We start from the raw sequence: 143,730 nt of genomic DNA, 5'->3' as shown, positions 1-143,730 counted from the left end.
TACCAAAACTATCTACGCTCTACGATGCATAAAACACGTCTTTGGTCTTAACGGATTGATCCTACTTTACGTGCATCATGGCATCTATATGGATTACGATTAAGTATTGTCAACAGGTTCGGGCGCAACAGCAGGCATCTGAAGTTTCGGTGATTGAAACTGGTTATGTGGGTACACTGTATGCATCTGTGAGAAGGCTATGAAGGCTGGTCTGAGGTAATTTGGATGATGTTTACGCATCTCGCGCTCCGGTATCAATCCGATACGGTGATCTGGTGCGTAGATATGCCACCGCCAATAAACTTTTATACATCGACACCCATGAGCCAAGCTTTCTGTACAGTTTGTGTGGCAGCGGCCCGACCAAACCTTAGGTATTTTTTACACCTTCAAATTTGGTAAAAGAGCGAGAGGAGCTTTGAACAGTGATCGTATAAAGGCGTGCCTAAAAAGCGGAGGAAAAGGTTGTTTTCAAAAATTTCGCGCGCCTTCCAGCATTTCAATTTTCAAGAACACTTGACCTTTTGTGACCTGGAGTATAAAGAATACACACGATGCAAAATCAATGCAGCACGACCTATACGAGGTTACGCAAAAAAAACTGGTGGCATGGTAAAAAAACGCCTCCCAACCCCCCAACCCCCACTGAGCGATTTTTTATCTCGCGACCGTATGGCGCCCTCCTTGGGTGAGGTGGCGCCCTCCAAACCCTTGCCCCCCCCCCCCCTTCGCGATTTTCTAAATACGCCGCTGATAGTCGTGATACATTAACAATCGTGTACTGTGTCCCAAACAGTTTGTTTCAGGGTGAAGTTTTATGGCTAACAAATTGTACTGATTTAATGCTACTTCGGCATCTTGGGGTAAGATGCCCCCTGTCCTGATGGGGAAAGACGCCCCCCTAAATCCGTAGGCCGTCCTTCAAGCAGCCCGTCAAATCATTTATTACATACTTGTGATGACAGACAAAAGCCGATCTGGGACTATTGAGAGTCCAGTACGGTCGGGTGCTCCCCATGCCGGTCTCTCGGCCCACACAGCGACTTTTTGGGCGGCATCTGACTCTGAGAGCCCTCACGACGGCCTCTGTGGGCCCCATTATTGGCTCCAGGGCCCCTCACGACATCCTTTGAGGGCTCGCACGTTGGCTCCACGGGCCGCGCTGGCATCTGAGGTCCCCACGATGGGCTCGAGGGCCCTCAAGCATCATGAAGACCTATAATAGCCCCACAGCGGTCTCCGAACGCCACCACGGAGACTTGTTTGGACGCGCTGGACTATGATGGCCCTAACGATGACCTCTGAAGCCCCTTACGACTACTTTTGAGGGCCCTTACGATGACGTTTGGTGTCTACTGCAGGCTCGAAGGGACTACTGATTCGTTCAGGCGATTCACGTGCCCATTTATGTCACTTATAGTGCAGGGGGGCATCTTACCCAACGCCAGGGGGCGTCTTTCCCACCCTGTGGGGTAAGATGCCCCCTTTCACTTCTTCAGGAAAATGCTTAATAGCAAAAAGAGTTATCATATTTCAGGCACGAAAATGTGATATTTTTGGAGAAAAATGATGTCGGCTTCCGTTGAAACTCCAAGTTTTTGCTTTCCGATCGTCATTTTCGAATAATATATATGACATAGTAAAACCCTGGGCATCTTTCCCCACTCTCCCCTATACTTAAGGGGCTGGTCGGCCTGTCCTGGGCTGGCGGATTCAAGGTGGGCATTTGGGGTAAATTGTTTTTTTCTGTTTTTTTTTTCTATAATAGGAGGAAAATTGAGCAAATTATATTTGCAAAAGTTTCCCTCAAACTGCAGAGCAGCGCGTAAGGAATAGAAATCCCAAAAAAAAAATAAGGTCTGTGCATCGATTTTCATCAAAACTTTTTCCCAGTTTAGATGCTCCGGCCTCGGTAACACAAAATATGTTGCAGACTAATGAGGTGTCACCCCTGATAAATTATATCGAAAGTGTTGCAATTTGATGTCTTATCAACAGTGGAGCGACACATCTGGTCAGCTGGTGGCGAGCTTGGCACACTTGTGGAGATCCCGTCAGTCCTTCGAATGATGCATGGTGACGGGGCATGCACCATGGGGAGAGGAGCGTGTGGTAAGGCGACGTATCTTCCGTGTCTGCAGAAATTTGTTCTGAATCGCGTGATCGAGACTTCGGGAGCTGTCATCGCGAGATTGCGTAAAGCACGTCAACAGGTGCCACGAGGGGGTACTTATACCCCTGGGCCGGTGGCTCATGCCGACTTCGTCAAACAGCACGTACGTGCAACACCTAAATCCAATCATATTTCAGAAGCTACGTTGATCTATTGATTGATAAGTAATTGATGTATCCAGTGCTGTTTGACTGAGTTGCAAGTTTCAAGGCGAGTGAGGCTGTGAACATGATGTACAATGGATTTCTGGTGAGACAAGTGCTTGTTGTTCGCTATTCATTTTGTATACTAACGAACCATAAGATGGATATCATGTAATGTTGGACAACACTTCGAGTTACGCACTTTTCCGTTTCTACGAGATCTGATATTGTTCGTGTTACATACTTCAGGGTTAATAAGCTACTTGTTAAGTTAATTGCATTTATTTCATAAAATGCAGCCCCGTAGATGTTTTTATTTCATGGATAATAACATCTACCTAAATAACCATAAAATACTCTATAGCGATGAAATACCTTCCTTTGATAATAATCAAAAGGGAATGTTTTTCTCAACATGTATAAAGAAACATCCAAATTTCAAGGACTTTTCATTGAAACGATGTAAAGAAGCTGTCCGTCGTAACCAGCGCACTAATAGGATTTGGCGCACACTTTGTACTCAAACACTTTGTTTCATTTTCAGATCATGTTTTGGATGTCATACTCTGCCCTTCTGTTGTCCTGCCTTCAAATAGCATCAGGAGTGAGGCTGGATGATCATTTACTGGTCGGCCCGCCTGCAAACCGGGCGCGTCGCCTCGACCTAAGGCCCGCTCGCCAGCTGGACGGAACTGACCGAAACCGGATGCCCATATGGGACTGCAGTGACCTACCCTACGGCACCGCAAGCGGCGTCTACTCCATCCTGGAGGGCGCCGGCGGCCCTCCCGTGTGGGCCTACTGCGACTTTAGCGATCCCGCCGGCTGGACGGTGCTTCAGCGGCGACAGGACAACCCCACGCAGCTCAGCTTCGCGCGCCAGTACGACGACTACCGCTACGGCTTCGGCCAGCTGAACTCGGAGTTCTGGTGGGGCCTGGAGTACATGTGGCTCATCACCTCTCGGCACGACCGCGTCTACGAGCTGAAGATCGAGCTCGGCGACTGGGTCGGCGCCACGCGATACGCTCTGTACGGCCAGTTCAGCGTCTCTTCACACGAGGGCCGGTTCCGGCTGTATGCCGCCAACTACTCTGGTGATGCCGGCGATTCGCTCAGCTACCACAGCGGTATGCAGTTCAGCACAGATGACGAGGACAACGACCTTTGGTCTGCAAACTGCGGTGAGGTCTATGCAGCCGGCTGGTGGTTCAACAACTGCCATGAGAGCAACTTGAACGGCATCTACTACGGCAACAATAATCCGACTAGCGGCAAAGATGGGGTCGTCTGGTACGCCTGGCACGGGTTCTACTACTCGCTGAAGGACGCTGTAATGAAGATACGTCCCAGGGTGAAACTGACGTAGGAAATGAGTGGGATTGGTCCGGCAAACATTTACATATTGATGCACATTGCACACCGCACGGGATATATGAGGTTCTATGCATTGGAGGAAGATCAATATGCGGAACTTTCTGGTCCCGTCCACATCCAACGGCCGGAGACCGGCGCATCTATGAATGTTGGGAATATGTAGTTTTGGCTTAGGCAAATGTGCTGTTGTTTCCAATGTCCTACTCTTATTGTCGCTTCGGTCCAATAAATATTTTGTGTGCTTGTATTGTTGTTGTTGCTGTCGTCTAAGAGGGAATAAGCATTGTAGGGTTTAAATGTGCCCTAGCTTATTAATCCGTGCCCCGGGGGGGGGGCGAAAGCGCCTCCCTCACATTTTCTGTCGATATCAGCCCCCCAACTCCCAAGAATGGCAGAACTTTCAGGGCCTTCCTGGGCATCAATTTTACACCTTGCGGCTAAACATGTCTCTAAACTATGTAGACGATGATAGGTTGGCTGCAAATGACGTCAGATTACGTCATCTGCAATTTTCGAGAAAAAAAATATGCGGGAAGAGATGTCATGCCTACAGTTTTGGAGATAGAAAAAAACGCGAAAAAACAATGTCCGAAGGCAAAAAGGGTGTACATAGTACCGCGCACCGACGAGGGTCCGCCCCAACTTAGAACCGACGGGGTATCCGCCTCCCCTGAGATCTCGAGAACGAAGCGAGATAGCGGCAAGCGGTAAACGGCATAGGGTACGCACGGACAAGGTCTACAATTTTTACAATGGTCATTTTCAGGTCAGGCCATAGATGACGTCACAGGGGTTAAGTAAAAGATGACGTCCCAGGGGTCAAAGTCAAAATTGTGGGGCTAGAAATGAAGCAAGTTTTTTTTCTCGAATCACTTTCGAAGTAGCTAAGTTAGAAACAAACTAATGGCACCATCGTGATCCTCTCGTCAATCTGCATCGAACCATATATGTGCTGACCTCGAAAAGTCAAGGTCAAAGGTTGACCTCAGGTCACGTGACCTCAAGGTCATCATACAATATCATTCGATGCGCCTTGACGAGTTGAGCACAATGAGACCATCCGCGTGGCTGTATCTTGTTCTGTAAGAAGTTATTAGCAAAAGAAAATGGTGGCCCTTGATGACGTCACATGACCTAAGAGTTGCCCAAGAGCAAAAAAAAACCTCAAGGTAGTCAAGTTTGATTGTATATGAAGTCATCCATGGTATATTGGGCCATTCTGACGCGTTTTAGTGGAAAAACAGGGGGTCGATTTTCTCCCCATTGACCATATAGGGGAGGTCAAGAAATTGCCTTAACCTTAGGTCATCGATATCAAAATTCCGAGAGATCAAAATTGTAGCTACCAACGGCCTTATTAGGTACATCCTGCGACTTTCAAAGACCTCCGTCATCTACTGTAGCTCTGACACGGTGACAAAGTGCAAAAAGTAAAGAGGGGCTGGGTCATTCGAAGTGACCTGGTGACCTGACCTTCAAAGGTAGGAGATTCAAACTTGCACATCACGTATACAATTGATGAGGAAAAAGTCATGCTAAATTTCGTGTACGCGCCTTGGTTTTCCCGCTATTTACGAAAAACCTCAGGAGGCGGTTAACCGCACCCCCCCCCCCCCCCGTCGGTGTGCGGTTTAACGATGCTACAGAACTGCTGTCTGGGATTTTTAACATTTTGCATTTGGTCCACAAAAATAAGAATGTTTTGTAGTTCCCTATAAAGACAAAAATGAAGACAAAAGTGCAGAATAAATCTTATACAACATTAGGTAATCCATCAAAATACCTATTTTCAGATCGATAGCTCCAGTTTTGGCAAACTTATATCGAAATGATATTCAAAATTGGTGACATCAACTTGACTCAATTTTCAGCTATTCTAGACCACGTAGCGTAAAACTAACACCACCATTGGATTCCCCGTGGCGAGCTGCATCCAGCATCGAATAAATACATTTTTATACAAAAATACTAATTTTGAAATTTGACCTTCTTTACCTGATCTTGACCTGACCTTGACCAGAGTGTATCCTAAACCGGTCCCAATGGTCGCTTAACCCACATAATTCAATTTGAAACATAAAATTGACCTAAAACGTGTATCACACTACCCTAGTATAGTTGGGTTCATAACGTAACCCCTAGTGACCTGACCTGTGACTTAGCCTAGTATCATTGACCACTTTTAGCAACACATGTACTCGTATTAAAGGGACCCTCCCACCTTAACATTAGATTTGAGTTGAGATAGCCAAAATGGGGTCCCTGGCTCACAATTACCGGTTTCGGCACTCACAACATCGAGAAATGCCTTAAATCGGAAATATTGAATTTCAAAATTGCAGCATTTTGATTCAGAGGGGCTAATGCATAGGAATACCCCTCTGAATGTGTGACGTCAGCGCAGATATCTAACGATTTTTAAATGTTTGACTAAAACGTTTTGTAGCACGCGGTGGTATACGCTGCTTTGCGCGCAACAAATGCCGCACTTTCAAATAAAGTCGCTAGGAACAGCGGAGATCCCAAAAAGTAAACAAAAGTAAAAGTCAAATATCTTGAAAACTGGTGAATATTTTTCGATGAAATTTGGTAGATATTCGTTTTTGCTCTTTCTGAACCGAGCGACATCACTTTCATGCCAATTCATTAACTTTTTTGAAGGTGGGAGCCGGGAGGGTCCCTTTAAAGCAGGGGCGGGTAAACTTTTGGGAGCGCGGGCCGGGTGTTGCATTTGTGAGCAACTGGGGGGCCGGAGTGCTAAGCTCGCCAGAGTTTCGTTTGTCAATGACTTAAATGGTCAATGGATGCTATGTTGCTATGACGCGACTGACCAACGACGGGCAATGACTGGCTCAGACAGAGACAAATACTTATAGTAACACTTACAAACGAATGACTTTTGACCCATGACAACCATACTAAAAATCAAGTCTGCTTATGTAAAATGCACAGTGCACACACACACACAGTACACACACACACTAGGAATCATAGGTCTCGCGGGCCGGATTGCAATGCTGGCTGCCTATCCAGGCCACGGGCCGGACGCCGGAGCTTGGCGGGCCGCATCCGGCCCGCGGGCCGGACTTTGCCCGCCCCTGCTTTAAAGGGACCCTTCCACCTTCAAAAAAGTTAATGAATTGGCATGAAAGTGATGTCGCTCGGTTCAGAAAGAACGAAAACAACTTTCTACCAGATTCCACCGAAATATATTCACCGGTTTTCAACATTTTAGCCTTTTACTTTTGTTTACTTTTTGGGATCTCGCTGTTCCTAGTGATTTTTTTTTCTGGAAGCAATAGTTTGGCAACTGATAGTGCGGCACTCGTTGCGCGCAAAGCAGCATATACCACAGCGTGCTACCAAACGTTTTAGTAAAATATTCAAAATCGTTAGATCTGCGTTTACGTAACAAATTCAGAGAGGGCATTCAAATGCTTTAGCCCCTCTGAATCTAGAGTGTTGTAGCTTTGAAATTAGATATATTCAAATTGAGGCATTTCTGGATTTTTTGAGTGCTTAAACCGGTAAGTGTAAGTCAGGGACCCCATTTTGGCTATCTCAACTCAAAACTAATGTTAACCTTCGCCCCGCTGAGGGGGGCCAATTTGCCCCCCCCCCCCCCCCTGTGGTTTTTCCTAAATAGCAAGAAAAAGGCGGCGCGCAGCGCCGCCAAATTTTCAGTACCTTTTTGGGCATCAATTTGACACCTACACATCAAATTTCAAGTCTTGGGTCACCTTAGGTCAGGAGTTATTGAGGTCACACTGAGGTCATGTTCGAGCAAAAATGAGGAAAAATCATGAAATCTTTAAACGCTCACAAAAGCTATAGTTACCAAGCAATTCCAAAGTTCTTTATATGGTCATGTAGACAAAGCACAGCGCTACAAAACTGCAATCTCGGATTTTCAGTTCTTTTTATTTTGACCCCTAAAAATTCAAAAAATTGATTTTTTTAGAAAAACTCAAAAAAAATCCCAAAACTTTCCGAATTTCGAAAAATCCGGAATAAATGTGATATTACCTGCGCTCTTCTATATACATACCAAATTTTAGATCGATACCTCCTTTTTTGGCCAAGTTATAGCGAAAAAACTTCAAAATTGATGACGTCATATTTTTAACTCAATTTTTAGCAATTCTAGACCACGTAGCGCAAAACAAAAACCACCATTGAACTCTTCGTGACGAGATGCATCGAATCGATACCCATTTTATGCAAAATATCAACTTTGAAATTTGACCTAATTTGACCTGACCTTGACCTGACCTTGACCTGACCTTGTCCTGACCTTCACCGGAACATAATCTAAACTGACCCCAAAGGCTGCCTGACCCACATAATCGTATTTGGCATATAAACTGGACCATAAAACATGCATCACATGATGTTTTCATACTGTGACCCTCAGTGACCTGACCTCAGCTCTGTGACCTGACCTGGTATCAGTGACCTCAAATAGCAAAATATGTGTTTGACGAACATTTCCCCATCGATGATTTTCAATGAAATGCATTTTACTCGATTTTACAACGCATTTCTTGAAATGCCTGTAAACGGTGAAAATTCGACATTTTACCTGACCTGTGACGTCATCAGTTTGACCTAGGTCAACGAAATTGGGTCACCTGGTAGTTCCCTGATAGGGCTATACAACACCGTTTGCCGCTTGTCGCTATGTTGCGTGGTTCTCGATATCTTAGGGGGGTCCAAATTGCCCCCCCCCCGCAGGGCGCGTTGGTCGGCAGACCCCAGCGGGGCGCGGGTTAACCCGGCCGGGCCCGGGGGGTAATCCCAACCACCGCAGCCCGGGGGGACGTTTTCGCCCCCCCCCCCCCTGTCTAACTCCGTAAATAAGGGAGCTACGGGAACAAAAGCGATACCAAACGAAAGGTCCTTACAAGACGTTTCTAAAGCACCTAAAATTTTTGACCTCAGGTCATTTTTTAAGGTCAGAGGTCAAGGTCAAAGGCAAAAACCGGCACATGTGTAGTGATCTCAAAGTAAGCGTTCTAGACGACGGCAAGATGCATGAAACCGGCAAAATTGGGTGTCAAACGAAAGAAGAGAATCTGAGGATTCCGAAAATGTGCTCAAAATTAAAGGTCAAGGTCAAGATCATGCTTAAAATTGACCTCAAACTTTGCACTTTTTCGTACATCTTGCGTTTTAACTTCCAAGATGTTTTGAAATGTTTTGAGGCTTATCAGGTCCCTATTTGTGGTTCATCTTACGATACAAGGCTGCTCAAAGGTCAAGGTCACAGAAGAGTATCCTTGCTAGCAGGGGCGGATCCAGGAAAACTCCAAGGGGAGGGTCATGAATCGAAGTGGTGCCCCTACCTATACCCAAAATTAAAAACTCAACGGATTTCGTCCACTTCATTTTGGTGGTGCCCCCATTTTCAGTTTTTTTTCTTTTTATTTTTTATTTTTAGTCAGTATCTTAACTCTTAGCCACAACCACATTTACCAATTGTAAGCAAGTATGTGCGAGTATGTGTGAATGTGCTATGTGCATAGATGCTATGTGTATATATGTTGTGGACGCTGAGTAGTGAGTACTTACCAGGAACGTTATCAGGTAAGCAAATCGTTGTCAGTCCGACGAACTTGACCCTGGCGTCTAAAGGGTCTGTCCTTGACACTTCAGGCTTGTCAGGGGCACCAAAGTTCTTCCAGGGACACCACAAACCTTTCAGGGGCACCTACGGCCTTGTAGGGGCGCCACAGGCCCGCCAGGGGCACCACAGGCCTGCCAGGAAGTAGGGGCACCACAGGTCTAGCAAGTATACACGACAGGCCTGTCAGGGGCACAACGGACCTGTTGGGCCCATGAGCACCCCTAGGGGCAGGGGCACCACAGTCCTTCCAGGGGCACCGCAGGCCTGTGAGGGGCACCAGCGGCCTAGCAGGGGCACCAGTCAACACAGGCCTGCCAGGGGCACCACAGACCTGCAAGGGGCACCAGAGGTCTGCCAGGAGCACCACCGACCCCGCAGGGGTAACTTGGGCCTGTCAGGGGCCAGGGGCACCACGGGCCTGTCGAGAGGCACTTCAGGCTTTTCAGGGGCACCATAGTCATCTCCGGGCGCAGGGGTAGCAGGGGCACCAGAGGCCTGCCAGGGGCACAACAGGCCTAGCAAGGGCACCACTGGTCTATCAGGGGCACCACGAGCCTGTCATAGCCAGGCATCTCAGGCTTGTCAAGGCCCAGGGGCACCACAGGTCTGTGAGGGGCACCAGCGACCTAGCAGGGGCACCAGTCAACACAGGTCTGCCAGGGGCGCCACAGACCTGCCAGGGGCACCACAGACCTGCCAGGGGCACCAGAGGTCTGCCAGGGGCACCACCGGCCTCGCAGGGGCACCTTGGCCTGTCAGGGGCACCACGGGCCTGCCGAGGGGCACTTCAGACTTTTCAGGGGCACCAGTCCTCTCCGGGCGCAGGGGTACCAGCGGCCTAGCAAGGGCACCAGAGGCCTGCCAGGGGCACCAGCGGCCTAGCAAGGGCACCAGAGGCCTGCCAGGGGCACCACAGGCCTAACAAGGGCACCACGGGCCTGTCGGGGGCACCTCAGGCTTGTCAGGGCCCAGGGACACCACAGTCCTTCCAAGGGCACCGCAAGCCTGTCAGGGGCACCCGAGGCCTGCCAGGGGCACCACAGGCCTAGCAAGGGCACCACTGGCCTGTCAGGGGCACCTCAGGCTTGTCAGGGCCCAGGGGCACCACAGTCCTTCCAGGGGCATTACAAGCCTGTCAGGGGCACCAGAGGCCTAGCAAGGGCACCACAGGCCTGCCATGGACACCACAGGCCTGCCAGGGGCACCACCGCCCTTGCAGGGGCGCCTCAGGCCTGTCAGGGGCACCACGTGCCTACCGGGGACACTTCAGGCTTGTCAGGGGCGTTACAGTCCTGTCAGGGCCCAGGGGCACCAGGCCCGTGGTGTCCCTGCTAGGCCTGTGGTGCCCCTGGCGGTCCTGGGTGCCCCTGTCAGGACTGTGATACCCCTGATAGGCCGGTGGTGCCCCTGGCAGGTCTTTAGGCCCCCGGGCCTCAAGGGGGGGCCATGACCCATGTGACCCCCCCCCTTGGATCCGCCCCTGCTTGCTAGAGGCTATTTCGCTGATTCATGTTAGTAATAATAAATAAGACAACTTTGCCATCCAGAGGCTCTAAATGAAGGCTTAGAGGAAAATAGATGCCAGATTCGTGATCAGCGGGTACGAATCCATCATAAATGACCTTTCATGTGTCAAGGTCAACCAAAGGTCATTCGAGGTCACATGAGGTCAACATAAAACTTGACCCTTTCCAAATAAAATATATATCATTCGACGCGGATTGACAAGGCGAATGCGATGGTACCACTGCCGTAGCTCTAGGACCATTTTTGTCGAAGTTATTTGCGAAAAACTAAAACCACAGCTCGGGGTCGTTGACCTGACCTGTGACCTCAGGTCACCAAAACTATTTTTCTATTTTTCTCTAGGTCAAACGCTACACAACCGTGCTCGTAATTTGTCTTTATCTCTAAAACTCTGTTTTTGGCAGCTATTTAAAGTTCGCGTCTGTGACGCCGAAGTTTGCCGTGCAGGGGTCTAGAAAAATCGACCCTGTGACGTCATCAATGGGGCTAGGTCCAAATTTTTTACTTCAGAAGATGTCAAATTGATGGGAGAAAAGGTACTGAAAGTTTCGCTTTCCTATCCTTAAGCGTTCGGGAGCTATCGCAAATATTCGCCAGGGGGGGGGCGAAAAACGCCCCCCGGGCCCGCGAGGGTTAAGGTGGGATGGTCATTTTAAATAAACAACACTCTATCGATGATTTTCGATGCCATGTCTTTTTCTCGATGTTGTAACAGTATGTCTTCGGTGTGGTCTATTGAACACCGTTTGAATTTTTAAGTGTCTCCGAAATTTTAAGGGGGCGGAAACGCACCTCCCCTCCCCCCCTATGGGCGGCAGGGTTCGGGAACAGCCCAACTGGGTGCGGGTTAAAATTCGGTGGCTTAGCCTGACCTGAAAATAGAGTTGGTGTCAAAAGATCCGGCCTGAACGGTCTGAGCTTACGAGTATGATCAGGAACTATGAATGGATGAAGGCTGGGTACCTACTGCATTTTGGTAAATGACATCGCTCATCGGACACCGAACGTGCATGAAGGTTCGGTGGATTGCAGTTAAATTTGTGCACCGTCAGGAACTGCGATCACTAGGATGGCCCGTACCAATTATGTAGTCGGGGTTTTTGAGTGCCTGCCTTGTGACAACCTTGCACCGCGCCGCTTGATACAACTCACGACCGGTTAGACTACTCGACTTCAAACACCATTAGTGCGCTGATAGAGGTATAATCTTATGAACGAAATACAAATGCAAACTTTGAACAAAAATACATCAATTTTGGATAGATAGAAGGCATGTATTCCATCAAAAATATATTGCAATACAGCAAGACAACATTTAGAGGACAATCAAAGCAAAAGCCGACATTTCCGCAAATATCCACCTAACTTCAGGCGTAAGCGAGTCATGAGGCATAGCATGTGAAAGAACCCGATAAGCTGGGGAATCGTTCGCTCAAAACTTTTAACCTTATGTATCCCGTGCAGCATGCATCAGCACTCTTTTTTATGCATCAGCACTCGCTGTCTGAACATCTGCCGTGCATTTCCTACGTCAGTTTCACCCTGGGACGTATCTTCATCACAACATCCTTCAGCGAGTAGTAGAACCCGTGCCAGGCCGACCAGACGACCCCTTTCTGGTCGGCTGTCGGGTTGTTATTGCCGTAGTAGATGCCGTTCAAGTTGCTCTCATGGCAGCTACGGTACCACCAACCGGACGTGTAGATTCCGCCACAGTTGTTGGCACTATTCTGGTCGTTGTCCTCATCTTCTGTGCTGAACTGCATGCCGTTGTGATAAGTGAGCGAATCGCCGGCATCACCAGAGTAGTTGGCGGCATACAGCCGGAACCGGCCCTCGTGTGAAGAGACGCTGAACTGGCCGTACAGAGCGTATCGCGTGGCGCCGACCCAGTCGCCGAGCTCGATCTTCAGCTCGTAGACGCGGTCGTGCCGAGAGGTGATGAGCCACATGTACTCCAGGCCCCACCAGAACTCCGAGTTCAGCTGGCCGAAGCCGTAGCGGTAGTCGTCGTACTGGCGCGCGAAGCTGAGCTGCGTGGGGTTGTCCTGTCGCCGCTGAAGGACCGTCCAGCCGGCGGGATCGCTGAAGTCGCAGTAGGCCCACACGGGAGGGCCGCCGGCGCCCTCCAGGATGGAGTAGACGCCGCTCGGAGTGCCGAAGGGTAGGTCACTGCAGTCCCACACAGGTAAGCGGCTCGTATCGCCATTCTCGGACCTACGAGCGGTGCTGGGCTCGAGGCGGAACGACCGGCTGTGAGGAGCGTCGCCCGATTGAGAAGCATGCAGCCTCATAGCTGATGCCATTTGAAGGCTCAGCAACAGCAGTGCAGAGTATGAAGACATCGTCTGAAATGGCAAAGCAAGCGAATGCATTGGTAAGTTAGAGCGATATAAAAAAGGGAATGAAATGGCTACGCGATTCCCTGCTGACCGCTTAAAGAAGCATTCCCACATTTTGCGGAGCTTTTCTTAAGCATGTAAATTGAAACATGTGTTGATATGTCATGTCCTAGGTAAGGAGTTACGGACATTTTACGCTTAAAAGTTGTGCTTACCTCTAAAAACAAAGTCTAAAAACAAAGTATTTACACTAATTTGCATAGTTCGCTCTAATCAAGCAAGCGAGAAAGCTGTTTACCTTCAAGTTCCTTGCTCAGAATGCTCTTGACGCCAGGCGAATGACGCTGAAAAGGACTGCTTACGACGCCTGCTTTGGCGACAGCTCAATCCCTGAACTTCTTAGACTTACAGAGCACTTATTAAGGCACCCTCGGTGTTTGACAGAGTCGGCATGAGCATCGGCCCAGGGGTATAAGTACCTCCTCGTGGCACCTGTTGACGCAATCTCGCGATGACAGCCCCCGAAGTCTCCATCACGCGATTCAGAACAAATTTCTGCAGACACGGAAGATGCATGCTCCCCATCTGATAGCGCATGTCCTAGCACCATGCATCATTTGGAGGACTGACGGGATCTCAACAAGTGTGCCAAGATCGCCACCAGCTGACCAGATTTGTCTTCTTTGTTACTGAGACAGATAGTTATCGCACTTCGAAGTGATCAGTCAGAAATGAGAAATGACGTATTTCGGCCAAAATTAGAAGGAGGGAGGGACTGTTTTAACTTTTCAAAAACTAATCCCATGGTGACAATACAAGAATAACAGTTGCGTTTGAGAAATCCAAGTGTTCAGTTAAATGCGCTATATGTATAGGCAAAACAGGAATAGTCAGAGATGTTGAGTTTGAAATTCAAATGTTATCATAACAGCTCAACTCAACTGCATACCATGCACATATCACGCGGAATCGTGCAAGATAGCCCTAAAATTAAACATTTTGCGTCTTATAGGAAGCTGAATGCCCTTCAGTACGTAAAGGGATAGGATAGCACCCTTCTGTGGGATGACTTCTTATTGCCGAGTATATCCGTGCTTTGGCGTGAGAATATAACAACTTTCTAGCATTATAATGTTAAGTTATGTAGTCAAAATTTAAATTAATTTTGTGATTTAGTTGTGTAGCGTACTTTGAGTAATGATAGTGATGTTCTTTACACATATTCCCCTTCCCACTATTGTGAATAAAACTTGGGTCCATCGTTTTGTGAACCTCGCCAAGACAAGAACATTATTCCGGAGCACTCATTATACTTCCAATACGACGCCAAAAGAAAATCACGAAAGCCCTGACAGTTCCATTTGACATTTCAGATGGGCAGGTGTCAAATGCACGGAATTTCCGCCCGGTGTCACCCCTTTCTTTCTCTCCAAGCGCAACTGTCGACCGCGCCTGGGGCAGGTCGCCCCGAACACAGCAAGAACATGCAGTCGATATCTGTTAGACACGTCCCGCGAATCACTTCAGGAATCAGTTTAGCACTCAAACAATGGACCTGGAGCTGCCGTTCGCAGTTTTTCGGGACGATCAGCACCCCGCACTACGTGTAAGGCCCGCACGCGCACACCTGTGCTATTGTCTGAGCCGTGTCAGCGGATTGCGCATCCACCTGAGTCTCTGCGTCACCCGACTGCTGCACCACTTCTGCTGACTTTAGGCGTTCGATACGGCCGCGACGTCCCGGTATAAAAGTGCTCTGGTCGGTAGGAGCGGTGTCTTGTCTTCGTTCGAGAGCAGCCATCCACTATCCGTACAGCCATGAAGGTGTTGTCTGTGCTGCTGCTCTTGGCGCTGGTGGCGGCTGTCGCCGTTGGAAGACCAAACGACGTTCTGGACAGCCCGGCAGTACGTCAGTCCAGCTCGGACTCGTCTGGTGACTCGGGCAGCTCGGACAGCTCCGAGACTGAGGTCTCCGATAACTCCAGCTCCAGCGGAGGGTACGGATCGAGCAGCTCTGAATCGGAAGGCTCCGGCAATCCGTGGACGTCCGGCTCGTACGGACCCGGCTATCCAGGGGTAGGCCCCAACAACCCTGGCCTCGGCCTCGGCAACCGTGACGGCTCCGGAGATTCCGGCAGCGACTCCAGCGAGTCCAGCGAGTCCGGCAGCGACTCCGGTGAATCCGACAGCGATTCTGGTGAATCCGACAGCGATTCTGACAGCGATTGACAAGGATTCTGACAGGAATCCTTCTGGTAAAGCGACTGTTGGTCTGATGCAAATCAGCACAAGCCGCAAATGAGCGGTGACGCAGGGGAAATCATGAACCGGGGTAGGAAACCATCGACACGCCTTGTCCCAGTGACGCATTTCGTGGGAGTCGCATAAATGCCTGAATGTTACATTCTAATACTGTCATGTTAATCAACGAACTCCTGCTAGTAGTGCTTCTTCAATCATTTACCATATAAGGTTGAGGTCTTTTCATGTTCAACCGGCTATCGAACGGTTCAGGGTGTTTCACTGTTACATGTGTTTCGATTTGTGTGAGGGATAATAAATGGTTAGCTTACGCATAACACTTACGGTAAACGAACAAGCCCTATCGATTCTTTTTAGCTGCTATGACCATAATTTTTTTTTAATCAGTGGATTTCTCTTAATTAAAGCTTAGTGACACAGTTCGACTCGAAAACCAGTAAAAACGCTCTTTTTGCGCCTTTTCGGGGTTCAGTGTTAGCTTTGACTCCTGAGCATTGGATTGGAAGGCGGTCGAATTTGGCGGTATATAACATGTTTTGAATTGGTATGCGACCTTACCCGAGTAAAAACCAATTATTTTACACTAACAACCCAAGCAGCACGGCAGTCGGCACATCACGATACCACATTCTACGAGAACCAGCTGAAGTAATGGATATACTTCCCACACACCACATAGATGCGGGCAAGCACGGAGTGAGATGCTGCTACTTCGGTACCGAACCATCGTTTTAAATGATAAACCAAGCTCTTGAAAGGCAGAGCTGTGAGGCACCAGATTCCGCTGAGATGGGACTAAAGGCTCTGTAAGCCCCCGCCTCAACGGAGACACGCAATGCTTCTCGATGTGCTAGACGTAAGGCGACGTTTTCATGGACATTGGACAGTCTGGGGCAAAAGCAGGCAAGGTCCAGCTCCAGACGGACATGATTTGGAAATGCAAAAAGCTTGTGCTTATGGAAAAGCCTATGCCTATTTATTCGTAATTCGAACTTTGTTTTTTTTTTTTTTTAAATGGCACAGTTTCTATTGTCTGCGCGGCAGGGCTTCTGCACAACGCATCCTCAATTAGGCGTGACGTTATTAGTGATGTCAATTACGGAAAATCGGAATACCGATACCAAACCAAATACCAACCAAAACCGTGGATAAATACCGAAACCAAACAAACTTGGGAACATGAGGAAAATACCAACTTTTTACCTATTTCTTAGCACCTTAAACATTAGCGAGGGTTCATGATACCAACAAAATACCAAACACATTAGGATTGAAATACCAAATACCAAGTTGGTATCGGTTTGGTATCGGCATGGATGATATAATACTTATGGATGATATAATACTTATATCTCATCCTCCTTACATCCATCCTTACTTATCATCTCATCCATGGTATCGGTATATACCAAAAAGTTGGTATCCGATTGACATCTCTAGACGTAATCGATGAGGGCTGGCAAAATGGAGCACTGGCAATATTTTGCCCTGGAGTCTGGAGCCATCCTGATTATTTACCAAATCCGACCAATCCTGGCGAGTGCAGGTGCCGATTTTTATCACTGATAAGTCGAGGATAAATGTTTTATTTTACAATCATTGTTACCAAATAGTTCCAATTAAAAGGCCAGAGGTTATACCTCCAAGAGACCAGGGCATCACTGGCGAAGTTCAAGTTCACCAATCAGAACCCGTCTGTTTTAGGTGCCAGTGAAGGTCACCTTGAGGACACCAAACTCAGAACATGTCTGACTCGGCTATCGTGACTACTAACGACCGCAGTCAGTTTGTCATCAGCCCGACAGACTGAGGCCTGTGTGTCCTGCACCTGTTTCGATCTAACATTCATTATCACAGCGCTGACGACGAATTACTTATTCAATCGGTATCTAAATATCAACATTCTCATGAAACCGTGGGGCAAAGTTGGTGGTCTGTGTACAGTGCCTTAATTAGTGAGGGTGACATTAGTTGTTTTGTTGAAACTAAGGCTTTGCCGTTGCATTGGAAAGACCTGTTGCGGGTGGCATTTTGCGAAGACGATTTCTTGACAGACTCAAACTGCAAACATGCCCAAAACTACTTGTGAAGTTGATAGCTATACACTTAAGCTGGTTTAACACTAGTAGCATGAACAGGTGCGAAGAAAATAATTTAACACGCTATATCAAACGCAAAAACAGCCATTAATTTGCATCTAAAGAAGTAAGAACACATAGGTACGGCCCACAACCCTCCACTGTCGCCGTGGACTTGCTTTAGCTTATCAATGTCACTACCCTTTTGGTCATCTGTGTGCAAAGAACGACCGCAGAGGTAGCGCAACGGTTGAACGCACCCTGCGGCCAGTCAACGGCCTGGCCTCCCCGTGGGCGGATATACGCGGAGGTCACAGGTCACTTATCGGCCGACCATCGCAGGAGGACAGCGGCACCATGCGCTGGTGACTGTTCAACAACTTCAAGGTGCTGGAGCGTGCCGTTCGAATAGCACTTCTCTGCTGCTGGATCGGATTTGTAGCGTAGAAGGTAGGTACGTCGCTCATCAGTCATCGGCGTAATGTGAGGTGAGATTGCGTGCATGTTGTTTTGCTAGAAGATGTGGATTTTCGGCAAAAATGATTTTAAAGCTAACAAAATAATGCAAGCTCAACATACCAAGAAGCCATCAAGGATCAGACAGATATGTCACTCCTCCTCGGCGACTCCATCTTCTCCTTCTCCATCAATCACAACTCCGGTAGGGACCTCGCTGCATCTGTGCGGGGTCGTAAGTCCAACATGGATAAAAGATGTTTAGAGCCATGGGCGCCGCCACCGGGGGGGACGGGGGGACGCGTCCCCCCCACTCTCAGAATGGAAGGGGGACGTCCCCCCAAACTCATTACGGAGCGAGCGAAGCGAGCGTAGTCTTTCGTAGGTTAACAGAAATTTCTGAGTATGCCGTGGTCACGCTTTTGCTAGGCTTATATCTCAGCAACCACTTGACCGATTTACATGCGGTAATTTTTGTAGGGTAGCACTAGATTCATTCCTTCTAACGAGCATCGGACTATTCCCGATGCATGTGAGTGACCCCATATGCACGTGCCACGTGAAAAACGAAGAGGTGTCAATTTTGTAACAATTTCAATATCTCGGCAACTACTGGGCCGATTGCGCTGAAAGTTGGCATGTAGGTAGGTATACCCACTCTAGGCAATGCATATCCATGTGCCACAGTTGGGGTGCTGCTGCACGTGCGCACATGCAGGGGTCGATTCCAGATCTCGAGAACGGCTGAACCGATTGTGCTGAAATCTGATACATGGTTAGGGACCGGTTAGTAGGGTGCCGTGCAAAAGTCAGTTGGGACCCATTTTGCACGTGCGCACGTGCAGGGTGCCGCTTCCAGATCTCGAGAACGGCTAGGCCGATTGCGCTCAAATTTGGCACATCGTTAGGGACCGGTTAGAAGGGTGCAGTGCACAAGTTAGTTGGAGGTATCCCCTCGCAATTTCGCACGTGCAAGGCCCACCCCACCCTCTCGCTCGCTCCGTTGGTCGCCCCAAAAGGCGTTTTACTGGTTGTTATCCTACTCGAAATTTGATTAGGTCCTTCGGTCCAATGAGACCATTTCAGAGCCGCAAGTATGAAAGAATTAGTGGGAGACATTGGTCGGGGCAGCCACCCCAGTGAGCCACTTGGGATGAACCCGACCAATTGAACAGGCAGCCCAGCCCACTGGCACTCACTGCACCCGGCAGAGGACTATAGCTCCAGTGGAGCCATTCCCGCATGGGATAGAGTTGCCCGTCCAGCCCGGAGCAGGGGGTTCAGGCATGGAGAAGGATTTGACTGTCCTGGGGATGGAAGAGATGGAACGGCCGGGCGGTGCCGAATCTGAGAGGGTCCAGGAGGTTTAGATACTCAGTATATGGGGTGTGGGCCTACATGCATTGATCTGACCCATGCCACCTCGGCCAATAAAATCTCCAGCTCTTATCCGACCTGTCATCACGGAACTGCCGATTTTCGATATCGTGATCAACGTGTGTCGTATAACACGACTGGCCGAACACGGGCCTAATATATTTCGTCTAACCAGCCAAGAGCATGACTTTACCTACACCAATCCGACCTCGAAGTCAAAATCCGAACATTTTCGAAGACTTCAACTCCGACTCTGGCCAAAACTGGCCAAAACAATCAACTCCGACTGATTCCGGCTCCGAACCCACACTTCTGCAGTCACGCTACACTAAATTTCCAGCTTCTAAGAAATAAGCTATACGGTTGACAGGACCACAAAACTTTGAGGCGACTTGACTACTTGACTTGGTTTTCCTGACCTAAGGTTTTCTGGTATCAAGCTTGTTACACGGGCTGCAAAATTCGTATTTTGGAGCAGTTTTGCCTATTTTTTGCCAATTTTCGCGGCGCTTCGCGCCGATTCGTGCACAAACGACAAAAAGAGATTTGTGACTATACAACGCCCCCTCCCCCACGCGGGTATGCAATATGCATTGCCTATGCAATATGCATTATCGATTAGTGGCATACATCAGCAATTATACCGTGATAGAACACGAGGCTTTGCCGTGTCAAACTGAATCGGACATCAAATGTGTATATAGGTAGGTACTCGGTGGGAATGCGGTCTATAGCCATTACTTTAAGGAAATACCTAAACATGGGTGTCCATTTCCGCCAAGTCGGGGGTGCCCGAGCTCTCCAAATTCCCCGCCGGCTCGGCCGGCTTGGCTTTGGAGCCTCAACAGACCGCGCGGGTCAAGGTCACCGCTAGGGCGGCGGCGGATTTGCTGCGCCCGGGCACCCCCAACTCGGTAGAAACCGACACCTATGTACCTAAACTACTTTCCTTAAACCAGTTGTTTTGCCACAGTTTTATGAGTTTTTAAACTTAAAATGGTCAGGAAATAATGAATTATTGCAAAAGGATTTTATATTTATTTTTACATCACTATTTTCCATCTTTCGTAGAGGCTACTTACCTACCTATATTGCAGCGGAAGCTGATTACGCGTTGACCAAGCATAGTTCGTAGTTAAAACCAGCTGAATGCTGATTCAGATTGGCTAGCATTTTTCCGTAAGGGAATGGATTCCTCGGTAAGAGAATGACAAAGTGTAATCTATGGGAATGACTTCAGTCTTCAAACCTAAAATCGATACCGATATATTTGGCTAGGGTGATCGTTGGGCCATAAAAGCTCCTGATTTGTTCTCGTCTCAGGTCAAGCTACAAAACTGTTACTTCAGTTCAAAACCTTATGTTTAAAGTGGCATATTTGCTTTAAACGTTGAATGCATCCGACCAAAAAAGCCACGGAAAGAATGTCTACTTTTGGGTTTTCAGTCGGTCAGTCCGTCCCCCCCAGTCAAAAATCCGTGGCGGCGCCCCTGTTTAGAGCGGCACGATGGCCGCCTTCCATCGTTTAGGGAAGAATAAGATGTTTTCAGCATCACAGTATGAAGTGCGGAGAACATCATGTATGTTGTCTGATGTTTAGCATTCAGACAGGGGCGCGGGAACTAATTTCAGACTGGGGGCACACCATAATAGAGATCAACCTAGCCTAGGTTACCCCCCAAATCTAGTTTTCTCACCGGTTTTAGGCCACTTATTTTTCATCCCTTGGCTCTTTCAACAAAAAAAAAAAAACAATTGCAAAAAAAGTGCGGTATTCCGTCTCAAAGTTGTGGGGGCCCCAGAGCTGGGGGGGGGGGGCAAACTGCCCCCACTGCCCCCCCCCCGGTTCCCACGCCTATGCGTAGGTCCTCTACAATGCCGTCGTGGTTTTGAGAAAGATAGCGCAGTAAGTTCGTCGCATCCATCTTATTTTCACATAATGCGATCAGCAGATTGGGTGGTAAATGTGGAAATGGGTGGGCTTGCCTTATGTCGTCACTTTTTTAATGACCCATACGCCTGAATGAACAGCCATCATTGCACGTTGAACGGCTGTCTATTACACCATTCACCATAGTACCTAACCTCTTCAGTCTTCAAGCAAGTGCTCTAAGATACCTGCACGTATGCTTCATTCATGTGCTCGTTACTCTGCAAATTAAACAACACTGCACCACATTCCAGAGTGACTCATGCGACGCCAGTTGTCTATTCATATCCTGGCAAACGTTAGTTTCTTTGAGGTTTATCACAGTGCAAACACGGGAGGAAGGCTGCCTAGGTGGCAGTCGGCAGCCAGTTATGCCGCTAGTTACCCCTTGATCCTCAGTCCACCGCGAGACCCCTCAGTGTGCTGGTGCAATCCGAGTCTGTGAGACATTTGGCAAAGGAGCGACACACGAACGCTGCCCACGGCATAACCATGCCGTGGTGGTCGTGCAGGAACGCCCAGGTGCTGGAACGAACAGTCCGAATGGCGCTGCTCTGCTCCTGGATCGCATTTGTCGTTTGGAAGGTACGACGTTAGCGTTTGTGGATGCCGTTTGTGACGATTTTTGGCACATGATAGCTTTCCTTCCCTGACACCCAAAACAGATTCCTGCCGGGTTGCATGTAACGAGTCTGTTATCAGGTAACGCTAAGAACTTTCGGAACGTCTTTCAGGTGTCTTACCTTTGCCTATCGATTGTATGCCAAATCGATTGTATGTTATGCATGCAGTCAATTGTATAAGGCAAACAATTTGGGTCGTGAATGGTGTGTTCTGTCGTGTTTCAGGTGACAGTGCTGCTGTCTGAGCCAACTGGTTCCGTGACTCGCTGGGATGACGACTTCGAACATCCTGTCATCACCGTCTGCCCCTACTACGTCTTCAACCGAGAGGCCCGCGACGTCCTACACTGCGGATCCGAGGAGGAAAAGGAACTGCTGTTCGGCAATGATACTCTTCTCGCCCTCTTTAAAAGAGAAGGACTAACGCTGGAAAAACTGTTACACACTTATCCTGATGAATATTTGTTCAACGCATCCCTTCAATTTGTTCAAGAGTATGATGGTGTTTGGACATCCGTCGTCGACTATGCCAGAGGTGGATTATGTGGCACTTTCAATATGACCTCGGATACTGCTCTGATCAGGGTGGCGCGCCGGCAAGATTATGAACAAAACGAAAAAGACGTAATACATTATTCAGATTGTAGATTGAATGATACTGAAAATTATTATTATAACTATGACACATTTACTGAGGAGAACTTCAACTTCACCTGGGATGAGAATTCCACAGTGTCTGAGTATCAGGCCGGCAGTGATACTCCAGATACGGTGGAGGAGATTGAAACTGGTCTAGCTGATCAATATAACGTAGGCCAGGGCACCATGGAGCTTGATTTTGGGAGTGATGGCAACAGTTCTCCTCAAGCATCCTCAAGATCTCGAAATACGAACACGAAACCAGACAGTACCTATGACACATCTGCAACGAGCAGCTTTGAAGATGTAGAAACTTCGACAGCATTTTACGACTCATCCGATACCGTACATGCCAGTGATGATATCCCTGCCATTGAAGACCTTGAACGACAAAGGAAGGAAGTTAAAAAAGCCAGCATTGCCTACCGCATCCATATCCACAGCATGGACGACTTTTGGGGGACTGAAGACGCACACCTAACCTTTCGCTCCGACGCAGAGATGACAACGTTCAACCTCATGACCACCTTCACCAACCAGGAGCTGATCATCAACGTGGACCGTGAGGTGATGCCAAATCTTCGTCGCCAACCGTGCGAGGAGGATCCCGCCTACAGCCGGAGAAGCTGCTGGAAGCGCTGCTTCATGGACTATCTCTCTTGTAGCCTGGATGGCGATGATGAAAAACCCGTCTGTTCCGCTTCGGACATGATGTGGTTTCAAAATGAGTATATGGAAGGTTTCGCCTCTTTTCCGGTTGAACACTTCGGTACGAATATTCCCCCCTGCTCTTGTCCGCGGCCATGTCACAAGCAGCGATACACTGTGTCCCTCCGACCTGGAGAATTTGATAGCTCCGATGAGTGGTACCTCGCACCCGTGAGCTTTCGACCCGTGCGGCGCACCATCGAGACGTTCGTCACGTACACCTTCCCAGACCTCTTGGCGGATATGGGTGGCTACCTGGGGCTTCTTCTCGGCTACTCCATCCTCTCCATCTTTGATGACCTCAAGACACTGACACGAACAGTCTTCTGTAGGTGGTTTAGTCTAAAGAAGGTTGTTGTTGCTGATGATGCCTTATCGGTGATGGAATCTGGCGCCCTGAATCCCCCCGCCAAAAGCGGTGTGTCTCAGCTTTACAACTCAAGCAAGGGAGACGGAGCAGAGAAAGAAAGAATCGTGCGAACCGGGACTGTCTTTGAACGCCCCGCCCTTTTTTCTCAAGTGCCTGCTCCTTGCGTTGTGCTCCCGGCACGCTCAGTAGTTCTCGACAGGAATTGGACTTTGAGAAAAGCACCAAGAGACAGAGTTAGGCATTGCTTACGCATCCAAAGACGGAATCGACATCCTTGGGGACTTATTTTACCTGTGCCGATAAACAGCTTGAGAAACAGTCATTGGAACGATGGGTCGTTTGACCCCAAGAACGATGCATCTCCCTCTTAGAAAGTAGAGGGAGATGCATCCTTGATATGATTAACGCCTTGTTATATGTTATTGGAACTTAATCTGTTGACGTGTGAAGTGTATCTGTACAGAAACCGATCATTTTGAGTAGCATTTCTACGGTCAGATGTAATGTGTAGTCTAGATCATACCATTGATGTTTCAGCAATGATGGCTCATGATTGCTGATCGGTGAGAGTGCCGGGCAGCATTTGATGTATACAGTGTAGCAATGGGTGTTCCGAATTTAATGCCCAACGGGGATTACAAGCTGGTTTGTACTTTCCACCTAGCGGCGACGCTCAAAAAGCACCAAAAAAAAACTTTTTGGCACAGCACACGTGAGCACATTCTAATAACGAACAATGAGCTTTTACATTTCGATGAATATAATTTGTCAAAAATGACAGATTCTATGAAATTCATTCTTGGTCAGCTTCCAATACATTTCGGATACCGTAAATCCTACGCAAACGCAATAAATTGCGGCCCATTTAGCTGTAGGTATTTACCTGAACAAGCATCGTTACAACATGGTTCAGCTCCATGACAAACCCTAGCACCGATGACATCACACCAAAACAACAATGATTCACGCAACTCGAGGATATGTATGTTTGCTCATATGCCGACCAACAGCGGTGTCTACATGTGACGACATTGTATCGCAAACACAGTCTAGTTAGGGGAACACGTGGGAATGACTTGCCAGCCCCGACTGACCAGTTGCCAGTTGGGTCCCGGCGTGAGCGGACGGTGGATGAAGCTGCCGGACGTCCGGTGGGACGTCCTGCGGCAGAACCATGCCGTGGTGGTCGTGCAGGAACGCCCAGGTGCTGGAGCGAACAGTTCGAATGGCGCTGCTCTGCTCCTGGATCGCATTTGTCGTCTGGAAGGTGAGTTGGGGTGGCTTGAGAGAATTTTGCATTAAAATATATGTTGCTTATGTGTAGACGAAGCCTTAGCCTCGTTACGTTAATTAATTCCAAGAGCATAAAACAGTCAAAAGGGACCAGAACATAAGTGATAGGTAACGGTTTTCTGTTGCAGTTTCTTAGCGCAGTAAGGTCTTCGCTGCAGCTTTGTGTTGCAAACAATTTCCACCAGTGTTTTACGTCATCTTGGGCATATAGAAGCTTCGCAACAATACGCATTGAGCGATCGAAAGATTGTGAATCTAATTGCCTGGTTGGGATTACTAATGAGGAATGGCACTAATTAAATACCTTGTTCCAACTTCCAGGTGACCGTGCTGCTATCTGAGCCCACCGGATCGGTCACCCGCTGGGACAACAACTTCGAGCAGCCACTCATCACCGTCTGTCCGTACCACGACATCGACAAGAACACACGTCAGATCCTCAAATGTGGATCGAGTGAAGAGAAGGATAACTTGTACGGCAATCTCTCACTTGTCGACTTTTACACCAGAAACGGACTTCCCCTTGATAAGATGGCTTCTGTTCCGTTTCCCTTCGGAAACAACGAAATGCTTAGCTATGACGACTCCTTTGGTATTTGGACGAGGAAAGTGAATTACGCCAGAGGTGGACTTTGCGGCACTTTCAACAAAACCGCTGATCCCCTTATACTAATACTAATGCGTCGACCAGAATACGAAGAAAATAAGACAGAGAACGGCTATTGCCGTACTTGCATTGATACGATGGATTTTGATAGTTATTCACGTGAGACGTATTCATCAGAATATGAAAACTTACTGAAGCAAGAAACCAGGCTCTCAAACGATGAACATCAGAACGCAAAAGATCCAAGGAACTTTGATAGCTCCTTTAGAAAAGCAAAACAAAAAGTTGACCAGAAAGACGTTGATGCACATCTACCATTTGAAGCAAAATACGATACAGTGCAAAGATCGAGCTTGCCTACGATTTTTGATCGAACCCAAGATACCAAACAACTCCCGTTGCGTTTTACTAATGACCTGAAGGACGTCCATGGCCATAGCACAACTCAGAGCGCTGGGCGGCTGGACGTGTATACCGATGAACATATCAGTCGGAACGGCGAGCAGACGCAGGCTGATCTTCACATGACCAACAATCCCAGCTCAGAAGCTAAAACGTCCAACACCCCGAGAGTCGCCTACCGTTTCTACCTCCATGGACTTGATGACTTCTGGGGAGCAGACGACAGAGACCTTACCCTGCCATCAGACGCAGAAATGACAACGTTCGACCTGATGACTACATTCTCCCATCAGGAGCTGGTCATCCACGTGGACCGAGAGGTGATGCCCAACCTGCGTCGCCAACCATGCGAGGAAGACCCATCCTACAGCAGGAGTAGCTGCTGGAGACGCTGCTTCTTTGACTGGCTCTACTGCAGTCTGAGCCACGACGATGACGGCAAGGACAAATCAAAATGCCTTGCCGCTGAAGTGCTGTGGTTCAAGTGTTACAGTCCGTATGAAACATTTGTTTTATTGGAACCCGATGACCGGGCATGTTCTTGTCCACGCCCTTGTATTAGACAGCGCTACAGTTTGTTTGTTCGGCCAGGGACATTAGCTAGCCCGAGAGATGCGTTCGATGTGCCGATACATTTCCGCCCTGTGAGGCGCACTATCGAAACGTTCGTCACGTACACTTTCCCGGACCTCTTGGCGGACATGGGAGGCTACCTGGGGCTCCTCCTCGGCTACTCCATCCTCTCCATCTTTGATGACCTCAAGACACTGACGCGCTCGATCCTCTGCAGATGGTCCTCGGGAAGGGTGGTTGCACCGGTTGATCCTCTTTCCGCTATGGAATCCGGCACAGGAAGTCGGGGTTCGAGGAGCGCCCTGAAAACGTCAAGGGGAAGACGTCAGTCCCGATGGCGCGCCTCAGGGCGAGGTCGTCGTACAGGCTGGACAGCGACTGTTCAGCAGCGGAGCACAGCAACTGAGCAGAAACGGCCGGGGTCCGGCAGTGGACGCCTTCCTTCCTTCGCGACAGAGTCGGACGTTTTTAGCATCACTTGATGTAATTGTTTGCTATTAACAATGCCTCATATCGATGTCCGTCTATCAGTAGTTTATACATTATGCTTAAAGGAAGCAAATCGCAAGTCACCAACGGGCAACGGCTAACTCTCTTTTTGAGCCCGAGTAGTTATTTTTTTTATAAATGCGTCAATGGGTTGGGTTGTTAGCACTGCACTTGCAGAGACGTTTAAAAATGACTGTTTTTAACCTCCCCAGCGGAAGAGGGGCTTGGGTTGACACCCCCTGACACCTGATACATGACGAAGCATTGAGTTGCAGCGCACAGCAGGCCGCAAGTGCAACGTTCCAGTCTAAAAACCTCTTTATTTCGTGAGAAAATAAACGCATGACCAATGTCTATCTCAGTTTTCGCTGTGGTTCAAGATCACGATTAACCCGTGATCACATAAGCTGATAATTCGCAACGTAGAAATCAAACGACTAGGCCTAAGTGCACCTTTTAGGATTTTGTCTAAAGGAGTTAAAAGCGTTTGTCCTTGTAGTTTGTACATATTTACTTTAAATATCTTGTAGAGGTTTAGGTACTACAGATTGAAGCATAGGTATTTCCCACGACTTACACTAAAATATTAGTGATAGACGTGCTTACTTAGGTACTACTTTATTACGGCTATTTCTCAGGATTTGAAGTGTTGACTGTTGCTACTGCAGCTCAGAAGCCTGCTCCGCAACTTTACTGTCGACTCTCGGCCGTTTACTTTTTCAGTGCAGGGTGCTCATAACAGCGCCATCTACGTCCAACGATAGCTGCTTCATCGCTAACGCCACCTAGTTAGCCCACACATCCCAGCAAGCCCGTCTGTTGAGACACATAGCTCAGCCCAGTGGCCTGCAGAGGGTACTGGTGCGGCGAAGACGTGTGCCAGCCTGCCAGGCTGCTCCAATCTGCGTCATGCGGATGACCAGTCCTTTGATGTCCTTGCAATTTTTCTTGGGTGAGGTGCGAAGTTTCTCCTAAGGCGCAGAATGGTCCCAGCTGATGCAATGGTAATAAAAATGGATCCACCCATTGCCCTACTTGATCGGTAGGTATGTGGAAAGTGCAAGGCTCAGCAGAAATTTGCAGGCATTTTCTTAGAATTGGTAATCATAGCCCATTCATGTGTGAATAATTTGTCACTTGAATCGTACCTAAAGATCGGAGTCAAAGCCATCGCTACGAACGCCTAGCCCAATCTTGTCTACTTTAAAGCCAAAGTCCTTGACATGTTTTCTTCGCAATGACGTACACATATGATTTTTGTTTTATCAATTATCGTTACAGGTACCTACATTTCAAGCAAAATATTTTTTTGAGAAAATATAAGGAAAATATTCAACTTAAGTGAATAACTCAAGCTACTTCTGTCTCAACATAGGCACAATCTTGGCGCTTTTTAGCTAGGCTTTATACTAGAGATGCAATGTCTTCTTACCACAGACCGTTCAGACGTCTTTCTGTTGTCTATTTTTGCAGAAGCAAGGATTTTCAATAGTACATTTTTAAGTCTGTGAAGTCGAATATTCTAAAAAAAACTCTGACCGTAGTCTCAAGACCGTCCTAAAGTGAAATACCTATGTGGCTTGGAAGCTTGAAATTCACATTGTACGGAATGCGCATTCTCATTACTGTCTCTGGAAACATTTCATCATAAATATTTTAAATATCTTTATTAGAATATGATACCAGTTCTGTTTTGCTTTGTCCTCTCTCCGTGATAACCTCATTGTGACGCCTCCGTGCGGTGTGGTAGTACCGCGGTAACAAAAGCTGCACCTCTACCCGCGATCAGCTGATCTCCCCAGTGCGCGAATGAATGATCCCGCGGCGCCATTCGCTGGCTGGTCGTCGTCTGCTTCGCCCGTGAGTATCGCTATTCCCGTTGTTGGCTTGATTTTGCAGCTGTGTATCGGGTTTATTGCAGATAGAGTCATCATTGGTGCATTTATGTTGCTTACAGCCTTTGTGTTTCATCATTCCTGCTGTTTCAAACGCTTTTCGTCGGCCCCAGCTCAAGGTCATCTCAATGCTGTGTTTGTTTTGGTTTGGTTAGATGGAAGGGAGGGGCCTGTTTTGGTATGCTATCGCTATGACCATTCGTCGATATATGTCATTCCCAAATCCCAAATATGACAGAGCCCTGCCCTGGCGGATCCAGATAGGCGGTTTTGGAGGCTGCGTGGCGGGGGGCGGGAGCGGGGCATACTGCATAGGTACCCAAAAGTCTGCAAATTGAAAAAAGAAACTGCTCGGATTTCGATTCTTTATACACTGCCGTGCAGCTTAAAACAAACTTTTCCTCTCAGAAGTTGCTAAATTTTCGTTTTATTCTCGAAAAACCGTACATTTTTATCGATGGGGGGGGGGGGGGTGGATTTGCCGTCAATGCCTCCCCCTTGGTTCGCTAGTGTGACGGGTTGTTTTTGCATGCCATTGAGCTTCTGTTTGTCTGACTTCTGAGCGCGTGCTGCGGACGTATTAGAGATGCATAGATATTCGCATGCCGATGCGTAAATGTGCGGCATTGTTCTTGCAATGCTGCGGCATTGTTCTTGCAATGCACAACGCTGTGAGCCGCACTACATGGTGTTGTGCTATGGTTGTCGGTTGATGGTCATGGTTCCTATATGGCGCGTGTCATGTTAACCCGCGACCTGGTGGGGGGGCTATTTTTTGCCCCCCCCCCTCCAGACTTTTCGATATATCTCCAGAACCGCTGCGCCGATCGTCACCAAACTTTCAGTACCCTCCCGGACATCAATTTTACACATTGTGACCAAAAATTTTCCAAAGGCTATGATAGGTTGGCCGGAAATGACGTCAGAGTGACGTCATGTTTTGCCGTTTTCGACCCAAAAAAAGGTTTCACGGGAAGAGCTGTCAGGCCTATAGCTTTGCAAATACAGGAAAATGATAAAGACATAAAAGCTGTAGAATTGACAGGGCTACAAAACTGCTATCTCGGATTTTTGAAATTTTTGGGTTTTGACCCCCAAAAAGTAAAAAATAATTTTTTGGATATAATTATCGAAAAATCCAAAAAGTTTTTTGAATTTCGGAAAAACCGGAATATATGTGATAGTCCTTACCGCCTTCCATCCACATACCAAATTTGAGATTGATACCTCTTTTTTTGGCGAAGTTATAGCGAAAAAACTGCTCAAAATTGATGACGTCAAATTTTCAAACTCAATTTTTAGCAATTCTAGACCCCGTAGCGCAAAACAAAGACCACCATTAGACTCCCCGTGACGAGCTGCATCGAATCGATACCCTTTATATGCAAAACTATCAACTTTAAAATTTGACCTTTTTTGGCTTGACCTTGACCTGACCTTGACCTGAACTTCACCAGAAAGTGACCTAAGCCGTACCTGATAGTCTTATAACCAACACCATTGAGTTGGAAATGAAAAATTGGCCATAAAACATGTATCACACAACCTTAGTAAAGTTGGGCTCATGTGACCTGACCTGTGACCCTTGGTGACCTGACCTGTGACCTGACCTGGTATTGTCAGTGACCTCTAATAGCAACATATCTACTAGGCAACTGACGCCCTATCGCTGATTCTTGACAGAATGCGTTTTCCTCGGTGTTATAGCGCATTCCCTAGAAGACCCGTGAACGGTGAAACATTTCAACTTTGACCTGACCTGTGACGTCATCGGTGACCCCGAGGTCAATGAAATTTGGTTTTTCTCGACAAATTTGACAGGCCTTTCGAACGCCGTTTGAATTTTGTGGATCCGTCCAGTAGTTTCGGAGATACGAGGGGGGGGGGCAAAAAATAGCCCCCCCCCCCCCACCAGGTCGCGTTATAAACAGACCCCACCAGGGCGCGGGTTAATGTTTCCAGGTCAGTAGGTTAGGTGATAGGTTTATCTGGTCAGTAAGACTTGCAATGTCGTCTCGATTTGTGATGGATGTCCATATATCTTTTGACGTTATCTTTCATCATCTCCCCACGCAGGCACTTTGTTTCGAAGAACTCTGCACCAGTATGTCTGGTGCTGTGAAGCACCACAAGGCTCCAGGCAGCTCCGCCGAGGTGGCGCCTCCCGACCGTGGTGCGGTGGTTCACTCCGGTCACCCTGCACCAGTCCGTGTCGGCCACGCTGCCCCGGACCGTCCAGCTGCCCCGGACCGTCCGGCTGCCCCGGACCGTCCGGTAGCCCCGTCCGGCGGACCGGCTCTCCACCCGACCGGCTCCGCTTCTAGTCTGCAGCAGCGGCCCGCCCGCCCGGCCGCTCCGAACAGCCACCATTCGATGACCTCAGGTCACTCGGCGACCTCGGGTCACTCTGTAGGCTCGGGTCACTCGACGGCGTCCGGTCGCCAGCCCCGCCCGGTGTCACTGGTCGTCTCAGGTCATTCGTCGACTGCAGCGAGTTCTCGCGCCATGGAACACCACCCTACGATCTTCAACAATCTCGATAGACATGGCAACCATATCAGTATCGGGAGTCATAGCAACCACGGGAGTACTGGTAACCACGGTAGCCACGGGAGCCACGGGAGCCCCCTGTCGCCTCAGGAGCCGCGCCAGCCGTCCTGGCGGGCCAGCCGTCACGCTGCCAGTTCTCCGGAGATGCGTCGGATGGTTGTCAACCATCGCGACACCCACCGCACTGCCAGCGGGAACCATGTCTTGCACTCTGCCTCAGCCGGCCAGCGTCCTCAGCACGTGACCTTCTCTGACCACGTGACCGGTCAGCGGGGCTCGTCTGACCATCACGTGACCGAGCACCGTTCCACGGAGGAGCACCGTGCGGTGCGGAGGAGTGTGTCTTGCAGTCACACAACGTCTCAATCTAGTTACACGGGGTATGGGGCGGTGCATCAGAGAGGCTCTGCCGCTAACGCTCAGCACTCGACGCACGCTGTCTCCTGTCACCGCGGGCAGACTGGAGGTTCAGCGGCGTCCCACTCGTCCCCTACAGTGGAGCGTCAGAAGAGTGCCCCTAACATCGCCGGTCGCTCGCAGAGCTGCGGTCGTCGCGCGGTGGCCGAGCCGTCTCCGACTGGGACGCGCAAGTCTCCGGCGGCGGCGGTGGCGTCCGCGGTGGCGGCAATGGCAGGAGTAGTGGTTGGTGGTCACGAAAAGACCGCCTCTGGTGCTGCGCAGAAATCGGAGCACACTGTCTCAGGGACGAACCCGGGAACTAGCGCTGGATCTGGTCACAAGCCTGCCACTGCCAGTGTATCGAGCAGCTCAACGGCATCAAAACATACCTCGGAGTCCCACTCTTCTGGCGCCCACAAGCGGCCCAGCTCGATCCGAATCTGTCACCAGTCTGTGCGTCAGACCGCTGCCTCCGCAGGTCAGCCTCGCTCACCTCTGTCACCGGGAGCTACCAGGGGACACCGGTCTCCACAGCAGCCGCCGTCGCCCCTGAGGCGGAATAAACCGGCTAGTCTGACCACGGAACGCGTGGAAGGTCGCCAGGGTAATCGTGAGGGTCAGCTGTCGCAGAGTAAGCCGACGAGCAGAGACAGCGGCATCGTGGTTATTGGGGCCGGCGAGGTGTGCAACAGTCAGACGGAATCGTGTGGAGGTGTGGATTCTGGTACCGCCGGCGTTACCACAGCCACGCCCTTCACTGCCGTCACTGCTATCAAGGGAACCAATACGGCCACCGCAACCAGCACTTCAACTGCTGCGGCAGGTTCGAACCAGAGTGCGTGCGAAACCGTAGCTGCATTTAGTAATGAAACGAAAACTAACACTACATCCGCAAAAGAAGCCATCATTTCACCAACCCCCGAAGTCACCGCCAAACAAATGTCCGAAGCCAGCATTGCAATCGCAATGGCCGAAACTGCGGTCGCGAGCGCGCCTGAAGCGGATATCGAAGAATCGGACGGCGACGCCCGCAACAGTATGGGATTTCAGATCACGTCGATCACTGCCAGTCGCGCCGACGCAGCGGCCGCCGACGCCGACGCGGACGCGGACGAGTGGGCCGACGGCGGCGACGAGTCTGTTGACGAGGACGCGTCGGTGGTGACAGAGGCCGCGTCCACGTCGTCGGGGGGAGGCGGCGGCGCGACGCTCGCGCTGCTGACCACGCCGGCCGAGTCGGCCACCGGCGTGCTGCCGGCGATCCCCACTGCCGACGGATTTGGCATCACTCTGGTTCCCGGCGCGGTGCCGGTGGTGTCAGGGGGCGAGGCCAGTGCTCTTGTGCAGCTGCCGTCGGCGAGCGAGATGGACCTCATCACGGGGTCGCCCCCGAGCTCCGCCGCTGCCGCTGCCGCTGCTGCTGCTGGTAACCCAGGCAGCCCGGGTAGTGCCAGCGACTGGCAGAGCCGCTTCAAAGTGGTGCGCATCGAGACAAACGTTCCGTTTAAATGCGGCCGATGGCAGTGTATGGACTACCACGACCAACCAAAGGCGGACGGTGAAAAAGACAGTGTTCCCGAACTGATACCGGCAGAGGAGGCGCTCAGAGCGACCGAGTGGCACGCCGCCTCCCCGCCGGCTGACCCGCCGGCTGACCCGCCGGTGGAGCTGCGGCGCCGCGCCAGTGACCCACCACCGCCCCCGCCTCCGGCCGACCTCCCGCTGGAAGCACCGGTAACCGCCCAGCAGGGGAGGACCATGCCGGACCTTCTGCCCAGCTGCAGTCTGCTGAACCTGGTGCGAGGAGCGACCGGCGACTACGCTCCCGACGAAAGGTGAGTCCCGTTCCGGTGACCACTGGGCGGGAAATTGGGCCAGGTGGGACAGCACGACGCGGTGGGTGCCCGGCAATAAGACAGGCTACCCGATGCTGTCTGGTGATTTGACTCGTATTGTGGCATGGCAGCTTTTTTAACTGGCTCGAACCTGTATCAGTAGCGTCCGGGTAAATCGATACATTCCTTACGTTGCATGGGGTTTACGTTTATCGTTACGTTCATTGAAGTCTCTGTGAATTCCGGAAATATGTGGATCGACACTGACCTCCAGTTGTGTACCACAATACGAGTATGCATTAGACCAATCAACAACGTATGCCATTTCCAAGGACAATAATTATTTATTGAGAACAGCCACGTCACTGCTTCGATAGTATTTAAAATGAATTTGTTACACTAGTTTTTTGTGTATGATTTCTTTTATTACCCCCGGATGGCGGTGATTTGATTACCTTCGAGCCATTACGAACGAACTTGAGCTGCTATTTCCATGAGAATCTACTCAAAACTCCCTGAGCCGGAATGCGATCATTGGCCCGCACATGTCCGATCCCATAGGAAGTCGAGCTCTGTCCCGAACACACCAGACCTGCCCTGAGAATCCGTCCCACGGTGGCTCGCGCGGCGCGCACACGGTCGATCGCAGAGGCTCTGTACCTCGCGCCGTCACGGCCTGTGACGTGACGTGACGTGACGTGACTCGGCTGTCACGGCCGTCACAAGGGTCACGGTCACGTCGGACGGGTTGACGGCTCGTAACAGTTGGCTGAAAGGTCACCTGAACAGAGACCGTGAGCTGTGAGTCGTCTGATTATGGGAGTGAATCGAAATGGAATGGAGGTTGGTGCGTGATCGATTTCGTCGGGAACGGGTATAATTTGGAGCGGCATTCGAATATCAATTTTCAGCACGACTGCCGTTCCTACCAAACAGCGCTGATCCAGTTTGTGTGTTGTTGAAATTAATGTAATTTAATGATGATTTACCATTGCGTAGTTAGCGCGTAGGTTGCCATCGAACTGGCACCCCAAACTGTCGTAGCGAGAGTGTTGTGCATGTTTTCTGCTGTGGCTTCCCGAGAGTCTCAGCATAGCAAAAAGCAGTAGCCGCTGCCATTGGCAGTGGCTAGTCTAGCACATACTTGCTCTGCAACAGCGCGATTCATTGGAATTCCTGCACGGGCGTCCGTGGCATTCGTCACTGGACCATACGACCTCAGCCCGGTTACCAGATACGGGGGCCAATGGCTGCCCCGGCACCATGCCTGAACGGGCCCGGGGCCGGGTAGGACAGGAAGGACAAACCTCTGAACGGGCCGGAACGGTGCGGAGGAGATTGTCGTTCGCACCCGGGCGGAATGAGGCACTGGTCGTTCCGTATTTGAATTACCGTATTTGAATTACACTCGCTGTTGGTGGCTGGTCCTGGCTGGGTCGTCCACCTTTTTTATGTCCGGCGATGCCGCCATCGCATCACGCCATGCTGGGGACGACTGCTGCCGTTTTTCGTATCCAGGAAATGTTTGCTGTGGATGTTTGGATAGCGTGTCCTATTCGTACGACTTCGTTCGGTGGATGGTGAGTGGGTCACAGACATGACTAGGCACTAGGCAGTCACTAGCGGAGGCATTGAATTGAAAATTAGGAAGTTGTCGTTATGTGACTGGCATTGTTAAACGAAGCTGAACGCTGAATTTGTGTATGACTTTGCTTGCATCTGCTAGACTGAAGAAAAAGCAGCATGCTTTACCAACTGGGTTATCATCTGTTATCCTGTACTACGGAGTGTGGATGGTTTCGCAAAGGAACTGTTGGATACTTGGGTTGAGACAAATGTCTGCTCTGCCGTCCAGTTTTGGTGTTATACGAGTACGTATAGACAACACAACCGGACACTGTCAATGGAACGCTTCTGTCACCTTTTCCAGCCCCACCCATGGCTTCTGCCTGGTGTCTGTCGTCGGGTGGCAACTTCAAATAAACCACTCCGTCATAGGCGCCCTCCGATTTCAAGGACTTTGTCGACTTCTTGCTCCGTTCCCATCGATAGTTTATCAGTAAGTGGTGCTCGAAGAGCCCTACCATATACGATGATTGCCCCAATAGTCAATTGGATGCGCATCTGACAGATGGTCCTTGAGTCAAGCCCGACAAAAGCGAAGAAGCGTATAGAAAAAAAAATCATACAGCTTATCTAATGTGTAAGGTGGTCCACCTTACACTTCCACTTACACTTCAACCTTAGGTGGAAGTCCTCGACTTCGAGTATGATTTGAGACGAGATCAAAGTAATATGACATTTAGGGAGAATACGGACGCTGCGCTTGACCGCAGCATATTTTTAGGAAGGTAGAAACGCAACTTATACTGACAGTAACTGCATGTTCTGAATTCCTCTCTCTCTCTCTCTCTCTCTCTCTCTCTCTCTCTCTCTCTCTCTCTCTCTCTCTCTCTCTCTCTCTCTCTCTCTCTCTCTCTCTCTCTCTCTCTCTCTCTCTCTCTCTCTCTCTCTCTCTCTCTCTCTCTCTCTCTCTCTCTCTCTCTCTCTTCTCTCTCTCTTTCTCTCTCTTTCTCTCTATCTATATCTCTATCTCTATCTCTATCTCTATCTCTATCTCTATCTCTATCTCTCCCTCTCTCTCCCTCTCCCTCTCCCTCCCTCCCCCTCTCCCTCTCCCTCTCCCTCTACCTCTCCTCTCTCTCTCTCTCTCATACTCACTCTCCCTCTCTCCCTCTCTCTCTCTCCCTCTCCCTTTCCCTTTCCATTTCCCTCTCCCTCTCCCTCTCCCTCTCTCTCCCTCTCCCTCTCCCTCTCCCTCTCCCTCTCCCTCTCCCTCTCCCTCTCCCTCTCCCTCTCCCTCTCCCTCTCCCTCTCCCTCCCGCGATCGATTGTGCTGTCGAACACGGATTCTGGCCGGCGACTCGGCGAAGGTCGTTCGATGCTCTGTCGGTAATTACAGCAGCATGTGGCTAGGATTGGACACCGGACTCGGTTATTGGGTTCTGCTGCCCGGCCAAATGTCCGTCCGAGAGCATTTGTCCCGGGCTGGGAGACGCAGCTGGTTGGCCAAATGGCCATGGTGGGATTTGGTGGAACTGGGCCGCTGTGGGCCGGAGTTAAGCTTCTTTAAAGGTCGATCAAAGTCCATCTGATCCAGTGATAGTGGCTGGTGGGATTGTAATCGATGGGATTTTGTGCCCATAACCAAATTGGACAACTGCATAGGAGCTAGAAAATGTGAATGCAGGCCAGACCATGCCTATTGCCTTGCCTACCTTCTTACATAGTTTTCCTACGTCTTAATGTTTCCGGACTGTGATTACCTCCATATGCCTACCTACATTTGCTGTAAGGTTATTCGCAGCAAGAATCAACTAGCTGGGCTTTTTGACACCTGCAATGGGATAGTTGCGCCTAAATTCAGGATAATTACAATTTATGTGGAAAAATTCGCCTGCATGTTCAGGCTTCGTGGTCATTAGAAGCGATTTTCATCAGACACTGTTTCCCCATTTAGCCCGAGTTTGTTGTTTGTCGTGTCCAATCGTGAGCGTGACGTCGTGCATTGCCTCGGCCCACCCTCGACAATGACTACACGCTACCCGCTACAGCCTGCAATGGCTATCTATCAGCCTACATATACAATGGCTGCGAGTGCCGGCGGTGCCGCGGTGTGAATCGGCGCCCAGTTTTGCCCGCCGAATCCCTAGCAGCTGGACTGGCCGGTCGGTCCTGCATCGCTGCACTGTTGCGCAGTTGTCACCGGCGCTGCAGCCGTGCATAGATCCGGTTTGCAGTGCTGCGTTTCTGCGTCTGCCGGCGGGGGTGGAGGGGGGGGGGGACATGTCGCTCAGCATTGCATGTGGGCCAGGTACCGACGGGAGGTAATCAGTCGTCTGGTTGGGAACTGCAGCGTCCTTGTTTGCCTAGGCAACGCGGCAGCTGCGGGGCCGCCGGGCTATCCCACATGCAGACTTTCGTTTATAGATACGGGTCAATGAACTGTACAAACTATCAGAGCGGTGCATTTTATCTGTGCGGGAGGTCATTCTCATCGTCCTCGCGTGGGAGAGTAGGTACACGTGCCACGTGGGATACGATGATACTCGACCAGCAGACGGTGATACTCTGTATGATAATGGTTTCTAGTACTTAAACGATGGTACTGGCATTCAGCAAAGACCAAAGCCATTATTCATGATATCCTCTGGGCAGGATAAATTCCGCTATACGCCCCGGGGGGCAGGCGTTATGTAACGTTTGGTATGGTAAGTTCATACGGCGAAGCCTGTGGCTGGTGTATTGATATTGAGCAATGTGGCCGGCCGAACGCCTACGGTGCAGCAAGATGGCTCAACGGCAGATGAATGTAGCTGATTATTATTGCGGGGATTTGGTAAATCCTGTCAGACAATAACAAACTGTTGGGCTTTGAAGAGCCAGCTCTCCCTTACAGTTAAAATGGCTGTGACCACGCGAAACACTGGTGCCATGCCTGGACCCTTCATGAAAAACTAGATGTGTAAAAACTGAACGCGATGTCATCAGTCTGTGCACGAGAGATGCCGTCGCATGCTTTTCTAATCTGTCGATATTTTTTCCTTGCTGACTGACCACTGGGCAACCGGCCAGTCAGGCATGTAAGGAGGTCCTACTCCCGTTATTATTAAATAGGTCTGTGATTGGCTCGTCATCCTGCTATTTTTGGCCATCTGCGGCTGTGGCTGTATTTCGGTTCGGCTCTACCAATAGCAGTCTGTTGAATAATTCCACAGAAGGCGAGCCCGACTGAATCACCGCAGTCACATGGCATCTCATTACGTCCTGGAATATTCACCTCCACCAAGTCCTGCACACCGGCAGGCGGGCCCTAAAAAGTCCGCCGAGGGCTGAGCTATGGACGTCTCCTGCAGAGCCGTGCACAGAGCTGCGGAGCCGTGCACACGTGCCGGTGTGCCTGCTCCCCCGGCCCCGTGTGCCAAACCGCAGCTCTGTGCGCCTTGGTGTTCATGTTGAATAAAGTGTGGATTGACGTCACGCCACTGCACATTTGGGCCGTGATCATTGCGATAGCCTCTAGCTGGGACCGTCGCGGGGCTGCACGAGCTGATAGGAGCCACGCTGTGTGGTTGAGCGCTCGTCGAATGTAGAGCCTGCTCTTACCAAACTGGGTCGTTCCACATCATTCCTGTTTCATCATTGATAATACACGGCTTGCCCCAGACATTTTTCAGCTACCGGGCTGGTAGGTGTGGAACTGTGGATGAGTGGCAACAAGTTGGTACGAAATGTCAGATGTCTAAGCATTAGAAAGAAAACGACATGTAAAGAAAAATAAATAAGTGATAAACAACTTCAATTCGAAAATGACTATGTCGTGAAAATGCCGTGTACCGATTCGAAAAAAAACATCTCCACATTCAATGAAACACTACGATCTCGGGGCAACTGCCATGTTTTCATGTCACTTGACGTGGCACTTGTTCAGTTGGCATGTTTGTGATGGACGGTCACATGGTTGGTATGTGGCTGCCAAGCACAAATACAACACGACGCCCGACGTCCGTGTTACGCCCCTGTCTGCGATCCCCGCAACCACAGCCGCTGCAGCTGACCTTTCTGACCCCGTCGGTGCAGAATCTGTGTCAATCGAACCGTATCTGGGCATTGACCAGCGTTTTTTACTCGGCATCGCTGGACCAGCGCTCCGTCGTGTCTGTATGGCCCGGGCCTGTCCTTGGCAGCGGTGGGACACGTCCACGGGACCCAGGAAGGACACCCTGACTCGACAGAAGGACGACGGCCGCTGGAAGTGTGTCTGTGTCACTGGAAGTGTCTGTGTCACTGGAAGTGTCTGTATCACTGGAATGACACATTATGACAGACTGGACGGCCTCTGGTAATGTGTCGGTCACTGGAAGGACGCCCCCTCTGAGGCGGGGCGCGTGCCGTCCGGCTCTGGAGGGTCGGCCGGTCGGCCGGTCGGCTGGCGCTCCGCCCACGGGCCGGTGTCACGCTGTTGGCGGCCCGCGGCGAGTGGTGCGGCCCGTCTCCTGGCGAGCCGCAGGGTGTCAAGATTGGACCGTGACGCTGTTTGGGTGCTGTCGAGATGCCAGAGCTGGCTGGAATGGAGTGATTCGGTGATGCAACATTTGATTCGAAGCTGTTAACATCAAAAAACGAACTTATGTAGTTTCAGACTTCAGTGTCTGAGGACTGCGCTTTTCCAGGATGGAAATAGGAAACATTCATGCATGTTCCCATTTCAGAAGGGCTGATGATAAATAATGCGATTTTATTTTATCTATCAGTAATTGCAAGTTGCGATGGAGGGGACTAGGGAAATTATGACCTCCAGTTTAAAATCATTTGATAAACACAGGTACGGAAAAATATGTAGACGTAGCGTTCGTTTTCCATCGGAGTTGATTGCATCGTAGACCCTCGACCCGCCACTCCTCGGCCCAACCTTAAAAAATTGTACTATTCTATTTACGGCATTTGGTAACATTGACAGTGATAGCAGTGCCGACAAACGGTAATCCGAGTCGACAAAATGATTCTTTGGGCTGTCAACGTATGATGGACTGAAATGCGTGAAAACCACCTTGCATTTAATAGCCGTTTTCTGCAGCTTAACTTCAGCCAGTACTGCCATATCCATTCCACAGCGTTTATGAGATTCAGCCCTCGAGTCATAGATGTTGGATGATGCCTTCATCCCATGACACTGATCATTGCATTTCCCACTTTGTCTGGCCGTAGGTGAGGTTTTTATATAGGTAGGTATATTTTTTAGGCCGACTATGTCCAGAACATCAGCGCTAAAGCTGTCTAAATTGTGCGAACGTTGCGTTACCTGCACGGCCACCGGACACCATTTTGCTTCGACTGGTGCGCCGCAATGGCTGAGCTCATCTCGTTGGGACGGGAGTGCCCCCGCGCCGCGGGACAGGCCACTCAGCCTCTCAGTCAGTCCAGTCAAGTCAGTCACGGCCTGGAGAAACGTGTTCCTGTTGTATCTGCCCTCAACCGCGGGTTGTTTGACAGGCGGGCAGGGCAGTGTGATCAAGCAGAATGTGATGTGGATTGACTAGTCCTTAGGATAGATGTGCCGAAAATATTATATTTCACGCTGTTGGCGACATAGCGACTAGTTTCAATGCTGAGATGGGTCCCAGAGCGAGTGAAATTTCCTGGCCCCTCCCTCCATACCGTCACTCAGTTTAGCCGCAGTCACTTCGTGCAGAAGTATGCAAGCTTTTGCTGGTCCAATACTCACTGCAACCTCGATTGAGTGATTGAGCTGCGTTTGTGTATTTGATGTTTGTTTGGAAATCAACCCAGTGGAAGGCTCCCGAGCAGGGGTGTGCCCTGAGGCAGACTGTTGTGACACCTGGTGGCGGGTGAGGAACTAAAGCTTCTGTCCATCGCCACATGATGATCGGACGCCTGATTCATCGGACATGGGTGTGGGTCGTGGGGTGATTCTAATTTCGTCCGTGTGTCCAATCGGTTGCAGACCAGTTTAACGCTTCAGTGCAGTTAAAAAAATTGAAGTTACCGAAATTGAAGGCTTAAATTATGAATGGGTCATAAAACTATGCAATATGCGGGCCTATGAACCTAAATGGACATGGTCGCCTGATGAAGATGACATGGCATATACTCAAAGACGGGAGTGAAGCCCATATTTGGCCACCACATCATCGATGTTGGGGTGCTCATTTTTTCGACTGCATTGATAACAACATCGGTGGTCTGCCCTGCACGGTTAACTTTCAAAGTGGTAGGGTCGTGTCACATTATGCGTGCTGATTGTCCATCATTGAGTGCATAATTTGACCTAATGTAACCTTGTCTACCGTATCAATATTTGCAATGTCATAATGCAATATTCATAGGTGTGGATCTTATTCTTCATGTCCTGAAATTGTCCAGCGACTGCATACAGATACGCCAGAGACGAGTGGCCACGAAACTAGTAGTACTGTACTCGACCGCTAGGGGGACAGCAGTGAGTGCTTGAACCAATAGTTTCTAGCATTGCCGCTAGGTGTCGGGATGAGGGCTTCCAGTGCGGTTAATGACGGCACAAGCTTTGGGTGGGTGGCGCTGGCGCTGTGAGAAGCTTCAGTAGGTGGCGCCTCACTCATCTTTTCTGATCTGTAGACTGTAATCCAACGTGAACTCGAACCGTGTTGCCGGGCGCTGCCGCTGCCTGATGGCTCGTGTTCGGGACATCGGGCTTATCAATGATCATTCATCCTGGCTATCCTCAGGACAAACCCATCTGCATCACCCTTCACGCTTCCCTTTCCGGGCTGCCGGTCACCCTCACCCCTACCAGAAAACCGGTACAAGTGGTGATTGCTTGTCCTCATTGGGTCCTCCCTGCGGGGTGACCATTTGAGCAGCACAGATGGAGTGTGCCATCGAGACATTCCGTCCCAACGGAACGGTCTCTGCCTCTGCGACGCACCGTCGATGGTAGGCTTAGTTCAAGGTCTCCACTCTACCCTATCATCCCATAGCTCTGCAATATTCAACCTAAAACTAGTGCGAAAAGTGCTGTCAGAATATGAATAAATTTACCGAATCCATCCTGTCAGTCTTCTGTCAGTCCCTAATTGCGTTCGGAACCTATTCGCCGCAGCTGTGACTCCAATAACCCGGGGTGTCCTTCATGACCCAGCGGTTGGCTGCTGATGTCAGCACAGCGACCGTCCCAGCCGGGGTCGGACACCGATGACCCGCCCGGGGGCACAATGGCGTTCGGCGAACAGCGACCAACTCCTGTCGACCTGTCGACTGGGCTGGGTGTAGCGGGCACGGAGGGTGGCGGGCGCGCTGTTAGGCTTCTGAGGAATGCCAGAGCTGGGCTTCCGGCTGAGCTGATCGGAAATGGTGAGACTGGAGTGGTTTGGAAATCAGTGCTACGTGAAAATGTGTAGAATGAAACTTTCAAAAGCCATAAGTGCTGCCTTTCATTAGTTTCTTTTTTTGGGGGGGGGGGGGCCTTTGCCTCCTCTCTTTACAATCAATGATTACCTGCAGAACCAAAATGTCCTTCACGCTCACCGAGGGTGAGACCCATCCCTTGCATGTGAGAATTACTATTCTGATCGTGAGGTGTGGCGCCAAGCCTTCTGGGTCACCGTTTTCCTCAAAGCATTTTTATGGTTCTATGGGGCTGAACGACCATTCCTGCATACACAGGGCGACTTTTACACCCGTATCAGAGTCGGCATCCCCTTTCACATTGTTCACGGCCATTTCTTTGGCTGGTCGGACCGAAACTGGTGGCTGCTTTCATGTGCCGTTTAATTCTCATTAGCACAATGCAGCAGTAGGTATTGTATGTGAAACGCCATCATTTAATGCGAAGTGTTTATTTGGTACCATAGGTAATAAGGTGCGGATATCTATATGCAGAGAAGAAAGTTTCTACGTTATTGTCGGTAACTTGTTGTTTGTTGCCGATCATACTTTGCATGTAGTGCCTTTTTAATACCTTTATAACATATGATACCCGTTTTATGCGGATTTCCTTCCATTCAACATAACGTCCAGTGCCGGCCCTCAATAGCGCATCAATCCGGCAGCATCAATAGCCCCGCTCGCTTTTCAAACCTCCGCCGCTCTTTGTTCCATCTGCGGCCTCCCTTCCTCTGCAGTGTGTGTGACTCTGACCCAGAGCGCGCCGATGCCCTCTGGGCCGGGGTCACGGTCGTCGGCTCCGTCTCTGCGCTCGCCGCGAGTTGATCGATCGTGGACGGCTGCTCCTACCTCCCGCCACCCTCCCTAGTCCCTTGCCTCCGCTCTCCTCTCTTCGCTGGTGCCAGCCGACAAGCGAACTCCATTCCCCTCTCCCTCTACGCACACACACCATTGCCGCCAAACTCGCACACTATCGTGCACAGCAGCTATTTCTGCATCGTCGTATTTCCTCGACGGCGCAGTTTCGTCGCAGTGTTATGTTTTTGTTACGCCAAACGGGCCAAAGTTTCGCAACTATTGCGAAAGGCCCGACTGCGGACCGGCCGGCCGACTGGCCGACCGGGCGAATTGGGCTCGCCTTGCAGCTGGTGCCGCAGCTCGCCAACCGAAATCACCCTGTTTACGTTCGCTGGGCTGCACAAAGTGCGCATGCGCGGAAGTGCGGCGGCCCTTTGTTGCAGCGCCACGGGTATTGTGCGCGTAACGGCATTGTTTTGACTGGTAGGTCCATTAGCTTCGTTGAAATTGATGGGCAGGACTGGTGCCGGGAAGGGGTGAAGATTTCAGGGCCGTCCCCGGTGCATAGAGGAAGTGGAGCTGGGAAATGAGCAAATCGTTAGGCCGTTGAGCTCCCATTGCAGTTCCCAGTCCACCTCATCCCTGTTGCATTTGCGAAATTATTGTGCTCATTCTAATACGTTAGGACCAGAGATACATTTATAAATTGTCCTTTTGGGGCACTTGCCTACGTTTTTCTTGTTTATTTGCCGTGTTTTTCATCATCTAGGACGTAACGAGAATAGACTGGTGGCAGTTTATTTTAATTGCTATCATGTTGTTATTTATATTTTTCAGTTAATATGTAACTTCTGTTGCTTTTTCAGTCCATATTTATTTGATTGTTTGGTACTGAATGCATTCGTTTTTTTCATACGTCACTATGCTGTGTCGAAGCTGCTTCTGACTTCGAATCAAGTGGACAATTTGCCTCTGATCACTGAAAACTGATACGCTGGGATTACATGTCATGAAATGCATTGCGGTTGATTTGGCAACCGCAGATCCATGCAATTACCGACGTGATGACCTTGGCGATGCCAGTACCGGCGGACTTGCCTGCGAGTTATGCTGTGCCGCCGAACAACCGTGCGCTGCGGGAAGCCTAACCCTCCAGGCAGACGGCTGAGCCCTAGCTAGCTAGGACAGTGAGACATCTCGTCGGCGGCGATATTTTGAGGGTGAATTTTTGAATACAATGTACAGCTTTGAAAGCGTGATCGAACAGCCGCAAAACACACGTAATCTTATTTCATAAATATGAAGCCATTAGGGATATTAAAGATATCCGATAACCCTTTGATGTCAATCTTATGAGCATGTGGGCTGCTCCGTCTGGCAGCCCGTCGTACATTTGGCAGCAGTGGTGGTAGTGTCTCATGGTAGGTCACTGCCCGGGTGACCCCGTTGGTACTGGACTGGGACACTCGACAACAGGCACTGCGTCATCCCGGGCTTCGGTTCAGCACCCCCTCCCCCTCCCCTCTACCAGCCCGAGGTGAACTGTGACCTCTGGAGAGGGAGGGAGAGAGCGACCCGCCCGAGAGAGCGAAAGAGCTCGACTACCTCCCCCGCCGCGGGCTCCGGCGCGGAGAATGTAGTTCATGGCACTGGTCCACCCTGGGCATGCGAACGGCGCACCGAATTTGGCGTGAGGCCGAGCGAATGACGTCAACGCTTACCAAGCAGAAATACACCCCCGGTGGCCGCGGCGGGCGCTTCCGGTCGGCTTTTTCTGCGTCTCGCCATGTCGGCAGATATGGCCGGTGTCGCCGCCGGCTTCTCATGTCGAAAGCCACTCTGCGGTCTGATGAGGGGCAATCACGGGCTGTGCCGGCGCGGCGGCCCGCCGGCAGCGGTGCAGGGGCCCTCACGGGTGGCCGGCGAGCCCGCAGACTGCCTGGCGCCGCGTGACGTCACCACAGGGCCGGGTCCCTGGCCTACATGTCGCTCACAGCTGCGGCACATCAGTCCCACGCACAAGGGGGAAAAGCTCAAATTATTGAGCGCTCAAAATATTGAGCGTGTGACGTCAGAGGCTCCCATAGGCGTAATGCTGAGGGCTCAAAAAATTGAGCCGTTTCAGGAACACGTTTTGCAAAAGCAACTCGCAACACCTAGGGAGAAATGGCAACACCCTAGGAGAATCACTAATGATGCAAAACAGATTAGGCTTTCATATTTTTCACTGCTCAAGCTTCAATGATTGGGGGAACACCAATTTATAGGTCGAAATCTTACGGCATACCAGGATGACTTAAAAACAGGCCAATATTTATGTCGAAATAAAAGTTATTTTTTGTCCATTCACGCTTTTTACTAGGGTTCCGTTGGAAAGAGCATTTTTCATACTCGTTAGGCGGCACGGGCGGACATCGATAGCAGCGCCTCTATCGGTCACTAGGGAAAGCTGGGCTGTAGGCGACGAAATACCGGCTGAGTTGTCACAAGTTAAATAGGTTTATAGACATCCGTCTTGTGAAAAAGTTGAACTTTTGCCTCCAATATTTCTACAGACAATTTTAGAAGTGCCTTCACATAGATAACAAAACCGTTTAAATTATTTTATTCACTTCAAGCCTTCCCTATTGTTCTTGATGATGCGGGATTTATTTCTAATTAGTGTTTCTAGCTTAGTAAAAGAACATATTGTGCAAACGATGAAAAAAGCATAAATGAAACATTTTAAATGCAATTTTCTGTAACAAATAATGGTAAATTATCTACACATCAAGGAAAAGGTGCATGCTAACTGATAATTTAAAGTTCTTGGGGCCAGTTGGTTTCTTCTTTTCTTACGTCGCCCCAATGGCCGCGAATACACTTGTGATAACGCCTATCGTACCCAAAATGATTGCGATTCAATTTCACATTACCCATATCTGAGAATATTTTTCATTTGGCGGCGCCGTTTGTTTATTTCGTCGCGACGTCTCCGGTCGCGTGGTTGTCGTCGTCCTTGTGTTGAAGGTAAGTTTTTATCGTTTTAGTTGTACTTAGATGTTAAAAGGTACACTGAAAAGTTTGAATATGCTGTGATTTTAAATTTGGAAACACGTAAACGTCAATCAATTCACGTTTTCTTCGATTTGCGTGCAGATAAGTAACTGTCGACGAAAGTGGCGCCATCCGATATGATGTTTTGAAGGAAGGAGACACAACATATTTACGTGAAAATTTTTGTTTTCTAGTGGTCTAAGTGCTTCAAAGAGGCTGTGAATGTTTTCTTCACACAATTTTTCATTAGTTATGATAAGGTAAAAGGTAGTTTCAGTCTTAACTTTCATATAATTGACATTAAAACATATGATAGTCCACTGCTATCAGTGATTGAGTACCTTGGTATTTGGCATTATTAATTTGAATGTATTCTCTATCCATATGTCCTGATAGTAAGTGACAATACTCTGCCAATATGTTTCCATAGTTTTCACATTCATTTTCCAGTCCTTTACATAACATCACAATTTATAATCAACAAAACTCAACTCCTTCATTACTTCACAACACTGACAGCATGACAGACTGACAGTCAACTATTGTGTGGGTGAATGCTGAAACAGGATAGCCACTTTGCTGACTGGCTCGCTCATATGAAATAAGATAAAAATGATCCTTTATATCATTTCCATCTGGAGGATCGGAGTCAACGGAAAAGGAAGGCCACTTTCAAGCCTCAAGGTCTAGGCCGCCAGACGCCAGTCGGCAGTCACCACCAAATTTATAATAGATTAATTCATTATTATACTTTGAGACCCTTAGGTCACTGGATCAGCATCACATTTTCAGTTTCAATATAGTAAAGGTTTTTAAATTTTATTTGTATGATGTGAAATATTTTCCTGAATCAGAATTTAATTATCCCTAGGTACCTGGTAGAGGTTTTGGATTTAATGCTCATTGTTGGTGTGCAGTCAGGATTTTTTGACAGGTCCAGATAGGGAATCCTGAGCAATTTTATAGTAAAGTGCCAGTGGTCTCCTTATAATCACCACACATTTTATCAAAAGCATTTGCAGAATTCATTCAATGAAGAATTTTATCAATGTTGCACCCATTTCTTAGACGACCTAGGCTGCATCTTTTTTTAGTTCCTGTTGTATGACATATTTTCCGTTTTGTTCCACTGCATAAAGAAAAAAAATCGTTTGAGATCACCAAACAGCTTTTCTTTTTCTGGCAGGTCTGCACAACCAAGCGGTCGCTGGCGAGGACGTCGGCCGTCCCTGTGGGTAAGGTCATCTGCTCAGCCTTTGTGGAGATCAGCAAGACGTCACCAAGATGAAGACTTCGCTGGAGCAGAAGCCGCTGACCCGTGTCCGATCGGGCAGGTCATGCTCGACGGCACGAGCCACAACTCGAACGACTCGGTGACATCAACAACATGGTGGAGCAGGTGAATGAGTTTGGCGACGTGTTGTGCGACTGCAAGAAGGGTTGTCTGCGTGTTCTGGCCGGCGGAGCGGCGACGCTGCGCAGTCTGTGCTGGCGGTGAGCAGCTGGCCGTGGTGACCGCGCGCGCCCACATGCGCCGACAACCTGTGCGGCTTCGACGGCCCGGGACAGCCCGATGCCGCCCACTATGCGACGCCGACCGAGCACTGTCCGCACGGCCACATGGAGGTGTGCCCGCGCCTTTTGCCCGCACGCCGCTACCTCGCAGCTGGTCTGCAACCACGCCGTCGCCGCCTGTAGCCCGATAACAAAACGGCTGTTGATAATGCCGCGTGTTCTTTGTGATGTTGCTACTGTGATCGTTGCTACTGCTGGTCTGAGACTCGATGTTTCCATTCGTCCTTTGCATGTTAAGGATTTGATAATGATAAGCTTAGTCCGAGCTTAGGTCGTTTATATCATTTGTTATATGGCATATTTTGGATCAAAGCAGTACGACACTGCCTCCTGCTTTTGTGATGTATGCTGGCAAGACGCAGGTTCCGGTCGCAGGTCACCCGGACCCGGTTCCAATGTGGTCGGGCTGGCATGCGATAATGTGATGTTGTTTTGCTCGTCTCTGTGTTCCACACTTGATGATGTTTGTGAATTTAACCCACATTGTATAGTATTTTTGTTTGTTTGCGGCCGATGGCCTTGTAAGTTGTAACCGTGGCAATACAGTTTTTCCTGCTATAATTCTCCAATATTCAAGCGTGGGTGGATATCTTTCTGTATTCACGTATTCCCTTCTCCCAGTACAGTCAGAGAATATCAATTACAGTATTCATACGGATTATTCAAGCCTTGTATAATTATTTGAGGTGTGCCGAATCCGAAGGACCGATAAAACTACTAGCGGAAAATGTGACATGATGCCTTGGGTTTGTGAAAAGTTTAGGTACCACGTAGCATTCAACTTCCTGCATTTCTGTTTCAACTCAGTTTAACGTATTTCAACGAACATAACATCAAAAATGGCAGCCAGTACCGGCTTCACCTGTCACGGAGAACGCTCAAAAAATTGAGTGTAGATGCTGGCCGGCACTCAATTTTTTGAGCGCCAGCTGACTGTCGTCTGTCGCGGCGCTCAATTTATTGAGTATCGCGGTCCCGAACGACAAGTGGCGCTCAAAAAGTTGAGCGTCTTTAGGGCATTTTCTTTCCAAAAACACCGATATAAATTATCACGGCGAGTGTTCGAGAAGAAACCTTGTTGCTCTCTCTTGCCATTGATACCTTATTTGGATACGATATTTGCCGTAGTGTGACGCTAAAGGCATTGTAAAATACCATCGTTTCGCCTATTCCTTCATAATGGGGCCCGCTCAATTTTTTGAGCGCTCAATTTTTTGAGCTTTTCCCCCTTGTGCGTGGGACTGACATGGCGATTGTTACCGCCTGTATCAGCCGGCTGTGAACCGTGCATAGAAACGGTGACGAGAGGGGCGCGGGTGACCGATATGCCTGAGTGGGCGATTGGCGCTTGTGAAGATGGGCGGATTGTTCACGGTTCACGTGGGTGCTAGGTGGTCCTTTTTGCCAGTTGAACAAATAGAGAGGCGAGGATGTGGTGTGAGGTCGAACTTTGTCCCGGATCCCGAGGCGCCTAGCTGGACTGTGGCCTTTCTGTCAGAGCAGCTCTGTATCGAACCGGAGAGAGACGTTTGTTTATGTTTGTGCATGAGGCACGTGCGTGACTGCCGCGATCGAAAGTTTATGCTTCTTTTTTGTTTTTGCTGCTGCACCAGAGCTAAGATGGAAAGATACTAACAGGATAGAGACCTGCGCCCGTTCTTGTTGATAGCTAATTTCATTTAGTTTTCTATAATAAGCGCCAATCCATCTATACTGTTTAATTAGTTGGTGTTTTTGCCGTTCCAATTTCGATTTTTTCAACAGATGGCGTTAACATCTTACAAAAAGGTTATTAATGCATAAACCAACTCTCTGCTGATGCGTACGCTGCTTTAGTTGGCATAACTTTCTGCTTACAGGTGACAGCCATCTTCTCAACCGCCATGTGGCAGGAGCTCATTTGGTCGCTGTTGACAGACTATATGCGTGAACCGCAGCTCCAGGCCTGCCAATTAATTTAGCATGTGCAGTGTGCACTGTGCGGTTATGAGTTTATCTAGTCAGCAATCGTATCAGAGCTGTCAAAACCACATTTAGACTGAACCAGATGATTGGTTGCATAGTCCACCTTTGAAAGATCAAGATGGATCATAATAAATGTGATTTCATGTTGTTATTTTATCGCAGTGAGAAAGGGGTGACTTTGGAGTACGTCTTATTCATGGAAGTTTCGACTTTTGTTGCCCCCGTACTGGCCTGTTTCATCACCCTATACTCTGTTCCGTTTCAAGTTTGCAGCCGAAGTGCCCTGCTGAAGGCAGTGCGTGATTTCTGTATATACAGCTCTTGCATTTTAAGACACAAATTCTTGAGCGGAGGAGCGATCTGCCGAAGAAACTCCGACTGCAAGCTTGATATGGAACAGACTATAGTTCCGTGATTATTTTCAAGGGCGCCCTTCGTGCGATGTCGTGCCTTGTTTAGCTTATCGTGCACCTGGCTATTGTGGTCACGGGTTGAGAGGTTTCGTGATAATGATTCACTGTTCTTTATCACATTGTTGAAGCGGGTTATTGCATCAGCTTCTAAATGTGGAACAGTCTGCTCTAGTTAGTTTTATTTTATTAAGCAGTATCTAACATCGCTACCTTACCGCGTAGAAGACAATTTATAGATTAGACGGGTGTTTTATTTGTGGAGCCATATCCCGTATAGTCTTGTGTCTATTGAACTATTTTATGCTTGGTTTAAAGTTTGTCATGCTTCAAGTTCAACTAATTATGAATATCTGGGTATTTCTTCGGATGCGTCGTCACGAGTGACTTTCTTGTTGCTTGTTCTTGTTGCTTGGTGAAAAAGTGCAACAAATCAGAAAGTTATGGCAATGTCATTTCTTATTTCCAGTACAGCAGGCCTATAAAATAGTCCCCGGCGTAGGCGGGTCACCAGTGGGCAGTTAGCGCCTGAGCGCTACTCAGGCGCCACTTGCCCGCATGCGGAGAGGACTTATTTTGTAGATCCACCACTGTACATCTCCCTAACACATAATACGATAATTTTGATTATGATGAAACTGTCTTTTCCAACCACTTTCCCTGAAGTCTTCTCATTGCTTTGGGAATATAGGACATCCTAGGAACTTGAGTCAGAACACCTGCAGCAATGGCAGAAAAAACGACGAGCACACGATCCCTGTCGTGCCTGGCGTCGCCAGTGATGTCGCTCAAAAAAATAAAAATAAAGATAAGCTTAGGCTGACCTCAACAAGTTCAAAGCAACCATTGACTCACCTGGCTATTCCATGTTCCCGTTTATAATGCAGGGGTGGGAAGGCATGGCTATTTGGAACTGACAGCGTGTGCTCTGGCCTCTGGGTCTGTCATCGCTAGTGGAGAAAACAGCGCATCCTTCCTTCCAATAGATATTGGGAAGAGTTGCTGAGCTTCCAAACTTGCTGCTGATTTCCTATCATCGCCGAATTATTTTTCATGTTACTTTCCCTCCATTTCGCACTCAACCCCGTTCGTTACCCTGTGGTACCCACCCCCTCCCCTTGCATCTGGCGTGTGCCAACAACCGCCCCTCTACGCCCGGTTCTGTCGCATCTGACCCGGCGTCGGCGCCCGGTTTTAGCCAGTTTTGGCCGCTCCGTGGCCAAACTGCAGTTAGCGGCCGCAGACCCCGTATCGATCGCTGAAGCTGAACGCTCTCCGGGGCAGCTCGGGGTGCGGACGAGGCGAGCGATGGGTCCCTTGACCCTAGACGTTCTAGCGGACCCTGGTGGCACGATGATACACTGGGGATTGTGTGAGGGTGGAAAAGCCGTAAGCCCTTCAGTCGACCCCGGGAAATGGAAGGGGAGGTGGAAGTGTTTGTGGTTAGCGGTCACCGTTTTGTTTGAAAATTGTGAAACATATCGTGCAATGTCTGCCTTCTTTATGGGATATTACCAGCGTGGTTGATAATTTAGCCTAGTAGCCGTTGACTATAGGTGCTATATTTCACAACGTTTTATGCTCGCATTTTCTGGCATTTGAGAACTAATCCACGCTAAAAAAAAAGTAAAAATGCAAATGCCTTTTGTAATATCTGAAGTGGAACTGAACGCACTATAGTTCGGACCAAAAGATGGACGGATTACTTATTTTTTGTTTGGTGACAAACATTTATTTTCCTTCTACATGACAATTGTCTTTGTTGTTGTTTTTAGACGTTCTTCGTAACCTTTTGCACTCTGCCAGAGTCACGTTTCACTTCCTACCTGTCCTCGCGGAGTTTCTGGGTTGTTATATAAAACCTGCTAGAAGCCTTGGACAAGCCTTGCGATCGTGACTAAGGCCTATGTGAAAATGTCCAATCATGATCAAGGTCTAGAGGAGGTAACTGGGGGGCAGACAGCCATAGCCATGTTCGGAATTAGCCACTCTGTCTGATATTGAATAATAAACACTTTTTCCTCTGGGCAGTCTGTAGTGCTCAGATAACATCACCGTTTCACCTGTCGTTGACGTAAGGTGCGGCCGCCGGCCCGAGGCGGCGCGGCGGGACCTGGGGACTCGGGGAGCCCTGGGGCGATCGAGCGACCCACTTTTCTTGGGCGCACCCCGCCGGCCGCGCCCTGTCCCGCCTAGCAACAACAGTCGCCGCCGCCGCCGCCGCCGCGGGCCGGGCCATTCGACGCAGGCTGGTCAGGACAACCACAGACCGTTACCGCGGATAGATATGGTCATTGACCATGGCTCAAGACCGTTGCCGTGCCGCGTGCAATATCAGAAAATGCTGGGTTTGATCTAGTTTAAACTGGATCGACAGGTTTACTATAGGCTTAGAATGCATAGGAAATGCCAAGTTTTGTGGAGTCTGTGAGATATGATGGTTAGTTAGTAGTTACCCTAAAGGAAAACATTATCTGTTGTTTCCGACAATTTATTCCGGAAATATTGATATCCACGGAATCGATAATCCAGCAAAACTGTGAACCTTCGCGACAAAGGAAACGCCGGTCGCTCGAGCTCGAAGGTATGGGGCACAGCGCATCGATCAGAGACCAACAACCATCGTACGAGGACCTTGTTTTTAGCTGCATCCTCTGCAGTGCTGTCCTCTGTGCCCGTGTTGTGACGGCCTTGGCCTACCAAGCTCGCCTATGAGTATGGACGTGCCTCCTGTGTGATGGACCCAATCAGCCGGTCTGTAATCTCATCACCAGTCACCACCCGACGACCACGACAACGCAGCGATGATGGCCGGGTGGTGGCCGAGACGGGCGTACACTGTAAAAAAAAGATTAGCATCCATGCTGCTAATTTGGTGCTAAAAGGGTTCTAGATTTAAGTAACTTCCCCATTTGTTGCTTACTTCAAGTACCCTATGCTGCAAATCACATGATTGGTGCGCGAAGAAGTACCATGATGGCGCCAGCATGTAATGGTGCTGCTAAATTTGATTCTTGTTTTACAAGGTGATTGGCGCTAGCATCTGTTTATCTTTATGGCGCTGGTTATAGCACGCTTGCAGCTGGTGGTGCTGTTATTTAGTACTTAGGTGATTAAAATGAGCTTGAGGGGGTTTGCCCGGGAAAAAGCGGACCCTTAAGGTGCTAATTTTCTCCGGGATTCGGCATTCGGCCATTTTGTGACCGCCATTGTGTCAGTTTGGACGCGGATGCAGGTGCACTGCGCTGAACTCTGGGTATATGTTGGTTTGGTTATGGCATACATATTTTTAAAACGTTTGTTTGAAGTCAATATGTTATAACTGTGAGTGTTCTGTAACATTGAAGTGAAGAAAAACAAAGCTTTTTGTGCAAACCGCCGGGGTCGAGCGCTAAGCGCAGCAGCTGTGGCCAGGAGGCAGGAGATATGGCCAGTCGGCCACCTATCTCATGAGCATGAGCACTGACCTGGAAGCTCGCCAGAGTGATAGCGGAGGAGCCTATAGCGTGGCCGTGATGTGCACGTTAAAAGAAGTTCGGTGTTCATTTTCATTCTGCTATGATGGTTGGAAAAAGGTGAGATCGAGACGGGGCTTTTTCAGACGGCGTCTTTTATCAGCAAATGGCTGACGGGAGATGGCGTAAGGTGGCATAGCGCCCATGGGTACATTCGTTGTTAATGTTGACTAATACATCGTTGCACGTGCCCACTTGATGTTTGTTCTAAATCAAACGGTAGCGGTGGTACAGAAAAGACGTGCTCGCGCGCACACACACACAGACACGCGCGCGCGCATATAGTGAAATGCAGCAATTTACCCAAATTGAGCAGCAGCTGTTCTTTGAGTGGCAGTGTGTTCTGTATGTTCTACAGCTGTATAAAATGAGACATGCGTGCTTACTCGTATATCTAGTAACTAGCCTGAATGTAAGAAAGTTGTTTCTGATACTTCGGTGAATTGTAAATCATCGTTGCTTTTAATGGGCCTCTTGAACTGGATGTTTTGTATTATTTACCACAATAACCTGATTTAGCACTCCTAGGGTGCTTAAACCAAGCAGCTGCTAGCACTTTTTTGGGTGCTCCGATTTGACATGAGAACCCCTAGGGTGCTAAAGTACTAGCACCCATCGGATGCTAAAATAAATACCCAATCTAGAAGCTGGGTGCTATAACCTAGCAGGGGCTAAGTCTAGCACGTGGTACCTTTGAGCACCATGCTTAAAACTAGCAGCTTCAAAAATATGGTACTAGGTGCTACGGAGCTAGGTTTAAGCCGCATTTAGGTGCTCAGATTTGACATCTGAATTAGTACCATTGAGGTGCTAATCTTTTTTTACAGTGTACTAAACACGGCGGGAGACGGGAGATTCGGGGGCGGTGGGCATGGGGTTATTGGTGTGAAAGAGAGGGACTAGACCGACTCCGGTTATATAAAGCGCATTGTGATTTATTATCTCTTTATACTTCGGTTCTTAATTTAAATTGTAAGTTGAAAATGATAAAGTTGCAAATTGGCATGACTTATGTTTAGAGCTTACGAGCTCCTCATACCTTATTTTTATGGTCGTATGTTCCATTTACGGACGTCAAGGCAAAGGGCTACTTCTTCACCGGTGTCTGGGCCGGTTTTCTAATGTTTACAATTATGGGTGGTCCGAACGGTCGTGCTGTCGTCAGGGCTCATGTTGTTGTCATGCAGCTGGGATAAGTTTATAACCTACTGGTTGGTGTGCAATCACAGTAGAGCATAAATCAATTTACGTATCGCAGCCGCTGTATTTTAGCACACGCTGATAGCTGTTTCAGTTTTATGCGGTCTACACGTGGTGGCTGACCGTTACTCGTAACCGTGTAACCCTGCTGGCTACAGTCGCCGCCGTTTCACTCTGTCTCATGGCCACGGCACGGCAGGTCGTTGCTACTTTTGGCGGTGGCCTGACCGCCCCGGGCCGCGACTGGCCCCGCCCACTATGACGTCATGACCCCGGTCATCTGGGTCAACGACAATAGGATAGGGGGAGGGGGAGGGGTCGGCGTCGCGCTGTCTGCGCCGTCTCGCGCCGCGTCGCCAAATGCATCTCGGGCGTGAGATGAGAGGCGGTGAGCTGCGCGCTGTGTTGCCCAATGTTTACCGAACGAATCTGCTGTCACCGCGCGGCTAAATCGGCCAACTTGCCTGTGCGAGCGAGGTCAACTCAAGGTCAAACAGACAGGGCGACTTGCTCGCTGTTGCTATGGCCGGTGACCGGTCCGCGAGGCTGTCACTGACAGAACGAACTACCTGTGGCAGCTGTCATCGGGGAGGGGGGAGGGTACGCCGCCGCAGGCTGTCACGTGGGTCGCTCGTGAACCCGCCCCAGAGAGCTATGACGTCCGCAGTGATGTGATACGGCTGTTTAATGCGCACGATGTCGGCTTGGTACACAGGTTTTCAGCGGATAGAGGCGATAAAAGTCAGCTGGGAGCCGTCAACCGGAGGAACTTGTCACAAACATGTTCGGATTTGGACTGTGATGAGCGCTCTCCACCCACGGTGCAACGAGTTTCAACTAATGGCTCGGGTTCGCTAATGCAGATACGATGTTGCAAATCAGCGCTGAGCTTGTTAAAAGCATTTAACCCAAAGAAACAGGATGTAGAGTTATGTCATTTAATAAATCATTGCGTTCGCTTATGCGGTGATGAATTTTGTGACGTATCACCACATATGGAGTGATTCCACTTTTCGAGGAGATGATTTTCGGCTGTTACCGTCCGTAATACTCGTTTTTCGGTCCATCTTCCCGTTCATTGCCATTGAGTTTCCTTCCAACGGTCATTAACGGCGGGTAAAGTGCCTCAGAGACCGCCCTCGACTTTAGAGCGAAGTCATGATTTTACGCCGAACGATCAGAGTTCTGCAATGGACAGACGGTAGATGGGCGGAGAACAGTTTGGTTGTCTGTGGGACGGATGCTGGTCGGTTGGGATGTTTAGGTTCACTCTGTGGCTTTCAGTGACTTTCACGGAAATCTACGATATCTCGTAGAACGGTAGCTGTCCCGCCGGAGAAAATTAATACAGCTCCAATGCCTGGTATCTCCCATCTCCCTTCAACACATGCCCATTGTTCAATATTCATTAGGCAGGTACTGTTATATGCCTTGTATCATGTTTTCATCTATTTTGAAATTAAAAGTTTTTTCCTCTTATCGAATGTCATGCCGTAATGGTAATGGTAATATGGTGTTCCCTGATAGCTGCTGATAAGAGTGACCGGTTTTTTAATAGGTTGTTTCCCCACCTTTTTGTTACCTTTGCGTGCGCGTCAAAGTGTCAATCGCGCTGTGGTAGAACACTGAGTTATCGAGGCGTGTCTGTAAATACTTACAATATAGTGACAGTCGTTTCTGTTTTATTTCAGGTGAGTACTCAGCTCGGTGTCACCGGGGCGCCACTTGGTAACAGCCATTGCTAGTCTGCTTACGGTAATGTACCGAAAAGATTTCGTATATCTATACGCACTTCTTGAAATATGCAGTTTCATGGTGTTTACTGATGCATATGGAGGAATTTTGGTAATCTAGATATTTTTCATGCGAAAATCGTGTGAAAATATGGTAGAGTGTGGTCACTTCTCCGCGTGTTTATGCTGTATGATTGCTAGTCTACATAGTCGTACATCTTCATTAAACAAAAACAAGCATCGATTGCGTTCACCAGCACTCTCCAACTACATTCACCACACCGCACTGTTCAACCATGCTCATCATCAGGTTAGCATATATCGACAGTCGGTCTTTTCGGTCTGGGGTCAACGGCTGACCTCGAGTCCCTCCAAGAACAGTCGGCTGTCGGTGGCTCCAGCGGGTCTCATCAGTCATTGTCACCGTAGGACAATCGCTGCACGCTCACGCACTCGTTACCATATAAACCCTCCCACTGCAGTGGGATGGGACTGTCCTGCGTTTCCACCCTCAGCTGACGCACGTTCAACTGCGGGCCGCGCGTTTTTCGGCGGTAACAGGGGGCCCTGCAGAGTTTCCAGGCAAGGCCGCGCATGGATGGATAGATTATTAGCTTGCTGCGCACATGCGTGTGCGTCAGTGGAGATCGTTCTCGATTAATTTCCGATGCTAGGTGCGTGCCTTTGATCATTCTGTTCCAAGATGGAACGTGCGGACGGGTGGGCAGCAGCTGCTGCTACTGAGAAATATCTAATGAATTCAGCTGTGGATATTTCGGCGACTTATGTGCGTACCAGAGCCCGACTTCCTGCAAGGCGACCTTTGTTGAAATAGCTGGAACTGATCAAAGTTTATTGGACTGTGAACGCGAAACTGGTTATTCAGCTGTGCGGGCTGTTATTTTTATCCCAATATCAGGCTTTTGCAGCAATGCAAGATGTATCGCAAAAATATTTGAACAATCAATCATGGGAGACTGCATTGACAATGCCAGTGCAATGGAATGCCTAATTAACCGTCGTAAGATTTTGCAACTAGCTTCACAACTTCTTGTTCAGACGTTGTGAATCGGCCATTTGCAACTCAACTAAAATCTGGCCCTATCACCGAGCATTATATTATCTCTCCACTCCAATCTTAAAACCAACTCGACTGTCCAAAACCGTGCGTCTGCACTCTAGGACCCCTAAAGCCTCCAATCCTTAGTCGTCCGCGGCCGAGTGAGCCAATGGCCACCCGCGGTATGGTCTACCAAGCTAACAATCACCTTGGTAACCAGCAAAGTGCCAACCCGGCTTCCCCTTAGTTACCTCGAGCGCCTCGAGCCTACCTGCCGCAGGACCGGCCGAGGTCGGTCGGCACAAAGCCCGGTCCGATTTCATCAGCATAGCACAGAAAAACAATGTGACTCACCGCGCAAAAACCGTCAGATTTTGGCGAAAAACCGCGAGCACCGATGGTTTGCCACACCCCTAGCCACGGAAACCGACGGCGGCGCCCACTCGAGTTTCCTCATTGGATGCCGGCCTCTACGACGTCACGATAGTGTACGGTGCTTAAAATGCATGTGATTGCGGTTGTTAGTTGAGCGACTTACCAGCGCTAAATGTGTAAAATCTGATAAGAACATGGATATGGGTGTGTAGGGGAAACCCATTTGACTTTTGAGTGATATGCCTCTTGCCTTGCTTTCGTGGTCACCTAACTACGTTCTCAGCCTGGTGATCGATATATGTTAAAATAGGATAACAGTTACTGACTGGTGACCAGACGATTGGAGACGTGGCAATTAGCGGCCTAGTAACCCGCAGTTGATGGTCTGAACATCGTTATCCTGCTGCTGGGCGCTGCCAGGTGCCACCGTGCAAAAACATCGCCTTATTTCTGACCTATTTATGCGTTCCCGGATTGCATTATATCCAGTCGCTGCACAGGACTGGGCATACAGTGTCGACCGTGACGTGGTAGGCATATCGGCCGCTATATATAGAGAACTTGGACCATCTGCCGCTGACAGAACGCCAATATATTGTTACCGACTGGCTGGATTTCTGCGGAGATTGAGATAGGTATAGCTAATAATGTCGGAGGCTACGACCGTCATGACAAAGCCAAGCAAAAAAAAAAAAAAATGAGGCGTGATATGTTCGCGGATGAGCCCAAATTAGCCGATGACGCAATAGTCGCAACAGTGTAATATTTGCAGTCTGGGCTCATCTTACCGGCGTATATTGCAAAAGAATGGTGCGTGTCATTCGTCAAATTCATTTCGTATATTGGAAATATTATGGGATGTGGAAACATGACGAAAGATACCGCCATATGAGTGGGTATGCGCCCGCGCCACACCCATAGCTGTAATTTTTGGACCATCCAGCACATAACTCGAATCACACCCAGAAGTAGGTCGTGCCACTCTGTCCATTGCCCACTGTTGATATCTCCCTGAAGGTCTGTTAGTCTGTTTTACCGGTCTTTGTGTTTGTAGGAGAACGCGGCGGTCTCCGTTGCTTCTTCGAACGGTCTTCCGTGAGTCTTCCGCGTTGACGGAGGTCGCATTGCCACTTCATTCGGTTCGTGAAACCCATGAGTCGGGAGGTTTTGGCTGACTCTTTTGCCGCCTCATTTAGGGAGGTGATCTCGTTGCAAAATTAATGTTTTGCAATAGCATTGCATTGCTGTCAATTAGCCGAGCTGCATTGACGTCGAGGACGTCATTCATGATGTCAGTTATTATTATAGGTGTGGAGTAATTTTTATGGACCGATTATGTTTTCGTAGGTGTGATAAACAAATCGCACAGCGCCCAGTTAAAGCGGTGGTCTTCTCATGGTAGCTTTGAGCTTTTATGAGGAATTGAGACAGAACGTACCCCGATAGTGTTCAAAAATGTTGGGGGTCTTCTTTACTGTAGGCCCGGGCCAGTGTTTCGGCGAATGTTTGCATGTGACCCGAGTGTGGTGAAGCTATTAGCTGAAACAAAGCGGAGCCACCTGCTCTCATGGGGCTTCCACGTTGACATTTCCCGCCCACTGCGGCCATTCTGCACTGCACTTAGTCCGCTGACGTCATACCTGGTGACGTCACACAACCGGCTGATGTATGACGTCAACGGGACGTCGGCACGGGACGGCTTCATGTGTCATTGACGTCACAACAGTGGCTGATGTCAACCCCGCTCGAAACGCTGCAGTCTTTTGCGCCTACGCTTGCAAATGTTGAGGAATAACTGGCAGATGGCTCTCCTTTTGGGGCCGCCAATGACACTTTTCGGCTGAATTCTCCGAAATGAAGCGGAGGATTCCATCGATAGGATAATTTGCTGAATTGACTTTGTCTGCTTTGTCTGAATTGTCTCTGAAACGTGCTATGTAGAAGATTTCGAGAGTCACAGGCGGAATAGCGGCCCCGGCCATGCAGCGTATCAGGATATCGGCGTACTCTTATATGCGTTAGGCATCCGCAGGGCGACCTTGCCGTCAAAGATAGCCTCGAGTCGAGTCGAGGACCTGTGGTGGATCCTTCGGAACAGGATATTCGGAGAGACGAGCGCGGTGATCAGCTGTGGCTACTTGTCAGCTCAGTTTGTCAGCTGTTCTAAAACATATTACATAGTGGCCTTCAGGATATGAGTTGAGAGCAGCTTGAGATATCGATAAGCCTGAAGGCCCACCTGGCCTTGGTGTTTGTTGTTGATTGTTCGGCCAGAACGCGAAACTCCATGTTGACAGATAGTCACCACAGATCTACGCATCTAACTTATTTTTCGTGGCGATTTTTTTCGACCTCGCTGCTTCGTTCCTGATAACGGATCAGAGCAGAGTTTGCTGAATGAATTTGGACCTGAACTGAGCTGATTTAGCTAGTGGAAGTCTCGGCCACACTTGATTGATCGCTCATCTGTCAAATATGTTTGCATCTAAAACATGCTTTTGCATCAGTAGAATATTAACTAAAAAACACCTTCTTGTGAAATGGTTGCATCTGCAAACTCTCTTTAGCTCAGCGAGGTAATTATCAATATCTGCAGTTAGACACAATTAAAACTCAAGGCTGATTAACTGACTAGTTAAAGAGGTTGTGTCTCCTCAGCTCGTTTCGTTTTCTATTTCTTCTTCGGATCCTGCCAGATCGTTTCGGCAATCAGCAACAGGCATTTTATCATTGAAATTAAAGTTGCACCTTTGTGCATTTATGCATTCTGCACATGACGTGTTCAAATGGTAAATGTGGATGTGCCTCATCGGGCAGCATTTTCTCCATCTGTACCGTAGTTTCGTGCAACTTTGTATATTAGTTTCGTGCAATTTTGGCCACCAAGAGCAACTTTGGCCCACACCTGGAAAACTAATTTGTTTTGCTGTAACTCTTTACACTTAGGGAAAAGAGTTACAGCATAACAAATTAGTTTCCCATGTGTGGGCCAAAGTTGCCCTTGGTGGCCAAAGTTGCACGAAACTACGGTATTTCTCTTACTACGCTGAGTAAGTGAGTAGTGAGTACGCACTACGCAGTGCACATTTGACGATGCCAGTGGTTAACCTTGGCCCAACGTGTTTTCGTTATTGAGCGCTCCAACCGGTTATTTGGCAAAACGTGTCGATCTCCGATTGAAGCCTGACCTCTTGCTAGCAGTATTTTGCTATGCACTTACACTGTAAAAAAAGTTTAGCACCATAGAGGTACTTTTCAATTGACTAATTTTCAGTACCCTAGCGGTGCTAAGCTAAGCATTTTATTCGTACTTAACTGAGATCTAGTTTAGTATCAAGGTGCTAATATAAGTACCCATATTTGTTTAGCACCCGTGTACTAAATGTAGTACCCTACACCTGCTAGACCAATTTTCAGTACCCTAGCGGTGCTAAACTTTAAAAGGTGCTAAGAATAGTATGCAGTTAGTACCTTCCGTACTCATACATGAACCGTTTTAGCGCTATTGTTACCCCACGGCAAGTAGAATAATGCTAACGAAAGCATTGGGGCTGAAAGTAGAATATCTATACTAGTTAAAGCTGCTGCATGAAAAGTTCGCAAAAACTGCTTTCTTTAGCAGCACATACTTTCACTAGTTACTGCAAAAAGGACTAATCAATTACCAAAAAGGAAATTGTGTAAGGCCGAAAAGACGTGCAAAAAAGGTTATATCCTAGATAAGTGATAACTACAAGTCTCAATGATTGTGTTTTGCATTCTGCAATATTCCCGTGTAAGTGCATCTTTCAAGCATCCAACACATTATAAAATTAAAAAATAATAATGGAACATTTATTAACACTTCATATCATCTGCATGAAAAACAAATGTAAATATATACACAAACAAACGCACGGGAAATAACGAAAGGTCGCTCATATACCTGCACACTCGCAGTGACCGACGATTAACGCGAGATCGACTGGGGGAGGCGGGGGGGGGGGGGGGTCGTTGAACCGACGTTCCGTTCATGGCCATAAGTTCGACCTCATCCACGACCAGACGGCGTTTAGTGATAGACGGAACCGGAGACCCCGTGTTGTTGTCGTAGTTGTCCTCCATTGTAAGTGGTAGTCGACGGAAGAACTGACCAGGCCCCATGCCTGGAGCAAAAAAAAAAACTGGATCAGTTCCAAGATTTTTTTTTTCTGTTGGGAGCTATTTTCGCAAACAACACAACTTTCCTTCAGACCAAGAAGCGCGATTTGCCAAAGTCGGAATATGAAGCACTTAAACAATATAAGATAATGTCAAAAGATACGTGTCAGACTCACCAAAGTCGATCAACGTCGGTGTCGGTGGCATGTGTCGGTGGCAAATGCTCATGTACCACCCGGCCCCGGAGCACTTCACTTCACTTCACTGCACTGCTGCACTGCACTTCCCTCCACCTCACTGCCTCCCGGAGCAGGGGCACGCACTCCCATGCCACACACGACGGATTCCACCGATAATAGCTGATTTAAGCTATCATTCCAGAGCTATCACTCGGTGGCATGTGCCCGGAGCACTTCACTTCACTTCATTTCACTTCATATACCGGAGCACGTGCACACACTCCCACCACGACCAACGGACTCCACTAAAATGGCGCAACACGTGGCCGGAAACAGCTGGCACGCGCATGCGCATATCGCTCTGCGCCGTCAAAAGGTGCTAAAGGGCTGGTGATAAGACTCCCAGAGATTTGTAAAGCAGGGCTTAGCTACTTTCTTTGGCGCCAATTTCAAATTTGTTTCCTCTGTAAGCATGTCCGGTTCTATTGTGATACTAACGTAAGCACCATATTCAGCATTATCAACTTCTAAAACACTTAAAATGGTTCTAATTAGAAATCCAGCTTGAAAGAGCACTCACTGATGGACTGGGTACTAGCAGAAGTAGACGTTAAGCTCAGTAGAAGAATAGGTGATCTAAACTTATAATATTTGATGGGAATGTTAGCTATCATTAGCACAGTATTAGCACCATGCTTCTTTGTAAATACGTCGTAGGGTTCTTTTGACGCTAAAAGGTGCTACGAATAGCAGCCCTTAGTACCCCAAATGCTAAACTTTTTTTACAGTGTAGCATGTATCGCCTATATAATTAGATCAGTGATTTACTCTGTCTGATTTTGGTCAATTTCAGGACGCATGTTGGTTTTGAAGCGCTCCTCCTTGTCCTTTTTTGTACAGCATGTCAACAACTGCAATATTTTGAGGATAAGCACCCAAATTGTGATGGACCTGACGGGCGTTATCTGAGTAAAGCAGGACTAAAGCAGGGCTTTCGAGCGTTACGGGTGTGTGATGTCAGATTTCTGTTTCTCCTCGTGTGTCCCGATTATCAAGACAGTTTTCGGCGATAATTGTACATTTGTTTTCGGCTCACCTCATCAGCCCTCCTATCCCGTTCTTTAGGTACGGGGACCCGCAGTTGCTACTGTACAGCGAGCCTGAGTAACTTGTCCCAGCACCCTCACAGGGAACAACGATAAGCTGTCAAAGGGCACGCACAGAAAACCTCAGCTGCTCTTGTACAGGGACCGGCAGTCGATATCAATGTTATCGGTTGTTACTGGACAGGACAGACGGCTAGAATTAAGGTTCGTATACAGAAGCAACTGCGGGTCCCCGTACAGCGACAGCGAGCAATCATTATTTAAATGTTTGATCAAAGTGGGCATCAGGACAGCTAAAATATTGCGCGACGTTAATTATTAATCCCGCAACAGTGTCTGTGACTTCCATTTGCACCATAGGCCTTACCCATAATTAGCATAATGAGGCGCCAGCTGTTACCAGGAGCAATAGAGGTGCTTGTGGCACCATGTTTCTATCGATTCTAAGTCGTCATTTTCCCACTGACGTCATAAGACCAGCGGCCACCTGATTCCGATCGTCCATCATTCTACTTGTTTTATTATACACGAAAATTGTATCGGAAGTATCGAACGACCACATCCTTGGCTCTATAAGTGACTCTTGGCGTCAGTCATTGATCAAGTTAGGGTTGGGCGGAGTGAGAAATGCCAGAAATAGAACCATTCAGAAATAGAAATTTCTTAACTTTACCAATGCATAGCATTAAGTGAAATCAAGCACATTCCTCAGCCCGGTAGCTGTTTGCAGAAATAGCAACCGCTATTTCTATTTCTATTCGTTTCTATTTGAAATCGCTCGGGAATCGAAATTTTGTATTGATAAAGATATTTTCTGGGAGGTAGGGAAAGTGGAGAAAGCACTACTGTGTCGCATGCCCCAGAGCAAAGGTTTTTATACATTGTCATAATTATTTAGCCCGTTATTTCCTCATTGTACCCCTTTTATGAAGGTCGATGTCGCTTGTCAAAGTTACGCGCATTGACACCGTCCTTCACCGAAGACCATGGTCATCTCCGCTCATTTGGTACCGTTAAATGTCATCGCCATCCCTCGGGCTAGAGTTCAGCATACCTTCTCAGTTGTGCTGGTCGCCGACCGCCTCGGATGAAGTCCTGACGTCTGAGCTCTCCGGTACACGGCGAGGCCTGGCCGCAAGTTTCGTGCGTGCTGGGTAGGTTTTTGTCAACCCGCTGAATCCGAGGGGAGCATTATCTTTTGGTACGGCCCACATCACGATATATTCGCTCACGCCATGCCTCACCCTGGCTGACCCCGCTCCTTCCCGGCTGACTCCGTGGCTTCGCTGCTTTCCATGACTGATAATTGCTGGAATGTTGTAACATATATGTAATAAATGTGCATTGAATAGTTGCATGCCGTGTCTTATAAGACTACACTGAAAAAAAATCCCTCGATACCTGCCATTTCTCGTAGTGTTTTATCAATTATACACGATCGCCTCATACTGTGATAAAAGTACATACCTACCTTTCATTGCCAACACGTGACAAAACGGTTACACAGCATCACACCATAACCTATTGTGACTAGTCCAACACTAACATTGACATTATTTCCCTACAAAATACAAAACGACACCTTTGGCACTGGAACTCATTGAAACTAGGCTCTCTCGCATTGCTGGTGATTCACGACTCATTGAAGGGTCAAGGGATCAACACACTTGCGTGATTTTGGATGTCCAAACGCAACTAAAACGTACATGTTTGGCGAACAACGTTTTCGAAGGGTGCCCAGCAGCTCCGGTATATTGGAGTTCGTCCCTTTTTGGCAGTCAGACGGCGCCCAGGGACCGCGGATTCCGGGGGGCAGGGTGTGCAATTGCACACCCTGAAAATCCTGAGGGTGTGCAAACACCTATTTTTGCACACCCACAGTTCGTTGTGGGGGCCCATGCGGCCCTGGCGCTTGAGTGTCCCAAGCCGATTCTCGAGGGCCCCAGCGCGAGCCTGATGGTCCCGCACCGGTGCCTGAAGGCGTGAACAGGTTCTAGTGTTATCTCAGGGGTTATCTCAGAACCCCACCCACGCCATTTTTTAGCGCTCCCACCGGCTCTTGAGGGCCCAGGCCGATGCCCGAGGGCCCCCAAGTCGATGTCTAAAGGTCCCACGCCGGTGTCTGAGTACCTACATACATGGCTAGCTCAGGGATCCACGCCAGTTTCTGAGGGCTTCTAAGGGCTCTTGAGGGCCCCTGCCCTCCTTAACCCCCTCTTGGGACCGATGCCTAAGGGTTACGCATCAGCACCTGAAAGCCCACAGAGTTATCTCAGGCCCCATACCAGTTTCTGAAGGCCCTCGCCGGCTCTTGAGGGGCCCCAGACCGATATCCAAGGACCTCTGGCCAATGCCCGGGGGCGCAGGCCGATGCCCGAGGACCCCAAGCCGTTACCCGAGGGCCTTACACAGCTATCTCAGGGCATAATGCCACTTTCCGAGGGCCCTAACCGGCTCTTGAGGGCCCCAGGCCGATTCCTGAGATCCCCAGGCTGATGTGAGAGGGCCGACCGACTGAGGCGGCCCCTACGTCAGTTTCTAAGTGCGTCCACGACCGCCGTCTGGTCAAAGCTGATATCTTAGGGCCCTACGCAGGTTTTTAAGTGCACTCAGCTCTTGTTTAGGATCTCACACCGGCCTCTGAGATCGGATGGCTTATGCATGCCGCAGAGGAGCCCTTACCGGCTCCTGAGGGCTCCGTGCTGATAGTTGAGGGCCCCATGCCAATACTCGAGGGTCCCGTTCAGTAATCTCAGCGCCCTACACCAGTTTGAGGAACGCCGTTCGGCCAAGGCCGACCTCCGAGGAAAAGCCCTTTGCAAGCCTCGGAGTGCCCTCACTTTCTTTTTTAGGATCTCACACCAACCTCTGAAGTCGCAGGGCTAAAGGATGCTTCTGATAACCCTCACTAGATCGGACCCAAATCGATGCATGATGACCCGACAGAAGTGCCTGAGTAGCCCACGCAGTAATCTCAGGGCTCACACCAGTTTCTGAGGGCCTACACGAACGCTTTTTGGCCAATGTCGATGTCTCGGGGCCGTATTCAGGCATCGAGGCTACACGGGCGCCAAGAGACGGTGGGGGACCTCCAGGCGAGCTTGCTTGGTAGTCATAGGCGGCGGACCGGGGAGGGCACTGGGGCACCGTGCCCCCCTTTGATTTGGGCATTTTAACATTAGCCCTATGGGCGTTGCATGGAAAGAATGGGACCAAAAGTCGGCAGTGCCCCCCCCCCCCCTTAATTGAAGGTGCTCCACCGCTACTGTTGGTATTTGGTACACTCGGGGGCAGATTGATGTTCCACGACTCTTTATCCACCGGGTTCCTATGGCTCAGCATTGGCAGCAGCCGCCTGGTACCGGTAGACTGTGCCGCTTCACTTACTTGTCAAGCGGCACAGCCTACCCACCTGTATGACACCGGTCTGGGTCGGTGGCTGGAAGGCGATGTGGGCCGCCTGTGACGTCAGCGCAGCGGTGAGGGCCGAGCCCGGAGGCATGGCTCGGGTCGGCGCGGCGCGGCGGCTGGCGAGGACTGGGGAGTGAGGTGGGGTGGGAGCACGGACATCGCGTGGCTGAGCGAGTGCAGTTAACTTTCGCATCTCAAGGCGCCAATTATTCTGCCTAACAATTGTGCTAAAACAGTTGTTAAAATGTCCTATCCCCAAGACAGCGCCTATCAGCATACTTGCAATGCACATTACGACACACTTAAGCGTGGCAATGGGACAGCCGATAGAACTTATGTCACTCGTGCATCGAGGTGCGGAGCTATATTTTGTATAACATATTAGTATTAAGGCCTTGATCGAGCAGATTGGTGTCTATTGTTTCGCACGGCAATCGTCCAGAGACGTGGGAACTGGGGGGTTATGAGTAGTGCCGCAGCCAACGCTCCAATTTAAAGCGATTAGGTATTACTGTTGCTCTAATATGTGGTCGCAGCCTCCAATAGCAAACCGTTCCAACTAGGAGCCAAAAAGTCGGCCACTCAGGGGGGTTCGAACCGGGCTTCTCCCACCGGCCAATTCACGACACGAGCGTTCATCCACTGAGCTACCGAGAATGGTCCTCGACCGCACAAAACAAAATGACATCCACCCGCTGACCGCCAATGACAGTATTGTGACATTTGATCGCGTTTGACCGCGGCGGGTGGTCGCTGGTTTCGGCAGCTCAGTGGATACACGTGCTGCCGAACGTGTATCCACGTTCGTATAGCGTCGTGGGGTGACCGGTTGGAGAAACCCGGTTCGAACCGTCCCAGGTGCGCGACTTATTTGTTCCTAGATGGAACGGTTTGCTATTGATGGCTGCGACCACACATTAGAGGAACATAAGAGTTGCTTTGGGACGCCGCGCTATCCAAAAACCCCAGTTCCCACGTCTCTGGACGATTGTTGTGCGAAATAATAGACACCAATGAGCTCAATCAAGGCCTTAATACATATCTGTTAAAAACAATGTAGCTCCGCAACTCGATGCACGTGTGATATAAATTCTATCGGCTGTCCCAATGTCACGTTTAAGTGTGTCGTAATGTGCATGGCAAGTATGATGATAGGCGCTGTCTTGGGGATAGGACATTTTAACAACTGCTTTAGCACAATTGTTAGGTAGAATAATTGGCGCCTTGAGACGCGAAAGTTAACTACACTCGCTCAGCCGCGCGATGGTCCGTGCTCCCACCCCACCTCACTCCACAGTCCTCGCCAGCCGCCGCGCCGCGCCGACCCGAGCCATGCCTCCGGGCTCGGCCCTCACCGCTGCGCTGACGTCACAGGCGGCCCACATCGCCTTACAGCCACCGACCCAGACCGGTCGCGGTGGCATACGGTGTGGGTAGGCTGTGCCGCTTGACAAGTAAGTGAAGCGGCACAGTCTACCGGTACCAGGCGGCTGCTGCCAATGCTGAGCCATAGCAGACCGGTGGATAAGGAGTTGTGGAACATCAATCTGCCCCCGAGTGTACATACCCCATGGAGCCGGCGAACGGTGTCAAAGAGCCCGGTGTGGGGGCCCAAGTTGCGGCGTGGGCATCCATATTTCTATGTCCATGAGGTATTCCAGAGGCCGTTATGGGACCTTCAAAGTCCGTGTGCAGTGCGCCAGTGACCCTTAGAATTGCCGGCGTTGGGTCTCAGGAGCTGGCGTGCCGCCTTTATGGGGCCCCAAAGCCAGCGTGTGGGCCGAAGAGCAATGGGGAAGCTAAGGGGGCCGGAGGCCAGACCCCCATAGGTCATAGGGGCCAAATCGATGGGCCCAAACATCCCGCCGGCCGTGTTTTATTTTTAAACTAATTCATGTAATCCATGATAAAAAGAAGTGTGCCAACATCAACTGTGCAAAAGGGCTCTCTGAGGCCCGTAGGGGCCCTTGAAGGTCACTGTAAGCCTTTAGGGGTCTGCTTGGGAAAATCGGAGATCGATTTGGATCACGTTGCATGCATGCATGTGCATTTACTCTGCTCATGCATCTCCTGACCGTAAGATGCTCGCTCAGTCATCTTACGACCGTCAATTTTGAAGGTTTTACCGCCTCGCTTCCTTAGAACCGGCTTACTCGTATTCCGGAGCAGTGGCGGCGCTGATTTTTTGGAAGGGGCCCGGCGTGAGATGGGGGGCCCAATCGCCACATCTTGCACACCCTACGAGAATTTGAATCCGCGGTCCCTGACGGCGCCTATGCTGATTGAAGAGCTGCGACCTGAGCCGTGGTTATCCTTTGCTATACCGGGTTCTTCTTGTTTTATTGTCTGCCACCATGTTCTTGAGGTCCAGAGGAGTATCTTACAGAAATGATGCCTTGAAGAGGAACTTGGCAGTGTTCACGCTTTCCATCCTCTTTGTCTTCGCCGCCTGCAAGGTCTGGTCGATTAACCCGCGCCGGGCCGGGGGGGTGTTTGAACACCCCCCCCCCTTGCGGTTTTTCGCAGATATCTCAAAAACGGCGGCGCGGAGCGCCGCCGTTTTTGGCACACCTGTTCTTGCATCTTTTCCGCACATGTTGTGAAAATTTCAGACCCAGGTCACCTTAGGTCAGGTCACCAGGTCACGTCAAGTGACCTCACCTCAGAAAAAATAAGAATGCTCGTCATAGCTACACCGACTGAACGATTGCCTTGAAACTTCCAGCGATTGATTAGAGCAACGCTATCTATAAAATGTATATCTCGGAATTTTGATATCGGTGACCTAAGGTCAGGTCAATTTTGCGGCCTCTCCATTATAAGTCAATGGGAGAAAATTGAAAAGCGTCTGTTTTGCACGAACGCTATTCCAGACACTCTCAAACATCGAGATGTAGGTAAAATAGACACACTGAACCAGAAAATGGCAACTGTGACCCCTCGTTATGTCCCCGAGGTCATCTCAGGTCACGAACAGAATCTAACAGTTTTTCGATGATAACTTCTGATAGAGGCGTGCTAGAGCGCTGAAAACGCCTTAGATGTGTTCGGCTCGACGTTGCGGATCGACTGATATGCAACATGACCTTTTCCGGTCAGGTCATGACCTTGACCTGAGGTCAAATTTTCAAGTTGACCTTTCAAGGTCAAATTATAGTTCATTCGACGCGTCTCAACGAGAGGAACACGATGCTGGCAAAAGTAATGTTATAGCTCTTTTGAGTCAAAAGTTATTGTCGAAAAAACGTTTTTCGTAAAAACGGCTATTTTTGGAGTTTTTGCCCTCTGGAGGCTAAACCGTTGACCTGAGGTCAAATCTGAGAACATTACTCAGAAAGGTCTGTAAAAGGGCTATCGAATGCGCTTTTTTGCGGCGCTGTAGCTCTATCGGTTCCCGAGATAGCCGTTGGCAGTTTCCAAAATGTTGAAATAGTCAACATTTTACCTTTGGTGACCTCTGGTGACCTGACCTTTGACCTGACCCAAAAAATGACCGAAGTGTTTTCGTCCTTATTTTTGACGTTCTTTCGATTGCCGTTTACCGCGTGTCGCTACGTGGCCCAGGAGCCGAGTTAGAAGGGGGGGTGTTCAAACACCCCCCGCGGCCCGGCGCGGAATCTCAGAGCACCGGCCCGGCGCGGGTTAATAAATAATAAATCCTTTGTTAAAAAAAGAAAGAAAAAAATTATTGGCCCAAGATGGCGTCCAGCATTCTTAAACTTTATGACGATCTGTTTGCGTAGTTTCGCCTTTCGAGAGGTTCGCTGTGCTAGTTCCAACGGACTTCACCTGGCAGATCGTGGGTAAATAAACGGTGTCCGGACAAATTGCCGAAAGGCGATTTGCCGAATGTCATTTTGCCGAATGCATTTCGCCGAATGTCATTTTGCCGATGTGCTTTTTGCCGACGTGTCAAAAAGTCGAAATGCTAAATGTCGAAATGCTATTTGCCGACATGCCTTTTTGCCGACGTGCAAAAAGTCGAAATGACAACTTGCCGAAATGTCAATTTACCGAAATGCTTATTCGCCGAAATGCAAATCTGCCGAAATGCGATTTGCCGAAATGTCGATTAGTCGAAATGTAAATTTGCCGAAAGGTCAATTTGCCGAATTGGCAATTTGCCGAAATGTCGATTAGCCGAAATGTCAGTTTGCCGAAATGTCAATTTGCCGAAATGTCGATTAGTCGAAATGTAAATTTGCCGAAACGTCAATTTGCCGAAATGTAAATTTGCCGAAATGTAAATTTGTCGAAATGTCAATCTGCCGAATAGGCAATTTGCCGAAATGCTATTTTGTCGAAACGCCAATTTTACGAAATTTCAACTTTCCAAAATGCTAATTGGTCGAAATGTCAAACAATGAATTGATTTTTAACGGAGCCTTACCGTCCTTGAGCTATTCAGAGGGGTGTTCATGGGCACCGCACACTGCTGCGTGCGGTGTGTGCGGTGCGTCCAGCAGGCGTGGGGGTAGGGGATGGGTAGGCGGCTCTGACGTCACGGCTGCGTGCGGTGGACGGTCCGCTGCGGACAGTCCCGACCGGCCACAGCGATCGCTGTGTGCGGTGACGGAAGGCTGACGTAGGGACGCAGTGGGCGGAGCTTGGAGGCTGTGTGCGGTCCGCAGAGGCGGATCAAGCTCAGAGTTTTGGGGGGGGACCATAACAATTTATCGATTCTTTCCATGCATCGTCCATAGGCGTAATGTTAAAATCATGCCGTTGGGGGGGGGGCAAATGCCCATTTTGCCCCACCCCCTGGATCCGCCACTGGCGGTCCGACCGCACGCAGGGCCCGTGAACAGCCCTCGGGGAACCGGCGGACGACGATGGATCCGGGAGGTAGAGTTCTGCACGGCTGCAATTTTCCACAGCCTAGCCGCCCCGAAGCCGTGGCTCCACAGCCACAGCCGCCCACAGCCGTGGCAAACTGTGGGCAGCCAGCCGTCAGCCGGCCGTGGATACTTTCAATGAAATGCAACCAAATAGTATATAATATGTTGTTTTTAGTTGAAACATATAGCCAAAAGCACATTGCAATGGGCTATAGATTCTCAAGCTCATGAAGCATCATAGGTTAAGTGGTTGTGTATCTGGCTTTAGGCCGAAGGCCTGAAGCCTGATGCGCATTGCATGCCTACACAAGCCCTTGCAAGGGGTTAAGAAAGATGGGTAGGTAGGTACCTACATCAACAGAAAACATAAACAACGAACCAGAATAGAAGCACTAGCAGTGTAGACATCTAATGCCAAATCCTGAAGCATGAGTGTGGGACAGAACAACAGACCCTGATGCTTTTCATTATCAATGTTAGGTATGGAAAATGAAACTGAAGTTGATGGACTGTCAAACAGTGATTGTCTAGTCAAAACTCTTGCTTCTTTCTTACCTTGCATATTTTCTGGGGTGTGATATGCCAGGCTTGAAGCAGCCTTCTGAGCAAGTCTCAAACTAATTTGATATGCAAGGCATCAAAACACTAGTGAGCATCCAAGAAAGAAAAACATTCATCTATTTTGATTTTTCCAAATAATGATCTTCGCTCAAATCCCCAAGGACGTCCGAGCCACAATTGCCTCTTTCAATCAAAAATTTTACTTGAGTTTTCAATGACGTCAATAGCAAAGAAGTGGCAATAAATTGTTTTATGTCACTATAAACAGCCATAAAAATTATACTTTATTAAGAATAATAATATACAGTCAAAAACTTGCTCTCAAACAAAGATTAATTATCAAATTTTTACATTTTCAGAAGAAGACGTCATTTTATTAGTAAAGTCAACAGCTCGCGTAAGAAATATTGTGTTCAGGGTTTTCACCGTCATGTGAATTGCGTGTTCAGGGTTTTCACCATCATGTGAATTAACCGTAAGTAAGGTTCATGCTCACTTATAATCTAATTCCATTGGCTTCGTTGATCAGCATTTTCTGTTAGCGGTCACTCACACACCAGTTAGAACATAAAGCGCCAGTTTTATATTATGTAATTGGACTTGCCGAAAATCCAGAAATACATCTAAGAGTTATTTTAGATAATATTTTATGAAGCCTTTACCTGCCTTTACCTAGGCGTGATTTCTTTTTCTATTACCTGAAAGAATTATTGAACGCTCGTCTTCAATAGCTGTAAAGTGCTCTCCTAATGACCAGGTGAGATTGATTTGAGAGGGATGTGACAGTGCAACATGTTGCATTTTCTGAAACTGTCAAGCTCTTGATGATGAAGGAACAATTGGTACCTATAATTAGTATTCTGTACCAGAGTGCAAACTCCCCTACAGCAAATGGTAAAACCATTACAGGTTTTCAAAGGCTTAACCACTTTCAATGTTGCTGGGCATCCTTTGCATGATTTTTACAGGCTAGACTGCTTATCAGAATGTAAGATTAAGGATGTAAAATTTTATATTTGAGTACTTTAGATTGAGCTTGAAATCTCACAGCCGTGGCCACAGCCGTAGCCGTGTTCTTGGAGATATTTGCAGCCGCCCCGGCCCACAGCCGTGGGGCTGCAGCCAGCCGCGGCTGCAGCCGGCCGGTGCAGACCTCTACCGGGAGGCCGGCGGGCGGAGGCGGATCAGTGGAGCCGCAGACGGAGGTCGAAAGTGTCGTGCGGCGGCGAGTTGTTCTCGCGATGGGCATTACGCGCCGAGCAGGCGTGCCGCTTGTGAGTGACGGTGCGGTAGGATGGTGTTTTGCGTGTTAACAGTTTTTGCTTTGTGAGCGTCATGTTTTTATGTAAAGGGGGCGGGGTGTGGTACGTACGGTTCTCCAGTAAAAGTCTTGTTGGTTTTGCTTTTTCGGACATATCTGGTCCTATATAATGTTCAAATGCAAAAGTATCAACCCGAATTATGTGTATGCACATTTACCACGATACTGTGAAATTGCATCGTTGTATGCCAAATACTTTCCGAGATATTCACCAAAAACCTCATTTTCTGCCGTTTGGGGTATTCTGGCCGCAATCTTCCTGGGATCGCCTATGACATCAGTAGTGCCATCTAACGAGAGGAACGCGGAAACACAGAAACATGAATGAATCGAGCGCGTAGTAAACGGTGTATGAAAGGGTGACTCGGCAGAGGCTATCCGGGTGGCCGGCGCGCGGCGCGCCCTTAGGCATCGGCCGACCCTTCGGACGGCGTGGGGTCAGAGGTCGCGCTCGGGAAGTCTCGGCTCTGGGTTTTAGCGCTGTGCAGTCAGGAAGGGAGGATAGGATAGCGCTAGCCCGACTGACTAGTATCTCGGCTGATTCGTGTGGGATGGAAGGGAGCACAGAACGGGATGGTGGCTAGTGGTGGATGATGGGATGGTGGTTAGGTTAGTGCGTACTGCGTAGAACGTAGCTGAACATGCATTTTTTCATAGCAAACAACATACAGCATAATGCGCGGGATTATGCCAGAACTCATACAAAAAGGAAATAATATTTCGGCCGAGGGAGTGGATGAGTGCCGTGACAAAGCATGACGATGCTGCCAAAATCGGGATGCTTTTTTGCCCCCAGTTTTTTTCCCCTTAACATGCAGCGCTTGATCCGAACTTAGAGGTCCCCGACTGACCTTAGACCTTAAAATCGCACCCATCCGGTGCGCCACTTTTTCTTCAGGGGCGCTCTTCTTGGTTGTATCTGTTCTTACCAATAACTAAAGCAAATCGAATGTTTAATAAAAAAGGCATACCTCAAACACAGTTTTATTCACATCCGCTCGTGCGCATATTTGTTTTGACCTATACCTTCTCGCATCATAATATATCACTTCAGTGCTTAACCCTCGCCCGTAAACGGTGTTTTGCCACCTTCGCCCATGCAGGGGGGGGGGGGGTTGGTGCGACCCCCCCTGGCGTTTGAAAACGGAGCGTCGTAGAGCTTAGCGGAAAAGACCAACGGATTGCTCTCAACGAGATCTCGCGATTGGTGGTATATTTTTTGGTCCTAGGTCAACATTTGACCTACTTATGACCGGTCAAAGGTCAAATTTTCGGAAAAATCTAACTTTTTCAGATTTCCGCGCCGATTGCGGCAAAATGGTAAGAGATATCGACTTTAAACCTTCACTATCGTGATCCTTGATCAATTCTCTATCGTTTGGTGTGTATTTCGATGTCATAACTCTAAAAATGAGGCGTTGGGAGCATCGGAAGTCTGCAAGGTCATTTGTGCATTGGGTCACGTCAGGCGTGTGACGTCACTGACCTGACCCTGACCCAAAATGAACTACAAGAAACAACCGGCGATGCCTGAAATGGATAGCAAATTCGAATTCAGGGCATCAAAATACCCCGAAAGGGCATACAAGTGCAAGAAGTCATTACAGGTCAACCGAGGTCACTGACCTGACCTTGACCTTTAGTAACCTTGAAAAGGTCAACGGACATTGTGCCAATGTCAAATCAGCCGGTTATGATTCTTCTAAAACAATCCATCAGTGTGTCAGGTCAGTCGGCATTTATACCAATGTGAAGCAATCTCCAATTTAGCGTAAATCTGGCCGGAGGTTGTTCCCTTTATGACGTCATAACTCCGTGACCTGACATGACCTTGACAAAAAAAATACCAAAAGTTGCGCAAAGGATGCCCCATAGGGTACTGAAAATTTGAGCAGGCTATCTGAAACGGTTCGGCGTGTAGCTAAGAAAAACCTCAGGGGGGGAGGGGTTGCACCAACCCCCCCCCTACATGGGCGAGGGTTAACCCTCAATGGAATTTTGGGGTTTCTGCATATATCCCGGCCGAGGGGAGGGGGCGATTATGACCCCTCTCCGTCTTTTTGCCCCTAATTGAGCTAGCGCCTTGCGGATAAAACTGAGCGCGTGCGTCGTATGAGATGCAGCAACTGGTACCCGAGTTGAATGTCTCAGGTCAACCGGTAAACTCTGAGGTCAGTATAAGTGCTCCAAGTCGCGGGATCGGTTTTTGGTAAACAACTTCACCATAAGTGGTTACTGAGCCAAGATAATGGCACCATTGAGTTTTGCATGCTCAAGCGCGTCGAATAGCGTTTTGTTTTTGTTGAGGTCAATTTAAGGTGTTCACCTCACGTCATGTCAGGGCAGAGCCACTCAGGCCACGAGGCTGGCTCAAGGAGGTCATATCGCTTCTTTGATTCGGTAGGTCCTCACAAGTCCATTGGTGGCTTCCCGACTCGCTAGCTCAATTTGATCGGGACTTTTTGGTGAAAACTCCTGTAACCTTACTGACGTCATAAATGAAGTCGCCTAACTTTAAGAATGGAAAAGTGGATGCTGGGGCTTCCAAAGATTGTATAAAATCGCGAATTAGTGCGCTTGAGACAGCTTTAGATGGCTCCCGGCGCCAAAATAACAGTTTTCATATTTCCCAATTGATTAATAATCATGAGGTTGCGTGACCGACCTGACTTCAGGTGACTCTTAAGAAAAATACGAGATAGCTACATACAAGTTGTGAGGCCTCTGGGAGATAGTACTAGATCATATAAGCTTCATTCCCCGTTGAAAAGTCCCCTGGCACGAAGGGTGCTGCGAGGTCGCGACATTTTGGGACCTTACAGAGGTTCACTTTTGACGTCATTGGTCAACGGCCTGACCTTAACCTTCGCACTTGTAGGAGGGTGTCGAACAGACCTCCTACCCTCAGTTTTTCGCAAATAACTCGCGCAAAAAGCGGCTGATTGCGACGAAACTTTCAGTACCCTCGAGTTAATCAATATAACGCCTACCCTATAATTTGTATGACCCTGACTCAAAAGATCTTTGACTTGTGACCTGTTTTCCGAGACCATGTTTGGCCGGAATCGCGTTTTGGCGTATTTCGAGTAGAGCGCGTTTTATTGTCTTTTTAGCTTTAAGCGATCAAACATGTGAAAGGATGTTGATCCCATGGATTCTAGTGGGTGTCAAGGTCACGTGAAGGTCAGTCGGGTCACTGACCTTTGATGACCTTTGTTCACTCTTTCGAGTTCTACATGTTTCTAGGGTAGAATTTGGAGTTGATTTCGCATTTAGAAACCGTTTGAGCATTTAATAAGAAGTTTTGGTTCCCTCGTAACATGTGACCTGACCTGACCTGACCCGACCTGGCCTAAATGCACGAAAACATCATCTGTGATCAAAACTAACTTGAAATTCGTGGTCAGCACCCCGCAAAACCCTATAACAGCTTCACTTTACGAAGCTCTAACAGGTCCCGATTCCCCGACTTTTGAGTTATATTGACCTGTCAACCAATGACCTATGACCTTAAAATTGGGTATCATCGGCCTCCTCTCGTCACGGGAAACACGCTCTTTTCCCGCGAAGCTCTAGCTCGATCAGGGGCTGAACGGCAAAGGGGTCCAACGGACCCTCCCCCCCTTTACGATAGACGCTGGCAAAACACCAATACACTGTAAACTCATTTCAACAAACGTTTGTTACTTTTACAAGGAAAATTATTTAGCGCAAATCCCCGCACCCTTTGCCATGTCATCGAACGACCCTATTGTTTGTCATGGTAGTTGTTCTTACAACCCACTCACATGTAGTTCGTTAGACCAGCTACCAAAGTTTGCTTTGTCATTGTTGTGTGAACGACTGTGTTCCTAGTTATAATCATGCGGCTACTAGGTAAAGACCTGCGCATGTTTGCATTTAACAGGGCTGAGCCGTGTACTTGTTAAGTCAAATCAATGCAAATCTTAGTTAGCATAGTAATGTCTACGTGCAGCAAACCTGTACTTGTAAGCAATCTACTAGTCTCAGGCTTGTAACGTTTTACAAAGACCTCCCTTGTATTCGTCAGTTTTCTCCACAAATCGCAGGTCGCCGCTCTGCAGTCTCATTATTACAGCAAAACAGCATTACTGAAAGTAGGTCATGTATTTAAAATGGTACATACACATTACACACACAATAGTGATGACACTGATGACCCAAGGGGCAAGGGCAATAACGCATGCGAAAAGGCAATGAGCGGTCATCACTTACGAGTACACTGTAGAATCACACGTTTACATGCATTAGGTTTGAGTTGATAGTCAACTTGGGTTCCCTGCCTCGCAATAACTGGTTTGGGGACTCGCAACATCGAGGAATGCCTTGATTCGGAAACATGTTATTTCTAAGTCTGCGGAACACGAATTTTAAGGGGCAAACCCATTCGAATCTAAGGGGCATTCAAATTCATTAGCCCCTTGGAATTCAGGCGCTTTTTCATTTTTAGACTTCTTGAGTTTCTGCAGTTTGCTGTCTTCAGTGTAGCGATCCTCGCTTGCAGGCTGGAGCTTTCGCTCCTGATGAAAGCCTGAAAGAAAGCATCGCTATACTACCTATAGCATATGCAGAACAATATGGCCTGGAGCAGAACACATTGTGCTTACTTCCATACATCACGCACTTATTCAGCAAATTTCTCTGATTCAATCTGCATTGCTTTCGGTTGAAAAACATACATTTCATTAAAAAATGACAAAAACGACCGAACACTGTCATCACCTACCATTTTCACGGAAGTGCGCAGGAGGCCACATCACTGCACGGCGGTTGGTGCGCAACTGAAACTTTCAAATTGAAACGGCCGGAAACGTTTTTGGCGCCACCTATATTACAAGTAACAGCTTTGTGTATGTTACTACTAACACGTCTAACTAGCGTAGCTAAGTCCGTGTTGCAAAGGTGTAGCTGATACCTTCGACAAGGACATAGATTACATAAGTATGTATCAGTATTGTTGCATTGGTGTAGCTGGTTCTTTCGACAAGGATATAAATTACAAATCATAAGCAAATCTATGTTCCATATTACGAATAAGACCCTGGTAGTTTTCACAATAGCCTCCTTAATTCTCGTCAATTTTATGAATGGTCGACTAGGTGCTGGGGCTGATACTTATATTTGCCCTGTTGATTCAACCAACTATGACAAGATATTCGTCGTTCAACATAACCTTTATTAGTATTTTTGAAAAACGCTCGTCGTTGTACGACAACCCCTTGTCAAAATGAGTTTACAGTGTATGGGCGCGAGGGTGAAAATACAGCTGCTGTCATAAAAATTCACCTTGAATCAAAGGTCAGGCTTGCCAAATTTCAGCTCTCCCAGCTATGAACAAAAATAAACATGTGGAGGCGGCACCCGCCTCCCCCCCCCTCTCCTCTCGGCCACTGCCAGCGAGGTTTTAGGCGTATCATACACGTTACAAAGCATCATATCAAGATAACACACCCCAGCAGCCATATGCACTGAACAAAAACTTATTACCCTTGCTAGTCTATCGGCACCATAGCACATGGTCGAGACTGTCGTCAGCCACGGACGCGCACTCGACCAACCCTCTGAGCCCGTTGACTGCGGGTGGCCTTGACATGTCAAGCCTGATCGGCGGCCGGCCGCTGTCGTGCGGTCGTTACACGCGAGGGGAGGGAGACACAAAGCTCTACGTTATAGCTGACCTCTGACCTTTCCCTGCGCCCTGGTCACTGACCCCGCTCCATGTCGCTGGGCGGTGGCATGGCGGTGGAAACCGGTTCTAGCCTCTACACATGCCACCATTCTAACCCTCCCCTCCCCACGCTACTACGCGGCGTGAAGTACGCTCGTGCGTAACTGGGCGGAGCAAGGGGTCACGCGATACAGGGGCGGAACTGGTTGCCCTCCCGCTCGCCGAGCGACCAACGACTAATACCCTGGAGAACCGTACGTATCATGAGCCGTCCCCCCTCCGGCCGGGGCTGGGATCGCCCATGCCTGGGTCGGAGCAGAGGCCGTAAATGCACATGCGTGCGCCGGCACGGCGGACGGAGAGCGTGGAGAGCCGGCACGGGAAAGTCCCGCGCCGGGTGTGACCGATATCGGGCGTTATGTGAAGCGCCGCATCACCAGAACAGATGTTCTCGGCCGGACTGTGGTCGGGAGTCGCCGGCCGATCAGTGCGAGAGTACGGACAGAAAGAATGACGTCTTCTGCCACTCTTCAGATTCATCATGCATAAAGCTGGCGACTCCAATGAATTGCTGATTACCATACCCGAGCCTCAATTTGACAGAAATAGCCATTTAAAAGTTAGGTAATAAGGTACTAATTGGTACTCAGTATGTACCTATAGTTTTACCGGTTTTACCATAGCCTTGGTTTTACCTATAGCCTTGGTTTTGCCCAACACCGCTCAACGAGACGCACAGAGCCACCTATTTTATCCAATCACTGATAACTGTTTTTAGCGACAGGTGGCAGCAGGCAGTTTAACACTGCAACATGTTTTCTGAAAGAAGCAAATCTTTTGTGGTAGTTTGCTCAGAAGCATATTATGTCAAGAAAAAAGCAATAAAATTTATGTACACTTTTATATATGCTAACAATACAGTGGACTTGTTTCAAGCAAGCTCATTAATTGATGCAATATTAAATAAAGTGTTAGAAAGGCGCCAAAGATTGTTTACGTACAATGCGGGCGGCATTAATGGCGCAGATCGTGTGCAAGGTGGGGAGCTTGTGGGAGCGCCGTGGTCGATCGGGATTGCGTGGATTGTTTCCTCTTTAAATCACCCCAGCCAGGGTATATACCCCAGCAGTGGTAAGGCATGGAGTGGATAGGAGAAACCCGGCGGGGGCGACTTGTGCACGAAGGTTATTTCTACAACATAGACAAAGTAGCAAATGGAAACACTTACGTGAGGTGCAGCGCCCGATTTCGCCTCAAATGTAAAGGCAGGGGCATTTGCTCAGACGGGGGCGGCTTCCAACTCACGGCATCACACAATCACGCGCCAAATGCTGAATCAATTGAGCGCACGGCAGCAAGAGCCAGCCTGAAGGAGAGGGCGCAGGAGACGACGGAAGCCCCTGCGCGGATCAGGATGGCCGTCGAAGGAAACATGAGCCGGGCTGCACGCACCGGCATGCCTGCTGCCCCACAAGTCAACAGGTAAGCCTTCTTATCCAGCTCGTAAATGTAGCAAAATGGTGCACTCGTATATTATATCTATTTAGCAGATGCTGTCCTATTTTTTTTTTGCAGATTCTTTCCCCTGTCCCCCCCCCCATCTATGTTCTCTTATATCTCAGCAGGTTCATGGCAAGCTTATATCAATATTGATGGCCCCTGCTTCTGTCCTCTAAATTGGAATCAAACATACCTATCCATATGGTGTCTTGTAGTTTGGCCATTTACAAATTTGAATCCCTAGAAATGCTACTTAAAAATTATATTCGATATTCTTTTTGCACGGGGAAAGATGCCTATGCAGTATGCATGCTGGCCGAGCTATTATCAATTACTTGTAACCCTCGCCGGCACAGAGGATGCACAGTTGATACACCCGAAGTTTTTTTTTTCGCGAATCTCGCGCAAAAAGCGGTTGATCGCAATGAAACTCTCAGTACCGTCTTGTTGATTAATTTTACACCTACCCTGAAAATTTCATGACCCTGACCCAAATGACCTTTGACCTGTGGCCTACTTTCCGAGACCATGTTTGGCCAGAATCTCGATTCGGCGATGTCGGCTCGCACTAGCCGCGCGTTTGCAGTCTTTTCGTGGTTTCAAGCATTCAAACATGTGATTTGATGCTGCTCCCATGCATAAGGGCGGATGTCAACAGTCAAGGTCACATGAAGGTCAGGTCAGGTCATTGACCTTTGATGGCCTCGGTCCACTTTTTCGAGTTTTACATGTTTTTAGGCTAGTTTTTGGAGTTGAATTCGAATTTAGCAACCATTTGAACATTTAGGTACGAAGTAGTTTTGATGCCTTCGTAACATGTTATGAAGCTCTCGGGGGCGGTTGAGACGTGCTACGATTTACGAATATCCGGCAGGACCCCTAATGGTTGACCTGACCTGATCTGACCCGACCTGGCCTAAATGCATAAAGACTTCATCTGTTATCAAAACTAGCATGATATTCGTAATCAGCACCCCGAAAAAAACCCGTCGCAGCCACTCTACGACGTTTTAACAGGTCCCGATTTCCCCGACTTTTGGGCTATTGACCTGACCTAGAAGGTCAACCGATTACCTAGGACCTTAAAGTTGAGTATCATCGGTTTCCTCTTGTCACGGGCAAGACGTTTGTTATTTTCCGCTGAAGCTCTAGCTCGATCAGGGGGGTTGTACCCCCCCCCCCCCGCCCTTGTGCCGTCGAAGGACGCAAAATGGCCTGTGCCGGCGAGGGTTAAGTGTACTCCGAAAACGTACTATATTGAAAAGGAATTTTGCTAAAAGCTGTGTTCTGTTCACAGATATATACGGCGGTACAGACAGGCTGTCGGGCAGAACATCGGCCAGCCGAGGACGATCGAGGAGCTCGTGATCGCCAACGAAGACCGTCTGACGAAACCAAAACCCGATCAGCCACCAGAGCGTTTCCTCCTGTATGATAGTGCAGAGGATGACGGCTACCAAGGCAAGCGGATGCTGGTATTCAGCAGTGACTGGGGTCTAATGCAGCTCGCCAACGGACAGCATTGGTTCGCGGATGGCACATTTAAAGCGGCACCAGCTCTGTTCACTCAGCTATACACTCTGCACACGTGTGTGCTGGGACAGACATTCCCATGTGTCTATGCGCTACTCGTAGACAAGACCGAGAGAACGTACAGACAGCTACTGAGTGTCGTACGTGAAGCGATTCTGGAAAGGTTTCCCGATACCGATTTTGTCGGGTCTATTCTTATCGACCTGGAGATCGCCGCCAAAAACGCGGTAAGAGCTGTGTTTCCGGAGAAGGAACTGAAGCTCTGCTTCTTTCACATGTCGCAAGCCGTCTGGCGGAAGGTTCAGGAGCTGGGGCTTCAGGCTGCGTATGCAGCCGACGCCGACTTCGCGCTCAAGGTAACTATTTTGTCTACAACGCTGCAGGTATTTCGTCGAAAATTCGTATTTCAGTAACCTGTCACTTTGGTATCCTTCTATAAGTGTTTATTTAGTTATACTGTTAAACCCTATTCCCGGCGGGGTGGGGAGGGGGGGGGGCGAATCGTTCTATATATGTCTCTACCTTTCTTAGTTGAAGTGTTATAAGGGTTGCTATTTCCAAAACATTTTATTTTGTTTTACCTCTGGTGACCTCAATTTTGACCTGACCCAAAAATATTTTTTATTTGTAAAAGTTGTATGTAGATCTTTGAACGATATATCAAACGCCGTTTGTCGATAGTTGTCTCGATATTTTACAGACATCCAGGAAATGATCGCTGAAATCATGTCATCGTTTTCTTTTTCAGCTACGCTGCCTGCCGGCCATCGCGTTCCTGCAAGAGGCAGACATCCCGGACGGCTTTGGAGAGGTCGGTCGACAGCTGCCCGACGAGGCCGTTGAGCTGCTGCCCTACTTCGAGAGAACCTACATCGGCCACGACGTGGCAGGGCGGTAAGCGTAACAAATACAATGCACGAAAAAGGACGAAAACACGTTAATTTTGAACTTTTACCTGACCTGTGATCTCTAAACTTAAATTGTTTGTCTATCAGGTGCGTATTGTTGACAGATATCTGTTTGTCACCTTGCGCGTCTCACTGCGTCTTTTAGTTGGGAAGCTGTCAGCTGGGGCGTTAGACGCCCCCCCCCCCCTCAACCAGCAATACGTGGGTGGGACTGGGTAGATACACCAGCAGCCGCCAGCTGGCGCCAGTAGCGCCCTCACGCTGCCGAGCGGATTACGTGACAAAAGATCGTAAGACAGCAGATCGTATGGAAAAAGATCGTACGAAAATGATCGTAAGATAAAGATCGTATGTTGTAAAAGATCGTACTGTAAAAAGATCGTAAGCAAAAGATCGTAAAGCAATTGATCGTATGCAAAAGATCGTACGAAAATGATCGTAAGATAAAGATCGTATGTTGTAAAAGATCGTTGCGGTGGGGGGGGGGGGGAGGAACATGGGCTTAGTTGTATTCACTTCAAATAGGTACATGAAAACGGCAGCACATACATTCATTTATTCGGCACATATACAACGCGTTGCTTTTAGGTGTCATTGAGCCATCTAAGCTTACGACGGCCACTTACTAAGCGAACACAGAAATTGATAAGCTTTGTATGCGCATGAGTTGGGCTGCACCATGTGTCTGTGATTGTTTGTTTGTTTTGTTTTGTTGGGTTAGGCCCTTTCGGTCCAATGAGACCATTTCAGAGCCGGGAGGATGATAGGATATAGGGGGAGACATTGGTCTGGGCAGGCACCCTAGTGAGTCGCCGGGGCTGAGCCCGTCCAGAGGACAGGCCACCCAGCCCCAAGGCACTCACTGCACCCGGCTACGGGGTGTGCTCCCTCGGGAGCAGCGGTGCCGCTCCAAGGGAGCAGCCCGCATGAGATAAAGTTGCCTGTCCAGTCCAGCCCGGAGGAAGGTTGCGGCGTGGAGGAGAAGGATTTCAGTATCCTGAGTATAGAAGCACGGAACGGTGCCTGCCATGTGAATACCATATTTTAACTGTACGATCTTTATCTCATACGATCATTTGGCGTACGATCATTTTCCTTGACGATCTTTAGCGAATACGATCTTTTGTCCATACGAGCATTATGTCGTACGATCTTTATCCATTACGACTTTTTGGCATACGATCATTTTCCTTCACGATCTTTAGCGAATACGATCTTTTGTCCATACGATCGTTATGTCGCACGATCTTTATCCATTACGACTTTTTGGCACACGATCATTTTCCTTGACGATCTTTAGCGAATACGATCTTTTGTCCATACGAGCATTATGTCGTACGATCTTTATCCATTACGATATTTTACATACGATCAACTGCCTACGATCTTCTGCCATACGATCTTCTGCTTTACGATCTTTTGTCCGGTTACCGCCGAGCGTGAGGGCGCTATACGCTGCAGATGGAGAGCTGAAACTTGACATACCGTAAAGTGGGGCTATTTGAGACAGTGGGGCTATTTGAGACAGTATTTAAAATCGTTATAAAATGAAGAGCGTTTGATTTTTATGTGATATTTTTGCTCAGGAAGGTGTCGAATCGAGCAGTAAATCCCCTGAGCAAAAATTAAGCATGAATTTCAAACGGTTTTTATTTTATAGCAATTTTAAATACTGTCTCAAATAGTCCCACTGTCTTAAATAGCCCCACCTTACGGTACCTGACCTTTGACTCGAGCCGGACCTTCTGACATCAGCCGCATTTTCGGGTCAGGTCAGGTCACTGACCTATGACGTTATAAGTGAACCTCTGCACGGTCTTCCGATGTCGCAACTTCGCAACGCCCTCTCTGACAGAGGAGCTTTCACAGGGAGATGAAACTTACGGTACCTAGTATTCATTAACCCTCGCCCGTATAGGTGGGGGGGGGGGGTCGAACGAACCCCGCCCTCGGTTTTTCGCGAATAATTCGCGTAAAAAGCGGCCGATCGCAACAAAACTTTCAGTTCCCTCGCGTTAAGCAATTTTACACCTTCGCTGAAAATTTCATGACCTTGACTCTAATGACCTTTGACCTATGACCTACTTTTCGGGAACATGTTTCGCCGGAATCGTGATTCGGCTTAGGTCGGCTTGGCGTAGCCGCGCGTTTGCAGTCTTTTCGTGGTTTCAAGCGTTCAAACATGGGATATGATGTCGCCCCCATGCATTAGAGTGGATGTCAAGGTCACCTGAAAGCCAGGTCAGGTCATTGACCTTTGATGACCTCGGTTCACTTTTTCGAGTTTTACATGTTTTTGGGGTAGTTTTTTTAGCTGAATACGAATTTAGGAATCATTTGAACATTTACGAAGTAGTTTTGTTTCCTTCGTAACATGTTACGAAGCTGTCAGAGGCGGTTGACATGTACTACGAATACTCGGCGGGACCCCTACTGGTTGACCTGACCCGACCTGACCCGACCTGGTTTAAATGCATGAAGATATCATCTGTGATCTAAACTAACATGATATTCGTGATCAGCACCCCGAAAACCCCATGGCAGTCACACTTTACGACGTTCTAACAGGTCCCGATTTTCCCGACTTTTGGGTCATTGACCTGACCTGGAAGGTCAATCAATGACCTAGGTCCTTAAAATTGGGCATCATCGGCTTCTTCTCGTGACGGGCAGTACGCTCGTTTTTTTTCGCGAAGCTCTAGCTTGATCAGGGGCCAAACGACAAGGGGGTCCAACGGACCCCCCCCCCCCCCCTCCTCCCCCTTATAGGTACTCGTACGTTCGTGAGGCTGGCAAAACACCAATACGGGCGAAGATTAAGAGTCGCACAGTTTGTGTATCTCGGATTTTTCCTGAAGTTCATATGAGGTCAGGTCATTTTCATGACCTCACCATTTTAAGTCGATGGGAAAAATGAAAACTGTTATTTTGGCGCCGGAAACGAAGCTCAAACTATCTCAACCACACGGAATCGTGATTTCATGCAATCCATGCAAGCTTCGATGCTTCACTTTTGCATTGTTGGCCTTGCGTGACGTCGTAAATGATGTCACTAGAGTCCCTAAGAGTTTTCCGTCAATAACTCCTGATCAAATTGAGCTAGCGAGTCGGAAAAACCACCAATGGACTCGGGAAAACCTGCCGAATCGAATGCTATGCGACATGAAATCTTTCGACCAAGTTCGTCACCTGGGGGTTCTGACCTGACCGTGACCAGAGGTCAACACCTAAAGTTGATCTCACCCAAGCAAAAAGTATGCGCTTCGACGTGCCTGAGCAAGGCGAACACGATGCTGTAAAAATCGCGACTCTGCAATTATTTTTTTGCGACGTTATTTGCTAAAAAATCTGTACCTTAGACCAATTGACCTGACCTCAGAGGTCACCGGTTGATCTGAGCCCTTGAAATCGGGTACCAATCGCTGCGTTTCGTAACGGCGTACACGCTCGTTTTTCCGCGATGCTCTAGCTTCATTAGGGGCGAAACGGCGATGGGATCGTACCCCCCCCCCCCCCGGCCGGCGCGTATGTAGAAAAACAATAGGTTCGGCGAGGGTTAAAACGCTCTCTCCCTCCCCTAGGGTACAGGTAAAATTGTTTGATCTTAGAAGACGTCATCTGTTGTATGAGTTCAAACTGGCTATGTTCCGCTTCGTACCCCGTAACCGCTCCGTAACTTGAATATTATTGTTTTCTCAGATGGATACCACCGCTCTTCGAGCCGCGCGAGTGGTGCCAGTATGATCGTACGCTGGCCGGGCTGGCCCGAACTACAAACGCCCTGGAAGGCTGGCATCATGGCTTCCAGAGTCGACTGGCCTGCAACCATCCAAGCACGGCCACCCTGCTCCGAACCCTGCGGGATGAGGAGGACACGGGACGCGCAGAGCTGGACAAGCTTATCCGTGGCCTGGAGCCGGGGCGGCGACGCCAGTGGGTAGTGCTGGCAGCAAGGGTGCAGCGTACAGTGGAGCGCCGACAAGACGGCGAGCTCAGTGTTGCGGAGCTGGTGCGAGGGATCGCGCACAACTTCGCGTTCTAAAGTGGCTCATGCACCGTCTTCGCCACGTCATCCACGTCTTCCTTCTGCCCCCCCCCCCCCCCCCCCCAGGCAGCCGTCCCCGCCCCGTCCCCTGGCGGTGTAGGTTAGGGACGTGTTTCGGAGGGCTGACAGCCTAACCGATATATGTGTAGCGCGGTGGGAGAGCTTAGAGGAGCAAATACATGCGAGTGCGTGCAGTTTGCTTGACGAACGGTTGTTTGATAGTGTAATATCTGAAAATAGCTAGATTGATTAGTCTGTTTGACGAAGATGATTGTAGATTGAAGATTGGAAGTAACTAGATTAAAGTGATGGATACTTTGACTGTATAGTTCATGTGATTGATGAAGCGAAACTGCCAAAGACAATACATTGCATATGGAAACCGCTGTAATTATGGAGCGAGTGAAGCCAGCGAAGTGTTATGTACATAAATGATGTTTCGACAAATTGATATTTCGGCACATTGCCATCACCGTAAATTGGCATTTCCACCTATTGACGTGTCAGCTGATTGATATTTCGGCAAATTAACATTTCGACTAATTGACATTTCGTCAAACTGGCATTTCGACAAATTGACATTTCGGCTAATTGGCAGTTCGGCAAATTGACATTTCGACTAATGGACTTTTCGGCAATTTGACATTTCGGCTAATTAGCATTTCGACGAATTGACATTTCGACAAATTGACATTTCGACTTATTGACTTTTCGGCAATTTGACATTTCGGCTAATTAGCATTTCGGCGAATTGACATTTCGACTAATTGACTTTTCGGCAAATTGACATTTCGATCAATTGACATTTCGGCAAATTAACATTTCGGCAAATTGACGTTTCGACTTTTTGCACGTCGGCAAAAAGGCATGTCGGCAAATTGCATTTCGACTTTTAGCCCTTTCGCCTTTTTGACACGTCGGCAAAAAGACACGTCGGCAAAATGCATTCGGCAAATTGACATTCGGCGAATAGGCATTCGGCAAAACGCAGTTCGGCAAATTGTCCTGTAACCAAATACGGCTCCTCACTGTTACGAACCGAACCACTTCGTTGGAAGCCCTGATTGTGAATCCTTTGTTCCGTTTCTGAGTATAAAGCGGCTGTTTGTTTTCCGGTGCATAGTTAGACGACGTGTTTGCGAATGGTTCCGGCATTGCGAGCGAGGTGTTTCAGTCCAATCAAAAAATAGATCTCAGAGGAACCGAGATTCTACGAAAGACTCAAGTTAATTTGTGGTAGAGTTCCAGTTTTCACAGGCACAAATAAAAACGTCAGCCACGTGTCATGCAGGAGAAAATACATTAATGGTTCTGAGATCGCTTCCTGGATAATAACTTCATAGAGCCGGAAGCAGTCACGCTTTTTTAGATAATATTTTAAGATGCCCACACAATCACGAACAAAAGGAACAAAGGTAGTTTCAACTTTCAAACTTGCTGTGCACTTCAAGGTTTGATAATCTGTGATCTTTAACAGCTTATTTTGTTGAAAAATTTCCCCCTCTGTATGGTTCTTGAAATTCACTCTCCACTCTGATTTATTCTGATTGTCGTACGATCCTCGATGTTAGCTTGTGAAGACATTGTGACGCTGTGACATTGTGATGCCGTGTGTCGTGGCACTGCGACCTCACCGTGACCCATTGATTGTTACTGGTACTGACGGCAATTAATAACTCCGGCGGTTCAAGGCAGCAGGGGTGATGGGACACGCGCTGACCCGACTGGATCGCATCCATCGCTCGTCACTCGTTCTATGTTCCGAATACATCACACGTGAAAGGGCGGCGAAGTGCACGTGTATCCTGCTTCCTGACTCGCCAAGCACAGGTCTTTTAATAAATCCTTTGTTAAAAAAGAATAGATAGTGGCTTCGCCTATAAAGGATAGATAGACCTCGGAAACAAAAAGCATGTGAAGCTGAAGGGATGTCCCATCTGGCCAAGCTCCCCTGTGTGGCCTGCTACCTCTCTGCAGGTCAGTCGCCGTCAGCGAGATCAAAACACCGGTCTGCCGTTGGCACAGCACAGGCTTTCGTTGGCCGGCGAGGCGCGGTGGTCATGCTGGATCATGTGAGCTGGAACAACGACTAATGAACTAGCCACGTGCCGGTGGGGTCGTGGGGTTTGCTGAAGTCACTGAGGGCTGAGGCCAACTTGCCGGCCTGTGTAAACGTGTTGCCATTGAGCGATGGACTCAGCTGCTGGGAATGGGGAATGATGTTATGCTCCGTAGCTTGAGTTTGTTCAAGTCTTCTGGTTCGGTTGCTATCCTGTGAGCTGTTTTTCATGTAGGTAGCTTTCTCAGTAGCATAGCGCCCACTCTCCAGCCCAGCACATTTTGCTAAAACGAACAAGCAATCAATTTTTCATCCGCCATTACACGACTGGTAAGCGATCCTTACGTAAGCCTAAAGAAAACAGTGTTCATTGCACGATCAGGCGTATCCGTATGGGGTCTTCCATTGTTGACACGATGTGTATTGTGAAGTGTAGCGTAACTGGGATAACCACTTTTCACTATACATTCATCTGGAAGATGAGACAAACCGTCACAATGTCTCTTTCATCACAAACAGAAATCACAATTTGTGAGTCACAATATTGATATCTTTCTGAGTTCGGACGTCATACACACAGAGCATGGGGGACTCACCTGTTGGTTGCTAACTCAGCCTGACATCGACATATTGTGAGGTGGAGCCCCGTGGGGAAATTTCAGGTGGAATGAATTGATGGCCTGAAGCGATGAAGGCGTAGGCGGGTTGAGGGGGACGTCGTAAATGTCGATGCGGGCCCGGTGCCAGCCAGCTGGGCTCCGAACCCATGTTATTACCGAGCGACTGACGTCAGTACCTTCAGCATTGTCTGTGAACACGATGGATGAGTGTGCCCTGTCTTTTACTGGTCAGAAACGTCCAACCAAGGTGGGCCGGTCGTCAGGAGGCATGGATCGGCGGTTGCCAGCATATATCGGTGCTTACCTATGCCTGGCTTATACGCTCTGTGTTCAACGGCTTCAATGTTATTGCTTCGGAGGGACAGACACGATCTATTTCTGGTCTTGTCTAGCAGCACTACTTTAAACGTGATGACGCTGTCAGTGCTGATAATAGCAAACAGATAAACTGGGGCATTCCCGATATTTATCGCTCCATACGAGTATAGTTCTCACGAAGCCGTCACGCAACCTATCCTTTGACATTGCTATGGCGCATATCCGGTAATCTGTGGGAGCCGCTCAGGTCTTCTTAACTGACATCTGAAGACTCGCCAAAGACGCCGTTTGGCTGTCAGGCAGTGCGGTGAACGGTCCCGCGTACCGCCCGCTCTCACAAGGTCAGCGGCACTCGGTGACCGGTGCGGCGGCGCGCGAACTGGGTGTGCCGCTGACGTGGCCGCCGAGCCGATGTCGGTATTTACACCGGCCCTGTGTGTTTACTGGCCTTTGTTGAGCATCTATGATGAGTGTAGAATGTGTCCGCATTGAAGGTCAGCCGGCATAGGGACAATGTGGGTATGATTGGTTTTCCTCTCGGTACTCGAGTTCTCAGTTTATTGGAGGAAGGTGGCGGATTCGCTTCGCCGAAATGACATTTTGAATCACACATTTTGAGTCGAGTATGCTTGTACGTTCCTCAATCATCAAAAGTGCCTGCTCCCTATTGCTTGATATTTTCTGATCATCGTTACAAGATATTTTGATGTTCTTCATGCGAAGTAAAACCGATCGGTGAATTTCTGAACAAAATATTGTGTTTTGTTTGCCCACGTCTAAGCCCGCAACCAATCATCCATGATCCAACCTACAGACCTTCTCATCCTTCTCAGCAATAAGGCGTTTGTCTGGCTGTGTGACAGCTGTTGTGACGTACTCCATAATTCCACGAAGCCGTTCTCCATTTTGGAGACTTCCTCTATCCTTCGTCATCAGTCTCGTGACAAAACATCCACAGACTTGGCACTTGCATCACCCCTTCTCCGCATCGGTACCATCTGATGTCACTGAAGTGTCCTACTTTGTCAAAATAGACGAGATGCGCGGCTCATGTCAACGTCCTGACGCCAGAGTGACGTTCTGTCATCATTTGTTCACCACCTCTGTACCTGAGGTTTGGTCGGCCTTGTCTTGGCGAGGAGCAATGGAACTTGGAACCTCGTCGGCCCCACCCAAGTGGCTCGCCATTTTGTTAGCAAATGGCAGTGCTTGCGCTCCCTGCACCAATAAAGCCACCAACTATGACAGCAAAACACTGACAAGAACACAAAAACTCCTTTAGTTGGAGACCATTGCTGACTGGCTGCACCTTGATGCTGGTTCTGGAAATAATAAACAATAAACTTCCTTTGTCAAGCTGTCATTATCAAGGTCCGTTTACCTATTTATGTCCTTCTGAACTTGGATATCGTTTTCCAAGAACGATTTGTAATCGATATACCTGCGGATAATTTAATTTTTCTTACATTTTTTGCTTTCTGTTCAAATATTTGTCGCCCCTTAAAATATTGTTTGCTTTAGACGATATTACTCAGGTCATTCTGGCACCGGATACCGACCAGACAAATCGCTGCAATGTCGTCGGGCGGCTAGAGCTCGGAGTTGCCCCCAATTGGCTGAACTGCTCCTGATGTCCTCGTCCTGCTGGGCGGTTATTGGCTGAATTGGCCGTGGAATGCTCACCTGGATGCCGCAGTGTGCTGGGGTTCACCAAAGGAACAACTGAACTTCTGATATTGAGAAAACTTTGACCCAGAAACTTCCGACGGAAGCTTGTGTGGGATGATAGGCACAGATTATTGGTTATGTAACTGAAGTATATAACATGGATACGTGGGTAATACGATGAGCCATAATGCAGCAGTGACCTGCGGAAATCGACCCAATATCGAACCACTGCGGCGTCTTCTCCTAGTATTCCTCCTTACTTTCTAGAGCTTTGCGGGTGGAGTCCCGTTGCCACTGGCACTCGCCTTGAGCAGTTGGAATCTCCTGCGATTGCTCCCTGTTAGCTATTGCGCTTCTGCGAACACACACACAAAAACCAGTGCACAGTGCAAACAGTGCACTATTTAATCACGCTAAGAAATGCACCCTATAGATAGTTTCTTACCTGTAGGCGCTCCGCCAGCAGGATGTCACGAAAAGATGAACCCATCAGTCTTGTATTTCGGGGAAAATAGCAAACTTAAACGGCTCAGTCGTTCCATGCAGCCACCTCATGCAGATTGCGACCAAATCTGGACAGCTGCCAGGCTTCAGCAAACCGTGCACCCCCGCCACCGAGTGCATGTGAACGCCTGACCCTGTCGAGGTCAGCCCACCTACACGCGGAGCCTGTTGCCACCCGCCTTATCGACTGCGCAGTAAGGTAGCGCCACGCAGTGGCCGTCCAAAGTCAACCTGGGATCATTGGGAGTAAACATTGGTCGGGATTTGTTTAGGAATGAAGAGCCGCAGTTCGTTTGGATCACCACCGTACCTCGTGGCCGATGCTAGTCGTTTGTCGGACCGGCGGCTGCGTATTTACAAATTGCAACCGAGCTCCGCCGTGGGATAAGGTGGGCAGGGGTTTTCGCACTACGGCTGCGGTTAAACTACCGTCTGTGGTAGAAACTTCAGGATGATGGCGCGTTTCATACGAAATCTGGCGCAATGTTTATTTGCTTCTGAAGTTGTGTTGTTATCCCGCGCCCCGCTGGGCTATTCAGCCATACGCGCCCTGCTGGGGGGGGGGCAGATTCTGCCCCCCCTGTCTAACTTCCGAACCGATGGTCGTAGAAAGACGGGGAAAACGGCAATCGAAAGCTCTCAACAAGGCGGATCTTAAGAGCCCAAATTTTTTTGCTTAAGTAGGTCAGAGGTCAGGTCAAGGTCAGGTCAAGGGTACAAAATGCAAGTTTCTACAGTATCGGCCTTGCACCGTAGTTGCCGAAGAATGGACTGAGACTGATTGCCCAAAACGTGTTCTTAGACTACCAAGACAATATTCGTTGCACACAATGTCATTCAAAGGTCAAGGTCAAGGTCAGGTCAGGTCAGGTCAGGTCACCAAAAACAAAATATAGAAAAGGGCATGTGCGACACATGTTTTATGGGTCATTTTACTCATGGAATTCAATAGGCACACTCAATAAGTGATATGGACCACCTCTGGGTGATTTTCAGGTCGAGGTCAGGTCAAGGTCAGGTCAAGTGAGGTCAAATTTTGAAGTTGGTTGTTAAGGCCTAAAAAGGTGTCTATCCGATGCAGTTTTTCACGGCGAATCGAATGGTGCTATTTTTGTTTCCGTACGAGGTCTAGAACTTCCAAAAAAATCATTTTTCAAAAAAATTGTGTGCCGTGACGTCATAAAATTTTGAATAACTCCCACATTTTTGAACCGATTCTTCCAAAAATTGGTATGTAGGTGCACATAGACCACTTCTTTGACATATATTCCGGTTTTTTCGATAAACTCAAAATTTTGGATTTTATAAATATTTTCCCAAAAAAGTCAGTTTTTTGGAAAAATTTTGGCCAAAATCCAAAATTTTCAAAAAACCGAGATAGCCATTTGATAGACAAAGTAGAATCACGTATAACCTTTTTTGTTACGTCTTGATTCCTTTAAAAATGAAGATGTTAGCGGCGTTTGAAATTTTGCCGTTTTTGAGGCGAAAATGGCGAACATGACGTCACTAAAACGTCAATTTCTCAAAAATTTTCCGACGGATTTCGCTAAAATTTTCAGGGAATGTGTCACATTGATGTATGATAAGATACTGAAAGTTTGACGTCGCTGGCGTAACGCGTTTAGAAGTTATTGGCGAAAAACGGGAGGGGGGGCAGATTCTGCCCCCCCCCCCCAGCGGGGCGCGGGTTATTGCTGTGAACTCTTGAAGTGTGGGAGTGTTTCAATAACAATTTGTGGATTATTTGGGTTTCTTGATATAAAAATCGAATGATATTATGAAAAATTGTGTGGAAACTGCAAATACTGATATAATCAATTGCTTAGTTTGGGAATTGATACACATTTTGTAGAGGTTTGTCTGGCAAATGGTGTAACAAACTTCAAGCCTATCATGATCTGAAGCTGTTGTAACAAATCAAAATTGCTTTGATGTTCCATAGTACCTTGTTGGAAAGACTGGAGCATGGTTCAAGATGATGTGTAAAAATTCAAGATTTGTGCAAAAGCTTATGACTGAACAGCGAAAACAGTTCTATATCAATATGATGGCTCAATCAAATGTGGAAATGGACGACAAATGTAGAGTTTCAACATTCAACATGTGAGAATAACTTCAGAACTTCATAGTTCTTGTAGCATTGCATTCTTCTTTTGTACAGTTCTAGGTTTTGTTAGGGTATTTCAATTTCAATGTGTCAGTTGAGATATAGGTGGATTGCGGACAAATTTTAGAATCATTGCATGGTAGATAGGTACTTGTTCGGTAAAAAGGTATGTGATGAATGCCACCAGAATTTTTTTATGATTAAATATATGTTCATTGTTGTACCTACAAAAATGCAAGCTTACTAGCACCTAGTTGTTGAATCAAATCGAAAGTATTTGCTATGAATGTACCTAAATATGTGCCTGCAAAGTATGTCAATAAATTTGTGTGATGGTGACCAGAGGGCTGTATGATCTGGGCATTTATGTTGCTTCTTACATTAGGTGTTAAGCATTGTAATTATGGATGAACTTTGTGCCAATATCTTCAATTCACATTTCACAGTGTATGTAGCATGTCTACAACCCTCACTGATCCTGCTAAGTGCTATAGCTATAGGCATTTGACTCCAGCAAGACCAAGGGCATGAACTTCACAGTTGCACAACCCCTTTCATGTACCACCAGTCACTTTTTTTCCTTAAGGTGCACATGACAGTGTACACAATAATGTGCAGAGGGCTTACACAAAAACAACATGATTAGTGTGCACTATGATGCACAGCATTGTACCCTGATTATTTGAATATTCTGATCACTCAACACTCAACAGTCAGGAGACCATTTTTGGATGTCACATTTATTATACATCACTTGTCAAACAAGAGCATGATGACACACATTTTGACAAGCAATCATGGTAATATTCCAATAAGTTGGACACCTCCCTGGGCGTCATTTTCTAGGGAGGTACCTCTGCAGGTGTTGTGGTAGGTTAGGTTGAATTGGGTTAAGTTAGGTGAAGTAAGGCGGTTAGGATCAGGTCAGACCGTGAGACCTGGTCAGGTTGATTTTAATCTTTCATTCTAATTTGACATAAATACCTATTACCTATGTTTTTGCTCCAGACTGAACTTCATTAGGTAATGAGCTCATTTTGTTTTGTTTTTTATCTGTCTTGTTTTGTGTTTTTGTCCCTTATGTTTTTTGCCCATAGGCAAGGGTGGAGCTTTTCCAGGGAAGGTGGTGCTGGTGGGGCAAAAAGCTGTCAAACCTGCAATGCTCGGTTGTTAAGTTAGATTATGTGCAACACTGAATCAATTCTTTTGATTACAGAACTAACATTTTGAATTACACAGACATTTCAAAGCTCCTCAATGCGAACAACAGTGATTTGCTATGTAACAAAGTTCTACAAATAAGCAAAAGTTGGAGGGGCAGAACGCTATTTTTTTCTCTGACAGCTTCGTAACATGTTACGAAGGCACTAAAACTACTTCAGTACAGGGTGTAACGAAATTATCCGGACATCTATTTTTTCGCCATATCTGTTTGCACAGTTTCCTAATCCTTTCTGATGTTAGAAGTGGGAATATTGGATGAATACGTGCCTCTGGTATCGGTTTTCAACTCAGCAGTGACCTGACCTTGTCATGTGACTGTTGCTCTGAGTAGGAGTCGATTCACTGACGGGTTCACATGGTAGTTTTCGTCCAAGGCAGTTGCGAAAAAGGGATACAATCTCTCCTTTCGTGGTAAATTTGCATGGCGGCATCCACGGCGTCATGAGCCAGAAGCTGGTCTGCCAGCAGCTGGACATCAGCAGCAGCCAATTGCACATCTGCCTGAGGTGTAATAAGCTGGGACTTCGGTGGCAGACTCAGCACGGTCGCGACCACAAAAGCCGCCCTCTGTCAAGTGGTGAGGAGAGTCATCAAGATAGCGGCAAGGAAACGGCACCAATCAATCCGCAAATTGACTCGAATTCTTACCAAGTCAGATAATAAGAGATCCCATATCATGGTTTACCGCTACCCGCCCTTTAACTTGGTTCTAGTGCCCTTCAAACTGAAAAAGACAACGAAACTGACGGGAAAACAACCAGTTCACCACCTTTCGCCTCACGCCAGATCGCGTCCACTGGTCCAAGAATGATAAGGGTGAGGTGGTCTGGTTGGTTGGGTAGCCGTTCGAGCTGTACCTATCAGGGTTGTGCTCGACTCAAAAAAATTTGCCGACTCGGCTCATCATTCGACTTCAGAATGCCCTGATTCAATTCTGACTCAAACAAGGAGCTGATTTTTTCCCTTGACTCGACTCATGACTCAAGCGGCTCAATGAAAATATGAGTTGACTCAAACTTGACTCAAATTTTTTGTTGAGTCAAATGTGTTGACTCAAAATTGACTCAGATAAAAAATTGTTGAGCGGGGGGGGGGGGTAAAAAAATCCGGCAGCAGGGCCAGGCCAAAGTTGTTAAGCGGGGGGAGAATGAAAACTTATACTATATATTGTTTCTAAAAAGTTGAGTCAGCTGACTCATGTTCCTAAATGTTCTTGACTCAACTCAATGTCAAAAGTTATTTTACTGACTCAACTCTGACTCAACTCAACACCTTAATATTTTTGTCCGACTCAGCTCTGACTCAACTCAACAGCTCAACATTTTATCCGACTCGACTCAAATCTGACTCATTTGAGTCAGAGTTGAGTCAAATTTGACTCAACTCATGAGTCAAGCACAACCCTGGTACCTATTATCTTTTGAACCGTCAAATCGGCCATGTATGGGCGGTCAGCCGCTCGAACTTGCTGGCCTTCGCCGCCGTCAAACATCCGGACAATATCCAGAACTGGAGCATGTTCAGCTGCCTAGCGATCCTCCAATAGGACATAGTGTCACATAATACCGCCATCAACGTCAAGTATTACCGGAGAAACATACGGCCAATGAATAGTCGGAGGCGCTCAACCAGACGGTATAGGAGGGCTCGGTTTCTGAACGCGCACTGATGCCTGATTCAAGCCACGCTGTCTTCATGCGGGGCGGCGCGCTACAGAACGGGAAGTGATGCCGATAGAACCTTCAATCATTCTGGGCTAACGCTTATGACTTGGAAAAAGTCGCGATCCCAATTCAATCGAAAACCTGTGGGCTCTTGTTCAGCAGGTGACATAAGAGACGCCCGCCACAAGCACAGCCCAACCGCAGGCGAAGGTTTAGACGGCGTTGGTCCGCATCAAAGCCAGTGTGCTGGAGAATCCATTGGCTGAAATGCTCCAAAGCATTCGCCACTGTGTTTTTATGAAAGGTGGCTACGCTACATGCTCAGTCAAAATAAAAAGTACCAGAATGTTTTGCTTTTAAACTACAGCGGGAAGAAAGATGTCCGGATGATTTTGTTACACAACCTGTAATGTTCAAATGGTTGCTAAATTCGAAATCAGCTCCAAAAATTAGCTTAGATACATGTTAAACTCGAAAAAGTGAACCGAGGTCATCAAAGGTCATTGAGCTGACCTGACCTTCATGTGACACCCACCCTAATGCATGGGACCAGCATCATATCACATGTTTCAACGCTTGAAACCACGTAAAGACTGCAAACGCGCGGCTAATGCGAGCCGACATACGCCGAATCGCGATTCGGGCCAAACATGGTCTCGAGAAATAGGTCACAGGTCAAAGGTCATTTGGGTCAGGGTCATGAAATTTTCAGGGTAGGAGTAAAATTGATAAAATCGGGGGTATTGAAAGTTTCGTCGCGATCGGACGGTTTTTACGCGAGTTACTCACGAAAAACCGATGGGGTCCGCTCAACGTCTCCCCCTATACGGGCGAGGGAAAGCGCAACCAAAAAGGCAAAAATATGCACATGCGATAACCTATTCTGCGAAAAAAGGTGCATCATTTTTTAACGTCGCCAACAAATTGTAATTACCCCAAGCTCAGGCAGATGTATGGTAGAAAATACCCCAACTGAAATACACTACGGCGGAAATAAAATACCCTACGGCGGAGCTCGGTTGTAATTTGTAAATACGCCCGGCGGCTAGGTATCGACCATGGCTTCGTCTAGCCGACGAAGGCCGCAGCTGTTGACCTACCTGCGGTGAATGACCGGCGCCATTCAGAAGTGTGAGCGAACGGCCGGCACGGGCGGTCAGCTGCCGACGTGGAATGGTGGTGGTTGTTACACGGAGGTGGCGCTGACTGCTGACGTTACGGGCTCATTGCACGGCATTTGTGGTGTTCTGTCGTCTGGGATACTTGGACTCCCGGAGGTCTGGCACTCACCAACCATGCGGGAGTCTCGTGGGTGCCGTGCGAGTCGTAACTTTTCGACAGGTAATAACACTTGACCTACCTATCGCTGCGTTGCGACGTTGGGGAATGCCGGAGACGGAAACGGAGACTGCAGCGGGAAGGGCGCGATTGGCGTTCTTCACGAACTATAACATATGCTGGGTCACGCTTTGTGGAAGGATTGGTTCCCGGATGTGGCGGTAGGGACCGTTTACCGACGCTGTCGCCACTGATATGACCATCCTCCGCCGTCTAGGTCGCCGACTGTAGGGGCGGTATCGAGGGCTGACCTGGCAGTGACATAACTCGGGCCAGGCACTCTGGTTGGCATGCTGATCCGCTACGACGGCTGTTTGAGTCAGTTGGAGTGAATTTAGAGCCGCTCATCGCTGCATTATTCAGCGAATGGGGTCACCAGTGACCGGGCCCGTCCTGCGGCGGACCCCCATCCAGCGCCAGGAGGTATCAGAGCCTGGCGGGGGTGCTTCTTAGCGGTCTGATATGGGTGCCGCGCAGCAGGTGGTGGTGCCCGTCCCTTCCCCTGGCGACGCCCACGCGTGGTGGCGCGCTGCCCAGGCCTCCTGTTGACCCCGTCCCCTTCCCACCCCCGCCGCCCCTGCAGCTTGGCACCACCGACTGGCCTCTGTCCATAAAGATGCCGGCGAAAGTAAATGGTGTTGATGCATTGTGAAGGGACGTTCATGGTAGGGACTCTGCCAGCTTTCTGGCAAGGTGGCACCCGTGTCCCAGCCAGCCGAACTAATGGACTCATGTTTGACCTCTTCCTCCCAGCAACAGCAAGGTTTGTTGTGGTACATCTTGCAACCTGCGGTGTGTTTTGGACCCCGATGTATGTACAGGGACCCGCAGTTGCTACTGTACAGCGACCCTGAGTAAATTGTCCCAGCACCCTCACAGGGAACAACGATAAGCTGTCAGAGGGTACTCACAGGAAACCTCAGCTGCTCTTGTACAGGGACCAGCAGTCGATATCAATGTTATCGGTTGTTACTGGACAGGACAGACGGTTAGACTTGGGGTTCGTGTACAGTAGCAACTGCGGGTCCCCGTACCTGGCGACTCCGACCTGACATCCGAAACCCACAAGAATCCAGCAAGCATAGCGGTATCGTTGTTCTGGGTGTAACCGGATGGTGAACACAGTTCTGAAATCCGTAATAGAGATGATCTCATCCGATCGGATGGCACAGGTCCAATGGTCAAGAGCTTGTTATCATGCTGACGTAAATGTCGCTGATTGGTGTGAGTCACAGATCCACTTTGTCAAATGCTGTGAAGAGGTGACAGGATAGGCATGTAGGTAGTAAATTCATTTCGGTCAAATGTTGTGAAGAGGTAACAGGACAGACATGTAGGTAGGTTTATCGTTAGGGCCGCAGTGAGATGAAGTTGTTTGATGGTATCCTGTTTCAAAAAGGTCGTGTTTTTATCACGCATAGGACACGGCGGTCAACTAGAAAATGGTCTTACATCTCTGTTTGCCATTTATCAGAGTGCTAAAATATTGTGTTTCCTTGAAACGCTCGTGTCTGCGATTGAAAACAGTTCATCTAATCCAAATAAATGCACGCTCTAATAGGAAAATAACAAACCACCAATTTTTCGGCCACATCACCGTTGAGCAGTTGGACCACACCTGTACTAACGACATAGGTCACCTTTTCCATTAGCTTCATCCCTAATCTACATCACCGTCCTAACCATCATTCTGCAATGAGAGACAAGACAAGATGCAGCCTCGTCCGCAGGCGGACACGCCGCGGCAGCATACCGACCGAGCGCCCATCAGGCTCGCCAAACGGCCGGCCGGTCATGGCGGGTCAGGCTCGCCAAACGGCCGGTCATGGCGGGACGGTCACGGGCCGACAGTAACGAACGAGCCCCGTGAACGGGTCGGACCATGGGGCGGTGACCGGTACGGAGAGGAGAGCGAGGTGGAGGTGCGCCACACCCTTCTGCAGAGAGCGGGCCGCCCATCGACCTGCTGGTGCACTGTTCGACGGGCGTGACTCGAATGGGTCAATTGTCCCGCCTTCATGACTCGCGACTCTCACCGGTGTTCGTTCGTGCCTGGTGCGCAACGGCTGCAGTGACTCGGGTGACTCGAGTAGACTACGCCCGTCTTGAGTCCACTTGGGCCCTCCCCGCCTTGACGATAGCCTCGCAAGTCGCAACAGAGTCATGCTGCTACCATATTTGGTTTGACTCCGTGGGCACTGCGCAGTTGGATCGCTAACAATGACTCGGCGGGTGACTCACCGCGACTCGAACGAATGATGTCAGCGCGTGACTCTGCCCCGCTGCTGCGATTGCCGCAGTACGGATGGGTGACATCACCCAGGCCTATCAGCTGTGGCGTCCGGTCCGCGTTGTTACCCTCCCTCCTCCCGCCACCCACGCACGGATCGATGCGCTTCGCCCGCTGGCGATCATGTTGGGAACTTTCCAACATTTCCGCTCTCCCCGTCTTCGTTGGGTGGAAGCTTCTCCGCTGCTAGCGAGGAACTGCGCAGCGCCGGCGGCGATTCTGACGCAGTTGTGAGCCTGTTTGTCCGCCGTTCTATGCGACCGCACCCTCGCGGGCCCGCGGGCGTGAGGCGAAACACCCTCGGATCGGCGCGACCTCCATTTCAGAGTGGCACCGAACGGCTTTCAGTGCTGTTTTCCCGCTGACGCGGCTGCGCGGTACGCCGGCTTGCGAGGGTCAGTTCCGCCTGACGTGGTGGGATAGTCAAGGTGACTCCTCCCTCCCGCTCCGCGCCACTCTCGGGGTGCGTGCCTGTGTGCGTGCGCTGAGATCATCGCAGGCCCGGGGGCAGCCCGGCGGAAACGGTCTCCGCTGAGGAATGGCCAGCCTAATTGGAGTCTTCCAGAGAAAGAGTGGCGTGATTGGTAAGAGGGTTCTGAGGAAAGGCTCAAGGGGATGCATGTGGTATGCAGGTCAGTGTGCGTAGGGTGGAGGGAGAAAATCGGCAACACCTTTCATCAAAACGGGCAGCTCATTTTGCGGTTCGGCTGGCGCTGCAGCGGTGTTGGCATCCGTATTCCGTATGTCGGGGCTCACTGCAACTTTCCAATGCGGTCAGGCCATCACTCGCATTCATTCACGTTTGCTGGTGGGAAGGATGAGTCGCATTTTCTTTCAGCTCCTGTTCGCTCACATGTCGCTACTCTAGGAACAAAGCGGCCCACCTGTTACCGCTATCAGTCCCGGCGGCGCTTCTGCTTAACCCGCCTCGGGCTGGCTTACGTGTGCTGTCGGGCGTGAATTGTGCTCACGTGTCTGGATACCATCTACTGAGGCACTTACATGAACCACATTAGCATAGACGATACGTGCCGCCTCGGTCGGCCGGGCAGCAGCGGCAGACAGCCTGGCGGCCGCGATATTCTGAAACTGACTGCTCAACTGTGCAGTTACTCTGCCTCGTCTGCAACGAAGATCGGCGGATCTAGACAGACAGGCGCCTAGAGTTTATAGCCGGGCATTGGGCGATCATTGCTGCCTGGGGCTAAAACCTGAACTCTGGAGCATGAGTCAGGGTACAACAGTCGATGTTGACGCCAGACTGCTTGGCGACCGAGGAGCAAAAAAGGAGATCGCGGCGATAGTTTGATCGAAGGTGAACTTTGAAATCAAATCACCAGACTGTTTGCTCTAACTTCGCCAGCTACGCAGTACACTGCGTTCCATCATCGCCGCTTGCTCCAGCTGTCTGACACGTAGCTAACTATTTTCTCCGCTCTGAGGCACGATCTGCCCTGTTCTCGTCGCCGCGCGGTCTGCTCGGTCGGCGCGGCTGTGACGTAGTCCGACCAGCTGTGTGTTCGTCACACTGGGCGGCACACGTTGGGCTTCGTGTGGCCGCCCTGCACCGCCGCACGCCGGCTCACACCGCCCTGTGCCCTGTGTTGTAACTCCGCCGGACAGTGGTGACCCTGACCCGTCACCGGCACGCAATGGCCGCCCGCTTGATCTGTTCGAGACGGGGCAAGTGGCGATGGATACGCTTAAACAGCATTGCTCCCACAAATGCACAGGAGTGGTTATGCAGACGTGTTTGTCAAAGACTCCGTAGTCGACAGAAACGGAAGCGTCAAGCATGCATAAATGCGGCGTCTGTCGTTCAGCGGGCGTCGATAAATGTTCATAAATGGGTTTTGCGTGTTGGGAATGCTGTGTTACGAGTAATCTGCTGGTGCTGCATACTTCGACGCTATAGTTTGGGCGAAAGCTGTTAGCCAACTTCGGAAGCCACGCAGTTTCATCTAAAGCAGTCAATAAATGAACGCCCGGAAACGATAGCAACAGCATCTCAAGGATGCGCGTTGCGCGCATACGGTGAAGGTGGCAAATTATGCTTCGGTATTATGTGAACTTTACAGCCCTTCAAATTTTCATTCTACATTTAACCCTCGCCGGACCTATTGGTTTTCTACATACGCGCAGGCCGAGGGGGGGGCGGGTACGACCCCCCCTCGCCGTTTCGCCCCTGGTGGAGCTAGCGCGTCGCGGAAAAAACGAGCGTGTGCGCCGCTACGAGACGCAGAGACTGGTACCCGATTTTAAGGTCCTAGGTCAACCGGTGACCTCTGAGGTCAGGTCAAGTGCCCCAGTGTACGGTTCAGTTTTTGGTGAATAACTTCGCAAAAAAACGGCCGCAGAGCCGCGATTTTGGCAGCATCGTGTTCGCCTCGCTCAGGCGCGTCGAATGGTATACTTTTTGTTCGGGTCAGGTCAACTTAGGGTGTTGACCTCAGGTCAAGGTCAGGTCAGCACCCCCAGGTCACGAAGTTGGTCGAAAGAGGTCATGTCGCATATCATTCGATTCGGTAGGTCTTCCTGAGTCCATTGGTGGCTTTCTCGACTCGCTAGCTCAATTTGATCGGGAGTTATTGACGAAAAACTAATATGACCTTGATGACGTCATAAATGACGTCACGGAAGGTCAACATTGCAAAAGTGACGCATCTTACCTTGCAAGGAGTGCATCAAATCACGATTCTGTGTGCTTGAGATAGTTGGAGATCGTTCCCGGCGCCAGAATAGCAGTTTTCATTTTTCCCCATTGACTTATAATGGTGAGGTCACGAAATTGACCTGACCTCATATGACCTTTAGGAAAAATCCGAGATATACAAGTTGTGAGACTCATAATTGATACTAGATCCTGCAAGTTTCATTTCCCTGTGACATCTCCTCTGGCAGTGAGGGCGTTGCGAAGTTGCGACATCTGAAGACCGTGCAGAGGTTCACTTATGACGTCATAGGTCAGTGACCTGACCTGACCCAAAAATGTGGTTGGTGTCAAAAGATGCGGCTTGGATCAAAGGTCAGGTATGCCAAGTTTCAGCTCTCTATCGCCCGCGTGTTCGGAGCTATCGCGAAAAAACCCTATGGGGGGCGGCACCCGCCCGCCCCCCTCGGCCGGCGAGGGTTAAGCCCACGGATACTAGTAGAGTTCACAATAGATTTAATGTTTCTAAAAGAAGCTTCATTTTAGCGAAGGGACCTAGGCATATTGCAATTTACAATAAGCTGCTTTACACTGAATTTCAGTGATGTGTTGTCGAGTCTTGGGGTATCCAAGACGACCGAATAATCCTCATCCAGTGAAATTTCACCGTATACCCTCAGTATTAAAACGCTGAACTTGGACTTCCGTATTCATGTTTCGCGCTCCGCCGAACCTATTTTAAAAAAAATGAAATGGGAGAGAGGACAAGTATTCCATTTTGCCACCTCCCGAAATGCCGACCAGTAAATATTTGATAACGTTCCCCATCACACCAATGCATGTATTTAACGGGCGTATCTACCGTTCAGCCCATGGTGCCTCCTTAGCATGCATCACACTACCCATACCGCTCCTACCACCGTATTCTCCTCATTACAAATTTGGCCAACGCCCCATAATGGGCTCCCATAACAATCACCGTCGATCGCTCGTTCATGTGCCGTTTCTGGGTCACACCTGGGAGACCCGAGGGCTGCCACCTGGGGCGTGTAGCACCGCTTTTTCTCCGAACCATCGCCGCCCGAACCACCGCCACTGGCCAACGAGTGTCGATGCATTCAGCCTTGGATCGAATGACCGGCTGACCGGACTGGTAACAGGGTGGCGCTCTCCGAATGCCTGCTGTTGGTCTGGAGGTGGGATAGCAGCGATGGAGACTGGTCTTCTGAAGGTGTTGGAATGGTATGAAGGTTCGTATGGTTTACTGCACGTACGGTATTGGATTTTGTGTGGGGCTGTTGGAAAATGTCGAAGATGGGTTGGAAATTTTGAGTGCGGGATATTGTCACCGTGGGGCCTGAACGTTCATACCTAGAATCATGAGAAAATGGTGTATTTCATCGGTGTGAGCAGAAATCGCAATCAATGGTCTAAATGTATTGAAAACTAGCGCTCGCCGTCGCCGTTGTTCCATTTGACACTAGCTGCCAGCGACCGGCTTGTAGGGCTTCTGAGCGCCCCTATCTTTGTCCGCGCAGGCCCAGCGTTCCTCACGGCCGTCACTCAGACTCGCTCAGTGTATTCCAGCAGGAAAATCGCACACTTAACCGACCAAAAATACGAATAACTAGTTTGGAATTCTTGGACTTGTTTACCCGTCGTTGTCCTTGAGTCCAGGTAGCCTCGACCATATCTATCACTATAACATATGCAATTGTAATAATCAGGATGAAAGTTGACTTTAAATGCAGGACAACCAGCCGGCTCCGCCCCTCAGGCCGAGCTGAAAATATCCGGAGATAACCGGATCTACGCGGAGCACCGCGGTGTGAGTGGCAGCAGCCCGAACGTGAAACACACGGCTGGTGAAAGGTCGGCACTGCTGCCGCTTCTTTGATCAGTGGCTCTACTGCAACGACGCGATGGAGTGGTTTTCGTCACGCAACCGGTTAGCGGCGGCGGCACCGTCTAAATGTGGCGTCCCAGAACCGCGGCATTTATAGACCAGCCGGTTCAGAGGACCAGCAGTCTCCGACTCTAAAACCCCAGCTGGGTGCTGGAGCTATCCGGCTCAACTCTACCGCCGTGAATCACACTGTCGCAACTGGTCAGACTGTGGCACTTATCGCAGCTGGACGGATCGATGTAAGACTAATGTCACTGCCACCATTGCCGCTGACACCAGCGTGCGTTCCTGCCACCTGTACCTACGTTTATCTGGCTACCTTCTCCCCTGAATCTGACTGAGTTTCAAGGCATGGACGACGGGCGTGAACCTCGGACCCCGAATTCCATCATGTCCGCGTGTTCCGCCGGCGATGGCTCGCGGGTTGGCTCCAGGAGGAACGTTTCACCATCAGTATGCCGCGTTGCTACTGCTGCCGATGTCGTCATGCTGCTGTTGTTGCCGTGGCGGTTCTCCATGGGCTACTTCGCGTCATGGAGTATGAACGTGACCTGAGGTTGGACCGCCCACAGCGCAGTGTGGCGAAACGTCCCACGGCCCTCCATTGCAATGAAGCACGAATCGTATACGGTGTTAGGTTTATGGATGCACCACTTATCATCATTATTGTAATAAAGATTGTTCTCATCACAGGAAACAGCAACAGCAGAAGGCTGCCGTCAACTGCATGTGTGTTTTCCTTTAAGTTCCCAATGCCTAAGCCTGAGCGTTGAATGTGCACGAATATTGATATCGGCCCAGAGTCCTTGCCTACCCTTTATCCACTGTAAGGTGACTCACTTTGCTGCGGAGCACCGAAATATTCCTCCCTTCCCTTCCCTCTTCTCCGGTCTCCCCATCACTTCACCGCCTGCTATGGAACCCTTTGTCCCCCCCCCCGCGCTTACCTGGCCGGAAGGACGCGGGAATCCCCATCCACCTGTGTCGGGGCGGGCCGCCCGTGACGAGACATGGGGAAGTCTTGCCCCCTGGGTATCGATGGAAAGTTACAGACCAGTGGGGAAATCCGGTTCGTCCCCTACAAATTACAATAGGACGCTCTGAGTTGTTTGTGTGAGTAAGCGTATGGACCATAATTAGGGATTGTTAGGTGCTTTTCCATGGCATCGCAATTTGGATACTTCGACAAAGCATTTCTACAGGCGTCGTTTTGTTAAACTGGCGGCCTGCTTCTCAAGTAATAAGAAAATTTCGCTTGCGTTTCTGGAGTAGTGAAGGACACAATTATATTATACCTACCTAATCGAAGGATCCCTTGGCCGGGTCAGCATAATCAGCAGGATGCGGACGAAGCATATGATTGACCTTTGACTTGTCATTCTCGCAAAGGAATGCATAAATGAAGAGGACCTGTTGAATCTCAATGACTCTTTGATCGCATACATTACATCGTTTCTCGCGCCATGACCCTATATCCGGGACGACTCCAAAGCTGGAGCTTCTTTGACGGGCAAGTCGCCAGGTATGCGTATCAGCCTGATGCTACATGCGTGCATCGCGGCGGGGATATCACCTTCGTTTGTAGCCCGGGGGCGACCTCGAGCTCTCAGCTGGCTTTGTTGTGCTCGGCGGTGCAGTGATTTAGGCACGGGTGCCACCTGCCGACCGCACCGCCAAGCGCCGGCCGCTCATTGGCTGTCGGTGGTGTGACGTCATCCGTCCGGCTCGGCCCGGCAGGTCGGCCGGCCGAGCGGGGCGACCGCTCCGAAAATCAGTCTCCGCGCGCCGCCGCCAGCACCCGCCTCCCGGGCTCGCTGCCTGTTCGCCTCCCCGGCCGCTGCCGTCGCGCTGTCGCCAATGTTGATCTACCTGTGCGTGGTGTGTCCGTGGCTGCTGCTGACGCTCTACCTCATCTGCGTCCTCCTGGTCGCCTGAGGAGCCCCGGCGGTCGTTCGAACACAGACAGAGACGGGTGTGACACGCGGGATGATGGCCTCGGCACCGGCTGGCCGTGGGCCCGGCACGGCCCTGCCGCGGCCCACCCTCGATGTTTCTGACCAGCAGTACATGATGGCCATCTTCCTCTTCATCAAAAACTACGTCAGGTAGGTGAAGCATCACCCGGGTCTGGTTTCTACCGGTCTTGTGCTGTGCAGTGTTTACGATACGCTTGCAGCATTGACCTTCATTGGTGTGCGAGTGCCTCGCAGTTGGTTTGTCAGTTTGTCGGTTGTGAGCGGCCCTCCCACCGGCCCAACAAACCACCTGCGTGGGACCGCCACGCCGCCTCGTGCGCCAGCCCTGTTGATCGATCACGTGACGCTAACCTTAGTCGGTCGGTTGAACGGTGGCCGGTCACGTGACCGCTGAGGGACGTTGACGGTACGTGTGATAGTGTCGCGGTCGACCCTAGCACAGGGCCGGTGGGTGGGTTCCGTCTCCTGCGGAGCGCTCCGATTTCTCCCGGGCGCTGCTGTGAAGAATTGGGCCGCGCGCGGCTGGGGCGCGGCGGGACGAGCTCGCCGTGGTCGGCGGCCGCCCGTAATGGGGCCAACGACAGGTAATAGCGGGTCACCTCCGCCGAGCCGCGGCCGCGCCGTCTCTGAGGGCACCCGGGCCCCGGCGCTCATTGAGCCTGGGAAACGATCCCACACTCGCAGGAGATGGGCGTTGTGTGGCTTGGAAACGAGGTGAATCGCTTTGAAGACACTTCGTGACTGCAGGATTTCTAAGCTGTCGACGAGCAGGGAAAGGAACGTTTTCCGGGCATCGCCGACCGCCGTCCACGGCTCGCCTCGAGTCCCGTTTTCCTGGTCACAGAGCGGGACAAGACGCCTCATGAGGACCGGTTTTGAGGTCCGTTTTTGGTCGCTTCGTGTCGGTTTTCCCCGATACCGTTTGTCGGAAGGTCCCCTGTCAGGGTGATGGGACGTTTCTCAGCTGTGACGGACACACACACAGCTATCTGCGGCTGCCACTGTTTGCCGACGCCGGGCGCGCCTAATGCAGTGTTTGCCGATGGTCGCTGTCTGATATGATAGCCGAATCGATCGCTCGATAAGACGGTAGGCTAGTGTAGACGGTGGCCGGCGAGGCTTTGGCCAAACCACTCCGTTGTTCCGCCATGATTCACCACGTGCTGTGGTTGGATCGATATGGTGCACCGGCGACCGCAAATCGATCTGAAATTGAAGGGGAGTTAACCCATTAGATACGCTTGGCAGCTTTTGCTGCCACAGGACGAAACACGCGATCGACAATATGCGATGTGATACTACGAATGGGTGGTTCCCATGCTAAAAAGAGGTTGCTGATGATCTCGGATGTCATTTACTTCAAGAACTGAAGCGATTCAGTCTATTCATGTGTCAAGACTAGTTCCACAGCCGGTGTAGCCTTTACAAAATTAACAGGTACCGATTTCCCATAAATGGCCAACAACACACCCGCCCTTCTTTCTATGCTAGGCTCAGTGCCCTAGCTTCAGTCTTCGCTATTAACCAGCGAAGTTCCTCGAAGCCCGCCTTCCCTGCCCTGCGGCGCGGTGGCGTAACGGGACCGCCAGCGGGGCGCGGCGCAGCAAAGACTGCGGACTTTCCGTCCACTCGGAGCAGTGTGGGCTGTCGATGACGTAGCGAGGGATGCCTCTATAACCACGTCCTGTGACTGGCGGCTATGTGGCGGATGCGGGCTTCACTAAGGGCCGTTAGGAGAGAGGATGGTGTGATGGTATTCGCTGGGGTGCCTCCTTTGTGGCATCTTTTGTTACCTCTTCACGTAATACATGAGCCATGCAAGATGAATATTGAATAATATTGCCACCTAGCACCGTGAACCAAAACTGTAAGATTGTAAAGACAATCTCCGTTAGTGATTGCTATGTTAAATTTATCCTCTTGTTCATCCTCTTCGTGTTCAGTGGATAGGAAAATTTGTTTGAAGACCCAGGTGGCTGGCCAACTCAGGTGTGAAAGCCTCGTATGAAGTTCACCGGCACCGGTGAACTGAGCAGTGGAGGATTCGCTGGCTCGCTAGCTGTTACCAACGGCCGTATGTGGGTCTGCACGGGCACATTGGGCCCTGCTTATTAACAGTACCGAGGAACGTGCCAAGCATGAGTCAGCGACTTTCGGAGGATGGGCAAAGTTCGCCTGCAGGGATGACAATGTGATGTTATAGATGTAAACAAGAAACATGTCATGAGATGGGTGAAACTACAACATTTGGTGAAACGTCATTTCAGAAAGATGGGAGTGACCTTCGTTTTCCTTCAGTCGTTTGGTGCACTTTTATGGATTAGGGATTCGATGCGCCTTCCTACTTCCTCGTTCGACTTGTCCTTCATCAACTACGCTGTATCACTTCTTTGTCTCCAGTGTTGCAAAACTAGTTTACTGGCACTCTTGTAGGTTACGAAACCTCGGCGCACTTACGACCTTATCGCCTCATTAGTTGGTACTTAAAATCCTGATACACAAATGAGTTGAAAGGTTAGTTGTGTTAATGATCTTCATCGGTGACGGGCACCGCTTGGTGGGCTGCGGCATGTGTCGGATCGGGATGACGGACCTTCCAGTGGGTGCCGGTGCCGGCTGTGTGGAGAAATCGACAGGTGCTGCCGCCTGGTGTGGAACACCATATGGTGTCGAGGGATGAAAGGCTGTCCCGTATACGAAGTGGCGACGTCTGGTGGTGTCATCTGGTTGGTGACAGGTCTTGGCATGAAAAGATCATGAACAATATTATTTTCACGGTCGGATGAAAAGCGTGGTAGAGGTAGTGCGTTGGAAAAGAAAGGCACCTTCTTTTGATCGAGCTATGCGAAAAGGGATGGTGTGCTGGAATTTAATTTCGGGCAGGGCTTGCGGTTAAGTTGTTAAGTTGAAGTCAGACTTGCTAGCGGCTTCTATGTACTATGCAATGCATTCCAGGGAACCTCTCGCATGATTGGCTTCGTTTCCGGTCGTCACCTGCGCTATCGAAGGGTATCGCAACACACATGTGCTAACATCAGTTGCCGGGGGACAGTCTGGGGACAATGGTCGATGGGACGGTGGCCGTCCATTACATCCAGATCCCTCCATTTGTCTTCCGTTCGGGGAACATCCAGCAATCATAGACAACACCCCACCATCAGCCTGTCTCCATGGCCCCCGGGCCCTGCCCGAGGGCACTATACAGCCTGTGTTCCTATGCGACAGATGCTCATCCGTCTGCCTCATCCCCCATGACCTCATTGACACGACCCGCGCGGACCTATGTACATACATCAAAGGCTCATCACTATGCGGCATGTCTTGGCCGGCGTTGTGTTTTTGTCTCCTGCCCGTGCCAGAGGCTCAAGCTGCTCCCGGCTATCCGGCTGTTCATTTCCCTGGTGCGTGTCGAGGCATGGCTAAAAAGAACGCCTCACGTGGCCGGGCACGTGAGTTTTCTGTTTCGCTGCCCCGGGCCGGCGGAGCGCGGGCTATGAAGCTGGGGTATGGGCTGACGGACGGAGGCGACTGGACGCTGAGCGGTTCAGGGTCACCGCCGACGGTGCGCCGCGGAGCAGAGGAGGAATGTCGTCCCGACGGCTCTCCATTGTCCGGGAAGGTGGGACAGCTGACGTCACACTTCATTGACGTCACGCACTAGTGACTTCACCGTGTTCAGCTTGCTGAATTTGTGGGGGCGGTGACATGTCCAGAGACTGACAGGGGCTGATGCTGAAATATGAGACTGAGAGAGCTTGCTGGAAGAAAGATTTCAATGGACGGTATCATTGTGCTTGTTTGGGTGGCGCACTGTTCTGCTCGTTTATGGCGGTGAGTTTTTCTTGAAAGCTGCATCTAGGGCATCATTCTGTGGAAAGACTCATCTTAGGTAGTCTGGTTTCGTAGCAAACCGACCGTCGGGCCCATTTTCTGGACCCGATCAACTCTTAGTGAGCGAGGCACAGACCTCATGAACCACGCCAACTGCATCCAAGGTCAACTTGGGTCGAATTATCGGCGCATTAGCCGAATCTGCCGACCGCCGGCGGGTTCCGAGACGGTGATTGATGTGACTGGCTGCTAATTCGCCGACCCCGTTACGAGAATGGCGTCGTGTTATTGTCTGACCTTGGCATTTACTGCGTCTCAAACCGCTTGAGCGTTTCCAAGGTGAACAACTTCGGGATGTGTTTTCGCCTTTGCGTCCGGCAGTATGTCGTTGGTCTCGATATAGAACACCCGGTTGAGTTCGCTGCGTAGCTCAAAATAGCTAGTAACCGCACATATGTAGGGACAAATGTGGTGCCACAAGCAAGCTCTCGCCAGCCGTCGCGCCCCACCGCAAGTCCCAACCCCGACGTGCGTTTGTAGCTGGCCCATTTAGCCCGCGCTCCGCGCCGTGCCGAGGGTGTGGTCCGTTTCACAAGAGCGCCGGCGGGCGACTCATGCCTTTCACTGGCGCGGCCTGGCTACAGTGGCGTGATGGCCTGCCGTTTGGCACCGCTATCCGGCTAGTCACTCTGGGAGGAATGACCGCCACAGTGTGCGGCGTAAGCCGTACCTTGGACGGCGGATGTGGTATTGGTTGCTGTCGTTCAACATCGTGGCCCTTTCGCAGAATGTCTTGATGTTAATAGTAGTGGAGTGAAGTCTAGCGGTCGACAACATAAATGCTTCGGTCATTGTTGCGTGAGAAGATATCTACATCTGAGTGATACTGAAGCCAACGTGCTCTTTTCGTCTTGCTCAGGAGGAGCTTATGCCGACGCGAAGCCCGGGCCCAGTCTACTTTCGATGTTATTAGATTACGCTAAAGGTCACATGGTGACGTGCCTCTAAAAGTGATGTATGGCAAGCATATTGGCGTGACATTCAGAACTGAAGGCAATATATAATGGTGTATTGGTACTGAAACATACCATAACCTGCATGCAATATGGGTGAAAGTGTCGACTCACAACATGGTTTCTAAGGCCAAGTTCAAACAATGTTTTACAGGACATCAGGGGGGCAAAACTTCCTACTTGCTACGAAATACTGTTCTTTTTATCTGAAGCCTGTTTCACTAACAAATAAAACTTGTATTTACAAAGAAAAAGCTTGAGTTTACAAGAAATAATTACCAACATTTGAGATTTGGATTTCACGAAACCTTTGAACATGAATTTTGAGTTTAAAATTTGCAAACTCTTTTACAAGAAAAAGTTTGCTAGAAAACATGGGAATCGCAAACTTTCTGTTTCACGAAGACCAGAAACTTGAAAGAAAACATCGTAATTACAAACCTGAAATTTCAGTGGTCCTGACGTTCGGAATTTTGATACTTTTTGTGCAATGATGCAAAACAGTCATATATTTAGAACAACTATGCTTTGTTGAGTCGTTTCATGCTCAATTTTTACTTAGCACTCACCCTAAGAAGCAAAATAATCGGTATTGAAATATCGTCATGTTTTGTCATTCGCGCGCCATAATTGCATTCACCAGTCTTCTGCTGTCAAATATTTTGCGTGTCATTTTCTTTCAATAATAGGACAATGTGAACAATCATTTATATCTTTTTCCAACAGCATCATTATTTATAATTTAATTAGGCAGCTTTTGACATGAATACTAGACAATATTTGATACAAAGAAGCAATATCTTTAACATGCTATAGTTCTTGATTAAAAACAATTTTACTGTTTACAAGTTTATTTGCAAACATTTTCTTATCGGAGGTGCCACTGGCGATGAAGCTTAGTGAAATCGGTTTTTACGTAGTTGGTAAAAATACTTATGAATTGTAAACTACAAACACTTGTAAATACAAGTTTTTAGTGAAACAGGCCTCTGATAGCTGCTGCTAGCAAAAACGGCATGCGAATGTCCAATGAATAGGCTTCTTCCTCAAGCATTTATGTTCTAACATGGATCGCGATCTGAGAGCACCTACGTTGGTGACACATTCTGGCATGGTGGTCCCAGACCGATGCAGTCTGGAGAAACACGGACTGTTGTTGGTTCTCGTCTCCGTCCGTTGACCTGGCGTCACAGCTGTGAGTATATAGTCTCCGCCCGTTGACCTGGGGTCTCAGCTGTGTGTCCACCCGTTGACCTGGGGTCACAGCTGTGTATAGGTACCTGTACAATTGTGACGTCGCTGTGAGCTGTGCAACATGCTCGCTGATGTCGAAACCGCCGCCTGTCATCGGTCTGATCGATCCGACACACAGCTGCAGTGTCACTGACTGGTGGGTCACAGGTGACAGGGGTCACGGTCACGCCTGTCCGTAACGTCCGCGAGACGCTTGGCGTAACGATGTTCGTCACGGGAACGTGTTGACGACCCAGGCACTGAGTCACGGCGGTCTGTGGCGGGCTCAGACGGGCAGCACACCTGGGATAAAGGGAGAGAATGACAGGTCATACAACGGCTGTGGGGCCACCTGCCATTGATACGGTACCCCAGGCTTTATGTTCTAGATCGAATGATTCGCATCGGAAAACTGTAAACCTGCTGCCGATGCTGTTCGGATGGGATGCTCGCGAAAAGCGATTACGTAACGAGCTCTGTGTGACCCGTGCTCCAAATTATTGAAGCCAAATAAGTGGTGCTGGTGCTGTAATCTCCAAGCCTCAGGCCTTCGCATGTTATGCTCCAGATAGATTGTTTAGCTATGCCTACATTTCAGTGTGCGATACCTGAAGGTCCTGAAGGCACCTTCAATGGTGCTTCAGCATACGATAGATGGCGTCAAGGCCTTTTGCTGAGTGAAACAAACCACAATAAGGAATGGAATCGCTACGCTGAGGATTGTATAGTGGCGCAACCCTTCAATCTGGCACAGAGATGCACCATCCCGCCACAAGGCCACCTACCCGACCACGTTTTCCAACACACCGCTAATCGCCTACCACAGAGGCACCTTCCAGTACAGCGGCACTTCACGCTTCAAAAAAGCGCTTTGAAGTGTGAAACCTGTCCCCGTTTCCCCCGGGCTGGCGTGTCAGCCTCTCGGTCTCTGTCATCCCGGTGTCAACGGTGGCGTTTTTCTTCGGTCGGCGGTCACGCGGCTTGCCAGGCGGCCGAAGACGGGAGCGGGGGCGACGGGCCGTGTGCCAGAGAATGCCGTTTGGCAGCGGTGGGTCCCGTGGCTGCCTCTGACCGTGGCAGCGGCGACCGTGACGTGGCCCGGCGCCGGCTCCGAAATGGGCGCCGTCGGCGGCGGACGCTGGAGGTGGGACTGGGCTGCGCGCGCCTCATAACAAACCTTGGGGAATCGATCGCACCGAGACGGCCGGTGGCGGCTGCGACTGTGACCTAGAGCACTGGGGATCGGCGTCCGGCGTGGTCTACGGGGAGACGATGACGAACGACCGCTGGCCCGCTCTGGAGGCGGACGTGGAGTCCAGTCTGCTGTCCAGTCTCTCAGATAGTCTGACCAGTCTGGCTAGTCTCGGCAGCCTGGGCAATCTCAGGTGAGAGAAGCAGCGTGGAGCGGCTGGGGACCTCAAGGCTGGGGTCTGGGTTGGCGCCAACTTTGCCATAAGCATCTGAGTGTGATTTGCGAAATTCCGCCCGACATTCGAAAGCGGAGTTCCGCTCGGCGGAAGTCGGGAGTTCCGCCCGTCGCACTGCGGCGGAACGGTTCGTGCAGTCCAGTGGAGGTGGTCCATTGCGCAGTGACCTTGCATGTGGGGACACCGGGGATGCCTAGTTGTGCTTGCACTTGGTCATTGGGTCAATGTCATCTTGTACGTCATAGGAGATAAGAGTTGCATCCGCATCAACAATGGGCGTTCTATTATCTTGTTCGTCGATGTCTTGGACTGTTATCTTATATAATCATGACCTGCTCCACTCCAGCCTATGTTTACTTGGTCGAGTGTGCAAAGTTCATACTGGCAAGTGACATTGCCAGCATTAACAGGTCAGTAAAGACAAAATGAAGCCCTTGTTAATTGTTCAGTGCCGATGCGTCTTCTCTCTATCCGAGCCTTATCCCTGAATAAATGGTCCATCCGGTTAAATCCTACGTGAGATGCTGACCCTGAGGTGACTTGCCCCACTCCGTCGCTACAAAGACGTGCTCTTCAATGACCCGGACCGACGAATGGTTCTGGAAATATCCAGAAGGACCATTGACCTGAGCGGGGCTTCGCGCCGCCCTGCTGTCGTGGACCCCGGGGGCTTTTCGGGTGGAAATTTCCACTCGTGGCAGCAGACTGCGGAGGCGGGTCTGGAGGGTGTTGTCCTCTTTCTTGGTGCTTCGTCAGCAGCGTCGCCTGGGTAACGCCCCCTCGCAACGACGCTGTAAAAGTGACACGTTGAAAAGAAGCAGATGTTGTAATTCGATTCCACATGTATTTATAGCGTTCGCGAAGGAAATGGCTTTTGCAATTGAACGAAAATACTTTCTTGAGCAAGTGGGCTGATATCAGTGCCAGCCGTATGTCTTAGATTGAAGTACCTATGTATTCAATATAATGACATGGTCTATATTGACTATTGCACTCCATCGATTTTTGAAAGGAAATTTGATTCTCATCAAGGCTAATTTTCCCCTTGATCGGCAACTTTCTTCGGTCTTCTATAAACTCAACCAGAAGAACTTGCCAGACCCTTCTGACAACTCGTCTGCCGCGTGTCATCTTTGGTGGTCTCTGAGTTCTGATAGCGGCGGCGGTAGCGACCAGCAACCTCCAACCCGGACCTGTTTTGCTGTGATCAGCATATCCTGTGTGACAGCCACGCACATGCCTCGTGCTCTGCTCAGGGTTTCGCTTCAAATTGAACGCCGCCGAAAGTCTTCGAGAATGTTTGGCCAGTCAGCCGCCCAAGATAGCTCAGCAGACGAACAATGAGCTCTTGAGAAGTTGCTAGGGGCGTTTTATCTCGCTGGTTTAAAGAAAAAGCACTTGGCGTCGGTTTAAAAAAGTATTGTTTGGCCATCTCTTCATATTGTCCGCGTTTTTGTGATTGAGGTCGTCTAGCTCTTTGTTTTAACTGGCGCTCATCGCGGGTATCAGGACAGACGTTTGAAATGTTGGAATGATGTAGGTTTAAAAGCTTGAAACTCGAATAGACAGTACCGAGAGGCGAGAACTGATGGATCCTTTCTAGTGCATATGCTACATGAAATTTTGTTTTAGATCGATACAATTAAGACATTACATTATGTTGATGTCGTACCTATTCACCGTGGTCTTTCAGACAAAAACAATATAAAATGACGTTGATTGATATGCTAATCAAAATGTTTGAACTTGCTTTACTTTGAACCCCAGAACCATCGTTGACAGGATTTCTTTCGAACTAGACAGGTTTTTATTTAGACGGGCGTGTCAGACTCACGAGTCACGTGGACGTGGTCGTGTCGCCAGAGCTCGCTAATTCGTCCATCAGTCGGAATGTTGGCTCTGGGTTGGGTTTGGATGGCAGAGGCGGCGGCGGTCCGGGGGAGGGCGGCGGCACCGTGGCCGATGTTTGGCCAGGGGCGCCGCCAGGTCCACCTCTCGCGGCGGCCTCACCGCGCACCGGTGTCGAGGCGGCGCGCAGGGGCCGGTTTCTGTTTACGTCTGCGCTGACACAGCGCGGCAGCGGCGGCGGCGGTGGCGGCGCGTCGCCCCTGCCGCCAAGGCCGAGTCGTCTGGCGAACAGCCGGCCGGCCGCCGCCGCCACCAGGCCACAGACCGGAGCTGCCGGCTGCGCACCGTCGAGTGACCGCTGCTGCTCCTCCACGAGGACTCATCCAGTGCGCAGACTGCGGGGCTGTGGAGTGCGCCGATCGGGTGACGGACCGCGCTGTGACCCTCTCCGCGTCCCTGTGTCATGGTGGGCTGGAGCGTACACCGCCGGCTGGACCGTATCCTCTGCGTGAGCTCGTGTCTGCTGGCCGCCCCCGCCCCCGCCCCCGCCTCAGAGGCCGCCATGGCGCGACCTGTCCGCACTGACGCGAGGTGAGAGCTCTACCAGCTGGAGCGTGCTGATTTTCAGCTGGCCGCTAAGCGCTGTTTTGTCGTCAGACCCAGTAACTGGCAGTGTCTGGCTATTGTGATGATTCTGGTCCTCATGCAACCAAACTCGTACTTATCTGCACCCTGGCATTTGTGTTTTCTCAGCCTTGCGACGTGCTATGATTTGTGACTGGGGCCATGGACGCTCAACCGCCGTCGAGACGCTGTGCTTGCCACGATAACGCCACGTCTCTCGGCTAATGGCCCGCGTCTCGTGCGCCCCGGGCCACGAGTTGATGGGAGTGCCGTCCATTGGCCTAGTTCTCGGCACGTTTTGCCGAGCGGCTGTTGCCTCACCAGGCCCACGTGGTGTGCGCAGTTCGGCCAGGGCCCCTGGTGGCACACCCAAGGTGTATAGGCGCCCAGACTGGCGAGCCTGGCTGGGTCGATCATAGGAGGGTGCGCCCGAAGCCAAAGGGTCGTTTGATGGGGCGGAAGTTGCCTGTGAACCCGCGTGAGTCGTCGCGTTGGCGCCGCGCTATTGATCCTGTGGATTAGTCCTTATAAGGTGGCGAAAGCCACACCCCATTTGCATTGTCCAGAACCTCGTGAATGATCTGTGTCCACAGATGTTTTTGTCGTTTTCTGACCGTGTTTTTCTTCTGTTGCAGTGCCTCACCCGGTGGCAGTTCGCTGGATAACAAGATCGAGCCGATCGACAACAAGATCGAACAAGCGATGGTGAGTAGAGAGCGGCCGGTTGCGGGGGTTCTGCGTCAGATTCGTTGGGGCGCTGCGCTTCGGTGACCGTGCGCGGCGTAACTGCGCAGTGCGGGCAGCAGATGGCGGGCGTGGGGTCCTGCTCCCCCAGGGCAGGGGCGCCGACTGGCCCCTGAACGCCTCAGGGGGCGGAGCCCACCCTCTGGCAGCCGTTCAGGAATTTGGCCGCAGGGCGTCGGATGTCATCGCCTGCCCTGGTCCGTCCTGAAAGACATGCACATAACGTCAGTCCTGAGGGCAGAGACGCATCGGTAAGGGGTCATTGGGGTCGTTTGGTCGATCGGTCAAACGGTGAACGTCTACTGCCTTCCGTTTCTTTCGATGTTGGTAAATATTGGTGACGAAGCGAAAACCCTCGTGTTATCCTGGCATGTGCTGCGTCTATCAATGAGAAAAAGGTCTCCATCCAGCGACCTACTTCTCAGTCTCAACAATCAGCCCCCTCATTTTCAGCTGCTGGGGACGCCCATGTGCCGGTGTCGTGCGGCCGGTGCCGTACCAGCCACGTGTTTCAATGGCGTCGAACCGGTGCCCTTCCTGCGGTCCCGGATGTGTCATGCACGAACCTCGCTGCACGCAGCCCAGGCCCGTCCTACCAGCCCCTCCCCCCCTCCCGGTCCACCCTTCCGAACCCAGGCCCAGGTAGCTGGGGAGGGGTGGGCGAGAGTCAATGAACAAGTCAGCTGAGCGACCCACGCTTCAGTCACGTGGTGTGTTGGCCAGCCACTCGGCGGACTGGGAGGAATCACGAAGGAGACACGTGATCGATGTCGGTGTTTGGCGGCTGTTGGGCTAAACACACGCGCCGACCACGTGGTGAAGCGGAGCCCGCGGCTAGGCATTGGCCAGGCCGCTGTCTTATTTGGTGGTGCGGGAGGTTGCGCCAGTTTTCGGCGAGGTTTTTGCTGACGACGCTCAGTGGGCTGGATGGATGGTGCAGAGATAACGACTTTGCTTATGGTGGGGTGTTAGGTACTTTGCATCAGAAAAATAGAATCTAAGTTTTGAAGGACTTTTGAAGGAAGGTTTATGGACTAAATAGCATGTCGCTGCTTCATCCTTCGGCGGTTTCAGTTTCGGAGCTGTCCTATGATCTCGTTCAGTGCATTTGACAAACCGTGAGATTTTTCGGAAGAAAGGCTGAATTTGCCAACGTTCACCAGGTTCAACTATTCATTTATCGCTAATCGGTGTCCATCACGAACGTACTTTGTTAATAAAAGGTGCCTTTATTATAAGCGAACCTGCAGTAAAAGTTGGGCATGTGGCTAGGTGACCCTATCTATGGAATCCGAGGCTAGACTCGCCACAAATTGGGCCCGCCTCTGTTTAATGTGCGGTGACCTTTGGCAATAGAAATACTTAGCCGGCCAAAAATGTTCATCAACCGTGCATCGTTGGGAACGTACCAAAGAATGTGACCTCCTGACTTCACTAAATGAATCTGGCTTCTCTTGAAGGCCACGTCGCGGCGATGACAGCTGCTGTTGCAGGGTTAGATAAGTGTCAGACCTGAGCCAGCGGCATAAGATGGAACCAGGCTTTCCATTCGACCGCATGGCAGAAACTGTTGACAAGTGAAAGAATTCCTTCAATTTTGTATACGGTGTTGAATGTTCTCAGCTTACTGTCAACATCAACATTGCACTGAGCCCGCCAACTCGACAGGTGCTTCTATGCGTCACACCCTTCCGACTTCCGTTTGTTACATCAAATTTTGTATGATTTAGCGTGTCTGCCGATTGAAAAAGAGATTCGTTTTGGAAGTGACTCGAGTAAAGACCGCTCTTTTTGTTTAGCTGCTCGGGTGCCTTAGCGAATTGGAGTAAGCGTCCCCAAAAAGATGAAGGGAGCCAAGGGAGCAATCAGTTCACACTACATGTCCAGATCATGAACTGAGCAGTAGCGAAGCCGGGTAGCGATGCACATGAAATTATTCATCATGTCATGATAATGTAAATTGTATATCCTCTCACAGCAGATCTTGCTGGGTGCAGATCCGACTGCCCTCAATGTTTGTGAGTTGTCAAACAAATTCAAGGGTAAATTTCATTATCGTCTTGCAAAATACAGCAGTTGAGATGTCGCAGAGCGCAGTTCTTTATATACATCTCAAGTGCGCTGTATACATATCTTTATCTCGCAATGACTGTTACAACCATTGCGCAGTTAATGACAGGTTTATCTGGAGCTCTTGCCAACAGTCGAAGCCAGACCCCTATCTTATCATAACATCGTGTTGATTGTTGAACGATGCGCACACGCCCGTCAAGGTCAAAGAGTCGTCAACCAAGCGTGCATGAGATATACCATGTCTCGTGCATGAGCACGTGCTGGCTAATTAGGCTGACTTTATCCCAGTCATGCCTATTGAGAATATACATAGAATCGGTTGGAACAGGGGCCTGGAAATTAAGAATTTGTGCGGGCTGCGATCAAAATGTCATCTGAATGAGGGCGGCGAATATTAAAACTCCACCAATAATTGGGCTCATGCCTGACGCCTCCGTGATCTAGACACTCTGTTGGCTGAGTAAAGGCCGATCGCCCACTGGTGGCAGTTCCTGCTCCTGGAACCACCCGCCACAGTGGGGTCACGACAGGGAAAAAAAACAAAGAAGAAAAAAAATTGTTGAGACCATGACCGATGGTCCGTCCCCTTCGCTGGCTCGTCTCTGACTGTCCTATATCCCGCGCTCCCCTCGTGCCTCCCGCCCCAGCCCGCCCGCTCCGCTTATCTCTCTCCCTCCCACCCTCCCTCCCTCTCCCTCGCTCTCTCCGGCATCTGTCTGCCCTCGCCCAACGCCTCTTAGCCGGGGGGCCGCTAAGTTGCCATTGGGCTCATGCCTGACGCCTCCGTGATCTAGACACTCTGTTGGCTGAGTAAAGGCCGATCGCCCACTGGTGGCAGTTCCTGCTCCTGGAACCACCCGCCAAACCCCGCCAAACGGAGCGACCACGCAATAGGCCACGTAGCTAATTGTACGCTCCTAAGAGCTTCCACAGCCACTCGTAGCCCTAGAGTTCGGGACCGGAACCATCCGGAGCGGTCTGCCCCCAAGGGCAGGAACCCGAGAGCTGGTCCAGCCCACTGTAAGCTCCCAAGAGCTCACAGCCACTCGCCATGCTCCCTTGGGGAGCTCGCGACAGGAAAACCCCCGTAGCAGTCTGCCCCCGGGGCAAGGAACTCCCAAGCTTAACCAGCCAACTGCAAGTTCCCAATTGAGCCCCCACGGCCACCTATCATACTCCCTTGAGCTGCGCCAGGAAACGCCCGTAGCGGTCTGCCCCGAGGGCATTAAGCTCCCAAGAGCTCGCGCAGTCAAGTGGAGAGCTCCCGAGAGCTGCCACGGCCACCCGTCATGTTCCCTAGCTCGCGCAGGGGAAAACACCCGAAGCGGCCTGTCCTTGAAGGCAGGAAGCCCCCGAGAGCTTGTTTAGCCAACTTTAAGCTCCCAAGAGCTCTCGCAAATCGCAGCCATCCGTGATGCTCTCTTGCGCTCCCTAGAGCTCGTGGCATGAAACATACGTAGCGGTCTGCCCCCCCCCCCCCCAGGGCAAGATGCTCTCAAGAGCTCGGAGCTCGCACAGCCCACTGTAAGCTCCCAAGAGCTCTCGTCAGTAACCCCAGAGCAATAAGCTCCCGAGAGCTCGCACGGGTACCCGTCATGCTCAATAGAGCTCCCGATGTGAACACTCTTAGCGGTCTGCCCCCAGCGGCAAGAGGCTTCTAAGAGCTCGCACACCCAACTGTAAGCTCCCAGGAGCTCTCGACGCTAGCCCCATAGAGGCTTCCCCGAGGGCAATAAGCTCCCAAGAGCCCGCACGGCCATCCGTCGGCTCCCAAGAGCTCTCGACAGTAACACCCGTATCCGTCTGCTCCCAAGGACAATAGGCTCCCGCCGGCTCGAGCAGTCGCTTGGCTCCTAAAGCTTCCAACAGTAGCGCCTATGCGGCCTGCCCCCAAGAGCAATAGCTCTGAAGAGTTTGCGCAGCCACCCGTCCGGCTCCAACGAGCTCTAGACATTGTCACCCAAGCGGTCTGCCCCCAAGGGCAAGAAGCTCTCGCGAGCTCGCGCCGCCACCTTCAAGGCTCCCAATAGCTCTCTAAAGTAGCACCCATAGCGGTCGCCCCCAAGGGCAATGAGCTCCCGAGAGCTCGCACAGTAACCCCTCAAGCTTCCTGGAGGTCGCGACAGAAACAATCGTAGCAGCTAGCCCCCAGGGCAAGAAGCTCCAAATAGCTCGCCCGGCCACCGGTCAGGCTCTCAAGAACTATCGACAACAGTGGCCTTGGCGGTCTGCACCAAGGGCAGTAGTACCCAATAGCTCGCGCAGCTCCCTTCGTCAGGCTCCCAGGAGCTCTCGACATCAGCGCCCGTAACGGTATGTCCCAGGGCAAGAGCACCCAAAAACTCGCACAGCCACCTGACAGCCCCCAAGAGCTCTCGACAGTAGAGTCACTAACGGTGTGCCCCCAAGGGCAATAAGCTCCCAAGAGCTGGCAAAGTCCCCTCGTCAGACTCCCAAGAGCTTCGACTGTAGCGTCCCTAACGGTGTGCCCCCAAGGGCCATAAGCTCCCAAGAGCTCGCACCGTCAACTATGATCTTCCAAGAACTCGCAAGCCCCCGTCATTCTCCCCCAGGCTGAAGGCTCCCGACAGTAGCATCCACGCGGTCTGCCCCCAGGGGCAATAAGCTCCCCAGAGCTTGCACAGCCCCAAGTTACAGTACAGCCCCAACGCCCGCACCGGTCAGATGACCGTATGGGTCGCCGGCAGATACAGATAGTCGGACGGGTCGCTCTGGCGCGTCCACACATCCGGAGCTCACACCCGCCGCGGCCCGCGGCCCGGTTGTGAAACGAAAGAATTGCTGGCACGCAGCCCGCCGAAAAAGGCAGCGCGTTACGCCCTCCTCGTCGACCCAGTGCCGGTCCCCGCGCCGCCGCGACACGGCGAATCGTCGCACACTGCCCGCGGATGGCCGAGCCGTTCGCGCCTACCCCCCCCCCCCTGCGAGTGACGAGGGAGGGGGGTGGCGAGCGCCCCCGTGTGTGCCGCCGCGACACTCGAGCCGGCCAAGCGCCCGCCCTGTCACCGCGCCCTCCCCCTCCCCCCACCAGGGATGGGGGCGCGCAGCTGGGCGGACGCCGCCCCGTGGCGCATCCTCCAATCCAATAATTAGACCGGCAACCGCGCGTTGGCCGCGCGGTGGACCTTCGGCCCCCATCGCGTGCCCCTCCCCGCGACGGGCGGTCGCGGTGCGGCGGGCGCGGACACGCGGCGGACAGAGAGAACAGGGCGAACAGCAAACATCGGGTAAGATAACCGGACCTCTTACTCCCGCCCAAGGCGAAAAGCACACACATCTGGGAAGAGAACCGGGCCGCTCCCGGCTACCAAGTACGGCCTTGGGTGTCGCTCCTTGAGGGTCAGGCGCGGCGGCGTCCGGCGAGCACCAGGGGGCTCCCGACAGTGCCGCACCCAGTGACTGCGCCTAAGGGCAATAAGCTTCTGAGAGCTCGTAGGGCTGCTGTCGGTCCCAAAGGCAAAGCTCCCAAGAGCTCGTACAGCCTCGGCCGCCCCAAGGGCAATAAGCTCCCAAAGCTCGTACAGCTACCGTCGCCCCAAGGGGAGCAAGCTCGCCCCAAGGACAATAAGCTCCCAAGAGCTCATACAGCCATCGTCGCCACTAGGTGCAATAAGCTCCCAAGAGCTCGTGCCGCCTCAGTCGCCCCCAAGGGCAATAGGGCTACCGTCACCCCCCCCCCCCCCCCAAGGGCAGCAAGCGCTAAGCTACCAAGAACACGTACAGCTACCGCCGCCCCCAAGGGCAGGAAGCTCTCCCCAAAGGCAATAAGCTCCCAAGAGCTCGTACAGCCATCGTCGCCCCAAGGCCAAAGCTCCCAAGAGCTTGCGCAGCCATCGTCACCCCAAGGGCAAAGCTCACATGAGCTCGTACAGCGACCGTCGCCCCCAAGGGCAGCAAGCTCGCTCCCAGGCAATAAGCTCCCAAGAGCTCGAACGGCCGTCGTCGCCCTCAAAGGCAAGCTTCAAGAGCTCGGACGTGTGCTGAAGCCTTCGAGGGCAGGCAGCAAGCTCGCCTTCCAAGGGCAATAAGCTTCCAAGAGCTCATACAGCCATCCATCGTCGCCCCCAAGGGCAGTGAGCTCCTTAGAGCTCATAGGCTACTGTCGCCTTCGAGGGCAGCAAGCTCGCCCCTAAGAGCAAAAAGCTCCTAACAGCCCGTACAGCCAACGTCGCCCCCATGGGCAAGAAGCTCCCAAGAGCTACCGTCGCCCCCCCAGGGGCAGCAAGCTCGCCCCCAAGGGCGATGAGCTCGCAAGCGCTCGTGCAGCCATCGTCACCCGAAGGGAAATAAGCTCCCAAGAGCTCGTACAGCTACTGTCGCCTCAAGGGCAGAAAGCCCGCCCCCGCTACTGTCGCCTCCAGGGCAGAAAGCCCGCCCCCAAGGAAAAAATAAGCTCCCAAGAGCTCGTACAGCCATCGTCGCCCCCAAGGGCAATAAGCACCCAAAGGCTCGTACGGTTACCGTCGCCCCCAAGGGCAAAAAGCTCCCAAGAGCTTGTACAACCATCGTCGCCCCCAAGGGCAAAGCTCTCAAGAGCTTGTATAGCCTCAGTCGCCCCCAAGGGCAATAAGCTCCCAAGAGCTTGTACAGCCATCGTCGCCCCCAAGGGCAATAAGCTCGCAAGAGCTCGTACGGCTACCGTCGCCCCCCAGGGCAGCACGCTCGTCGCCCCCAAGGGCAATAAGCACCCAAAGGCTTGTACGGTTACCTTCGCCCCCAAGGGCAATAAGCTCCCAAGAGCTTGTACAACCATCGTCGCCTCAAGGGCAAAGCTCCCAAGAGCTTGTAAAGCCTCAGTCGCCCCCAAGGGCAATAAGCTCCCAAGAGCTTGTACAGCCATCGTCGCCCCCAAGGCCCAAGGGCAATAAGCTCCCAAGAGCACGTACGGCTACCGTCGCCCCCCAGGGCAGCAAGCTCGCCCCCAAGAGGAATAAGCTCCCAAGAGCTCGTACAACCATCGTCGCCCCCAAGGGCAAGCTCCCAAGAGCCCGTGCAGCCTCAGTCGCCCCCACGAGCAAAGCTCCCGAGAGCTCGTACAGCCTCAGTCGCCCCAAGGACAGTAAGCTCCCAGGAGCTTGTACGGCCGTCGTCGCCCCCAAGGGCAAGAAGCTCCCAAGAGCTCGTACAACCATCGTCGCCCCCAAGGGCAAAGCTCCCAAGAGCCCGTGCAGCCACAGTCGCCCCCAAGGCAATGAGCTCCCCAAGAGCTTGTACTGCCATCGTCGCCCCCCCCCCCCACGGGCAATAAGCTCCCAAGAGCCTGTGCAGCCTCAGTCGCCCCCAAGGGCAATAAGCTCCTCAGGAGCTTGTACAGCCATCGTCGCCCCAAAGACAATTAACTCCCGAGGGCTGTAACAGCTACCGTCGCCCCCAAGGGGCCGCAAGCTCGCCCCCAAGGGCAATAAGCTCGAGAGCTAGGACAGCTACTGTCGCCGTTAAGGGCAAGAAACTCCCAAGAGCTCCCACGGCCGCCCGTCAGACCCGCGATAGTGGCGCCCGTAGCGGTCTGCCACCCTCCCCCCCCGGTCATCCCGCGGCGCTTGCCCGGTCGCCACCGGCGCTCTGCTCCTTCAGCGCACCCTGCCGAAGCTTGTCTAAGCTCGTTCTTATCAACCAGGAAGCAGGGATAGGAGAAATAGCGCTTCTCGTCCCCCGAGCAAGTGATTGTTCAAGCTGTGCAAGCCAGTGTACCTTTGTTCAACCATCTCCCGAAATGAACATTAGACAAATCGGAATGCCGAAGGTCCAATCCCAGGTGACACCACTAATCGGTCCGCGGCGTCGCATTGTATTCTGCCAACAACCAGCGACCCGCACCACTCGGTCAAACTGACCCTCGACCGCTCACGCGGCTGCTCCTCGCCCGGCAAAGGCGGTCAAGCCACGCAAAGACGAGGGCACGTCAGAGCCCGCGTGGTCCGGAACAGCGACAGCCGATGGTAGCCGTGGTGTGCCTGCGAACCGACGGCGCGCCGCTGCGCGCGCTTTAGGTCTGTAAAAAAACTCAATAGACAACATCTGGGACCACCACGATCACCCCGTTCCGGAAGGTCACGCCCCCTCGACTCTCCCTCAAACACCATGTTCCTTTCTCCTTGGCCCTGTCCCACTGCCCGTCCCATGACTCCAGCGGACATTCACCCATGCCCCAGCTGTGAGCCATGCGGCCGGGCGCCGCCATACGACACCGTGACCGATAAGGCCGGGCTGTTTACTTTATTGGGTCTCCGCTGCCCGGTCCGCCGCGCCGCGGCGCCGGCGGGCCCGTGGACCGCGCGGACAAAGGGAGGGCCATTCCCGTTTTTGAGCGGCATTTCACTCGATGCTGCTACCACGCTGCTATCGCATTTTGCGAGCTGAAGTCACACATGTGACGACATTTTGGCAGGGTTGGAGATACGGATGTACGGATGTCATGGAAACCCAATTAGCACGTGATAGCGCACGCTGGCAGCGGCCGTAAACAGGGCCCTGGCCCGGCGCCTAGATCTGGCTGCGTGCGGCGTGCTTCGATGACGTCACCCACCCGGCTCCGCTCGCTCAGCCGGCGCGCAGGGGTTAAGCGCCGCTGCACCGTGCAGCGCGCAGCGATACCAGGGTGCAGGTGGTCACGGGCCAAACCTGATATCAGCCCTGAAAATGTCACCCGAGGTCACCATGTCACTGACCGCGTTCGCCCCCAAGGGTACCGCAATGCACCCACCAGCCCCCAAAGGCTTCAAAGACCAACCAGCAGGCCCTCAGCCGCTGCTATACTCCATATGCACAGGGACGTCTGACCCCGTCCCGCTTCCCCGCCGCAGTCGGCAGTCGCGCTGGCAGCCAGTCACCGGACTGTGACAACAGGAGACCAGGCAGACGCTAACCCACAGTCTGGGTCCTCACGGAGCGCTCCCACGACCACAGCTGCCGCCGTGGCGCGCTTCAAGCGTCAAAAAGCTCTTGACGAAGCAACGAGAAAAAAAAATGTCCACGACCGTCTCTCCCAAGCCGATATTGCCAGCCTATTCAATTTGTAGCACGAAATGTCGGACAACACCATCCAGATTAGACAGCGCGTGACTCCGCAATGACGCAAGTCGCGCGAATTCTGTCTACACGCTGATTATACATCGACAGCTGACAGCCATGACACTAAGCTCCCAAGAGCTGGAAAGTAGCGCCCTCGCGGTCTGCCCACAAAAGCATCCCTGCTATCGAGAGCGCAGGTGACTGCGCCCGTCAAGCTGTCGCAGCACCCGGCCAGTTACACAACAGCGAGCTCGGCCCTTCGCTTACCTGTAGTCAGTGGCATCTACTGACAAACCTCGCGTCATGAGTCGTCACAGGCGGTTGATTCTCTGCCTCCCAGCTCCTGCGCTGCGCTGAATCGCAAGGCACCGCCCCTCTGAGTACCATGCCACCACTCCCTCTTTCACCGTCACTATTCATAGCCTCTCTGTCACTCTGTCACTCCGAGTGTCACACAATGAGAGAAGCCGAAAAAAATTGTTGAGACCATGACCGATGGTCCGTCCCCTTCGCTGGCTCGTCTCTGACTGTCCTATATCCCGCGCTCCCCTCGTGCCTCCCGCCCCAGCCCGCCCGCTCCGCTTATCTCTCTCCCTCCCACCCTCCCTCCCTCTCCCTCGCTCTCTCCGGCATCTGTCTGCCCTCGCCCAACGCCTCTTAGCCGGGGGGCCGCTAAGTTGCCATTATACGTTTTGTATGGGGAAGTAAATAATGAAATAATTGAAGGCAAAATTTTAATGTTTGTTTTTAGTAACACGTCAAGCTCAAATAAAATTTAATTGATTCACGACTGCATTGATGCTACTGTTTCTGGAAGCCGTGTCACGCCTATGTTGGTCAGTCCGTTCTCCCTGCGCTCTCCCCCCCCCCCCCCCCCAAGCGCTCATATTTCTAATGTCTTAGCATGTCAGCGCGTCGTTGCCGATGCGTGGGCCAACAACAGCAGAGGAGAGAGGAGGGCGTGGCCCGGCCGCACGCAGCTGCGCGCTGAGACCCGCACCGTTGGCAGCGGGCCAGTGTTGTGGCAGGCCTGACCTTCGCTCGTGGCACTGTGCGTACGGCGCTCACCGCTCGCTGGAGCGACCCCGCCCCTCTGCCGCCTCAGGGTGAACCACTCTCCCTTGACGCAGCACGTGCCTCCACCCAAACGCACATGATTGGTCTTGTGACGTCAGTGATGACGCACGAAGGCACGTTTTTAATTAGTGCGGTGTCAGAATGGTAAACAGCCAGAGGTAAAAGTAGGAGCACAGTTCTTGGAGTTCTCTGTTAGTGAATTACGGGGATAGCTATTCCCGGATGGATACTGGCTATTCAAAGATTATTTCATTTGAACGGAACAGAAGAAGCCCTGCCCTGGAGAATAGTGTTTAATTCTGCCAGCAGAGACAGGTAATTTGTTTTGAAAGGAGCTTCTTTCTTGGAGTATCCGATTACCTGTAGCATCAGGCTACTCCCGAATTAATTGGCTCTCCTATCTCTGTGCCTGACAGTATCCGTTGGGAATCTGAGAAGGTTGTTACCCTGGCCTAGCCTGATGCCGTGTTTTCAAGTTCTTTATCCCTCTCCTCCCCTCTCAGCCGGTCCGAACCTCTGCTGTGTGCAGGATGAACCTCAAGCACCCAAAATATGCACAGCTGATGCACGCTGCAGGGAGGTCATCTGAGCCGGACCTTGACTTCATCCCGCCCAACTGCTTGTCACTTTCCTCGCGGTAGCGGCGGCCTCTTCTGCCCAGCCTCCGCGGCGCCGTGCGTTTGGCTTCATCCGGATTTAGCCGGCTAGAGGTGAACTGGGGAGGGGTGACCTCGCGACCATAAATGGACCGATGGTGTGGAACGTGCGTCGGCTGCGTGAGAGGAGCTGGCGCCGTAAACTGAGTCACACGCACGGCTGACCCTCCCTCTGACCCTGCGAGACAGCACCTGGCTGGAGACTGTGGCTTTTGTGTCGTTTGTCCCTATCACGAGACGAGATGAAAGGAGAGAAGAGGAGAAGTGAAGGGAGGTGAGGAAATGAGAGGAGATAAGAGGAGGCAACAGAAAACGAATCGAAGAAGGAATAATGGGATGGACAGACCTTTGTGGTTTTATTAGGATGTCACGGAAGCAGGAAGCGATTGGGTCTATAATTTACCGTGTTGTAGCGGGTTCGGTTGAGAAAGGACCAAGGTCGGTATCTCCCAACAGCGTTCCACCGCGGACCTTCCAGGCCCAAGGCTGTTTCCAACTGGACAGCGGACATGGCAGGTGTTTATTATCCCTGTCCCGGCATTTCCCTGTGTCTGGTTTGTAACGGGGGCAGCTGAGAGGCTGTTGTGTCAGTCATGTTCCACCCTGGGTGGGTTGTCAGTTCGCAGCTGCCATGATGTGACTTGCAGCCTCAGCAGAAACAGTTTTTGGAGATCGGCAGCTCGGGATCTGTTTTTTGGGGGGAAACACTCAGATCTACATTATCACGCCATTATCACGCCATTATTATGTCTCGCGATGCTCTCCAAGCGAATCGTGCGTCATTCAGCCGAGTTCGCCCCATTTCGCCGAGCTGGCTAAAAGCGAACAAAACCTTCCAAGTGGACTGATATCGGTGTTTGTCCAGTTGCACCATAGCGGACGTGCGAGCGGGACTGGCCGTTCCCCCTGCGTGGGGGAGGGTGCAGGTGCAGTCAGCTGTGCACTAGTCACGGTGCACAGCTGGGCGCGGAAGTGGCGCCACCGCGAGCCCTGCGGCTCCGCCCTGCGCCTTACAGACGGCCAGGCGCCGCCGCAGACCTGCCCGCCACCTGGCGGTCCCGACGGGAACTACTCGAGCGGCGGCCCTCGTCGGCGCCGAGCCGGCCGGCAGTAGCTGTTGTGACGCCATCGAGAGGGGACCCGCGAAGCGTGAGCTGCTGAAATACTCCGCCCACCGGCGCAGTGACAGCATTGCGAAGATTCTCCGCATTCCTTAATCGTGACTCAAGTGCTAACTAAGTGCTCGAAGAGCGGCGGACGCACGAGAAGAGAACGCGGGTAGCGTCAAGTGAGATCGTGAGAACGGCTTCGGTTCGGACAGTATCTGTGAGCAATCATGCTGGCCAACCACGCAGTATACAACTTTTCACCGCTGCCGACCTGCGGGCCGGCTAGCCCCAGTCCGCTGGCCGGCCAGGGGCTCAAGCACAAGCTGAAGCGGCGCACATCGGTCGTTTTCGATGTCAAGATGATGGAGGACCACGTCTATGTCGTCGTCGACGATGAGGTGCGTTGTCGGGCGACACAGTTTTGAGGTTTATTTTTCGGCCTTTTATTGAATCATGGGTGTTTTTCGGCATACTTTGCTTGGGTTTTCAGACAATAATTCCCGTCCGAATTCCCAAGTAAAGGAATAATTGTCATGCTGAAAAGCTCACAGTATCACATTATTTCGACGGTGCAGTTACACGTCAGATGTTCCAAGGTCTATGCTCTGCGCACAACGGTGCCGAAATCATTCAATAGCTATTGACTTTCTTTGTTCGCCGACGTAGCGTGTCCACCACCTTCCCGAGGCCTTCGACAGTCTCTCAGACCTCAGACAGGCGGAAGTGTGGGGCCGAACTCCCTTCAGCCCCTGCGGCCTGGTGGACCCACCCGTTGGTCCTAATTTCGGGCTGGCCGGTTTCAAGGCCGCGGTCCCGCCGCCGCTGTGGCTGCTGCCGGCGTCCCACAGACACAGCTGTGGCCATTATTCGCAACTTTCTCAGGTGGTGGCCCAGCCGTGGCTGGGTGCGCTCTCTTTGTGCGGTGGCAGCGCTACAGCGGCTGTTGTAACGCAAGCCGTAATAATATTGGCTTTAGTACGCAGTAGACAGGCCTGCTGCGCTGTGCCATTTCGCGGTGACATCCTTGTTTTATACTCATCCCTCATCATCGAAAGCCAGTTGCTGGGCGTAAAAACTGGCGAAAATATGGATAGAATCGGAAAAGCAGGCAGCAGCTGCGCTAATATCGATTATCTAAAGGCGCTTCTGCGGCTCATTACTGGAACGGATGTTCGCGACCAATTCGTGGACTCGCATAATCGCCCAAAGCACGTTACTTTCCACTCGACCGATTCCTGGACTCCGAGTCCCGGCTATCGACCGTCCGCGGTCCGAGCACTCGACACGTCGACAGACACCCGACCCGTCCACGAGCGGACTCTCCACGGAAACGGGCCCGGGTCACCGATGGAATATTCCACCGGCTCTTGCTGTTTATTTTCCCGCTTGTCACGAGAGTCGTTTTCGCCGCCCCCGCGCGCTCCATCCGGGCGTCATCTCGGCGGTTGGCTGGGCTGTGGTGGAACGTTGTCTGGCCGCCGGCGTGGTTGGGAATGTCGAATGTAAACGTCAGACAAGCTGAGGGTATAATTAACCCGGCCAGCGTCTGCCAACGCCGGCGCGCGTCACTGGCGGCGAACGGCGCCGGTTGGTGGCGGGGAAGATGGGTGGCGGGAGGTCTCGGCAGTCGAGCCAAACCGCGGGATGTAAGACAGCCAAACGCTGGAAAAAGAACAAAGCTGGCGAGGATGTGCCTGGGTAAAACCGTCGATCATGCCGGCACCTCCCGCAGCGGCACGGAAGGGAAAGCTGGCGCTGTGCGCCGCACGGTCTGCGCTGGTGGGCCCGTGCCGTGCCGGGTCGGGAGGTGCGCGATGCAGACCGCTGGGTGAGCTGCACGGCTCAGAACCGGTCCGCCGGAACCGGCTGGCCGACCCGGTCCGGCCCGGTCAGCTGCGGAGCCGGCTGCACCGAGCGGGCGCGCGGTGAATCCTGTTTGGGTTGGAGAGGCCCAGCCGCCAGTGACCGTGACTGCGACCGCTGGCAGTCGACGGTGCGGCAGTGGCGACATCGAGCTGACTCAGACCCGCGGGGTGATGCCCCGTCGGCATCGCGAACTCCATCGACGGAGCCGACGAACGGATACTGATTTCGACACCAGATGCTGCCAAACTGATCAGTTAATAGACACCGAATTCGCATTTCATTTCACCTTCACAATTATGTTCGTTTATCTCAACCCCGGACGCGGAACTTCTACCTTCTGAACGGAAATGAGAGCATGTGCGCGGGGGCAGAAGCTTCCGTCACTTCCTTCACTTCCTTCCGCTGTGGAGATAGCCTATTGAGTCACGTGCTAGGGAGGCTGCTGCGACTTCTCCATGTCTGTCTCGACTTGTGTACGACTCTGTGTGTTCTCTTGATCTCACAAACTTCTCCTCTGTCCACAGGACCTGGTCAAATCGCATCTTCTCCTGGCTGTCCGAGAGGAGGTGGACGTCCTCAAGGCCAACATCACCAAGCTGGTCGACAAGATCAGCGTCCTGGAGCGAGAGAACGAAGTGCTCAAGACGAACGCCTCGCCCGAGGTGCTGGCGAAGCTGGCAGAGCGACCGGCCGCGCCGCCGGCGGCAGGCCAGTCGGCACCAGGTCATCGCGTGGCCTGAGAGGGCCCAGAGGGGGCCGACTGCGGGGTCGTGACCCGCAGTGGCCGTGACCTCGCCACCACCCACCACCCCTGCTAGTCGGCTGTGTGCGAAGAGCGCGGAGCACGACTCCCTACGCGCTGGCCCGAAGAACCTCGAGAGTAAGAAAGGAGAGAAAGATGTCGCGGTGAGAGATTCAGGAGCATGAGAGAGTTACATGAAGGGATTTACGTATCCCTTGGCAATGACGTCCGATGCGAGTTTGCAGGTTATGACGTGTGTGTCGGCCCGCCGCTGCAGGTTCGCCGGCGGGCCGGCTCCACATAGACAGACGCTGTGCGGTACTTGTGATATGTGAGACTGAGAGACGGTTCTATTTATTCCTGTACAGAGGAGTAGCAATACGGACGGCGCGGGTGGAACTCGCGCACGTGTGGGTAGCAGCTCCTGCGGGCACTGCGCCGGGGCAGGTCGCGGACTCGACTGTTGGCGCATCAGTGATTCACACTAAAGAGAGCGAATGAGCCCGATGACTTTTGCTTGTGAGCATGTTTGCACTAGGACCTCAAGTACCTGCATAGTGTCATGTTGGAACAGTTAGTGTTTCAAGTACTGTAGTGTGATGTTGGGACGTGTGTTCCTCGACGTTTGTGACTTCGCCGTGTCTTGACAGCGCTTCAATCATGAGGTCCGAAAGTGGCATGTTCATTGGACTCTTCGCTGTGCAGCATTCATATTCATATTGAGGAACGCGAGGCTGTCGTCTTCATATTGTAAAGCGAAGCGCGTGTATTGTTTTTGTGACAAATAGAAAATACAAGACTGTGTTAATGACAGCTTCTTCGTCTCATGAAAGAGTATTACACAAGAGACTCCGAAATGGACAGACAAAGAGCCATAACTAGTCGAACGACGAACGGTATCACACTTCTATCTCAGACACCAAAAGCAGACGTTACCGAGAGCACCGTACCAGCGATTATGTGTTCGGCATCTTACCTCACATCATGCTTCTGACAGTATAACACAAATAACACGAGCCACACAACGGGCCAACGCATGGCGGACGCATGGCAAAGCTCGTCTGCCAACGTGACGGTATTGCTTACGTGCAAAGGATAAAAAATGTGAGATATAATAAGCGAGTCAACGACGCGAGTGCGTAGTTAGAAACATCCGTCCGCCATTGAATCGAAAATATCGAGGCATACCTATTGGAGGAGCAGATTCATACCTCACACGTCACCCTTCGGAAAAAGTGTGATCCTAACTTGGTTCATCAGCTACCCAAACACCGACACATGCCTTCGTTACTATTTGTTGCCGCCGCGTTGTTGGCAAGCGCGCAAAGTTTGGCCGCCGCGCCACTCTGGTCTGCCAGCCGCCTACAGATACTGCTTGTCAGGTTTGCCGTCAACTTTACGATGAAAGTTCCAACTTTACAAGCCGCTTTGTTCAACTTTAGACGTATTCAGGCGTTAGGATGTTCAGGGAATCCTGAAGCACATGGTTAGTTGACTACAGCTGGAACACTTGCGACTTATTTTGACGTGTGCTGCTGTCTTCCCACTGCACTGGGAAGTGATACACCCACGATGTGCGGGGTCTACCTCTCAGTCTCCGCCTGCACTGAAATCAACTTGAAGTGATTGCACGAACAGCACGTGACGGGCTTATGCACATGCACTATCGCCCAGAAGCAAATCGTAATACGCCTGAGTGGGTGTGCTTTCCGAGCTTTGAACTCATGACGTGCTGATACTGGCACTCGGTGACACGGCAGCGATAAGGAAAATCTGAACAAGGAAACAGCGATTAAGAGTATTGTTGTATCACCGTTATCCAAGCGGTGTGCTGAGCTGACGCCGATAGCGCTGAATATGCTGGGATTATAGGGATAAAGTGATAAATACCACTTTAGAAGCAACTTCGTGACGCCTTCACCTCGCCACGTGCAGCTTCATCCCGGGTGCACTGTCCGTGCTATTGTACTGATCGAAGGTCATGGGGCTCTGTTGTAAGTTACGTAACTCACGTGCTTGTACATACCTACAAAACGAGTAGTAAATTACGCACATATGGGCACCGCTGTAATCCTTATCGCTATTTTCGATTGCTCGAAAAATTAATAAGGAACCTCCAAGTCGGATGTATGACCTGCAGACATTTAGATAGCGAAATAGCGCACACACTGTTTTCGAATGGAGGCGAGGCAGAGCCATTTAGCATTTTAAGTTCAGTTCAGCTCCACTCATCCATGACAGGTTCTACTTGCTTCAAAGAAATAGCGTGACGTGTCGGCTGCCACCACATTAGAAAGACGTAGGCTGCTGCGCCGTTGCATGGCCAGTGTAGCTGGTGCTACCGAAGTACAGAGATGTTTGTGTGTTCTCATTTTTATTGTATAGTTGTTTTTATAATTCTTTTTTTTTTGCTTTAATTCATTTAATTATTTCCTTTTACTTTTTGCTAGGCCCATAAGGTGGCCGGGGAAGACTGTTTATTTTCACCGGAACTGCCTTCAGAATGGCATCTTCCCGCGCCAGTTTTCTGACTGAGTCGGAGCCAAGAACTACCTCGTTAGCACACATCTGGCAAATGGAAAACTCTGCTCAATCAGCCTGATCCTCCCTGATGGCTCGAACAGGTATACCTAAGAAACTAACCCCTCGCTGTTTACATTCCATTCTGTTCAGTGAAGGCTGATTAATTGGACGACGTCCCACCCACATCACGGAAAATACAAACCTCCCCCCCCCCTCCTGCTGTTATTTGTGCGACTGCAACATTTCGGATAACAGTGCAATCACTTGGGGATCTGGCGAGACTCAGCGTGATAAGCTCAGGGGTCAGGAAGGGTTCAGGGGACTGGACTAGACTGGGAATTGGGCTGAAAGCTGGACTGGGAGAGGGCTGAAAGCTGGACTGGGACTAGCTGGGAGTTGGAAGCCGGTTTGATTGGGAGCTGGACTGAAAGCGAAGTTAGGATTGGAAGATTTGCGCTACCTTGGTCAGTTGTTCGACCCCGCTGCCTTCAGCCGTGCGAACGAGGCTCCCATGGCACCAAGTAACGCCACTTCATGTTTATGTGTAAAGTTACCTCAGGCTGGCACGCGACTTCACATCATTTAGTCACCCGACAGACGTTACAGCATATATGTAACTTACATCACTCACACTAGTCAGTCAGCTGAAAGAGGCAGTTGTCGAGTGCGCCATAACGCTGTAGCACGTCCATCTTATCGCATCATTGGCAGGTCACCGACCAGTGGCCATGTTGCGATAGAAAACCGTCTACCGTCTTACCTATATCACAAGCCCGATCTTAGGCTTTGGTAACCCACTTATTTCGCGCAACAAAACACAACTTAAGGTATCGGTATGTGAAGTGAATGACTGCAGAGCAGGCACATAGCACCTACCAGAATGAGATGGTATCCCTGGCAGAGCTCGAGTTTTCTCTGGCTGAGAGCTAGAGCGTGAAATACTAGTTTATTTTGCGTGTTAATCTCAAACGTAAACACGCTCTTCTAAGAGCAGGAAGTCTCACGCACTGACTGCAGGCCAGACAGAAAAGAAAATAATTTTAATTTACTGCAGCTGGACATCAAGGCCTGACGGGACAGCGAAGGGCATCAGGAAGTCGTTCGGTTAATCCGCCATGAGTTTGCGATTAAATAAAAGCACCTCAGCAGGGTGCCCGGGGCCCAACTGTTCAAACAATGCAAACTGCCTATTTGCCTTGAGACAGCCATTAACACCACATAGATGCGACGTTGTGGGAGTGTGGCGTGCAGCATGGGAGCAGACACCACTGACCGTATAGACGATGGTTTCGTCCCATGTCCACCGTAAAATTACGGAAGTAGATTTATCCATCCACGAAGTTAAGTGAAGTTCTGAACTTCTGAGCGTGGACAATCACTGCAAGTCAAAGAGGTGGCAGCGACAATGACAATCTCTATCATCTCAATAAACAATGAGAGCCTTCCTTCACTTCTGAGCGGTTAGTTGGACCTTACTTACGACACACAGGGTTTTAATGTACGATGCATCGCTGCGACATTCGCTTAGATTTGACTTGCTTTTCACTTTTCAGTGTGGGGCGGCGCAATTCGTCCTGCGGTCTATTTTTACTTGTAAACAGAGCGGTTTTGGTTATCAGATCAGTGGCGAATTGGGCCTCCCCCAAACCGGCTTTAAAGGCGTCTGAATGGCGCCCAGATGTCAACAAAAGTGGAATCCAATGGCGGTAATAACGACACACCTCTGCGTCCCATGCCCTTGAAGGTCATCATACTGCGCAGTGCGCACTTTCCGCAGGCACGAGCGGCGCGATGTATCGACTTTATTATTGGGCTGTGTTTGCCCGCGGCCCACGCTGCTCTCGCGAATTCAGAGCTCCAATCGATCCCCGCTCTCGCTCGCGCTTGAGGGATAAACAACTCACTGTACTCAGAACGGCACTGAATTTTGGACGAGTACTGGTGCTAATTCGCCTCTGTTTTCGATCCGCTGCGTCCCTTTGTCCTCAGTGTGACCGGGTCCGGTCACAGTAGTGCGTAGCTCGCGCGCAAGCGGACGCGCTGGCCGGTGAACGCTAGATGATAAAGGTGACCCTACTGGGTACGTCCGGGCGAATCGATAGGCCTTCGCCGGGTGTAGCGGCACACCACTGCTGCGCGTCGTCAGGGGGCGGCCGCTCGCCGAGGGGCGGGGCGCCGCGTCTGGGTGGGCGGGGTCAGCATATAAGAAGCTGTGGGGACGTAACTACCCAATAAGAATCAAGAAAGTTGAGGAAAATTGTGTTCAGGTAGAGGCACTGAAGAGAACAGAGATCAGTGAATCATCGAACAACATTTTGTCGTGATGAAGACGGGGTCAGCTGTGGCGCTAAGAGGCGCGTGACCCGCTCCGTTACAGTTTGGTCTCTGCAGACCCAACCACGTGCTCATTATCATAATCAACAGACCCCAGGGGATGCCTATTGACTACAGCCTGTGATTCCATCTTCAGCGCATAAATTATACAACAGAGACGTGCAGAGACTGAGATGCAGCATGGTGATGCGGGCTGGGCAACAGGCTATCGTTGCATATTCAATTTGCTTTAGCTGCGATTCACATGTCAACAATGCAAATGTCAACAATGATGCACACCTGAGACAACACTCGTGCGGATAGTGCTTGCACGCCTTGAGAGGAAAAATGAATTCCAGCCATTTTCGTACCCTCAGGTATTCAAGCGCAGAGCGACGAGCAATACAGCGTTCCAAGGCTGGTGACAGATTACCTGTTGTGCAAGCATTTGGCTTATTTTATTTCCACGGTGTATATAAATATTTATTTCCTACTGCCTTATGACAGGCGCTTACTGTCAATTGTTACGCTGCCTGAGCAGCCTGAAGTACCTATCTAGTTGAGCCAAAGCAATATAGAGACATGGACCTACCTGTTCGATCATCTTTTCTACATATACCTAGCTACAGAGTAAAGGCTGCTTTTATTTCCAACCCATCAAGCAAAAATATTCCGAGTCCGACTGCAATAGACGGGCACTCTGAAACATTTCCCTTTATTTCGCTCGATTCTTTGACCCTTATCACCACTCGACTGTTCGTGCTATCACAACTAACGTCACAGCTGACGTTAGCGTCATGTCCACCGGAGCGGAGTGACAGACGCGCCGCAGACAGCGCCGTAATTCGCCGCACCGTCAGTGCTGGCCTTCAGACCTGGCCGGTATCGACCCATCGGCCGGGGCGTCGGCCGAGTCGACAGGCAGCCGCTAATGTTCGCCGTTGCTGGGGAGGGGGTACATATGTCCGGGCAGTCAGCTGACTGGGTGGTGACGTCATCAAGGGGTCAGCTGAATTACGTGGCAGGTCAGGTCAGCTATTTAAGGATAAATATGGGGCGAGTTTGAAAGGGTTGACGTCTTTGGAAGCCCTATGACCCGGGTCGGGAGGAACGGCCGAGCGAAGGGAGCGGGAATGGGAGGGAGGGCGGGAGGAGGAAGCTACCGAAGGTCACAGATGCCTGGACACGTAACTACCCACCGCAGTATCGAGCTAACCTACTGTCGGACCACTGAACGTCGCGTTGGAACAAAAGCGGCGGGATAGAAGCGGGAGGACAAGAGATCCATAGCGCGAGCAACAGCCGTCACCCGACCACATCACCCGAGTGCGGTTCGCCGGTATGATTTGTAGTTTTTATTGATCTTTTCTCATTTACCCTATGCCATCCATTGTTGTTCCTCGGGTTATACCTGCATATTCGATTTTCATTTGTCCTGTCTAAATATTCCATATGGTAACAACCAACGTCCTCACGCCCTCTCCGCCCCTCACGAGCGTCCACAACAGAGCGGCAGTGGACGGCACTCAGCCGACCGTCTCGAGAGACGCAGCTCGAGCCGGGTCCTGCCGAATCGGACTCACCTCTGACCTTGAGCGCCCTATCGGACACTACAGTACACTGCGCACTATCCTCTCTCAGGTGTTGTTGAGATTGGAGCGTGCCCTTGCCTCAGACCGGCTGCTCTATTGACTCACATCGTGAGCATTGTTTTCCTCTCTTTGTTTTTACTTAGCGGATGATAAAGACGAGCTACGCCATCAATGTACCATACACAGGGCCTTCTCGGTGCGTTTTTATAATAAACTGGCATAGTGATAACGTATGCGAGAACCTGTTTCCTAGGCATGCATTTCCTGGCAGCGCTTGTCTTTCCTTAACCACACTCAAGTAAATGCAATATGGGTGATTGTTTTCGGATCGATACGACCGGTGCTACATGGTGTCTGTCACAGCGGTGACTACTGATAATTTATGTAAGTACCTGGAAGCCGGGATCAATTGCAGCAGGATCAGCCCACTCAGCGTTCGATAACCAATTATCCTCGTCCACCATTTATCGGGTCGATGGTTTAGAAATGTCGCATTAACAGATGCTGATGCAGCTCTTCGAATATTGAGAGGCTCATGTTTCACTGCACTGTTATCCGTTGAATATTTATTGCCCTTAATTTATTGAGACCAGCGCTTTTGCACGGTTCTCGTTTATAGTTTCAAACCGTTCGGATTCTCTAGATGGTGCCAAGTTGCTCGGCTGTCACCGCTGGTGGCCGGCGCGGTATTAGGGCCTTGGCCGGCACATAGCAACACTCAGCCTGCTCCCCATTCTCACCGATATAAGGTCAGTTGCCGGCCGAGTCGTGTTTGCAGCATGTTAGCGAAGCAGCAGGCGGCCGACTGATTGGCCCAGAACGGCAATGTCGCCGTGCCCTATCGGCCCAAGAGGCCTCAGAGGCCTCTTGCACCAATCTACCTAGCTAGGTAAAATCGAAAAACCGGTTTCAGAATAAGCTAATCTAACGGTGGTAAATTTGTTTGCAATAGCCCAATGCATGATCCTACATGTGCTTGCTAAATTTTGCACGCAAATTGTTACATTTGAGACCTGGACTGGGTGCAAGAGGTTACTGCCAGATGCAAAATAATCCCACCTTTGGTGCAAGAGGATTTTGGTGCAAGAGGCCTCAGTTCTGGTAAACAGGCAAGGGTGTGCCGACTGGGCCCTTCTGTGTTGATTTTTTTTCAGGCTTGACGCTTTCTTAGCTGGAAATATGAGTCCGTAGCTGGGTGCCCTACATAAAGAGGTTCATTTAGATTTTAATCATCTGGTGGCTGGCTACTTTTATGGCCCGCAGTAATTGATATGTTGACGCGAATTTTGTTCATTGCTCATTGCTTGTTCATTCATAGCTTCAGCTTCATAAGAGAAGCTCGAGGAAAACCAGCCTGGTATTGGAATTGTTTGATGCGGATCACCGGCATTCCGCATGAATTCCGCATTTCCTTTTGAATGACAGTGTGGACATTTTCTGTTTTCATCCGCACTACCTGCCTACTCGTATGTACATACCTACCCTGCCTATTTGCTGGTAGGTTTACCTACCTAAGTCTTTTTATCAAAATAATTGCTGTTATATAGTTGAATGCATTTGCGTGCATTGCTTATCCTTGTAACGTCGTTTGAAGGGTTATGCTTCATCTTCAATGTAATAAAATGAAGATCAATTTCAGCTTACGGCCTTCTCACGTAGGGGAGATCCGTGTAAGACGCCCAGGGTCGGTAAGAGGCCCCATCGCTTTTTTTACCAAACCAATAATGTTATTTATTTTTTAATGTTCTTGTAAAGCAGAAGCCCTCTTGAAACAACAACTCACGAAACCTGAGGTTTCAGGTGCGTCGCAGCGACTTTTGGTAAGCCTGTTTCTGTTTTTGCCCCTTTACTTGCTAGATATATGCATCTTTATCACCCTTATATATCTGAAAAAACAATGGCTATCAAATGCAATCTTATCTCATCGAAATTGTCACATGTTAGCTTCAGAATAGACCATGTTCTGGTGCGCTGCAAATGTCTCATAAACCATAAATATTGTGACGTTAAAACACTGCATTTTTTTAAGAGGCCCTCCCTTCGAGGATGATAAAACGCCCCCCGATAAAAACGCCCCCGATGCTAAAACGCCTGCACCTGCGGCAGGCGTGGCATTCTTTTTTCAAGGAGTTTGTTTTTGTTTCTTTTTTCTGTTTCCTTTCTTAGAGGTAATAGGTACAATTTTCGTTGGTCATCAGCGTTTGGTTGTGCTAGTTTTCGCATTGTTCGAGCGCTTTGGAAGTGTTATTGGTTTCGATAACACCGTATTTGCTTAGCTTTTCGAAATAAAAGGCCTTGCAGCTGTGTTCGCAAAGCGTCTTTTACAAGTCGACTTGACTTGTAAAACGCCCGAGGGGGGGGGGGCGTCTTACCATACCCATAGTGTAAGAGGCCCTTTTGCAACTTTTTCCAAAATGTTAAAGTTTACGGTTTGTGTACCCCCTAGATTCATTTTGAATGCAAATATGTATGGGAAAATGATGCATGCTCACATCGCATGCACACGTTAGCTCTTAAATATTATCAGTTGTCTAAGAATAGCAACTGAGCTTAAGGGGGGGCCTCCTGCACCACTCTCCCCTATAATATGCACCATACGTCCAACTCTCATAACGTTAAATTATCAAAAGTTGCTTCACTGTGGTAGTTGGTAAGACTTATCAGGTCCGTCATAATCCAAGAATGGCATATTTTAGAAATGACAAAGCATCGAGAAACCTGCCAAACTCTCATTTTTAGCCCTGCCATTCGGTCACGTGACCATTCTGACCCACTTGGCAGCGCCTCTGGCTCCAACTCGCAGGTGGGCGTTTAGTGGAAAACTGCCTAATAATTTGGGGGTCATAATCTCTGCTGGAGGGCACACATGGCGCGTCACAGCCGGCGGCAGACGAGCTACCCCCTCCCTCCCCCGTTATCCCGCAACTGGCGACCCAGATTCCGGCTCATGACTGACCCTGACGGCGCCCCCTGCCCCGCCCCCTCCCTGACCTCGCAGCTGCGAACCGGCGCGGCTCTGTGCGGCCTGTGCGAGGGGTGGACAGAATGGGCTCGTGACTGTGGCCCATGGCTCCACTGACAAGGCTACGCCACCGAGGCCAGAAGGAAATGTGCACGCACGCAGAACACGGCAATTTTCTAAGAAACGTCATGGGATAACTCTGAGTGAATTGGCTCAAGATGTGGATCATTAAGTCCCTATTAGTTCTTTGTCCTATTTATTTAGAACCTAGACGAAAGCCATTTTGGTTGTTCAATGTTCATAACGGTGACTGGTGAGCCATTGCAAATGATTGCATGATCCATCATCGCAGTCTTACACTCAAACTCAGCGCGTATCGAGCTCGATACGGCTTATCTCTGCCGTTTTGATGACCATACCAGGATTGCCGTTCATCATTCGACTAAAGCCCACTGTTGCCGGGTGGATAAGAGCCGTTGGCAGTAACCAATTCAGCTAATAAACAGCCTGCTCTACCGGAAGAGTCCGTTTAGCCAGCCGGAGGCCGCTGATGACTCTGGGCTAGTGTCGCCACTTATCAGCTGTTCTGCTGGTGGGATATGATGCGTTCAGCGGGAACTTGTTGCGTAGGGATAGAAGGGACTTGCTGCCTCACTGGTATAAACTGATTAAGTATGTCAGCTCGGGATGCCCAATACCGCTCCGTCATTTCCATCCTCAGGATAGTCAACTCCTTCCTTCTCCACGCCTGAACCCCTGTTCCGGACTGGACGGGCAGCTTTATCCCATGCAGGAAGCTCCCATAGGAGCACGCCCATAGCCGGGCGCAGTGAAGTTTCAGGGAACTGGGGGGCCTGTCCAATCGGATGAGCTCAGCAGTCAGCCTAGATGACTCACTAGGGTGCCTGCCCAAAACCAATGTCTCCCTCTTACTTCCTATAATCCTTCCGGCTCTGCAATGGTCACAATTCACCGAAAGAGCCTAACCCAACAAAACAAAACAAGCAAACCGGGACGCCTACCGGTAGAAGCTAAATGGATTTCCGCCTGCATGTGAATTATTTGCTGATCTGTCTCACAGTGCAGCGGTATATGTGGTAAAAGGACGGTGCCTACTGCCTCCTCTACGAGTCTCTGACTGCAGCTGACCGCCTGGTGGCGCTACTTGTGCCCGCTAGATGACGGTACATTATATACAGTGCCTTTTCTACAAAGAGCTCTCG

General features: G+C 50.4%; 5 protein-coding genes across 7 annotated transcripts; 4 read left to right on the top strand and 1 right to left on the bottom strand.

Annotated features, from left to right (window-relative positions):
* Positions 1–1,963: 1,963 nt before the first annotated feature.
* On the top strand, positions 1,964–3,938 carry LOC122388648 (microfibril-associated glycoprotein 4-like). The gene is made up of 2 exons (XM_043379883.1): positions 1,964–2,422; positions 2,861–3,938. Exons 1-2 carry the CDS (start codon positions 2,402–2,404, stop codon positions 3,683–3,685), a joined length of 846 nt encoding a protein of 281 aa, XP_043235818.1. The 5' UTR covers positions 1,964–2,401; the 3' UTR covers positions 3,686–3,938.
* Positions 3,939–12,125: 8,187 nt separating this feature from the next.
* On the bottom strand, positions 12,126–13,636 carry LOC122388649 (microfibril-associated glycoprotein 4-like). The gene is made up of 2 exons (XM_043379884.1): positions 13,487–13,636; positions 12,126–13,194 (listed from the first exon to the last, which is right to left on the bottom strand). The coding sequence occupies exon 2, from the start codon at positions 13,189–13,191 to the stop codon at positions 12,373–12,375; it is 819 nt and encodes a 272-aa protein (XP_043235819.1). The 5' UTR covers positions 13,192–13,194; positions 13,487–13,636; the 3' UTR covers positions 12,126–12,372.
* A 1,370-nt stretch (positions 13,637–15,006) lies between these two features.
* LOC122388631 (suppressor protein SRP40-like) lies at positions 15,007–15,417 on the top strand. The gene has a single exon (XM_043379844.1). The coding sequence runs from the start codon at positions 15,007–15,009 to the stop codon at positions 15,415–15,417; it is 411 nt and encodes a 136-aa protein (XP_043235779.1).
* Positions 15,418–28,788: 13,371 nt separating this feature from the next.
* Positions 28,789–133,925, top strand: LOC122388634 (TSC22 domain family protein 3-like). 3 transcript variants are annotated; one of them, XM_043379854.1, is made up of 4 exons: positions 28,789–28,855; positions 30,967–33,674; positions 118,454–118,523; positions 132,900–133,925. In XM_043379854.1, the coding sequence occupies exons 1-4, from the start codon at positions 28,805–28,807 to the stop codon at positions 133,113–133,115; spliced, it is 3,045 nt and encodes a 1,014-aa protein (XP_043235789.1). In that variant the 5' UTR covers positions 28,789–28,804; the 3' UTR covers positions 133,116–133,925. The 3 variants fall into 3 exon arrangements, with proteins under 3 accessions (XP_043235789.1, XP_043235791.1, XP_043235790.1); XM_043379856.1 differs by lacking the exons at positions 28,789–28,855; positions 30,967–33,674 and adding an exon at positions 107,602–107,971; XM_043379855.1 differs by lacking the exons at positions 28,789–28,855; positions 30,967–33,674 and adding an exon at positions 117,397–117,785.
* LOC122388635 lies at positions 79,973–87,897 on the top strand. The gene is made up of 3 exons (XM_043379857.1): positions 79,973–82,918; positions 83,311–83,456; positions 87,170–87,897. Exons 1-3 carry the CDS (start codon positions 82,499–82,501, stop codon positions 87,510–87,512), a joined length of 909 nt encoding a protein of 302 aa, XP_043235792.1. The 5' UTR covers positions 79,973–82,498; the 3' UTR covers positions 87,513–87,897.
* Positions 133,926–143,730: the final 9,805 nt, after the last annotated feature.

Source organism: Amphibalanus amphitrite, unplaced genomic scaffold, assembly GCF_019059575.1.
Source record: "Amphibalanus amphitrite isolate SeventyFive unplaced genomic scaffold, NRLGWU_Aamphi_draft 000329F_arrow, whole genome shotgun sequence".
Classification (NCBI taxonomy): Eukaryota; Metazoa; Arthropoda; class Thecostraca; order Balanomorpha; family Balanidae; genus Amphibalanus; species Amphibalanus amphitrite.
Note: the sequence above shows the minus strand (reverse complement) of the source record. Positions and strands in the feature narration are given on the sequence as shown.

Coding starts and splice junctions, on each gene's coding strand:
- LOC122388649 (XM_043379884.1), bottom strand. CDS start 13,191: ATGTCTTCATACTCTGCACTGCTGTTGCTGAGCCTTCAAATGGCATCA.
- LOC122388648 (XM_043379883.1), top strand. CDS start 2,402: ATGATGTACAATGGATTTCTG. Junction 2,423..2,860: donor TGATGTACAATGGATTTCTG/GTGAGACAAGTG, acceptor TTTCATTTTCAG/ATCATGTTTTGGATGTCATA.
- LOC122388635 (XM_043379857.1), top strand. CDS start 82,499: ATGCTGGTATTCAGCAGTGACTGGGGTCTAATGCAGCTCGCCAACGGA. Junction 82,919..83,310: donor ACGCCGACTTCGCGCTCAAG/GTAACTATTTTG, acceptor TTTCTTTTTCAG/CTACGCTGCCTGCCGGCCAT. Junction 83,457..87,169: donor GGCCACGACGTGGCAGGGCG/GTAAGCGTAACA, acceptor TTGTTTTCTCAG/ATGGATACCACCGCTCTTCG.
- LOC122388634 (XM_043379854.1), top strand. CDS start 28,805: ATGAATGATCCCGCGGCGCCATTCGCTGGCTGGTCGTCGTCTGCTTCG. Junction 28,856..30,966: donor GGTCGTCGTCTGCTTCGCCC/GTGAGTATCGCT, acceptor CTCCCCACGCAG/GCACTTTGTTTCGAAGAACT. Junction 118,524..132,899: donor ACAAGATCGAACAAGCGATG/GTGAGTAGAGAG, acceptor CTCTGTCCACAG/GACCTGGTCAAATCGCATCT.
- LOC122388631 (XM_043379844.1), top strand. CDS start 15,007: ATGAAGGTGTTGTCTGTGCTGCTGCTCTTGGCGCTGGTGGCGGCTGTC.